The sequence below is a fragment of the Ceratotherium simum genome, chromosome 4, assembly GCF_057802395.1.
Source record: "Ceratotherium simum simum isolate JZ-2026a chromosome 4, ASM5780239v1, whole genome shotgun sequence".
Lineage (NCBI taxonomy): Eukaryota > Metazoa > Chordata > Mammalia > Perissodactyla > Rhinocerotidae > Ceratotherium > Ceratotherium simum.
Window position 1 is genome coordinate 81184 of NC_141903.1, and position 114099 is coordinate 195282.

Genomic DNA, 114099 nt, shown 5'->3' on the forward strand with positions numbered 1-114099 from the left:
GCGCAACCGTCTCCGTCGCCGTCGCCTCCGCCTCCCGCGCGACGTAAGCCTCCTGCTCACTCCCCTTCCCCACTGGGCACGAGGAGGGCGGACTAGGGGGCGGGCGCGCGCACGCCGAACCGCTCCTGCCGGCGCGCGGGCGGTGGGAGGGGCTACGTTGTGGAGTCGTGGGGCGTAGGAAGAAAGCGATTGGTGCTGAGGTGGGGCGGAGAGCGAGTGCGCGCACGCGCGCCGATGGGAGCGCGCACGCCGGCCGCGCGGAGGCCGCCGGACTCTGGCCGCAGCCGCGGGCCGCTGATGCTTGCTGTGGTGCCCTCCCTTACCCGCCGGGAGCTGAATTCCGGGAAGTGGGAGCTAGAGGCTCGCTGCGTGCGGGTATGGGCGCTGCTGTCGCTCGGGACAGTTGCGCAAGGACTTTGCGGGGGAGAGACTGAGAGGAACCGGGGAAGCAGAGGGATGGCGAGATGCTGAAGACTGTGTTGGGGCTCGGGGAGCCGCAGAAGCGCCGCGCTGGATAAGCGCAGGGGGCCGGGTCGTGCGTGGGGTCCGGTCGCCCAGGCTTCGGCCCGCATCTCTCTCCGGCCCCCGGCCCGGTCTGAGCGCCTGTGGGGAGGGGTGCACAGGGGCCCGCTGCGTCACACCAGGCAGCCTGGGACCCCAACTGTTGGGCAACTGTGGTCACCTCCGGCCGCCTCCTACGCCTTGGCGACCTGCGACAGAGGCTGCCTCGGGGGCCCGATGGCCCGTGCGGGCGGGGCACCTGAGGAGACGGAGGGAAAATAGAGACGGAGTTGTTGACATCCTGTGACACTTCTTGATTCCTTTGTGGGTTCAGGAAAAAACTCTTACAACCTTTCTAGGTCCCTCCCTGGAGGACGGGAGGAGGGTGCGCTGCCGAATGGCGACAAAAAAGCTGCTGAAGGACGTTGAGAACTGGCTTAGTGTAGCGTGCTGCCACTTAGTGGACGGTTTCCTCCTGGACTGTCACTGCGGGCCTCAGTTACAACCCTGGAGATGTGGCGATGGAAACACTGTCTCTTCAAGCCTGGGGATGTCCCGCTTCATTCTTTTTGAAAGCATTTTTTTAATCATTTCTTTTACTCTTCATTTTTTTTCCCCCGTCCACAGATCAGTCTTGAATCGCTCGAGGTTAATGATACTTTTTGAAACTTTCTAACCCCATTCCTCAGTTATTTGATTTGGTGTAAAGGCCAACCTTCCAAGTCAAATGACTTTGAACGGGGTAGCTGCGTTCCCAAAATAGTTCTTTTCGCGTGTGGGGATTTCAAGTTTTAGTCTACCAGCTGTTTAAACAGTTTGGGTCGAAGCCTTCAAAAAGATCTCAAAACATGACTCCAAGTATGTGTTCATTTTATGGAAGAGTATATTCACCCTTGGGAAGGAGGAGGCGGCTCAGGTACACTTGGTCTACTCCAAAAAAAGTGTGTCTGTGACCAATGAAGAGTGAAACAAAATGGAACACTACCACAGTTTGCAAAATGGTCTGTGCTCCACCTCTTTTGTTCTTTCCTTTTTTCCTAGTTATTAAATAGCTGTAACGCTGGGTTGTGAGGAATAACAAGATCATACAAATCTCCATCTCTGAAGGCCCTAAAAGTAGGAACCAAGTGCTAATTTTTAATATTAAAAATATGATAAAAGTGCCTTAATGATAGGAACTTCCCGTGCCTCTGATTTCTTTCTTGGATTACTGGAGTGGTAAGTGAAAAATAAAAGCCCCTGGAAAACAGTAGCCACGCCAGATAAAGAATTTTGTGATCAGAAATATAATTCAGATAATAAAGTCCTCAATTATACTACACTTTATAATTGTCTTACAAAAAAGAATTACCGTATGTTCTTAATCTATTTTGTATGTTTTCTGAAAGCCCACGTCAAACCTTTTTTAACTACTGACTTGCCATTTGGATGTGATATGCTACATATAAACTCTAGATTCTTTTTTTGCGGAAAAAAATCTTGCCAAAATTGTAATAAAATATTGCATCTTGGAGATTTATATTTCTTGTTGAATCTTGGAGATTTATGTTTCCTGTTGAATCTTGGAGATTTATATTTCTTGTAAAATCATTGTATACTTTAAGACTCCACAAAATTTTAGAATGACTGTTGACAATGTCGAGAAATACAAGTAAGTAGAAAATTGGAACAGTCTTGCCAGTTCAGCTTTTAAAAAGTCACTTGATAAATAAGGCAAAAGTATTTGTTTGACCATTTGTTATCTGCATAGTTAAATTCTCAGTTTCACTTTGTTTGAATAAACTTGGTCTTTATCTCTACCTATGGGTACTAAAACCAATAGACAAACAGTTGATAATCTCAGCACATGACTAGCAAAAATCCCTGAAAAATAACATCAACCAGAAGTTTTTATTCCTATCTAATTTCCCATTTGGGACATTTCATATTCTTTGCAAACAATATTACTTTAACAAAATCTAGGACAGCACTTTGTGAGTCCTTACTTCTGATATGCTCTTCTAGGGCTGGAAACCCATGAGTTTCCTTAGGTGGGGATAGATTGAGAACCACTTATCCAGAATTGTGAGATGTGCACCATAAAAACAATGATAACTCTTGCTTTCTGTTAATGTTTTGGATGCCAAGTTGGGGTTTTAATTTCATAATTATGTTCTTGTTAATTAGAGGATTTGCATATTAGAAGCTGCTAAAACAATCAGGACAGTATTAAAATACCCTAGAATCTCAACCTATGACGTCATCCCCCAGGTCCTTGCCAAACAGGAAGAGCTTTCCAAATATACTTAAATTTACAAAGTCCTCTATAAATAGAACACATGAAATCCTAAGTAACCTACACTGAAAATTTATTGTACATTTTCTGTTTTCTTAATCATAAAAATTATAAGAGAGGAGCTGTGGTTCCCAGTGTTGGGCAGGGAGCAAGAGTCAGTCACCTAGGAAATTTTTTCCTAATTACATATGCCTGGCATTCTCATTCCTCCCCTCTTCTGATATGCAGAATTTCTACGTTCTAGGTAGTGCTTGGAAAAATATCCTAGATTGTTCTGATATCTACCAATAGCTCATCCAGCTTGTTTATGGCCACTGTATTTGGAGATTTTTACTGATAAATGCTTGAATCATAATAAATTTTAAATGGAATGTTCTTAAAGATATTGCTAAGAGGCAACTATGTATAAAATCTAATAGGCATTGAAGTGGATACAAAGATTTTACTTCCTCTACTGACAAAATTAAGTGTGCACACAGAGTAAGAAAAAAGTTAAGTAGCTAACCTCAAAATATGAAATTGGGGGCTGGCCCCGTGGCTTGGCGGTTGGGTGCGTGCGCTCCGCTACTGGTGGCCCGGGTTCGGATCCCAGGCGCGCACCGACGCACCGCTTCTCCGGCCATGCTGAGGCCGCATCCCACATGCAGCGGCTAGAGGGATGTGCGGCTATGATGTACGGCTATCTGCTGGGGCTTTGGGGAAAAAAAAGAAAAGGAGGAGGATTGGCAATAGATGTTAGCTCAGAGCTGGTCTTCCTCAGCAAAAAGAGGAGGATTAGCATGGATGTTAGCTCAGGGCTGGTCTTCCTCAAAAAAAAAAAAAAGAAAGAAAAAGAAATTGGTGTGTTGATGCTATGTCACTCTTTCCTCTCCCCCAAGTCCTTTATTTACTGTCCATTTTACCTCATATCTGTTGTCTTCAGCCCTTCTTCTTAATCCTACTTTGTTTACTTAGGCCCTATTTTCTCTATATCTTTCCCTCCAGCTCACCCTGTAGGCTCCTTTCAGACCTGAAATCTAATGAAATCTCTCCCTTGCTCTAAATATGTATATTTAAATATACTACATACATTTGCATACATGCATAATATTTTAATTACTTAGTCTGTTCACAATCTGACCCCAGCATCGCCTCCCATCATTCCTAGCAGACACTCGACACTCTAGCCACATATTTCTTCAGGTCATTGGAAAGGTATCTTTCTCACTGTTAGTGGATATAGTCCATCTCTCCTATGAACAAACCTTGTAGGTTTGTTTAAGTCAGTCATCAAGAACTGACACAGTTGTACTGACACCATGTGAGATACATCAGGCAGCTCTCTTACCTCCCTTTTTGGATATCAAATTGTGTATTCTGTAAGTGCAGCATGTCATTGTAATAAGCCATTTGTTTCCATACTACATTGTGAGCTCCTTGAATACAGACTCTCTGTGTTCCTTATTTATTATATTGACATTCATTCAATAAATTGCATACAGACACTCTGCTGGGGTGGAGGAGGGGAATTAGAGCAAAAACATACTTTCAAGAGTTCAAGTCTAGTGCAGAAAACAATCACACTGCAAAATCATAACTGAGAAAAATGGTATGAAGAAGCATATAGTGCTGTGAGGATTCACAATGGAGAACCGTAGTCAGAAAAGTCCTGGAAGGAGGTGACTTGGTCAGAGAACTGAAGAATTATATAGGCAAAAGGGACATGGAGAGCTCCTTTCCCAGTAAAAGACACAACATGAGCAAAAATTCTAGGGCCAGAAAGATGGTGTCAACTTAACATCCCAGTTTGCCAAGGATAGACTTTTTGCACTTTCAGCAGTGGTTTGGGGGGCCGGCCCGGTGGCACAGGCGGTGAATGAAGTGCGCATGCTCCGCTGTGGCGGCCCGGGGTTCACCAGTTGGGATCCCGGGCGCGCACTGGCGCACCACTTGGCAAGCCATGCTGTGGCGGCATCCCATATAAAGTGGAGGAAGATGGGCACGGATATTAGCCCAGGGCCAGTCTTCCTCAGCAGAAAAAGAGGAGGATTGGCAGATGTTAGCACAGGGCTGATCTTCCTCACACACACACACACACACACAAAGAAGTGGTTTGGGTGATAAATTACATTGCCATCCTACCTATAAGGGACTGCAAGAAGCTCGGTACTGCTGGAGCAGACAGAACTGAGGAAGATGAAGCTGCATAGGGGCCAGGTCATTCAGGGCCCAAAGGCCAGGAAAAGAAGCAGGTTCTTCCCTTGGAGCAATGGGAAACCTTTGAAGGATTTTGAACTGGGTGATAATGATGAGATTTGCAAATTGAAAAATTTACCTTAGCTGTAAATTCCAAAAAAGGATTAGAGGCAGGTCAAAGTAGATGCAATATTCTTAGATGAGTTAGGCAGGTACAACAGGTAAAAGATTAGAAATAACTTGATGAACCAGGGTAGTGTTATGGAGGAGGAGAGAGTAGCTGTGGAAGGAAAAGCCCACAGGATTTGTTGATGCAATTGGATTCAAGGTTAGGAGGAGGAGGGAAGCTGTACATACAATGGAATGGGATGGAGCTGATTGATGACATCCATTTGAAAGGTAATATGTTTGGAGATGAGTAGGTGTGGAGATCATTGGTGTAGGACTTACTGAGTTTCTGATGCCTTTGAGTCATCCAAGAGGCTTTTGGATTGAAGTCTAGAGCTGAGAAGTAAGATCTAGACTGAAAACTAACTGTTAAGTATGTAGGGAGAAATTCAAGTCTTGAGTATACATGAAATAGACTTAGCAGACAACCTAGGAGTGTGCAATGAAGAATTTAAATTAATTTTTGGCTAGGTAGAGGAAGATGAGCTGGCTAAGGAGTTGCAGATATTAGATGGGTGTTGTGCAATGGAAGACAAAGGCATAAATGATTCAAGGAAGGAGTGGTGAGTAGTGTCCAATGCTGTTGAGAAGTCACGTGAACTAAGGCCTGAATAATATCCATTAGATTTAGTAACATAAGGGTCATTTACCTTAGCAAGAACTATTTTGTTGGAATAATAGGACCAGAAGCCAGATTGGAGTGGGAGGTGATAAATGAAGAAATGGAATCAGTGAGTCTCAATTTCTCTCTCAGACAGTTTGACTTTGACTTGAGAGTGAATATGAATTTTTCTGTTTGTTTTTTTGGGGGGGCTTGTGGATTTTTGTTTGTTTAGGTGAAAGATTTAAGGTGTTTCAAAGACAATGGGAAATATTCCTTTGAAAGAGAGGTTGAATATATTAGAGTTAGCTGTAAGAATTAACACATATACCTTTTTTTTTTTCCAATCAGGAACTGAACACTAGATATCACTGTTTATAGTTATGGGCTATAGACACTTAATTGGTGTAATTTGAGAATTTCTGTGAGTCTTTTACTCCCTAGATACATGCCTCATGCTCTACTAATGTTTGAAAAGTCCTTGGTCGAAATCTATTTGAAAGCATATATTCCTGGGAAGAGTAATATGTTAAGAAGGTAGTTCTCAGCTGTGCCGAAGTTTAGAATTACCTAAGGAGCTTTAAAATAAAAATGCTCAAGGGGCCGGCCTGGTGGTGTAATGGTTAAGTTCGCGCAGTCTGCCTTGGCGGCCTAGGGTTCGCAGGTTCAGGTCCTGGCTGCGGACCTATGCACTGCTCATCAAGTCATGCTGTGGTGGCAAACCATGTACAAAAATAGAGGAAGATGGGTGCAGCTGTTAGCTCAGGGCTAATCTTCCTTAGCAAAAAGAGGAAGATTGGCAGCAGATGTTAGCTCAGAGCTAATCTTCTTCACCACAAAAAAGAAAAAGAAAAATGCTCAAGACTTACCTTAAGAGATTTCATTCCATTGTTCTAAGATGGGGCCTTGGCATATGCGTTCTTTCAAAGCTCCCCTTTTAAAAAGATGATTCTAATGTGCCATTAGTATTGAAAAACTATGGACATCATTGTATTAACACTGCATTGACTCATGACATTTGGTTTAGATGAAGTGTGGAGAGGCCAGAATATTTATTTAGAAAATAGTGGTTATTAACAGGGCAGTGGTGGGTGGAGATTTTGCACCTCAGGGGATATTTGGCAAGAATCTGGAAACATTTGTGGTTGTCACAATGAATTGGGTGGGGGCTGCTACTGACAAGTATTGGGCAGAGGCCAGGGATACTGCTAAAGATGCTACAATGCACTGGACAGCCCCCCACAACAGAGGATTATCTGGCCCAAAATGACAATAATGCCATTGTTGAGAACCCCGGCTATAAAGGATGGCAAACTAGGTAGTATCTTTTAGTGAAATCTCAGTGGGTGGGGGTTGTGGTTTGGTAAGGGTGCTAATGAATGAGGAGGATCTATTCTACGTAACAACTTAGCCTAAAACTAAGCCTTGCTTGTAACCAGCAACAAAAGAGCCTCAAATAAAATACGTTTGCAGAACTAAGAAATGTGACTAGCACAATAGACTGATTATATTATTTTCCTTGTTTAAAAAAAGATTATAGTGTAACTGAAAGTATTATTGCTGGTGGGGGTGTAAATTGGTTACAGCCACTTTGGAAAATTCACAGGCAGTGTACATTGTAGCTAAACTTATGCCTATCCTATAATTCAGCAGTTTCACTCCTGAGTGTATATCCAAGAGAAATGAATGCAGGTGTCTCCTAAAAGCATTGTATAAGAATCTTCCTAGCAGTTTGATTCATTTTGGCCTCAAACTGGAACAAAGTGAAGTATATTCATACAATGGAATATTACCCAGCAATAAAAAAGAATAAATTGCTACAAACAATAATTTATGTTGAGTGAAATAGACACAAAAGAATTCATATTATATAATTCCATTTATATGAAATCAAGAACAAACAAAACTAATTTATGATGATAGAAGTCAGGATAGTAGTTACCTTTCTGGGCATGGGTATTGACTTGGAAGGGGCATAAGGAAGCCTTATAAAATGATGGGAATATTCCATATCTTGATCTGGGTGGATATGAGTGTATATGTATGAGAAAGCTCATCAAGTCGAACATTTTAATTTTGTGAACTTTACTGTGCATATGCTATACCCCAATTTTTAAAAATTAAAAATTAGGAAAAAAACCCAGGAAACCTAATTTTGAAGTACTCGAAGTCTTGCATCTCAAATGTTTGGTTAAATACAGGGTCAGCTACTTAGTATGGTCTCAATAAATATAAACAACTCTAATGCATTGTTTAGTGAAAATAAATTTTGGATTTGGAGTCAGACCTAGTTTTGAACCACAGCTTCATTGTTAGCTATATGATATTGAGCAAGTTACTCATATCAGGACTTTTTGTGACTATGGAAGAACAGAATAGCAGTGAGTTGAGAAAGAAAACTCCTTTTCTTTTTTTTTCGAGGGGGGATTTTAGCTTTGATTTGTGACCCCCCACCACTGAGAAATATCCACAGACGTTTAGGGGTGGGCCTCAGCAGGTGTGTAATTGTTAGGTGACTTAACACCTCTTGCTTTAGCAAGGATGAAACCTGAACCCTGTCTGGACCAATCAGATTGTCCTGAGAATTTAAACTTGATTGAGAAAGTTATCAGACAGCTGATCTGTTCTAAGAAACCTGTAAATTTAGGCTGGGGCTGCCAGGTTTGGTAGCACCATGTGGAGATTGAGAGGTGTGTTGTAGAAGAAGAATACTCTCAGATCACTTACCACGTCACTCCGTGTTCTGAGTGTTGTAACTCTGCGAGGTTGGTGCTGTCATCCCTACTTTATAGGTAAGGAAACTGAGAAGCTTGGCTACGTTAAGGAAGGGCTGAAGCTGAAATAAACTCAGCAGTGTGACTGCAGAGTCCGTGCTTTCCTGGAGCAGTGCTGACACACCAGACACGGATCTGACAGCTGCCTTCCTTCCTGAGAGTTTACCTTCCTGATCTCAGTCCTTGGAGAAGGTCGAGTCTGCTCCCTATCTTTGAATTATTTATCATAATTTATCCTTATAATACAATGTCATGTCTTTGCTTAAACTGGTGTAAGTGAATTTCAGCCAATTACAACTGGAAGAGTCCTGCTCCAGTTTGACTGTGAATGGGGTTGGAAATAACAAACCTCAGAGAAAGTGAAACTGGCTGAATCAAGGTGGGGTAGCAGGCAATAAAGACTTTCCTGCCCTAAAATGGGAACTTGTTTGTGTGTGTGTTATGCAATAGTAAATCATTTACACAGGCTTTCTCCAATAGTGTCTTAGAACTCCAACTATATAGTCACTGAGGGAGGGCTTTAGAGAACTTGGTAGCCAAATATAAAAAATGTCAAGTGTGGCAGTGACTGTACATGGAGTTTTGGAAACTACATTAGAAAAGAGAGGAATTCTAAACAAAGTTCTCAGATGAAAGTAGATTGGAGCAAATTTGACAATTATTGGAAGCCAATTTGCCTTTGGTCTGAGAATATAGAACCAGATCAGGAAGTTACTGAAGAAGCCCATTGCGTTGCAACATAATTTTTTTTTGCCACCTTGTGTCTAACACCAGAGTTTTTACATTGAATGCCAGAAAGTGAAATTTTAGTAATAAGAATGGGACTCACAAGGAGGAGCAAATGATATTAAGGAACTCTAATTCCTCAGCTCCCTCCAAAAAATTTTCCACTGCCCATCCCCTTCCATGCCTCACAAAAGTGTGATGATCCTTCACATTGTCTGTCAGTATCCACTAGGATTCAGCATCTTGTTACTCCACGCGTCCTGCAACACAAACGGCGGCCTATTGCTCTGAAGAAACAGTGTACTAAGAAAAACAAGGAAGAGGCTGCAGAATATGCTGAACTTTTGGCCAAGAGAGTGAAGGAGGCCAAAGAAAAACACCAGGAACAGATTGCCAAGAGACGGGGGCTGTCCTGAGAGCTTCTACCTCTAAGTCTGAGTCCAGTCAAAAATGAAATTTTCTAAGAGTAACCAATAAGATCAGATATCCAAAAAAAAAAAAGAAGAAGAAGAAGAAAGAAAATCTTCATTAGACAAACACCATAGTGATAATTATCAGAGGCAAAATATATTGAAGGATGCTAAAATTAGTGGGTAAAAGTTTGAGGAGAAGCAGGATATTTGCATAGTCTCAGTATTTCCCCTAAGATATTTATTAATGACAAGGGAAGGGGAATAATTACATGGAGAAACTTGGCAGAGACCACCATGTCTCCTGACTTTATGCTCTGAGAAGGGCACAATGCCGTTTCTGTGGTGTTCTTGCCAAAAATGCATAACCTTCATCTAAACATGAGAAAGCATCAGACAAACCCAAATCGAGGGATATGCGACAAAATAACTCCACCAGTATCTCTGCCAAAGTGTCAAGGTCACGAAAGAGAGAGAAAGACCAAGGAACTATCTCAGATTGAAGGAGACTAAGGAGACTTGACAACTAAATGCAATGTGGGATCCTGGATTAGATCCTGCATCAGAAAATGGACCTTAGTGGAAAAATGTTTAAAGTCTGTAGTTTAGTCACTAGTATTGTACCAATATTAATTTCCTGATTTTGATAACTGTACTGTGGTATGTAAAATGTTAACATTAGAGGAAGCTGGATGAAAGGTATATGGAAACTACTATTTTTGCAACTTTTCTGTAATTCTGAAATTATTTCAAATTTGAAAAGTCAAGAGGGCATTTATAGCAGTTCCTAAATAACTCTGCATAGGTGGTGGGAAAAAAAGATTTCGATGGCCTTGAAATATCTGGATAATATATCTTTCCAACTCAGTCCAATAACTCTTTACCTGGGCATATACAGTTTGAGAACTTTACCTCTTTTAGACGCATAGAAGATCATAGCCTTTTTCTATATGAAATACTCTATTTTTTCCTCATATGACATAGGCACTCAAAAAATATTTGTATAAAATGGAAATAATGATTGCTGTCCTGCTTTTCCCTGCTGAACTTACAGTGTGGTTATAAAGTGTAAAAAAGATAAAGGAAGTGGAAAGTATTTTGCAAGTTGTAAGCATTGTACCGGTGTAAGGTGTTATTTTGATTATTGATGGAAAATTGTCTAAGGTATTTTTGTAATTTATATATACATCGAATCAGTTTCTCCTCTTACTTTCTCTTTACTCTAATCATATTTCCACATGTTTACCAGGCTTAAAATTTCAAAATTGCCCTTGAAAATAAGGACTGAAGGAGAGGGGATGGGTGTCAGTTACCAAAACTCCGGCTAGTCATCTTAAAACATGCCCTTCACCTTTGTCCTTCACTTTTATTCTCTTCTATGCCGTAAGAAATTATAGACAAAAAAAGGAAAAAATTTAGAGCAGGGTAGGGCCCTAGAGTAATCTAACTCAGTTCTCTTAAACATACTTGATTATAAGAATCACATAGTGATGTCATTTCGAATATGAATTCCTGGAACCCTGCAATCATAATCTATGGGAGGGAGCCTAGAATCTGTATTTCAAAAATGAGTTTCGGCTGGTTATTATTGACAAGCAAATTTAAAAGCACTGTCATTTTATAGATAAAGAAATTGAGACAAAATGACCAAATTTATTTAAAAAATAGCATGCAGTATCTGGTAGATATTAATTTCTGGGATATAGTCTAGAATAGGAAACAGTTTTGTAAACAACTCTAGTACATACTTCACTAGGGGACCAAACAAAGCTGAATGCAACTAATTCTTCCTTGGGAGGAAGAGGATCAGGAAAGCCACCAGAGACTTTGGTAATACTGCACCTGCTGGGTAGACAGCAGAGGGTGAATATTCCAAGAAGAAAGGACAATATGCAGAGACACATCCACGTGCATGGCATTCTCAGGGACTGGGAGTGGTGCAGTGGCCTGGACTGTGGTGTGCAGTGGTGTGATGGTGAAAGCTCAAAGAAGAAAGGCAGGCTGGGGTCAGAATTTGAAAGCCGGGAGTACCTTGCTAAAAGGTTTGTTCTTATATATCACCAGAAGCACAGGCAACAAAAGCAAAAATAGATAAGTGAGACTGCATCAAACTGAAAAGTTTCTGTGCAGCCAAGGAAACATCAACAGAATGAAGAGGCAACCTAAAGAATGGGAGAAAATATTTGCAAACCAGTTATCCAATAAGGGGTTAATATCTAAAATATATAAGAAACTCATAAAACTCAATAGCCGAAAAACTAACAACCAATTAAAAAGTGGGCTAAAAACTTGAATAGACATTTCTTCAAAGAAGACATACAGGGGTCTGCCCGGTGGCGCAGCGGTTAAGTGTGCGTGCTCCGCTTCGGCGGCCCGAGGGTTTGCAGGTTTGGATCCTGGTAGCACACCGACGCACAGCTTGTCAAGCCATGCTGTGGTGGTGTCCCATATAAAGTAGAGGAAGATGGACACAGATGTTATCCCAGGGCCAATCTTCCTCGGCAAAAAGAGGAGGATTGGCATCCGATGTTAGGGTGCCATCCGATCAGGGCTGATCTTCCTCACACAAAAAAAAGACATACAAATGGCCAACAGGTATACGAAAAATGCTCAACATCACTAATTATCAGGGAGATGCAAATCAAAACCACAATGAGATGTGACCTCACACCTGTTAGGATGTCCATTGTCAAAAAAACAGAAAATAACAAGTATTGGTAAGGATGTTGAAAAATTGGAACACTTGTGCACTGTTGATGGTAATTAAAATGGTGCAGCCACTACGGAAAACAGTATGAGGTTCCTCAAAAAATTGAAAATAGAACTACCATATGATCCAGCCATCCTACTTTTGGATATTTATTTAAAAGAATTGAAAACAGAATCTCAAAGATATTTTGCGTTCCCATGTTCATTGCAGCATTATTTACAATAGGCAAGAGGTGGAAACAACTTACATGTTCATTAACAGATGAATGAACAAAGAAAATGTAGTACATACATACAATGGAATATTATTCAGCCTTAAAAAAGAAGGGAATGCTATCATATGCTACAATATGGATGAACCTTGAGGACATTATGCTAAGTGAAATAAGTCAGTCACAGAAGGACAATACTGCATGATTCCACTTATATATGGTATCTAAAGTAGTCAAACTCATAGAAACAGAAAGTAAAATGGTGGTTGCCAAGGGCTGATGGGGGGTGGGCTGGAAGTGGGGAGTTGCTGTTCAATCCTGTATTTTCTATTTCCATTTAAATCATAACAATTAGCTAGTTTCTTGAAGTTGAATTCTCAGAATAATCTTTGACCTCTCCTTCAAGATTTTCCTTTTCTTCCTTTGTGCCTTCCTTCTTTCTCTCCTTGTTTCCTTCCTTTCCATAGTTATTTGCCAGGCGCTGTATTAGTCATTGATAGTACTAGTGAAAAAGCAGATGCAGCCCCCATTCCTCACGGAGCTTATAATGTAGTGGGGAATACAGATAATAAACATAATAAATGAATAAAATAATTACAGTTTGTGAGAGGTGCCATAAAGAAATTGTATAGGGTAATATGATAGAAATTTGCTAAGATAAGGGAGCTGGAGGAGCCTAATTCAGGTAGGCCTCCTGAAACTGAGTCTTGAAGGATGAGAAAGCCAATGTCAAATGCTGCCAAAACGTGAGCAATTATAAACATTAAAACTTTTTGTTCTGAAACAATCACTGTTAAGAGAAGGAAAAGATAAACCTACAGACTGAGAGAAAATATTTAGAAGTCTCATTTCTGACAAAAGACTTCATATTCATTGCATGTTCATTGCAGCATTATTTGCAGTGGCCAAGACATGGAACCAACCTAAGTGTCCACTGATGGATGAATGGATAAAGAAAATGTGGTGTATATATACACTGAAATATTATTCAGCCATAAAAAGGAATGAAATCTTGCCATTTATGACAACATGGACGGACCTTGAGGGCATTATGCTAAGTGAAATAAGTCAGACAGAGAAAGACAAATACTGTAGGATTTCACTTACATGTGGGATCTAAAACAAACAAACAAAAAAACAAGCTCATGTCTACAGAGAACAGATTGCTGGTTGCCAAAGTTGAGGGGTGGGGGGTGGGCAAAGTGAGTGAAGGAGATCAAAAGGTACAAATTTCCAGTTATAAAATAAATAAGTAGTGGGGATGTAATGTACAGCATAATAACTATAGTTAATACTGTACCGCATAGTTGAAAGTTGCTAAGAGAGTAAATCTTCAAAGTTCTCATCACAAGAAAAAATTTTGTAACTATGCATGGTGACAGATGTTAACTAGACTTATTGTGGTGATCATTTCCCAATATATACAAATAGCAAATCATTATTTTATACACCTAAAACTAATATAATGTTATATATCAATTATACCTCAATAAAATAAGACTTTTATTTAGAATATAAAGAATTCACAAAATTCAAAAAGAAATAACTCAAAAAACATAAACATAAGTTTTGAACTGACACTTTACTCAAAAAGACATATTGATGGTAAATAAGCATATGAAAAGATGCCAATACTCATGATGGAAACACAAAGTAAAATCACAATGAAACACCACTATACGTCTATTAGAAGGTAAAAAACAAATCCTGACACTACCAAGTGTTGACAAAGATGTGGAACAACTGGAATCCTCATGCTTTGCTGATAAGACTATAAAACAGTATGGCCACTTTGAAAAACTGTTTAATAGTCTTTTTAACAAACAAATTTAAACATATACAGTGCTTATATGTTTACTTATTCTTATATGGGAGTAGCAGTCTTACTCCCAAATATTTACCCAAGAGAACTAAAAACTTATGTGCACACAAAAATCTGTACACGCATGTTTATTTCAGCTTTATTTTTAGTTGTTAAAACTTGGAAACAACTCAAATGTGAATAAATGAATAAACAGTTTGTGGTATATCTATACACTGGAATACTACTTAGCAACACAAGGGAGAAAGTAACCCTGATGGATTCATGCAACAACATGTGTGAATCTCAAAGGTATTTTGTTAAGTGAAAGAAGCTAGAACCCAAAGGCATCATATTGTATGACTCCATTTATATGACATTCTGGGAAAGGCTAAACTATTGAGATAGAAGACAAATCTGAGGTTGCCAGGAGTGGGGTGTGGGGAGGGGTTGATCACAAAGAGGCAGCAAGCAGGAATTTTTGGGGTGATGAAACTTTTTGGATCATGACTGTGATGGTATACACAGTTCTATGCATTTGTCAAAATCCATAGAAATATACGTCACAAAGAGTGTATTATGTAAATTTAAAACATGTAAAGTGTTATTATTGATTTCTAGTTTAATTCCATTGTGGTCTGAAAGCAGGCATTGTATGATTTCTATTTTTTTAAATTTGTTAAGGTGTTTTATGTCTGGGGATGTGGTCTATCTTGGTGAATGCTCCATGCAAGCTTGAGAAGAAAGTGTAATCTGCTATCATTGGATGAAGTGCTCTATAGATGTCAATTATATCTAGTTGATTGATGATGCTGTTGAGTTCAACTATGTCCTTACTGATTTTCTGCCTGCTAGATCTGTCCATTTCTGAGAGAGGGGTGTTGAAGTCACCAACTATTATAGTGGATTTGTCTATTTCTGCTTATAGTTCTATCAGTTTTTGCCTCACATAGTTTGACACTCTGTTGTTAGGCACATGCACGTTCAGAATTGTTATGTTTTCTTTGAGAATTGACCCCTTTATCATTATATAATGCTTTTATTTATCTCTGATAACTTTCCTTACTTTAAAGTCTGCTCTGTCTGAGATTACTATAGCTACTGTCGCTTTGTTTTGATTATTGTTAGCATGGTATATTTCTCTCTACCCATTTACTTTTAATCTATATGTGTCTTTGTATTGAAAGTGGGTTTCTGGTAGACAACATATAGTTAGGTCATGTTTTTTGATCCCTTCTGACGTTCTCTGTTTTTTAATTGGTACATTTAGATCATTGACATTTAAAGTGTTTTTTGATATAGCTGACATACACTTACTATATTCATTACTGTTTTCTATTTGTTTCTCTTGTGTGTTGTTTTTTGTTGTTTGTGAGGAGGACCAGCCCTGAGCTAACATCCGATGCCAATCCTCCTCTTTTTTCTTGAGGAAGACTGGCCCTGGGCTAACACCCGTGCCCATCCTCTTCTACTTTATACGGGACGCCGCCACAGCATGGCTTAGCAAGCGGTGCGCTGGTGCGCGCCAGGGATCCGAACCTGCGAACCCCAAGCTGCCGCAGCAGAGCGCGCACAATTAACCACTGCACCACTGGGCAGGCCCCTGTTTCTTTTGTTTTTTGTTCCTGTTTTTGTCTTCCACTCTTTTTCTGCCTTTTATGGTTTTAATTGAGCATTTTGTATGATTCCATTTTCTCTCCTTTCTTAGCATATCAGTTACAGTTTTTTAAAACTTTTTTAGTGGTTACCCTAGAGTGCAATATATATTTACAACTAATCCAAGTCCATTTTCAAATAACACTATACTACTTCCTGGGTAGCATAAGTATTTTATAATAACAAAATAATCCTAATTCCTTACTCCCATCCCTTGTATCATTGCTGTTATTCATTTCACTTATAGGTAAGCACACATAAGCATACATATGAGTAAGCGTACATAATCAAATACATTGTTATTTTAAACAAACTGTTATCTGTTAGATAGATTAAGAATAAGAAAAATAAAAGTTTTTGGTTTACTTTCAGTTATTCCTTCTTCAACTCTCATCCTTTCTTTATGTAGATCTGAATTTCTGACCTATATTATTTTCCTTCTCTCTAAAGAACCTCTTTTAACATTTCTTGCAGAGCAGGTCTATTGGCAACATAGTCCCTCAATTTTTGTTTGCCTGAGAAAGTCTTTATTTCTCCTTCACTTTTGAAGAATAATTTCATAGAGTATAGAATTCTGGGTTGGTGGGTTTTTTTCTCTGAACACTTTAAATATTTTACTCAACTTTCTACTTGCTTGCATGGTTTCTGAGAAGTTAGATGTAATTCTCATCTTTGTTCCTCTATAGGTAAGATGTTTTTATACTCTGGCTACTTTCAGGATTTTTTCTTTATTTTTGGTTATAATTTGAAGATATACCTAAGTGTAATTTTTGGGGGCTTTTATCTTGCTCAGTATTCTTTGAGCTTCCTGGATCTGTGGTTTGGTGTCTGACATTAATTTGGGAAAATTCATGGTCATTATCTTTTCAAATATTTCTTCTGTTCCTTTCTCTCTTTTTTCTCCTTGTGGTAATCCCATTACACATATGTTACATCTTTTGTAGTTGTCCCACAGTCCTTGGATATTCTGTTCTTTTTTTCTTTTCAGTCTTTGTTCTTTTTGCTCTACAGTTTTCAAGGATTCTATTGATATATCCTCTAGCTCAGAGATTCTTTCCTCAGCCATGTCTGGCCTACTAATAAGCTCCTCAAAGCCATTCTTCGTTTCTGTTACAGTGATTTTTATTGCTAGCATTTCTTTCTGAATCTTTCTTAGGGTTTCCATCTCTCTGCTTACATTACCCATCTGTTCTTGCATGCTGTTTACTTTATCCATTAGAGCTCTTAGCATATTAATCACAGTTGTTTTAAATTCCCAGTCTGATGATTCCAACATCCTTGCCATGTTTGATTTTGATACTTACTCTGTCTCTTCAAATTATGTTTTTTGTGTTTTGGTATATGCCTGGTAAATTTTCTTGATAGCTGTATATGATGCTCTGGGTAAAAGGAACTGCTGTAAATAGGCCTTTAGTGATGTGGCAGTGAGGTGTTGGGGAGGGGAAGCATTCTATAGTCCTAAGATTAGGTCTCAGGTTTTCAGTGAGCCTACGCCTCTGCACTGTGAACTTCATGACTGTTTCTCAGGGTTTTTTTTGCCCCCTTAGGTGAGACAGGATGGCTAGAGTGGGCTGGAGTTGGGTATTTCCCCTCCCCTAGGTCAGTTAGGCTCTGATAATACTCCAATAGGTTAAGCTCTTGTTAGGCAGTTTTCCCTGAGGGTGGGCCTTGTTAAGAAGAACAGAGTGCTCTGGAGTATTTCAGAATGTTTCCTTTTCCCCTCCTCCTGCCAGGAGCACAAGGGGATTTTTCTCAGATATTTACTGTGGGAACCTAGTCAAGCTCCTGGAGGTAAATCTCACAATGTTCTGGGGGCCCCTCTATGACTGGATCACCCCAGAGTTCTTAACTTTCAGAGTTGTCCACACTGAGCCTTCAGCAATCTGTCCATTACAGTTCAGGTTTTCCTACCCTGACACTGGTTCTGGAAGTGGTTTCTGCGCACGAGTCTCTGCTCTGGTAAGCTGCGGCTCTCCGTATTTGCCTGTCCATCTCTCTACTCTTGGGGGCAGCAGTTTACCCAGTGTCCTCCCCTGTCTTATGGATCCAAGAATAGTTGTTTGTTGATTTTTCAGTCTGTTCAGCTTTTTACTTGTTATCAGGATGGAGCGGTAACTTCCAAGCTCCTTACGAGCAGAACTGGAAACTGAAAGTGAAAACATATAAATTTTTTAAAAATCAAGCAAGATAAGGGTCAGGAAAAAACTTGTGGATTTTTAAAGTTGCGTGTGTCATCAGTGACTGAGCAGTTTTGATGAAGTGGAGCTCATTGAATCCAAATTGCTTTATGTTTAAGAGGAAGTGAGATGAGTAAACGGAAACATGTAGTGTAGACAACTCTTTCAAGATGTTTGGCTATAAAGTGGAAAGGGAAATAGCTGGATGAGAATGTGAGTCCATAAAAGTTTTAAATTTTTTATGTGAGACCGATTAGGACTAAAACTAACAAAAATGTACAAGACTTCTACTGAGAAAATTATAAAATTTAATAGAAGATATAAAATGGCCAAATAAGTAGATATATCATGTTCACTGATGGGATAACTTAATGTTATGAAAAATTTCTGTGTTCCCTGAATTAATTTATAAATCCAAACAATCTCAATAAAAATGCTAATAGAATTTTTGTGTGTGTAGATTTTGCCAAATGGATTCCAAAATTCATTAGGACAAGCAAATATATAAGAATGCCAAAATATGGGGCCGGCCCAGTGGCATAGTGGTTAAGTTCTTGCGCTCTGCTTCAACGACCTGGGGTTCGAGGATTCGGATCCTGGGCGCGGACCTACACACTGCTCATCGAGCCATGCCGTGGCAGCATCCCATACACAAAATAGAGGAACTTTGGCACAGATGTTAGCTCAGGGACAATCTTCCTCAAGAAAAAAGAGGAAGATTGGCAATAGATGTTAGCTCAGGGCCAATCTTCCAAAAAAAAAAAAAAAAAGAATGCCAAAACAATCTTTGAATATATTAGGAATTGCCTTATCAATTTTCAAGACACATTATAAGGCTGTATTAATAGAAACAGTTTGGTACTGGTGCAGGAATAGATATTCGAAATTGAGATATGAGTGGGGTCCCTTTGAGGAAGAATGCTATAACCCTGCCAACATAGTATACTGTAAATCTTCCTCTTTGCCCTTCTGAAAGTGACCTGGGACCCTTTACCAAGGTATCTGTGCATGGGAAGAGGGAAACAGCCAGATTTTTTTGGAATGACTAAGATAGAATCGGAGTTGATACTAATTCCTGGGGATCCCAAATGCTTTTTGGTCAAATAGTCAGAGTGGAGATTGAGAGATTTTAGATGATAAATAGTTCTTTGGTCCGATTCCTTCTCACAGTGGGCTCAGTGGGTCCACACATACAACCCAATAGGAATTCTCTTTGTATCTAAATTTTACCTGAATTTATAGTTCTCAAGAACACATTTGCAAACTAGCAGACTCTTCACACTGGCTCCCTGCCTGTAGAACAATGGCTTATATAATAGGAAAGACCAACTGGAAACCACTGGAATTTCCCTGTTCAACCAAAATAATAAATCAAAAGCAATATTGCATCCCTGAGGAAGTCTGTGGAGAGTAATGCCACCATGCAAGTCTTGAGAGATGCAAGTGTGTTGACTTGGCCTGTATGCATGGTAGTGGGGTTTTGGAGAGTGGTAGCAGATTTTCCTACACTTAATCAGGTGGTGATCCTAAATGCTGCTGCTTTTACAGATGTAGTCTCCTTACTGGAGCAAAACAGCACAGTCTCTAAAAACTGGTGTGTAACTATTGTTCTGGCAAATGCTTTATTCTCTCTATATCAACCAAGAAGTAATTTGCTTCCACATGATCGGGTCAACAAAACATTCACTGTTGCTTTCAGCTCTAGCCCTCTCTGTCATAATCGAGGCTAAATAATCCATGAAATCATGCTAATAGATTTGTTGGGCAGGAAGTAGCAAATACCCTGGAAGCTTTAGTAAGATATATAAGTGGGAGATAAACTCCATGAAGACTTGGTGGGTTTGTAGGGCTCTAGGGTTCTGGGGCATACTGAGATCCCTCCTTCAATGTGAAAGTTAAGTGGATGTATCTTCCACCTATTAACATTAAAAAAGATCCAATGCTTTGTGGGCCTCTTTGGGTTCTGGAGCCAATATGTGTCTCATTTGAGTGATTTACTTTGCATATTTACTGAGTTTCAAATGGGGCTCAGAGCAAAAGGAGTCTCTGAAGCTGGTCCAGGGTACAGTATAAGCTATTCTACCATTTAGGCCATATGAATCAGCAGGTCTTTGGCATTCAGGGCTGTTTTCGGGATCTTCTGGCAGCCCTCCACAAGAGAATGACAATGCATGCACCTAGGATTTTAAAGCAAAACCATGCAGATATCCATTTTCCTTTTGAGAAATGGCACCTTCTTGCTACTTGGAGCTGGTTGGGACTAAATACCTAATTATGGGACAGTCTGAGATGACTGTTATGAACTGGGTATTATCTGATCCACAAAGCTCTCGAGTTGGGCGTGAACAGCAGCACTTCATCATAAAGTGACATGAAACAAGTGGGAAAAGGACTTCCATGGCATGGGCCAGGATCCCAGGAGGATTCCAGTCTAGGCGAAGGGTGAACAGGGAGCCCTAGAGGCGGCCTGATGGGGATGTCCTGTCAGCCCTTAGTCCATCTGCACATGGTCTTCCTCTGTCCTTGTCCGTTCCACATGCAAACTTTTATCTTTTTACATTTTTTTCTCATTTAGTGTTGATGCGAATCCAGACACTGATTAGAAAACGGCAAGTTCCAATATCTGATCCAAGAAACCTCAACAAGAGAAGCAAAAAACATTCCTTCTTCCTGGAAAGCTGTAGAAAGACAGCCGCTGTCCTGGGGAAGGACATGGTCCTGGTAAGTGCTATTTGAAAGACACCCACATTTCAGTGGTTATTGCTCTGCCTGGGAAAGTCCCTCCAACCTCTACATCCAGGGAGATCTGAGGGGCTGTCTCTGCTCCTGGCCCAGGTGAACCACACTGAAATCCACCTGTCCTCTGAGGAAGGGGGACTTGAGGGTTTCATTCAGTAGCCAGGGAGGAGGGTGGCCCTTCTCCATTCTCCCACATACAATAAGCTGTGACCATACACAAGTTCTTCATTCAAGGAGGAAAGTGAGATTCTGTGTCTCATTTACATGAGCATAAGAAGTGAAAGAACCACACCACAACACCCAGGCTGTGAAAGAAACAGGATATAATGTAAGAGTCAAATCTACTATTTACTATTAAAGAAATAATATCACTCCTCCCCAATGGGTTAACAGTGGCTGGCGTGGTGATGTCAGGGAGAGGGAGGAGGTGGTGCCCTCCCTCTCAGGATTTAGGGGAAACCAGGGCAAGTCTGAGGATGTCCTCGTTCACTCAGGGTGGGAAGAGCTGGCCCGGTGCACCCCGAGGGCGCCAGTGTCCCTGCTGGTCAGGAGGAGCTGCACTTGTGGTCTCAAGAGTGTGATGGCTCATCGCCAAGGGCATGGTGGCTGAAGAGAAGAAACAGACTATTTTGGGGTCCCTCCCTGAGATTCATGGCACAACTCCCTGTTCCCCTGCACTCTGATCCAAACCCTGTAACGAGTGCTCAGTCCATCAACAGCACCTCGTTTGTCCCTGATGCAGGAGGCATCATTTAGCATCACCCATTTCAGAGGATGCAACTGAATCCCAGAGAGGAGAGGGGAGCAGCCTGTCCCAGGCCTGCTCAGCAGTGGAGCTGGGATCGAGGCCCATGCTTAGCCCGAAGCTGTACTGAGCCCCTGGATTCAGTCGCTCCTGGTCCCAACACTCACTTGGCCCTGAACTGGAGGATGTCCGGTTCCTCTTCCTCATGAGGAGCCGCATTTTGCTCGCCTTCTGGTGTGCGGGCTCCAGCTGGCAGGAGACCCAGTAGCTACAGGACAGAGTGGACCTGTGAGCTACCAGGAGCCACACCTCAGGTGCCCCTCCCAGAGCCTGCCAGCAGCTGAGTCCTGGTGCCCCATGGGTCACCACGCTACGAGTTCTGTGGCTGATCAGCGAGCCAGGCCACAGGCTCTGGAGCTGGCCATCAGAGAGAGTCTGGCCTGCCCTCACCCAACTCCTGTCCCCCTCACCTCTCATGGACACTGATGGGCTCCATGGCCTGGAACCAGGCCCCAAATCGCTCGTCGGGCTCCAGGTCATATGCGTTTGCAGCCTGCTGGAGCAGCTGGATCCTCCGGATGAGTTTGAGTTTCTGGGAGGAAGGACAGGATGCAGACAGGGCTTGGGTGGGGGACGCTGCCAGGGACTTGTGCGGAGTGAGGATCTGGTCTGGGGTCTGTGCTCACTCGGGAACCCTCCTTCCTTCCCTCTCCATTCAGGACTTGCCTGTCCTCACAGTTGGCTTGAATGAGTTCCTCATCCAGGAAGGTGTCCTTGATGCCAGCCCCTCCCGCACCCGCCAACGTGATGGGATCCCCAGCTTTGTGGATCTGACTCTCCCAATAAATGTAAGACCCAAGGGATGAGGCCAGAGAAAGTCTTGCCAGGCGAGCTCTCTGATTTCCACATCCCCACCCTCCCCATAGCTGCTCACCTCACACCATTTCTGGAAGTTGACCCGATTTCCCTGGAAGGGAGACAGCAAATGTCCATCAGAAACAGCCCCCTACGCCCAGAACCAACCCCCATCACACCCCTTCTCAGGCTGCAGGAATGTCAGGGCCCAGCAGAGGGCAGACCTTCCACAAAGAACTTGACACTGGGCCAGGCTCTGGGCTCCAGAGCAGGAGGGACAGGGGAGCTGAGGCCAGAGACCTTATGTAGCACACCCTCTCTGATGACAGACAGGGAGACTGAGGCCTCAGGGAGGAAGGGACAGCTGGAACACAGAAGTGCTTCCTCACTTGCAGGGGCTGATGGCACCCCCCAGGGGCAGGGCCCGAGGGGGAGGCTGAATCCATCTCAGACACAGCCTCCTGCAGCTCTGCAGGCAGGCAGCTATGAGCTTCACCAGCCCAGGTAGACTGGTGGGGGGCTTATGCAGAGCGTCTTTTCACGCATTGCTAAGATGTGCCTGACTCCCCAGCTCCCAGGGGTGGCCATGGGGCTCTCATGAGAGGAGGTTTGCCAGGTACTGAGAGCTCAGGTCCCAGTGCAGGGCTCTCGCCACCCAAACCTCAGGATCCTGCTCCCTGTCCCCACCTCCAGGCTCACTCACTTCCAGATCATCCGCCATCCCAATGTCCAGCAGCTTCAGGTGATAGAGGAACATGCCCAGGAAGGGGACGACACCCTGTGAAATCAGGGTGGGAGTGGTGAGATGAGTCCCACCTCTCAGGTGCCCCGGGGACCCTCCCCCAAATCCCTTCACCCCAGCCTCCTGCCCACCACAGACTCCCACAGAGAACAGCCTAGGACCCTCAGCGGCCTCCCCCCATTTGCCCCTTCCAGGACCACCCAACTTCCCCAGTCACCTCCCAGGGGTGGCTTTTGGCAAATCCCAGGGTATGTGGTCCCTGCCCCTCCCCACCTTAACCCATCCTGGGCCCAGCCCTTCCAAGCCTCCTCCTGGTCACTTCCAGAGCAGGCCTTTCAGGCTCTTGGGCTCCTGGAGCTGGGCTGGAGGAGGACGGACCCCTCTCTTAGGGAGGCCTCCAGCCGTGAGGTGAGTGACCCCTCCTCTGACACCTGGACCCTCCCCCTCAGGCCACCTCACCTGCTGCTGCTGCCTCTCCTGGGCTCCCTGCGGGTCCATCTCATGGGTGGCCCTCACAGATGACACCTCCTGCAGGGTCAAGGACAGGCTCAGGGAGGCCATGTTCCCTTCCCCATGTCTCCCAGGCCCCTGATCTTGGACCCTGGACATCTGGTGTCTATGGCTGCTCCCATTCCAGGGTGCCCTGATTCTAGATCGCTCCCAGCTCCAACACTCCCTCCTCTGTGCCCTCAGACCTGCCCAGGCCCCTAAGCCTCTCTCCTCATCAGGAAAGTGTGAGGAGGACTCCCCATGCCTCCCAGGGTCCCCTGAGGACTCAGTGTCATCTGACTGTCACCAGTGCTGTCCCCTCCCCCCTCGAGGAGGAGGAGCACAAAGCTCCTGTACATTCCTCTCCTCCTTGTACCTCATCACCCCTGTGAGGCCTGCACCACAGATCATCTCCCTCCATTTCCCAGATGAGGAGAACGAGGCCCACAGAGGGGCAGTGACTTGCTCGGGGGCCCACAGAGGAGACCGCTCCCCCTCCCAGCCAGAGGCCCTGGCCCCCGGCCTTCACTCCTCCTCCAGACACACCTCGGACCAATGTCCTGTCCTCTGGACTCTCGGGGTGTGTTGAGGCCCTCAGTCAACCTGAGCCATGGATGGAGAGGCACAAGGTGTCTCGGGGTCCCATGCAAGTGGCTTCTGTGTTTTCCAGCCCTCTGGGATTCTCTGACACCAGGCTGGACCTGAGGCCATGCCAAAGGCCTCAGCTCCCTAGAATCCCCTCAGGATGGTCCCTGCACAGAACTCCTCCTTCATTCACTCAGGAAGGGGACCCCCATGTGCCACATCTGAGTGACAGTGTAGGGTGTGAACATGGCACTGTGTAATGGTGACATTTGCATCCTTTTTCACTTGGAAACTTCTAATGTTCCTTCTCCTTTCTCAGCTCTCATGTTTGAAGTCTGTGGTCTGAGCCTTTGCACAATCCTTAGGCCCCTCCTGCCAGGGCCTCGATGGAGGCCATTAAGAATCTGTCAGGAAGGTCCATTAAGAATCTGTAGTTTCCCCGATTATTCTCTTTGCTACCTGGGGCGTATCTTTGTCGACAAGGCATTGCGGGAGACTCACTGGTTTGTCAGCAGTGACCACTATCGGGCTAGAGTGCACAGTCCCACAGAGCACACAGTACTGTCCCAGATCCACCATTTGGCCCAAGGCTATGCAGCCCCTGTGTCCACAAGGCCTGTGTGACCTCACAGTGCCCATCCCTGGGACAGGCAGAGTGCCCTCCCCTGCGAGCTGCAGTGAAGACAGAAGGAGCAGCAGGGGCCTGGCTTCCTGAGGACAGACTGGGCTGCTTTAGGAAGAAAGGAACCCCCACCCACTCCATCCACCCGCCAGCCTGGAGGATGATGAGGGCCAGCTGATGGGTCCGCATGGAAGCCAGACACCTGCTCATTCTGCCAGCTCTTCACCTCTTTGAACAGTCCAGGCGACACCACTGTATCCCGTGACCAAGGCCTCCTGCCCCAAACAGTCCCCACCTGCCCCGGCAGCTCACACCCCCCGCTTCCTGTCCAGCTGGACAAGACAGACCGTTATTTCTCGGGGAACCTTAAGTGAAAAACTTACCAAAGCACATCCTGCCTGGTCCCTCCCCACCTCACCTCCCGTCCTTCCAGATCTCCAGCCTCCACTCACCTCCTTGAGAAGCTTCCTGCTCTCCCGGTGGCATGTTTGGATGATCTTTTTAAGAATTTGCCAGTTCTTCCTGAGGAGGGAAAAAAGGAAAGAAACACTGTGGAGTGGTTTGAGGGTAAATCCCTTTTGTTTGAAAACCCAGAAGATCCAGACAGCCTGGATGAGCATTTTCACTGTGTCGTCTGAGCCCTGAGGTGTCTGGGACTGGGGAGGGGGCTCTCCTATTGTCACCTGGGGCCTCCATTCTCTTATTTTCTCAGCAGATGTGTTTTAAACAGTCTTAATTTCACGTGGACAGAGAGTTCTGTTGCTGCAAACACTTGAAAATCTTCAATTTGGTTCAAGCCATGATCTGTCACTTAGGGAATCTGATTCCTGAAGCAGAACCACTGGCCTAAGTTTTCAGAAAGACTTCCAGCCTGCCAACCAGGTCAGACCCTATGCCCAGGGTTTGCTGTCTCCCAGGAGGTCCCAACTGACTGAAGGGCAATGCCAGCCCTGTGGGGGGTGTCTGGTCCACCCAGGTGGTGCTCGCATGGAGAGAGGCCTACCCACCTGGACACATGTCTCCACGTCTCTTTCAAAAGTTGAATGGAGGGGCCCTGCAGAGCCCAGAAGATCGTGTGGAGAGAGGAAAGGTTCCTCAGGCCATGGCATTCCTGGGGAAGGGAAGAGAATGAGCTGTGAGGGGGAGCTGGAGCCCTGCTTCCTCTGGCTTCTGTCCCCTCATTGACGTCTCCTGTCCTGGATGAGACAGCGGCTCAGGGAACCCAGGAAGGGCACAGGTGGAACCTGATGAGGAATACTTCCAGGGAGGAGGATTTTAGTTCAAGCCAAGAAAGGAGCCCAGGAAGGGGTGAGCTTCCCACCACTGGGACCAGGAGTCAGGTCATCGAGGCCTAGCAGGAGGGGCCTAAGGATTGTGCAAAGGCTCAGACCACAGACTTCAAATATGAGAGCTGAGAAAGGAGAAGGGGCAGTTCCCCCAACTCCAGAGAGGGGCTCCCAGGGCCTCCCACATCTTACCTTGGCCACCTGGATCCAGAGCTCCACCACCCTGGCCCTGTCCTGGGCCGTCATGCTCGGGTCCCCAATGCAGGTGGTGACGATACATTCGACCACTCTGTTAAAGTGGGTCATGGTGACATGGATGGTGGATTCCAGGTGCTCAATGCCCCTGTTGTCACCCTGGGACCAGATGGAGTCCAGGATGTCGTGGGGCCTCACTGTCTTGAAGAGCTCCTGGGGAGGACAGGGAGTGTCACCCAGCCCTGCCACAGCCCAGCTCAGCGTCTGCAGCCCCCATTCCCAGGCCAGGTCAGTGGTGAGAGCTGGAGCTCAGGAAGCTGAGAATGTGGCCTGAGGCTTGTGGGAGTCCCTGGGTGTTGCCTGTGTCCCCTGAGGACACCCAGCACAGGATGACCCAGGAACCGATACTGTGGCGCAGGGAAGTGGCATTTGCTCGCCGCCCAGTCTCACTTCCTCCAAGCACCAGAACTCGGCTCCTGCTTGACCATCTCTAGGGGCATCTTCCACCCATTCTGACCATCCTGGGGTCTGACTCCTCTTTCAGATGCACATTCCCCCAAGGCAGCAACAACCAGGGGCTTTGTTTGTCTGCCTTGTAGTCATGTACACATGAGGTGCCTAATTAGTGCTGAGGCTGTTGAGGCCTCCTGGGCAAATGAGTGAACTACCCAAGGACGAGACAGCGCTTCAGTGTGCTCCCCTCCCCCACCAAAGCGCAGACTCTGCCCAACTTCCTCTCTGCTCCCCCTCATCCACCTGCACAGCCACTCTGCACGGCAGCTGCTCTCAGTGTCCACCCCTACTGTCCACATGAGGACAGCAAAGGCTTGGGAGTTAAGAAGGCTGCTCAGGTCACATGAGGGTAAGTGGGGAAGCAAGAGGTTGGACCGAGATCATGGGATTCTGGATCAGGAAATGGCAGGTCTGGGGCAGCTGATGGCACAGGGAAGGCCGGCCCCACCTGCCCTGAGAGCCCCGCTGCTCACCACATCCATCAGTGTCAACTGCTCTGCCACCAGCCGGGGAGGGAACTCCAAGAAGTCAGGCTTCTCCTCCTTCAGCACGTTCTTGATGGTCACGTCCCAGGGGCGGGTGGGCTCTGGGGCTGGATCTGGCTCTGCTGTTATCTCTCCAGGTGGAGGGAGGATTCTCCCTGGAGCCAATGGTCCAGCTGGCTCCAGCTCAGGAGCTGGCACTGGGGCTGGAGCTGAGGTTGGTGGTGGCTCTGGCCCTGGAGGGACTGATGGAGGTGACACTGGCTCCAGCTCTAACACAGGTGGTGGAACTAGAGCTGGAGCTGGATCTAGCCGTGGAGCTGGCCCTTGCTCTGGTGCTGGAGCTGGAGGGAGCTCTGGAGATGGTACTGCAGCAGGAGAAAGAAACAGTGTCACTCAAGTAGCTGACTTCCCCTGTGCTTGTCAAAGCCAGGAAAGACCCCACTGCCTTGAAGTGAACCAAGCCTCTGAACACTCTGCAAATTGTCATCCCAGACTGCAGTCGCCTCACCTTCCAGCTCTGCCTCAGTGGGCCGTGGATGCTCCAGCTGGACCTGGAGAAGGTAGGCGTGGCCCTGCAGCCCCGAGCCAGGCAAGCTGAGATGCAGAGAGGCCAGCTTCATGCTGAAGCAGGGATAGTGCAGGGGCTCCCAGAAATCCTGCCCTGGGTCCAGGCAGGTTCCCACCAGAGAAGAGATGGCACTGGGGGAGGCAATTGGGCAACAGAGTCAGAGGCCTGGCCTTTCCCTCCACACTTCTCACCCAAGGCACCCTGGCTTGGGACTGGGCCCTATGCCTGCCCCTCTCCATCCAGGTGAGAGCCACATGGCAGCCCTGACCCCTGTGAGGCTGTCCTGGCAGTGGCAGACCTGCTCATCCAGCAGGTTGACACAGAGTCTATTGTGACTCTCTTCCCACGGACACTCTTCTCCTGATGGTCTGGGACACAGCCCAGCCCAGCCCTCCATGCACTTGTGCAACTGGATTGAGCACTGAGACAGATTTCTGACCAGGTTGCTCACAGACCTCCTGTTCTGGGCCTGGAGGCGGTGGTCAGAAGAGGTAGATGTGGAGAAGGGGAGGCAGATTAAAATGGGTCTGTGGTGGGAATGGGTTTCTAGGGCAGAACTCAGCCCAGCCACCCCTCTGGTTCCCAGGGGTCCTGGCACCCATCCATAGCTCTTTGACTCCTGTCCTCCTGGAGTGGAAGCCACCGGACCTCTGCCTTCCCATGGGAATCAAAAGATGCGTGAGATGCGGCTTCTGACAGGCTCCCCTCAGCCACAGCCTCCATCTCTCCCCCCACAGCTTGTTCTGTAGAGACAGGAGGCCGTCCTTCTGGACCCAAAGACCACTCACTTTTTTAGGTGGTCCTGCGCTCTGCCCTCCTGGCTGGAATAAGGGGAGATGCCTCCAGATGTAAAGGAGGCTATGAGGGCATCCCTTGGGATGGACGGTGGATCACAAGAACTGCGAATGATGTCTAATGTCAATGTCTGACTCTCAGACGGAAATTGAGGCCACGCATTGTGTCTCCTTCTTTCACTGAGTTTACTGTCTCCAAATGTCCTGCATGCAGTAGGTGCTTAATCTACATGGTTGAATGAATGTAATCCACCCAGAACCATCCCAGACACCTGAGTGGGCCTAGGGCCTCTCTGCTGCCCCAGAGATCCTTGACTGGCTACCCCAAGGAAAAGGACCAGGACCAGCTGGATGGAATCTCCAACTCCTTGACAGGGTGGTTTCCATGTGCTTTTCCAAACTCAGAAAGGCCGCATCTCAGAGATGGGTGAGGCAGACTACTTTTCACGGGGAAGAGAGAAATAAACACCATGAACAACCACAGCACGTCCACAGCCCTCTCTGCAGAGCCAGGCACCAGGTAAGCACCCGCCATGGCTGATCCCATTAGTTCCTACAAGATCCCCATGAAATTTATCCTCTCCAACCCCACTTTTCAGAGGAGCAAACTGAGGCTCAGAGAGATTTGGTGACACTCGCAGGACACAGAGCTGGCAGGGGACAGAGTCACCACTGTGCTGAGGAGGGAGTGGCTACTCACCTAGTAAACAGCTGGTCCAGGACCTGGTGGGATGTGTCTAAGGCCGAGTAATTGACCATGAAGGTGGTGAAGCTAGAGATGTTCCTCCTCAGGAAAGCCGGTGCGATGGACTTTGTCAGCTTCTCCATCATGCCTGTCTGGAGGGCCCGCATCCTGCAGGCTTCATTGAAATTCACGGTGGACTCATCCTCACACTGAGGGAGAGGAGGAGGTACATACACTCAATGACATCATGGTGAACCAGCGGGAGGATTGAGGTGACTTTCTACCCTCCTGTGTAGCTGGTGGGAAGGAGTGGAGGTCCAGATTCCTTTGGGAGTGGGACTGTGGAGCACTCTAATGAGAAAACCCTGGGGGGTTCCAGGGGAGACTCAGATTTGAGTCTGCATTCTAGTAGTGCCTTGGTCATCTCAGAGTCCTGGGTATGAAGACCCCTCTGCACCCACACTTACCTCAGACCAGCCCGCTTCATTGATGGACTGCTGCACCTGTGTCCTCTCCAGGGAGATGGCGAACTGGAAACCATCTACCAGCTCCTCAACCATCACTTGGGTGCAGCTCTGCAGTGACAGTGCCCAGAAGTCAGGCCAGGAGGCATCAGGGGCCTGCCTGGACTTCACCACAGAGGGAAACCCCACCACAGTTCAGGCACAGAGGGGCATCTGCATAGTCTCCATCAGGGAAGGAATGTGATGACACCTCGACGGCCTGGGATTCACATGTGGGTAGAAGAGCTTGGTCCCCAGCACTCACCATCCTCTCCTGCAGCCAAGATCTTCAGTATGAACATGACACACCACCAGATCTCCACCATTTAGCTACCTGCTCCTGCTCAGGGTGGTTCCTCCTCATACTACCTTCTCTAACTCTACCTCCCCCCCCGCCACAGACACACACACAATGAGGGTCAAGGGGAGTGGGGCTATCCATTTGGGATCACAGTTGTGGCCTGACCTAGAGTGGCCTGCCCTGGGCTACGCTGTTACCTGATGGTTCCTCCTGCCAAAAGGCCACAGACATTCGAGGTGAGGGCTGAGCCAATGTCTAAAGTGACTTAACATGCTCTCATTCTTGGCTTTCCGGGGGCCAGAGCCTCGGAAAGTCACCGGACAACACGAGAACATCCTGCTGTGTCGAGTGTCTCCACTCAAATGAACTGGACAGGAGGCTGTTATTACAATGTGGGTGCCTGGTAACCAGAGTTCTAAGTTCTGTTGTGGGCTGTCACCAAGGAAGTGAGGTCACTTCTTCAAGGTTCTATTACGTGGCCCCTTCCTTCAATCAGACCCACCCAATGCCCCCGCTAGGCTGTTGGCTGCTCTCCCTCCTTGCCCATGTCATCTCCATCACTGTACACAAATATCCATCACCACCCTCCCCACAGCTCCTTGGGAGTGGAACCAGTGGCCAGCTTTGAGGAGACAGAGCTGAAGTCACACCTCTTTTATCCTACCAGTTCTGTGTCCTGGAAAAGCCACTGTGTCTCTCAAGATCTCCCCAGTCTCCCAACGTGCACAATGGGGATGGTGTCAAAAACAGCTTTCTAGGATCATCGTCAGGTGTATATGAGATAATACCTACAACACCTGTGGATTGGTGTCACATGTGTCTAATGCTGAACCTCCCATCTATGTCAGTTCCATCTGTGCAGCCTCCACAAACCCACACTCCATACTTCTTGTCACACATCATTGGCCTGAATTTGGTCTGGTCACTCTTATCTGCAAGAAGGGTTAGGAATTTTATCTTTTAGTTTCTTGAATTGCCACCCAAAATAAAACTGATTCTCTGTTCTGAATATTAAGGGAGAAGGTGAACAGTGGAAACTACCCATGCTCTCTCCCTACACTTACCTTCAAGTTGAAGGGGAGGAGATGAGCTTTTCAGATGAATCAAGCATGTATTTACCTACCACAGGCTCTCTTTTCTTGTTGTTTATTCATCCACAGAGAACAAGAAGTCTTGCTTCCAAACCAGAATGTATGAGACGTCCACTGCCCTCTGTTCCCAGCAGAATGACCAGAACCAATTTGTTGGCTTTTATTTGCCTGGCCCTTGTAAGTAGATCTGAGAACATTCTTTCTATGTCCTTCATAGAGTGGGTCTGGGAGAGTCTGAGGTTGTAGAGAATTGTAGGCAAATAGCAGGCTCCTGAAAAACTGAGTCAAATTGGAATCTCTATAATTCAAAGAAGGAGAGTGATATCAGCATCATGGTGGAAGGAGACACCTCCTGTTTTTCTACTCCTGCACTAACAATGCTTTGGCATCCATCCATAGACAAAAGTGCCTTTGTGGCAGAAGTGGGGTCCAGCACCATATGCCAAGGGACACAGAGGGAGTCTCACCCAGCCATGCATCTGGTAATAGGCAGACAGACCTCGGTCCCAGCTGTGGACCCTGCAGTGGCCCGTGAACCAGCTCAAGCTCCTTTCAGCTGCTGCATGGAAACCCCTGAAAACACTGTCTTAGATCATGACACACAGAGGAGAGGGCCTTTGTGGAAGTCCAGGTTTCAAGAAGAGAAGTTCCAGCCCTTTGTTGGAGCACAAAAATATGAGTCTGGATGGTTTGAAGAGTTTGGAGGCATTGGCAGATAGGTACTCTTAGTGGGCTTTAAAGGATGTGGATCCTGTAACTGCACTGAGCACTCCATCAAGAAGTCTCCCATGACTTGTAGGGTATGCCTCACCCATGGATCTCCCCAGCTGGCCTTTAGGCACCCCCAGTGCTCTGCGTGCCTCACATACACACACCTCCACCCTAGGGCTTCTTCCTTGTGTATGCTCCCAACTGTAGTGGTTGGGATTGGCTTAGATTGCCAAACTAAGCCAATTTGGCAAAAGTGAGCCCACACAACAGAACACAGGCAAGACAACCAATCGAAAATTCAGACGACTTAGTACCAGATGAAGAAAGACGGGAGGGTGGAGAAGGGTGGAAGCAATGGAGTGGACCACAGAGGGAACCTGCCGTCATGCATCCCCTTCCCCTTTTGTGGGGACTCCAAAGGTCAAAGGAGAGCTCCAGGACAATCCCTCTCATCTCGCTTTCTTTCCTCAGGGTTCACACCCCCAACTTCCGTCCCCATTACACCCACTTCTTTTTCATAATAACAAAGAAAATAATAATTTTGGCAACAGCCAACATTTTTTAATGCTAGACATTGTACCAAGTGCCTTACACGTGCTTATTCATTTAGTCTTCGCCAAAGGAGTACATTGTGATGTAGGTAACGTTGCATAAGAGGAAGCTCAGGCACGAAATGACTAGCCCTCCTGCCCTAAGTGGCACAGCTCCCGCAAGGCAGAAACAAAAGCTTCAACTAGTGCCAGCTCGAGACTGTATAGACAGTATACACTGAAGGCAGTACAGACAGAAGGGTCTTAGGGGTGAATACTGGAGGACAGGGTCCGAGGAACTTACACAAATCTGATTGCATAGCAATTTCAATAAAATTGAGATTATTTCAACTGCCCTTGTGAAAGGATAGAGCAGAGAGGGGAGGCTGAGGGGCATGTGGGGATGTGTAGAGCATCCCTAAACCCTCCCTGACACCATTGGGTCGACACAAATGTCTGACTCTTATTCTCACTTTCTCGAGCACTCTACTACCCTGCCTCACATTGTGGTCACAAACAAGGGAGGGATCTTTACACTGAGGAAGCACGTGGAGGCCCACTCGAGGAGATTTCTATAAGACTGTCCTGTAAATGATGAGTCAAAGGGTCTGGCTCATTTTGAGAATTTTAGTACCTAGTTTAGTTGGCACAACTGGATGGGAAACAGATGCTGGGATAACGCATTTGGTTAAATTTAATTTCAGTATTGGATTTAGTATGACTTTCTTCTGCAAATGCTCCAAATGATTACATCATATCTAAATATACCTAACTCCTAGATATGTAGGTTACCAAAAATACATGATGTTGTTTACCCCCAAACATTAATAATTGACAGACACCAAGATAAGGCAGCAATTTGGAATATTTCTTAAAATTTCCATTTATTATAAATTGAACTTTATACTTATAAATGTGGAAACTGACATTTGTAAACTATCACAGTACAATTGACTCTATTTAGATGGAGTTTGAACAGTTTTTTAAAAAACTGCTCTGATCAGCCAAGTGATTTCTGATGGATCTCTGGTGTTTGTGTTAGATTTTGCAACAATCACCATCTTAAATCATCTCTGATATATATTTGTTGGTTTATGGCAGTGAATTAAAATACATGTTTTAAGGAAGGTGTATCTTTTTCTTTTTCATCTTTTTAAAGAGTTTTTGTGATGTATGTTGAGAAAATAGTACTTGCTAAATTGTCACTGAATGAGGGATTAGTCATGTGTTAATGCTGCAAAATGAGAGCGAGGGACCACACTCCATGCATGGCGTGGCCAAGCAGAGCGTGTCCCTGAGGCTCCGCTGTGCGACAGACGACGTGAACGTGCAGAGTCATAACTTGAAACCATGGTGGGGACTTGCGCCTGGTCCATGCCTCTGTCTCTTTCTCTCTCCCATCTTCCTCTTTTTCTGTCAGCTCTTCTTGATATTAAAAAAAATCAGATCTTTATCCTCAAGTGGTTCTACCATGTCCTGGAGGCAAATATGGGATAGTTCTTTTTTTTTTTTTTTGGAGTTAATTTCTTTTTTCTTTTTGAGGAAGATTGGCCTTGCACTATTATCTGTTGACAATCTTCCTCTTTTTCTTTTTTCTCCCTAAAGCTCCAGTACATAGTTGTGTATCATAGTTGTAGAGTTGTAGCTCTTCTATATGAGACGCTGCCTCTGCATGGCTTGAGGAGTGGTGAACTGGTCCACGCCCAGGATCCGAACCGCAAACCCCAGGCCGCCGAAGCAGAACATGCGAACTTAACCGCTACACGACCGAGGGGGCCCCGGGATAGGTCTTACCTTGGGCAGTATTTAAACCTCTTATCTTTTCTATCAGAGAAGCATTAGTCTAGACAATACCTGGAGAGCCTCAACAGCTATTAAAAGCAGAGAATTAGCTTCCGTGATTCTTTATTTTCCTTCCGATAGTCTATAGGATCGTCCACAGAACCACTAAAATATTACTTGATGAGATGTAGTATTCCTTTTCACGGACCATGGAGACAAACCTTCTGAAAGAGAAACACGGTCTCAGTGTTTGGTTCATATTATTTGTCGTACAACACGCTTGCACCATAGTATTGAGATGTGTATCTCCATCCCACATCGTATGTGTTGACTTTTCTCTTAATCCAAGGTGGGGTTGGCTTATGGCTCCTTGCATTTGACATCTATTGCTGAGATGTGCTTTGCTCATTGTGCAGGAAAATGCGTCTCCCTGGTTTTCACCCTCTGATCCCTTCCTGGACTGAACATCCAGCTCTTGTGTTAGTTTGACACTTTGCAGAGCCTTTAGCAATTATAGTTTATAGGACCAGTATATTCCGCAGAACATGGCAAGTATCTCATAATAACAAAGCGAGTCCTGAGCTGGGCCACACCACAGCTGTGGGAACACATTCTCCCTGGCTGACTACCAGCAACTCAACCTGCCACCTGCTTTTCAAAGGTTCCATTCCAGGTGATGTGCATCTGGAGGGGTCGGTATCTTGTGAGTTCATTGATTCAGTGGTTCGGCGAGCCTGTGCCGCTAAACGCTGTCTGGCAGTGGTTTCCAGGGAGAATGGCACAGCAGTACTAGAGAGCGTGTTGGAGAGCAGAACTAGAGCCTTCCACACCTGATGCAAGGCTGAGGAGACCTGAGCACATGGGGGTTTCAGAGACAAAAGCACAAGGACTTAAAAGTGGTGTGCTTCTATTTAAGTCTCTGCGGAGATGATTTCGCTTCTAAATGCTCAGAAATACACATTTGGATCTACAGGGAAAATATTCAGGATGAGACATAATCTTCAAGAGCTCCCATTCAGCTGGGTAAATTTTCTCAGATGAAAAATTATTTAATTCCTACCAGAGACCTAACTTAAGAAATTTATTTCACACAGCGCATGAGTGAGCCATCACTCTCAATCTGTACCCTTCCTTCCAGACAAACCAAGCATCTTTTGTAAAGAGTGTTTCTGTGAAAATGTGCCCATGCAACACCTCGCTGGTAGGCAAGAGCCTCTGGAAGGCACGAAGGTGGTTTCTGCTCCATCTGTGCAGCACCTGGCTGCCTTGAGGGGTAATTATTGACCAGCAGATGGGAAGGCGATGGTTTTGAAGTGCAAAGACCACTGTAAGTAGAAACTAAGAGATCCTAGAAATAGATTTTAGTATTTCCTGACTCCAATTGTTCTGGGAACAGTGCCAAATATTTGGTCCCTTCTCACAAATTTTAAAAAAGGAAAAAGATTCCAGAAGGAAAGCTTCCCACCAGGATAGTCCAGATCAGTGCTCAGCTTCTGTCCCTGGCGCCTGAAATGGCTCCTGACACATAGTCGGGCCAGGGTACCAGAGACTGGGGAAGGGATAACTGGGTGAATATATGGTGAATGAGGAAGACTTAGTGAAAGTAAGGAAAACGCAGACACATTGCTTCTCAAACCGCCAGCTCCTGCGCCTCTCCCGCATGGAGAGTCCCACGTAGGGTGACCCACTGTCCCGGTCTGTCAGGGACTGAGAATTTCTGGAGCAGGGGACTTTGAGTGATAACAGCAGGGCAGTCCAGGGAAGGCTGGTCACCGCAAGGGAGGAGAGATTGCTTTCTCTTCGCCTCTCAGTAGTAGACTGAAAGGCAGCAAAACCTTTGCTTCTAATATTTATGCTAAAGAAATTGGAATTAAGGCCCCTGGTCAAATTTCGCCCTTTGGGTTCTTAGGAAAACACTGCTTTTTTTCCTGCATTTTCCAACTCACTTGACTGAGTTATTGATGACTGCTAGAACTCAGCAGAGCCACTGAGTAAAATCACTTCTTTCCCTTTCCTTACTGTATTATTATTCATCATGCTCTTTATTCTGCGCATTTCACTTGTTCTAAAGTCTGCTTTGTCTGGAATTAATATAGCTACTCCAGCTTCTTTTACATTAGTTTTAGTGTGGCCTATCTCTCTCCATCCCTTTAGTTTTAATTTACCTGTGTAAAGTATCTTCTACAGAGAAAGTACCCAATAAATGTTTATTAAGTTTAACTTAAATTTGGTAATTCTGTCTAGACAGAATACTTGCTGTAGAAATATTTATTTCCATGTTAGAAAGGGCATTTATTTATATCTGCTGTGCCTTTTGTTCATCTTTCAACCAACCATCTGAGATCGTGTAGTTGAGTCTTTTGTTATTATTACTATTCATTCCGACAGTGTTTGTCTCCCAATTCGTGTATTTAGACCATTGATGTTTACAATGATTATTGATATGTTGAATTAATATCTACTATATTTATAACTCTTTTCCAGTCATTACATTTGTTCTTTGTTTCTTTTTCTTTCTTTTTCTGCTCCATCAGAAATGTGGACAGATGTGAGCACAGTTTGTTCTCCTGGACAAGCTCCTGCCCTGTTCATGTTCAGCAGGACTGTGCTTTCCTCTCCTGTGTCTTGAGCTGCCGTGGGGCGTCCTCCTGACTCGTCTGACAGGATGACGCCTCGGAAATTCACTCCAGAGTTTCCCAGTCTCCCTCTGGTCCAGCGGTCCAGATCAGGGCCTGGAGGGTAAGCAGAAAAATAGAAATTAAGTGGTGCTTGGCATCATATCTTACACCTCGGCTTCTGGAGGCGAAGTTCCCACACAAAATAGTAGTCATTATGTGAAGGTCTTAACACCGGCTGTTTGAACTGACACTTTCTCGGAGTCGTTTCAGACAACGCAAAAAGAAACCAACAAACACGCTTCCCTGTTGTTCCATTACTTGTCATGATGTCAATCAGCTTTCTAAATAAAACCCTCTGATCCCTAATTGGTGATGCCAAACTTTATTACAGGTGGCACCAGTGTGCCCGAGGGCTCTCATTCCTTGAGACCAGTAGCCAGTTGGTGACATTTTTCTTCCATTTAGTTAAATAGCACCACCCTTTACAGAAAGTCCGTATTGGGAGGCGTCTTAGGTCTTATCAGCAATTTCACAGGGCCACGGGTCATGATGATAGACATTTCCATCATCACCACTGCATCCTCCTAAGAAAGGAATCTGAGGTGCACGCAAAACTCTGAATACTCTGGGTCCATTCGCAATGATTTGCCGTTCTACGGACATGTCAGAAGAAAGTGCAGAAATGTGGAGCTCAGAAACCACCTCCCCATGTTTGCACTCACTGTGCCTGGTTATGGCAGGTAACGAATTAATGTTCCTTGGATGAATGAATGAATGAGTGAATGAGTGAATAAATTGTTTCAGAGGTATAGATTGCCTTTAAATAACTAGCAATGCACATTCAAATTATTTTTTAGGTAAGACTTTCTTTCCAAAATTTAAAAATTATATATGTACATAGACACATACAAATATATATTTACATATACAATACAAATATATATTCACACCCTGTAGGTAGCACAATAGGGAAATCAGTAATTCAGCTTCTATAACTGGATGACAAAACTCCCCACTTCTCCACCATGTCCATGACAGGCATGTTAGTTGGCATCCTGAGAATGCAGTTGTGTATGTCGTTGCTTTAGTACATAAATTCTGAGAGAAGAGAGAGAGAGTCTATTCTATTCTGTACATTGTCCCTCACACTGTTTAAAGTATTCATGAAGAAAAGCAATGACGAATACCCCTGCCAAGTCATTCTTTAGGAAAATCCCTTGTTGCTGATCATGAAATCTTGAAATAATACCCACATAAGTGTTTCCATTCCAGAATAATGGGATTCGGAAAAATTAACATCCTTTTCCACTAAGTCGAATTTGAATGTAATGTAATTTGTGATCACCAAGGAAGAAAACAAGACAAAGGTAATTCATTATATTATGTACGTGGAGAAAAAGTTTGAGTGGAAGTATTTACGATGATTTTCGTGTGTATTGAAATATCAGAAGTAAACGAGAGCTGTTTGTGCTGACAGCTGTTTCATGTTAAATTAATTCCAACTCAGAATATTAAATTTTAAATCCTCTATAAAAGAATGTTATGCACAAGAAGGTTATATACTCTGCATTATTTCATAGAGCATAATGGGACTGGAATTTGACCTAAGGCCCCCTCTGTCTGTAGACAGTCTGCTCAGCCACCCACGAGTGACACTAGCGTATCAGGCCGTCCCGTGGGGTCAGGGACAATGTATTCGATTTTTGCCAACACCCATCACTGTGTCAGATTCTGTGCCATATTGTCTGTTGTGTTTGGGAAAGGAAGGTATTAGGGAATATTGACTACAGATATAGATGTGGCTGTGGGGTGAGGGGAGATGAGCAGTGATGATGACTGTGAATCTCTGGGCTCCTGAATAAAACACTAACTCTAGGCTATTTCACCCAGTGGTAGGTGAAGGCTTGGAATTAGGCTAACAGGTGTGATGGTGTGGATGCTTTTAAACTCCTTATCAATTAGAAGATAAATGTGATTTAACTTTATGGGATCCTGGGCTCTGGAACAATTCATTTTCCCTAATGATGACTGGACTGATTCATTTCCCATATTTGTTAATATCTAAATTTACATTCCTCTTCTGGATAAAGTTCGCCTAAAAATCTCCTAAAGATTATGCAATTAAGGCCAAGTAAGAACTAAAGCTGAGAGATTTAGAGAGAAATCTGTATTAAGGTCCCTTGAGAGAACCAATACAAGTTAAAAATTAAGCAAATCGCCCAAGAGAAAGGTGTGGGATGGAAATATCATACTGTTCTTTTCATTTCAGATCACATTTTTAAATCGAAATTAGAATACACATCACCCAAAATTAATTGAAATAAACATATTGTGGTGGCAAATTAAATGCTGGTCCTTCATCATTTACATTTTTGACATATTACTTGTGTAGGCTAGGTAGAGTGAAGGGTAATTTCAAGTTCCTGCCTGCCTCCCTCTGCCTTTCTCATTAGGAAAGGAAGCCCTGGGAAGGCCAGATGGTTGGGTCTGATTTCATCTCTCTGCTGTGCTTATCTAAGAGTGAGCTCTCTTGGACATCACGATACAGTCCACTCTTGTAATTTCACAGCTCCTTTGTGGATGTCACCATTACTATAATTTAGGGTTATGAAAACAGAACTTGTGCATCAAAGGTGGTTCCTCACACAGGGCCTTCCCAATTTGCATGAGAGAGTGGTCTCCTTAGTGTGGGGCTGGGGTAGAAATGCCTGTGTAGCTGACCCCACATGGAATGCTGGCTTCCCTTCAGTCCATGGGTCTTACATTAAATTTCAAGTAAAACATGTAGAATATTTTACGGTGAAATTCAAGAACCAATGGAACCGTGGGTTCTTGGCGAATGAATGGAAGTTGGAGGAGGACAAGTGGAGGACAGAAGCGAGCTGACTCCCAGATTTACATCCGAGCACAGAGGCGGATGCTGAAGACCCGCTGAGCTGGGAAATGATGGAGAAGGAACACAGCTGTTTAACAGTTTTGGGCTTGTTCTTTTTGAAATCCTGCATCTCATCTAAAGGGAGCAGTATTGAGACCTTTGCAAATGAGTCTGGAACTCAGTAGAGATTCTTGAGCTGAAGTTATGCAGGAGTTATCTGCATATGGACGGCCACTAAAGCAGTGAGATTCTCAGGGAGATGTGGACGGTGGAGGAGGAGGCCAAACACAGACCTCCTAGAGGATGGCAACATTTGATGGGCGGGCAGAGGAAACACATACATACACACAACACTCCCATCCGCCAAGAAGCCTGGAAAAGAACAGGTAGAGAAGGAGGAAATCTCGGAGAGAACAGTAACTCCAACACCAAGAAGAAGATCCAGGTCGACTCCCAGACACTGCCCTGAGGTCCAGATGCTGACGCCGGCAAGACCCAGCGAAGAGAGTTTCCAGAGCAACAGTGGCAGAAACAGTGATGCAGATTTGAGTGAGGGGTGAGAGGAGCTGAGAGGAGAGTAGATGACTCTTTCAAGCATTTGGGTTGTGAAAAGGATGGGGCAAAAGTAGTGTGAGAGGAATACAAAATAGAGGGAAGTTTTCTGTTTTCACAAAGATGGGGCTAGAAACGATTTTATGGGGTGATAAGTAGATATCAATAGAGATGGAGGAGCTGAACATGCGGGGAGAGGACACGAGCAATAGCCTCCGAGGACGCGAGGGACTCGTCCTTCTGCACCTTTCCTCACGTGCCCTCACGTGCCCTCACGCACAGGCATTCATCCAGTCGGCCAGCACTGACTGAGGGGCAGACACTGTTCTCAGGGAGGGCTCAGTAAAGCAGATCCACCTCACTTCACGCCTTCACGGAGCTGAACTACTGGGGGGGCGGGATTAGACGCACACAGAGGAGTAAACACGTCTCCCACTGGAGCCAGGAGGAGGGTCGGAAGGACAGATGGTTTGTTCCACTTGGCAGCGTGGAATCATTAAAAATGGGGAAAGAGTAATGAATGTTTAGAGCACATACCAGCCGACTGAAGCAGATAAGACTCATGATTATATCACTTCTCAGGGGGGAAAAGAGGGAACGGAGCAAGGACGGGTGACAGGGCTTGCAAGCAGCATCGGGGCTGGAGGGTCCCACCTGAAACAGTAGCATGATTTCTGACCAAGCTTCTCATGCTCTTGAGTGTCCGGACCCTTCTCTTCAGGACCCAGCTGTCTTGTCTTGTGTGAGACGTCAGGGGCAGCGCCAGAAGGACAAGGGCAGCCTCTCCATGTGTGTTTGTGGTCTGTCTGCAGAGCTGCCCTCTGGTAAGACCGTTTGACCTCCTGGCCAATGCGGAAGAGACGACTGAAATTCCTGCACAGGCTCAGCTCTGTCTGTTTTCTCTTTGGTCTAGAAATAAGAAGCCCAAATTCAACACCCAGACACAGAAAGCCATGGAATTGGAAATGGCTTTTGTGGCAAAGTCTTGACCAGCCCCACATGGACTGAGGGGACATAAATGCTCCAACCCTGTCCTCGGCAACAGCCAGGGCATTTGGTTTTTTCCCTCTGAGAAAATGGCCCCATGTAGATAAGAAAGGGAAGTTGATTTAGTGTCAATGTCAGGAGAAAGCAAAGGGCACAGGCAGAGCACCTGGAACGCTTTGGGAGTTCTCCTGGACAAGCTCCTGCCCTGTTCATGTTCAGCAGGACTGTGCTTTCCTTTCATTTTTCTGTTTCTAGAAGCCACAGAACAGTCGGTTATGGGGATGACATCCCCACAGTCATTTAGGATGCTCTTCTCGTGAAGAAACACTCAACCTGCACTTGGTGGGGACTAAGGTTATTTTAGAATGAAGATGATAGTGTTGCTTAGATTATAAAGAGATAATATTCAAAATCTAATTTAATTTTAATGGAAATTGTATAGTATAAATTATATTGGACAGTGCTATGAATCCATATGAGGCTACAAAGTTGTATCCTTAAATATTCAAGTATGTTTATCACAGCATATTTATCATTAGTCTTAACTTTTAGAAAGCTTATTCTGCAATGGAATTTTGGAAGAAAATAGAGGATGGAAAGAAAAAGGAGAGTGAAATGTTCACTCAGAATTTCTAATTAGGTTTTGGAAGATGGTGGCAGAGCAGAACTCTCACGGTTCACTAACTTCACAGCCTTAGGAAAGTAACCAATGTTCCTGAACACCTGATGCTTCGTAAGAAAGAGGAAAACCAAACAGTGTCATAAATCACTTACTTCGTAAGTGGTCTTAGAAATTAGAAATCATGTGTAAAATCATCTAAGTCACTGCCCAGCACAGGGAGGGGTCCAGTACATGACATGGTTATAATTATTGTTATACATTCTTCCTGAGAGTCATAGGTTGGAAGTGAGAAGGATTACCAGGACACTAGGTAAGAGAGTTAAGATGTACAAAAAGTATGCACACAGGGGATCTGTGCAGAGAGGAACCTGGTGGTAACAGTGAGCAATGAGGCTGGCTGCGAAGGTGCCGTCTGATCAGCTTACATCATGAGGAAAAGGTGTTTGCACTTGACCCACAGCCCTGTAATCTACTCCTCTGTTGTCCTGTGGGCCCCAGCACCTAATGATCCTGAGCACCAACTCTTCACCTCGGGCAGCAGGAGCTCTCATCTGATGAAAGGTCCTGTACCAGCCTCCTTTGCCCGCTCTTAGGAATATTCTGTAGCTCTTAACGATGTGAATCTTTGACAGAGATCAGCAAACAGTAGTTACACAAATCCTCTTAATGCACATTAGAGAAGCATTTCAAAAACCAAATAAACTGTACTAATCAGAAATCTCATTTCAAAACCACGTGCAAGAAGCCTTCCAGAATACAAAATCTCGTAAAAATGTCAGGAGCATCTTAAGAAACAAAACAGAATATAGGTCTGGTTATTCCTTCAACTATAGCTAGAACACCATAATCTATTTTAAATGAAAATCTAAAAATAGAGGTTATTTCTCTCTGGGAATTCCACTTATTTACAATTAATCAAAGCAAAGCAAAAATGGTCAGATCATTATCCTCATTATCCTCTTTACAGCATGTATGCAGAATCAAATGCAAGCCCATGGGGGAATCTGAAAATATGATATTGGTTAGAAAGCTCTTGCCAAAATGCCTTACTTGAGAAACATGGCAGACTTACTTCCATTTGCCTAAACTCGTTTGTAAATAATTAGAATAAAATAGCATTTTTCTTCTTAAAGCTCAGGGCCTAAATTCTTAGATAAAAGTTCGCTGCCAGCTAATGTGGGGAAAAGGTTTCAGATGTTGACATCACACTTACTTGGTGCTGGTTTGCGGGCACCTGGAGGCTGGAGGCTGCAGGTTGGAGACTCAGGCTGAAGGCTGGAGGCTGCAGGTTGGAGACTCAGGCTGAAGGCTGGAGGCTGAGGCTAGGGGCTAGAGGCTGAGACTGGAGGCTGAGATTGGATGCTGAAGGTTGGAGGCAAGAGGCTGGGTACCGGATGTTGGAGGCTGAGGCCGAGTCTGGAGACTGAAGGCTGAGTCTGGAGGCTGGAGGCTGAGGCTGGAGGCAGCGGGATGGAGGCTGAAGGTAGCATCGTGGCTCTGGAAAACACGAACACAGTGGAATATATTGTCCTGAGCCTCCACTTTCCTGATTGTAAAGGAGGACAACAGGCAGGAAAAGCCATCAGACACCTTTCAGGGGAGGCTGGCCGGGATGTAAATTAGGCCCTATAAATCTGGCAACATGTGGAGGAGTGAGGGCAAGCCTTATCCTGAGCAGATGAGTTGGTGGACACCATGCAAGGGGACTTGGCCCCTTTGCCTAGAGTCCCGCCCCCCACCATGATATCTCAAGTTAAACCCAGCTGAGCTCTACTGAGTGCCCACAGGTGCTCCGTGCTGCGGGGCTGGGGCTCCTGGCTGAGCCTGAGATGGAACAAGGTGACACTGAATGTCACACGAGGTGGTTATGGTGAAAACAAGCTGTGGGATTCTAGAAATGCAGATGATGGAAAAGAACATTCTGCTCTGAGAAAGTGTCAGAAATGTCGAGAGAAGGGATGGCATTTAAACAGGCTCTTGAAAAGCGCAGATATTTGCCAGGGCTCAGGTTGCTCCCTAAGCCTGGGAGTGCAGAGGAGCATTCCTGGCAGACGACACAGCACGAGAGGAGAGTGGGCTCTGAGTGCTGGGCGCACAGGAAACTACTCGGGGTGATTAGAACAAAGAGGGACCACGAGCAGCTCCGGAAGTGAAAGTGGAAACACGATCTGGTGGTCCATTTGGGGGGTCTGTGTGCTAAAGACTCTAACTTCTTTCTCCCTGTGAGTAATGGAAAGATGTCAGCATCTTTTAACCTGAGACTTGGCAGGAAGAGCCCCTTTCCTGGTCTCATTCACTAATCACTGGGGGCTGAGCCAGAACACACAGCCCTGCACCCTCTCTCGAGGACGCCCCTGAAAACATCCCTGAAGAAATGGAAGTAAAATGATCACCCATAAACAAAATGATCAGAAATAGTAAAATGATCACAAGCTGATGAGAAAATAAACATCCACAACTTTCTACCTGTGCATCAGAAACACCCAGTTAAAATGTGGAAAAACTCTCTGGGGTTAACAACACAGATGAAATCCAGGAAAGAGGGGTCATCACACTAAACAGTGATAACAAACAGGCTGGTTCATTGGGAAGAAAGATTGCTACCCCGTGACCCTCACCCAACCAACTAATTAGAAATGAATTTAAAAGATTCATCTAAAAAAGAAGTTAATAATGGAGTAATAGCACAATAGAAAAATGTAAGTGAATATTCTCAAGCTATGGAGTGTGGACCCTTGAGGTTACCTGAGACCCTTACGGGGGGATCCTAGAGAGCAAGCTGTTTTCATAATAACACTGAAACATATGTTGTGGGGTGAATTGTGTCCCCGCAAGATAGGATATCTTGAAGTCCTAATCCCCCGTACGTCAGAATGTGCCCTTATTGAAACAGGGTCCTTGCAGATGTAAGGAATGAAGATGAAATCACTAGGGGGGCTCTAGTTGAATATGACCAGTGTCCTTCTAAAAGGGGGAGGTTTGGGCCTTGAGGCACACACGGGGAGAACGCCATGTGAAGATGAATGCAGAACTGGAGAGATCCAAGCCAAGGAATGTCAGAGATGCCACAAACCGCCAGAAGCAGGAGGGAGAACTGAGCAGATTCTCCCTCGTGGCCCCAGAAGGCACCGACCCTGCCCACACCTTGATCTCGGACTTCTGGCCTCCAGAACTCGAGGAGCCAATTTTCTGCTGTTTGAGCCGCCCCGGGTGGTGCTCTGTTAGAGCCGCCCTAGAAATGCCCACAATGGACTGCTCCTTGTCGCTCTGTTCTCTCACCAGTGTCCCGTGGAGTTGACCAGACGTCATGTGACACATGAGAACAGCATCTCTCTGAGACCAAGGGAATGCGCCCTTGTATATTCCTTGTGTTTTCTAGAATATTTTAGGTTTAGACTATAAATATGTATGCTTTCAAAAGTATACTCAGTTTTTTTTTCTCCTTCTACAGATGCGTTTGGACCCAGCGCCATCAAAGAAAATCTTTTGTGTAAATGCTTCACGACAAACAAAAGTGGTGCTGAAACACCCAAAGCGTTACGTAACTGTTGTGAATCTCATCATTGGTCCTGGAACTACAGTGCTGGGAATCCTACAGGCGCCTGAGGATAAATCAAGATGATGGCCCCAAGCTTGCGGGTAGCCACTGAATTATTCCATCAGGAACTGGCAGCTGGACACAACGCCAGTCTGACTTCAGAATGTCTCTGATCAAGCAGTGAAACTATTAATTTTACCAAATCTCGACCTTTGAGTGTGCATCTTTTTAATATTGTCTTTGTCAAAATGGGAAGCAGGCATGAAGTGCTTCTGTCGCATCCAGAAATATGAGGATAGTCTTGAAGAAAACCATATGTGCCATCGGTGGCGTTGTCAGGAAGACCAGCTGCATCCTTGTCATGGGATCCCGCGGTTACTGGCGAGAGTGACTGACGGTCAAACTCTGATCCGTCAGTCTGGGGAACTGGGCAGACATCTCAGCAGTGAGCAGATGAACCTGTTCCTGCAAGGACCGCAACTGCCAGTTTTTGTTGCCATGATACAATCTGAGGGTCCATGTGAAAATAAGAATTTTGGAGATCTTGTATCTGCCGCTGTGAGCCCGCCAGCTGCCAGTCCATAGGAGTTTTCTGTTAGCAGTGGTGACATTGACAAAAGTGATGCTTATGTATTGTTTAATGAAAAGCGTCAGCATTTGGAACACCTGTATATAACTCAAAGAAACTGACACTTTCCAAATGACAATGCATGATGTTATATAAAATGATGCAGCGGTGGGCTGGCCCCATGGCTTAGCGGTTGGGTGTGCGCTCTGCTACTGGCAGCCCGGGTTCAGATCGCGGGCACGCAGCAACGCACCGCTTCTCCGGCTGTGCTGAGGCCGCGTCCCACATGCAGCAACTAGAAGGCTGTGCAACTATGACACACAACTATCTACTGGGGCTTTGGGGGAAAGAAAAAGAGGAGGATTGGCAATAGATGTTAGCTCAGAGCCAGTCTTCCTCAGCAAAAAGAGGAGGATTAGCACGGATGTTAACTCAGGGCTGATCTTCCTCACAAAAAAATAAATAAATAAAATGATGCAGAGGCAAAAGATCCATTTACAGGGTGCGATGGGTCAATGGATGCTGATGTAAAACAACACAAGGCTTCCACACATGTGGTATCAGAGTCCACATCGCAACTCCCCTTTAAGAAGCTACCACCGTGGCATAGTGTCAAAGAACTGCCACACTTCTCTGGAGAGGCTGTGAAAAACCCTCCCTTTTCTAACTACGTATCTGACAACACTGGATCTGCTTTGTATACTGCAACCAAAACATCATATCAACACAGATTCAACCCGGGAGTAGCTAGCTGCCTTCCCTTAAGCCACACGTTAGATTTTCAAAAATGTAAAGTAACACCAACTCTTGTCAGTAAAAATTGTTTGGCTTGAAAATTATATTTACTTTTTTATTAAATGTTATTTATGTTAACATTTGATCAGTTGATTATTGTATATTTTTAAATTTTTTATTGAGGTAACATTGGTTTATAACATTATATAAATTTCAGATGTACATCATATTTTGATTTCTGCATAGACTACATCATGTTCTCCACCCAAAGACTAATTACCATCCATCACCATACACACGTGCCCTGTCACCCGTTTCACGCTCCTCTCTCTCCTCTTCCCCGTTTTTACTGAATTAATAAAAATATTTTAAAATCTCTTCAGTTTTAATTTCTAATAGGGTTAATATCAATAGACGTAACTGACTTTATCAACTCATTTCATTTTCCTGCGACAGAGTAATTTATTCATATATTTTTTTTCCTCAACTTTTAAAACGTACACCTTGAAAAGACCACAAAAATAAAAAATAAAAAGAAATATAGGCCTACTCCTGGAGTTAATATTTTCAACCCCAGGATAAATTTTATTTTGTATTTAAATTAAACATACGAACTTAATATCAAATGATGTATCTTGAACCAAATTTCTGTATAAGTGAATTTCATTGGGCTCCTAATATGGTGATCTGCTATTTTGCAACTTGACCACCACACGTGAGCAGGACGGTCCCATGCCTGTCAAGGCCGGGTCAAAGCAGATGTCACTGCTGTATACTTTCACACCCAGGACGGGCATGGCTAATCAATGATGATTTTCCCCAAAATGAATTTCCATTCCCTGGAAGATTTGTTTTGTTTTTCTTTAGTTGCAATATTTTGTCACAACAACTGTTCTCATCCTGAGGAAATTATTCAAATTCTGTGTTCCATTTCAATTTTTAATAAAGTAAACTGAACAAAAATTGACCACTGAAGAAACAAAACACATAGTTGTAAGATTAATAGATTCTTCTCATTCCTACTTCCCTCTCCTGGGACCCAAAATCAATCCCTGAACCCCAAAAGACAGACAAACCAACAAATAGCGTCTTTTTCTCTTAAGCTTCTCTCTCGCTCTTTCCCTCTGTCCCTCTCTCACAGTCTCTCTCTCTCTCCACCCTCCTCGGTCTCTCTCTCTCTATTTCTCTCTCTCTGTCTATGACTCTGTCTCTCTCTTTCCCTCCACCCCCACCAATCTCCTCTCATTTTAAGAGAGTGTATTTATCTTCAACCAAAATTCCCAGACAACTTTACTCAGTTCTAAGAAACCCAGATATGGAAAACTTTCTCTTCCTTACAGATGTAGAAAAGCAACTTTTATGAGATTTTCGGCTCCTTGGTACACCATTTCAAATTCTTGGCTTTTGTTCGTGGAAATTATAGGAAATATTTTCCCACATGTTGTAAATTATCATCAAAGATCTCAGTCAAATTTTATTTTTATCTTCATAATCAAACTAGAAAAAAAAAGGAAACCCACAACCCCCTGTCAATCATAAAGCATTGCAGGTAAAATATTCCTTGGGGGCCTGGCCCATGCACCATCTAACCATGTTGGAAAAACCAGATCTGTCTTCTAGCCTACGTTTTACTCTCCGTAATTTCCCGTCATGAAATTAACACAGCCCTTTCAATCCCCTTGGCGAAAAAATGTGTTTTTCCTGGGTAAGGGTCTGATTTAGAATGGCCGTAGGAAAGTCACCTTTGTCGTAGCCTTTCCTGGTCGGTAAGATTCTCGGTTAGTTCTCTAGCTGCCCCCAATTTTACATATGACAGAAACGTCAGCTCTTGACAGCATTTGCAATGGCCATTTTGTAAACCTTTACTGATAGTCAATTAAACAGCACAATTACTCTTTGCAGGCAGGCGTTTACGTCCTGAGGATGTTTTCTGTATGTTGTTTTGTCCTTTGATAGATTGCTGATTAGGTTTTAGTACATATGTTGTGATTAGTAAGAATGTAACAATATAATAAACAAAGAAATTGGCATTTATTACAAATTCAGATCCCCAATGTGGGGTCCCTTCAGAGTAGAGAAATCCCTGTGTCGGCAGTATGGACCCAGCCTTCCTTTTAAAAGGAGGGGCTCTTCTTCTGAAGAGTGTTTCCTGCTGTTTACCCACCCACAGATCTGCCTAGAATATTGACTACCTAGTGCTTCCCGACCAGTGCTAGAAGTGGTCCAATAAATTACAGCTCCTTTAATGAACCAGTTTCCCCCAAATGAAGGCCAGATGTTTTACAGGTGACTTGAGAGAATGCCACAATTCCCCGATTCCCATAAATAATAGGAAAGCTGTCAAGAAGAATAAGCAAAGATAGATCATTTTAAAGTCCCTCAAAATTTTTGCTTTTTTAACTCTTCGTCATCTAAAAAGCCTTATTTTCTTTGTATTGAAATAAAAGAAATGGTGGTAATGGATGACAATTTTTGGTAACTTTTTTTGTAGTGGAATAAATATGGCTTTAATCTTGGCATTAAGGATATACTAAGACCCCTTGTGGAGCACTGCTGTGGGGGAGACAGAATGTATTGGGAGGAACATGGGGATCTCTTGGTGCAGTGACCACCCAATTGGGTAAGCCCGCAATCTCTGTTTCCTGGTCTCCCCGACTGGGTCTGTTTCTCTGCAGAACCCTGACCAATACACAACCCTAGCCCCAGAAGCCATTGGTCTGCTCTCTCTACACACTTGATTTTTCTCTAAATTTCCTGTAAATGATATCCTATGATCTGTAGTCTTTTGTGTCTGCCTTCATGTTTCCAAATAGTGTTTTTGTGATTCATCCAGGTTGTTGAATACATCAGTAGTTTGTTCTTTCTTAATTGGTGAATAAAATCCCACAGCATGGCTACACCACCACAATTTGTTTATTCATTTATCTCTTGATGGACATTTAGGTTGTTTCTATTTTGGGCTATTATGAATAATGGAGCTGTGAACATTCAGGTGCAAGTCTTTGTGTGGACATATGCTTTTATTTATCTGGGGATATCTTCATAAGATCGAGTTGCTGGATCATATAGTAAATAGATGCTTATCTTTTTAAGAAACTGCCAAACTCTTTTCCAAAATGGCTGTACCATTTTACATCCCCACCAACAATATATGAAGGTCCTAGTTTCTTCGCCAACACTTGGTAATGTTACACTTTTGGGTTACAGCCGTTCCAGGAGTGTGTGGTTGTATCTCATGTGCTTGGTGTTTGTTTTCAATGGATAGATTTGCTAGGTATAGAATTCTTGGCTGACAGATTTTTTTTCTTTCAGCACTTATGCTGTCATTTCATTATCTTCTGGCTTCATAGTATTGGTCAAAAAGCCTGCTGCCATTCTTTCATTTGTGTGTCCATATGTGATGGGCTACTTGTAAGATACTCTCTTTATCACCAGATTTCAGCAATTTGTTAATATGCCTTAGCAGACATTCTTTGTGTGTCTGTGTATTTGTGTATGTATTGTTTCTTCTGCTTAGGATTTATTGAGTTTCCTGGATCTGCTCATTTAGAGTTTTCATCAGATTTAGAAATGTATTTGACCACTATTTTCTCAAATATTCTTGTCTCACTCTTTCGGAAATTCCAACTATAAGTGTCTTATACCCCTTGATATTATTCTACAGGCTGCTGAGACTATGAATTTTTCCCAGCTATTTTTCTCTGTTGCATCATTTGAGATATATTCTACTGCTATTTCTGTAAATTCACTAATCTGTTTTAGGAAAACATATGGTCAAACTCATTTGTATAGGGTTGGAGAATAGATAAAATTTTGCAGTTAAGTTCAGGACACTATAATAGTATTTAACTACAAAAGGTGTAGCAAAACATGCTCTTGGGCTGGCTGCCTGTTTTGTTTTTTTTTAATAAAAATTTATTGGAAGACAGCCACACTCACTCATTTATGTGTTGTCTATGAATTCTTGTGAGCTACAGTGACAGAGCTGAGGAGCTGCAACAGAGGCCACATGTCCTGCAAAACCTAAAAATATTGTTAACTGACTCCTTACAGAAAAAGGTGTAAGAACCATGATCCGGGGAATTCTGAAGGGGACATGCTGCAGTAGACAAGGATATGATACTTAGGGCTTTGTCTGCTTTTTATCACACATAACACCATTCTTTCCCATTTTAATGTAAAATTTATCTTAAAACAGCTTGATGATATTTAATATGATATTTATTGGAATACATAAACTCGCATGTGATTTGTTTCCTTCACTGAACTGCAGTCATGAACAGTTTGACTCTGGTTCTCTGCTCCTCTATGAAAGAGACAGGCTTAAGTGTCCTTGTGATTTGCAGCTTTTAAGTGTTAAAAAGCCTCAAAATATACACACAATGCCCCACGTGCTTGAAGTTCAAGTGGCAATTTAGCCTCTCGGCTAAGACTGTCACCTTTGCAGGTTTACAGCTGCTGCAGAGTTCACATGCCTGGTAGGAGCTCTCCCTGAGCTGTGGTTGCCTCTACATGTGGCAGCCAGAGGCACAGCCCTCTCGAAGGGAAAGAGTGGAGCCTGGTTTCTAGGACTGGCATTTGCCGTTCTTAGAATGGGAAGCATTTAAACACCTGCGTGAAACTTATCAGAAAGAGGTTATTATGTTGGGAACTGCCATTGAGCTCTCTGAAAGTTCCCTGGCAAACTCTTTGCATAACAGGAAATCTGTTTTCTGCTATGATTTCAAATTGGAGGTGTGAGTGAGGAGTAGGAGACAAAGGAATTCCATAGCACAGAAGCCTATTAAAACAACTGTTATTTCTCAACTACAAGGAACACTTCCTTCATGCACATGCACGCATGCAAATGAATAACTAAAACTGACATGTTGCCCATTGTCTTTAGTATATTCTCTGGGGATCCAATCTGTTTTCTGTCGCTTTTCTAACACATAAAATGTCAGAACAGTGTTAAGCTTTATTAATGATGATGATAATAGCTAGCAACTTTTTCTATCTCTTGAAGTAATTTACATGTGTCATAGGAGTTAATCTTCACTGCTTTCCTGGGAGGTACGTGCTATCATTATTCCTATTTACAGACATGGAAATCAAAGCTTGGAGATGTTAAATGGATCCAGTTTATGACTGCATGTGCAGTATACCATTCTGTTGAATGAATATACAACCGTTTTCCTATGTCTGTGCACATATATTGAGAGTGGTGGAGAGAATGTGTAGAAAAGATGATTTCTATGGAATTCCATAAATTATATCAAATAGATGACTTTATTTATAATGCTGTTTCTCAAATATTTCATTTTTTCTTCTACAGCTTAATTTTTCAAAAAAATCTATCCTACAAGGCAAAAATGTCATGATCACACTGTACATCCTTGGATTATGTCCATTGTGCCCTTAGTCACAACACATGCATTTGTTTATTTAAACTTCCTGGGCTTCCCGTTCAGGGAATAGAGGTATGACAGGTGCTGCGGGAGAATCCACCTGATTTCCTTTGCAGAGAAAGTGAGCATTGCTTCTTTCCCTTTACATGAGAAGAGTAGCTGTTCTGCTGACTTGACTGCCAGTTTGTGTAGTCTTGACCCAGACCATGTCTGGCCAGCGATGGTTGTCAGTATTCACACACTGAGAAACGGCCTCCCTGGCCTAGTGTGTTGACAGCCACATCAGCCTGCCATCAGCCTGGAACCCAATTTCCGCAGGCTGGGCAAGGCTTTCAGGCTGTATATGATGGGGTGCTGAGACGTGGGCTTCTCTATCCCCTGAAAAGGCCACTGGGATCTTACCAACTTCTGGGAAAATGATCCCATTTTTTTCAGATACGTAAGGATGCAATTTCATGCATGACAGTTCAATAAAGCATATTTAATATATTCATTTCTTCAAATTTAAACCAGATACCTGGCTTGAGTGAAATTTCCAATTTAGTTTCTATCCCTCCAAGCCTCTGACATTTGTAACTGTTCACATGTTAACCCAAACCACTCACTCACTCACCTTAGTAAAAGCATATTTTGGGATTTTATGTGCTGGGATTGGACATCAAAGAATTGCTTTTATTATAGAGCTTTTACTAGCCAAGTCTGAATTCAGAACAGACCTTGCTCAGCAGCAAATGGATCTGGTGAGTAGTTATGCTTAGTAATAAAACAGGTGAGCTGTGATCCATAAGATTCTAAATTGAAATCTTCCCCCAACTTGGATCTTCTAGGAAGAATCCCTGAAGACTTTGTAAATGAAATTTATCTTTCCTTCCCTCAGATTACTTTCACTTTCATTTTCTCTCTCAGAAGTGACCTTTCTGTAATCACACCAGCGTCAGAACTGCCCAATGAGAGTACCTAGAAGGTCTCAGATTTACAGTCTGTGAGCTGCACTGGAGGACTGTAGCTTTGGATCAGACAGAAATATATCAAATTCAAAGAACATTAAATGGAAAAATAGAACAAAGTCCCTCTTGAACTGTGAAGAAGAAAGTATCCTTTCTCTGCCCCATCCCACGCCCAGACCCTGCCCACTCTAAGGTGACCACCAGCTTTGTCCTGGCGACATCATCTTAAGAAGTGAGCAACTGTCATTGCTCACATCCACCTGGGATGGAGCATCACTGAGACCCAAGGAGTGAGGTGGAAGACTACCCACAGAAATACAACCTTCAGCTTCATCCTTATTTTTCCAGTCCAGATCCCTAAAAACATCTCTAGAAATTAAAAAACCTCTGCTTAGATGGAGAAGGATTGCATATTCTTTCTCCTTCATCTCTTGGGACAGTCTCACAGCTGATGTCATTCTACAGTTGATAACACTCCCCACTCCTCGCCCTAGAAACAGTAACATTGAGGACATTGATTCTGATTCATCTCCTGTCCATAGGAAGGTAAATTCTAAGAGGAACAGCTACATTCTTCCTCTAGGACAAAATGAAATATCTGTAAACCAAAGCCAAAGCTTTGAGGTTGTTTTTCCTGAAAATTCCAATAGGGCATTCAGTTTTAAATATTCCTCATAACTGAATAAGAAAGATTGTCCGCGTGTTCGCACGGTTCTACAAATGTCTGTTATTAACCATCATCCTTCAACCATCATCCCTTGCTAAACAGCACTGTATGAACGTAAAGTGTGCTCCTGGCTCTCCAAAGGAAACAATGCTTCCAAAGAACTATTTGGGACAATCATTTTTTGTTCTTTTTTTCATACTGCTGTTTATAGTTAACTACGAAACAGACTCAGTAAAATGAGTTTAAACCTGTGCATAAAGGTGAAGGGATTGAGGTGGGGAGAAGAGAAGATTAGAGTCGGAATTAGCTTGTTGTTGTTTTTGACGATGGGAATGTTTTTGATAAAGACATGGTAAGAAGTAAATTTTCTATCCTCAAAGATTTAAAAAAGAGGAAATTGACTTAAATCAAAAAAAAGCAAAGATCTCAGTTTCATGTAAGGAAAACAACTGGAAAACAGAAACAAAAGTTGGCCCTTGAGGTGCATTCACACCATGATGTGAGGGCCTGTGGCCTCAGAGCCTGCTCTGTGGGGCCTTGGAGGCATCTCAAGAGAACAGAGGATGGGCAGCACATGCTGGTGGCCCAGGAAGCCTCAGATGCTCAGTGTTAACATATACAATTTGTGTGAAGTGATGTCAACGTGTTGGAGCAACAGGCTCCTTGGGTGAATCTTGGTAAGGGGCAAAGCAAGATCATGTCACCTCGAGAATGGGAGGAACCTGGGGCCCCTCATCCGCTGCACTACCTCCTACATCTGGCAGGTGGAGGGAGGCACCGGAAGCCTTTACTCCAAAGACTTTCCAAAAAGTGAAATGTAGGCATTGCGTGTGTGCTGTTCAGTCACTCACTTGCCCAATTCCATAGAGGAGACCCAATTCTTGTATCTAATAAGATTTTTCAGGAAATGAACATTACATTTGTCACACTTGAACATGTTGGCTCAGGATAACAGAAGAATCTGGGCACATTTACATGGCGGAGGCTCACTCCTATGTGGGAGCAGAAGCCCAAAGAATTGTGGAAACTTTATCTTATATCTGGCTTGTCTCAAGTTCTGTGTCAAAAAATGGAAACCTCGAAAGATCTTAGTGAAATTTCATTCTTATAAGCATTAATTTGAGATATCCACTCAAAACCCAGAACTTTCTTAGGATACATTATTTATCCCATTGTATGTACTTTGAAGAGGCAAACTGTACAGCGTCTGAGATGCATGAATGCTTGAAAATCACATAGTTTAATGTTTCCAAATGTTGCCCAGCTATCTAAACACCTGGGGGCATTTGTTATAAATGAAGAATCCCTAGGCCTATTCAGAAGTCCTGAATCAGGTAGGTTTAACAATTATCCAAGGTAATTGGTAATTATACCAAGATCACTCATGTTTAGGCAGAACTGGTGTGGTTCCACTGAGATCTGTGATGTAATCTCCTCCCTGTCCTCGCACCCAAATTGGCCAGCTCCCTGTCCGGTCAGTCGCCACGCTCTCTGTATCAGTGAAAGCACGCATATTTCTGGGCTCTATTCCCTCCAGAATTTCCAGTTCTGCCCTTGAAACAAAGGATATTTTCATTGAACCACTATGTTAATCAAGAGACAGGTACCTCTCACAAAAGATGTTTTCCTAAACAAGCAGTTCTTCAATCCAGTGTTGGGTTAATGGGTAACGCCCATGGAGACCCCAGTCCTTTTACCCTTAAAAAGATATTTCTACATGAGAATCAAAGGTAACCTGTTGCATGAAGTCCTTTGAACAATATGAAACCTAAATTTTTATTTTGAAAATTAAAAACCAGCCGTTGAAACATTCAAATAAAAAAGTAAATTCCGTGCTGTAAAAGACAGCTGTTTCTGAACAGGTCTGAAGACTGACGGCTGCAGGCAACTGCACCAGGTGTCGGTACATGGGGAATCCTGGGGAATCGATGAGGTTAGGACGCCCCTGTCCACAGAAACAGCCTGTCCTGACCGGGCACCTGGAACAGACCAAGGGCGCTTTATTCTTGAATCTTCTTCCAGGGAAAATGTGCTGAGTTCACTCCATTGATCTACAAAGGCACGTGAGGTCGTTTGTCAAATGTGAATCTCATATTTACAGAAGTCTAGAGAAATCGTTTCTTACCCAGTGTTTACTTCTGTTTGTCAGATTAAATAAAGTATAAGAAACAATAATCATCGTCACCGCCCCTCATTTCCATCTTTTGTTTCCAGGCGTTTGTTCTTTGTCTTCTGAAAAAGTCTGTCTTTAAGAGTTTAGAGTTGGAAGGACACTTGAGGTAGTGATCTCTGAAACTTTCTTGATTAAGGCACCAGAAACAAAGTTCCCACACTCTTTACGGGACACCACTGGCTTTCAAGCTCTCTGCTGCACCCTGAGTAACCGAACAGAGTCTGGGACCTTCCAGGGAGAAAAGAGGAAGCTGAGAGCATGGTTTCTTCTACCACACCCCCACATATCAGATTTACATATTGAATTTCCTGCAAAATTGCATTTTAAAAATTAATTCCACTGGAGGGAGCCCACCATCCTGCACAACCCACCTTCTCAAATCCAAACTCTTGACATCCTAAATTTTAATCTCCTATGTAAATGCTAGGTCCCCATGGTTAGGACCCCCAATCACAGTGCAGTGTAAAGGGATCTTACCGTAGCGATTATTTATCAGTGCCCGCATCTGTACTGAATCATCACGGACTCCTCGGTGTGAATTGAGATACTCTATGGTATGCAATGGCAGGTGTGCTTTTCACAATTGGGACTCTCCCTAAGGTGGTCTCTCGTCTCCTGAAAGAACGAATCTAAAGGTCTGCAGGTATCGTATCTGAGGAAGGAGGGAATGGGCCACCAGGCGTGATGTCTGCAGTAACATCTGTGTCGGATGCTCTGACCGGTCCAGTCAACAGCGTTCCCTGCAAGGCCCTGCGGGCGGGATCATGCAGCACACTACAGCTGCAGATGCATTTTCTCTCCAGATCGACTATCAACTGGCAGGCGCTGGATAGACCAGTTTTATCATTTCCCAGAGAAAGGCTCCTAAGTGGCTTCAATGATTCAGTCTGCCCTTTGTACCTCCTGCATGTGAAGGCAGACAATGTCCTGCTGGCTCAGATATAAATTTGTCCTCAGCTCTAAGGTGACATAAGTTTCTGAAAACTGAAACTGCAAAGATGTCCTTTGTCATCTGAGACCCTGTCTTCTTTCCGCCTGGAGTGCTAGCTGTGAGAGACGTGGGTCTGCCTCGGGTCTGCTTCCTGAGACTAAGCGTGTCTCACCCTCACATGCTTCTTTCCTGGCTCCACGTGGCCTGTGCTTTCTGCTGCTGGACTCATAAGATCATCAAGCTCTGCTTGATTTCACCTTTGTCTTTTAAAAGCATTTAAAAACAAAAAGGAAACAAGGCTCTTGTTTCTAGACTTGGTCTGGGCTGAGTTGAACGTCCTCTGAGGCAATGCTGACCACTTGAACAGCAGGCAGGGGACTCTCCCCTGGAGAAAACAGGGCAGCGCGTCACTGCTCTGCTGAAGGATGAGGGTCCGTGAGTTTCTTAAATACATCCGCCTTGTCCATGGGCCACCTCATTTAGACCTCACTCATCAAACCCCGAAAGCCCTTCAAACCCTGAGTTCTCACCTCTTGCATAGCTCTCTTGACAACATAAACAGAGGCTGAGGTGTCCGAGGCCTCAACAGTCATGACCTAGATTCTGCACATGCATGTCAGAAAAGCAAGATGGTGTCGGCAGACGAGATCCTAAAGGGGAGAGTTATCAGGGCTATGCTCCCTGCAATTTGTAGGATATCAAAAGCAATTGGAATAATGTTTCCTTTTCTAGTTCCACGCCTTATAAAATATCTTTAAGAAGTCCTGGATGCCATAGGCCATCAGTCCCACGATGCTCAGTCTCCCATAGTTTACCATCTCAGATGTTAGGATGATTTGGCAAACCCGGCATCCTATGGTGCTTGTCCAGGAACAGTTGTGAGAGATGTCACCTCCGCTGCATGGAAAAATTTGGGGGTCATCTCTGCAGGTGTGGCTGACCAAGGGCGACCCCTGGGTGTTTCAAGCAACAAACATGGAAAGGCCCATCTGAGGAAGGCACGTGGTCCCCCACCATTGCTTAAATGTACTCCATTCATGTCTGGGAGCTCAAGGAAGCCACAGCATCAAAACTTGCCGAGCGGTGTCAGCGGCTGGGAGAACACCGTGGCCGTGATTAGAGTCTCTTCTACAAAATGCCTTCTTAGGCACTGTAGCCACAGTGGGCAGCCATGGTTAAGTGGAAAACGTGGGCATTTGTGGCTCAGTCAAGTATGGTTGGAACAACTGTGCTCTGAATGTGAATATGTTTTATGATGCCTTCACCAGCTCACTTACACTGTCCTCTTCATGCTTTCCAAATAACGATGTATCATACTAGTCTTTGTCTAAATATATGGATTTACGTGGGTATAAGTAGAGATATTTCAATAAACACTTTGAGGAACACTTTCAATATGTATAAAACATCTAAGTCATAAAAGGGTATTTTTTTAGTTTAATCAGCAGTGCATTTTCATAAATAATGGCGAGTCTTTGAACTGATGGCAAGTCAGTGAAACAGAGAGTCATTGAAATCCAGCACTGAAATGGGACCATCTAGTGCAACGGACACCCAGTCTCAGTCACTGGATGTCAGGCTTCGAGGCCCCACGTGGTGCGTCAGGTCCTGCGTCCCAGTTAGCATCTCTCACGGCAGCCTGGAACGACCCACAATCCAAATGAAACTCCCCGTTTGCTGGCACACCTTTGAGCCGGGTGTCATAAGCACCTCCTTCAATGAGACTGCCTCCTTCAACCCTCTTCTGTATAAAATCTCATGATCTCAGGAAGGTTTAAGCACGCCAAGCCTCATTTTCCCACCTATAAATTCACATAGCCATGCTGTCTTCACACTGTGCTTCTGTGGTGGTGTTGACACAAACTCAGGCCGACATGCAGCAGGGACGCACGGGCTCCCATCTTGCCATCTACACACCAGGCTTCCCCAAGTCTCCTTGGATGGTTCCAGGCTCCCAGAGGCACCGACATGGCACATGGATTTGTGTATTGTTGTTGTTATTTTAATCAAAGTCCAGTCCACCAGAAAGTTGTAGATATTTCTACAGGAATGTCTGGAGTCTGGTTAATTCAGAGGTTCAAGGATTCTGTTTAGCGTTGTTTAATGCTGGTAAAATAAGTAAATATGCACCCAGCACTGACACGCTTTTCTGCAGATAGTGTCAGCAGCTCAGGGGTCGGATGTGGTCACCTGCTTGAACGCCGCCCAGCGTGTCCAGCCTTCATCAACCTTCTCCCTTGATTGGGAGAAACCCATCCCGTGCTTTCTCAATCCTTCAGACCTTCTCTACAATATGCATCTACGTCCTCTGTCCCAGCACCTCGCGGGTGGAAAGCACATGCTTCTTACAACAGCCGCCTAACTGAGCTCCCTGCTCTCAGCACTGGCTCCATCAATCTCTCCTTGATCCTTCTGACAAACTGGTTTTCTGACCGCCCAGCTAAGGGCTTTCCTGGGGCTCCCCCGACCCTTGAGGATAACCACACAAACAGGGGGCTCGCTTTCCTCACCGCTTTCCTCACTCGCTTTCCTTCACGCCCTGCTGTCCTGCTGTCTCCCCTCCCCCAGGACACCCCCACTTCTTCACATTCCCCTATCTCCACCCTCTTCTGTCTTCTCCTAAATTCTTCTCATCTCCCGGTCCTTGTGTGGGTGAGGCTGGCTCTGTGGGCTCCTCCTGCTACCTCCCGGCCTGCAGGGGAGGCCTGCCCTCCCCCCGCCTGGGCCTGCTGCCCGTGCCTCCCGGCAGGTCTGTCTCCCCTGCCAGCCCCTGTGAGGACCTGTGCCTGCGTCAGTTCAGTGTTTTCATCCAGATGCCACACAGCACCCGGCATGTTGTGCGTGCTCCATAAACACATATTCACTCCCCAAAACCGATGAGTTTGCACACTAACGCCCAGCCCCTGCAAGGACAGGCCTTAGCTTCTCCCTGTGCACGTCCTTCCAGGAGGAAGTCTCCTCTCCTCTTCTCTGGGGCCACCTGTTCGCTGAGCCTTGGAGTCCTGACTGCCACATCAGTGCTCACCCCTCTCTTCCTCCTGCCGCCTCCTGTCACACAGCCGGCACACATCTGGTGGGGCCTGGACGTGACCTGGAAGCCTTTCTTCCCGTACATCAGGGCGGCAGTCACTAAGGCCTCGCCGTGCATCCCTTATTCCATCCTGCCCTTGACCTCTGCGCTCACCATTCCGTGGAGAGTGAGATCTCCGAGGAAGCCCCTAACGTTCTGACCCTATCAGGCCTCTGGGAAACGTGTGGCCCCACAGGGACCCTCCTTGCTTGGCTTCATGGTTCACCGCCCTTTCCTGACTCTGCTCTCCCCTCTCCAGCTCTCTCTTCTCATCTCTGAAACCGGCCCTCCTCTTGATGAGAATTGAGCACCTTCCAGCACTCTCAGGCCGGCCGACTTCTCCTCAGAACACCTGACAGGCCCAACCCCCTCACCCTGCCTGTGTCGGTGGCGACAGTGTCGCGCCCACTCTGGCTGTGCCATGATCATGGACTCTGTTCTTAGGCTGTGTGTGTGTGAGAGACACGCCTTGGCGCATGTGTGTTGAGCACCATCACTGAACTTGTGTCATGTCTAAAATCAAGCTCCCCGTGCGTCTTCCCAGCCCTCAGAGAAGCCCAGCACGCATCTGTCCTCACCGTCCATGGAACACTCTTCTTCCTGGCCGGAAACCACCGCACATCTTCACCTCTCCTCCTCAGGATCTCTGCCTAATTGGTCCCATAAACCTTCCAGTTTGTTCTTGGAAATGACTCTGGGTCTGCTTCTTTCACCTCCAGTGGCCTTTCCACCACTGTGACACCACGACCTTGGTTCAGACTCAACATTCTCACCACTCGTGCCGCACGCTCTGACAGGTGACTTCCTGTCAGCGGTGTTCTCGTCCTGCGACTTCCCGTGGATGGACGTGGATTTCTATGCACTGCAGTCGGCAGAGTCTTCTGACCGAACACAGTCTGCCACCTGCCCGGGTCACAAGCTCTCGGTGTCAGTCACCACGCGCTCCTCCATGCCTGCCTCCACGGGGCCTCCCCTCTGAACTGCTCCTCCTTCTGTAATCCTGCAATGACTGACTGTCGGATACTCCATGTGAATACACGGGGACGTCACTGGTGTTTCTTTCAACACCCAGCACGAGAGGCTCAATCCTCGATGAATGAAATGTTCCCCACTCCTGTGTCATGGACCCTTAGAGTCTAACATACTCCAGAGGAAGAGTGTGCTCTCAGTCCTCCCCAACACTCTAGTCCTTGTGACATCATGGGAACAGCAGGGTTAAAATGTTTTCCTGGAAAGAAAAGAGCCATATGTAAATAGTTCTTGCCTAAAAGCAGATCATTCTCCTTGAATGATCACGTTCAACAAATCGGGCATTAGGAGGCCCTATCGTGTCTTGCAAAAAACATTAAAACATTGTTTTACGGCAGTGAATAAGAATTCATTTAACTGGTTCTTGAGATTTCAAATAAAGGTCTAATTAACATCGAGAATTTCATTTTACTTTACACTAAAATGAGCAATCATTGGTTTTTAGGGTTTTTTTTTGAATTTGACACAGATTTACTCTCACCATGTCTGAGTATATTGAAGAGGTGTTGGGGAGAAAGAGTAAGGATAATGGGCACATGCCTGATCTTTATTCCACTGAACAGGCATCCCCAGGCATCAGCTGCTTGTGGGGCAGCAGGGGGTGTGTTAAATCTGAGGCTGCATGTGTCTGTTCACAGGGCCCTCGCTGCACTGGGATGAAGTACATGAAGCGGACTCTAGGAGAAGAGGAAACGTCTTGGACTTTTATAAACCTTAGAACACGTCTGTTTTGCTCCAAGGCATCTGAACATCTGGGCAGCCGTTTCTCAATGGATTAGTCTGGACAATGTCTTTCAAACACCCTGAGTGGCAGAGTTCTGCCTGACGGGCAGACGGCAGCTGAAGGGCAGGTGCTCCACACACCCGTCACTCGAGCTATGGGTATGTGAGAAAATGCATCCCCTTTCATGTGTGGATAAATAGTTCCATTCCTTTGATTTCTTTTGTACTCTCTGAGGCCTACGGCATTGTGATAGCGTGAACATTCAACTCTCGCTGACCAAGTCTCAAGATGATGTGCTCACTCCTGATCGTCATTTCGCCAAGCTCCGCTCTGTTGCTAATGATCTCAGAGAGTTTTCTGAAGATGAACTGCATTTTCCTTCAGTGTGAGATTATGCAGTATAAATACAAAGACACAGACCATGCAGCATCAGAGTCTGCAAAAGTGCATGTGAAATGTGCTGGTTGAGATATTGAAAGTGCAGCTGAGAAACAGGAAAAGACACAGCTGTGGAGTGTGGGTGTCCATGCGGGTCAAAATGCGTGAGTAAGAGAGTTGAGGTGGAAGACAACAGGGACTGATGTGGAATTAGTCACTATGGAAACTCATGACCTGTCTTAAGAGGCAGCCTCCACTTGCTTCCAGCCAGTTGGTCATTGTCACTATGGGACAAGAGTGTAAAATCTTCTGATTTCTAATAGGAGCATGAAATGTGTATTTTACATAAAAGACCTGATTCTAAAACCTTATTTAGACAAAACAACCTATGATTCACCAAAGATGACCCCCAGTGTGCCAGTTTGCAATTTGTTGTCTAGAGCACTTGTTTTTAAACATTTTTCAAAGGCAGAGTCTACTTTCCAAATGGAGTCATGCGTGAAACTCTAAAATAAAAACTGACAGAAATACTTTTCCATTGCTATAAAATTATTTTGTTTGTTTAACTTTCTCATATTTATTTACTATAATTTAGAAAATGGTGGCACTGTTTTGATTGATAGACATTTAAAAGTTGAAATCCTGGAGAATAGATTGCTGTGGCTGTTTTACATAGCCTCAGGATCCAAGTTATTGCTATACTTTGTTTTGGTGACACTATAACAAAAAAGTTCTGATTTACACAGAATCAGAAATATAGTTGCAAATAGTGATTTTTAAAGCATGCCTTACAATCCTGGGATACGTCCAAATTAAACTAGATCTTGGGCTTTAAAGAGGGGTCATAGGAAATCCTCACTTCCAAGATAAATTGCATAGCAAAACATATCCACTTCTTCTCTCCTTACCACAAAAATAAAAGTCAGCCAAGTAGAACCCAAAACTCACCATAAGCACCAAAACTATCTATAGCCCAACCCTGTCATGACTCATGGTTTATGCAGAAAGAACATGCATCTAGCTAACACAACTCTCTCTGGAAGTGAATAAGTCACCGTTACTGGGTATTCCCACTGAGCTACCTTCCTGGAGAAGATGAGCACAGACCTGGGTTCTTAGTAAATGAAGCTGCAGAGATCTGATCTTCATAGTGAATGACATATTCACAGATATACAGGGATGAAAGGAAATTTTCATTTAGGTTGTGAACAAAACTGAGGTCATTTGCTCAGAAGCAAAATAACGTGCTAGCATATCACGAGGACCTGGTTTTTTAAAAAAAAGGAAAAGAAAATGAAGATTTGGGGAGAGGGCGTTTCTGGATACTCAACAGTGATTCCACTAAGCCTCACTACTTCTCAGCTGGAGACGACTATCAGTTACCGACTGCAATGGGAGTGTGAAGAGCGTATTGTTTGAGGGAGTTTGGCTCGTGATAGTCATGAAGAAGTGTCAAAAATCTCTATGCTTTTATGTATTTGGCCCATGACACAGATTTGAAATTAAAAAAAATAAAATAGGCTAACCATTTTCATTTGTAGTCCCATGTCGCTGTTTAAAGAAATGGCTACATGCTCTTCTTTAATCCAACAGAATGAGACCCATCAACAGTCCATTATAGCAGAGGAAAACCAAAGAATAAACTACCATCCATGTCGATATGGATCCAGTCTTGGGATATGACCCTGAAGAAGACAGTCAAGATTGGGTTGGATTTTAGCCATACCCTGTGGAAAGTGTGGGGAGTGGTTGAGAGCATTATGAGTGACCCATCCAAAGGGAGGAAAGTAGGTGCTCCACAGGGGCATGGTTTTTTAATTTGCATTTGGGTCCCACAGCCAGCAGGATGGCTTTCCTGCTGGGTGGACTCCTAGCTCTTCTCACCTATTGGGAGGACACTTGGGAAGAGTCAGCGGTAGAGCTGACATTGGCTGGTGATGGTCAATTGCCTCCTTGACGACCAGATGCTAGAATCAGTCAAGCGTTTTTTGAGGCCCCTTTTTCAAATCATGATAGACACTGCTTTGTTCTGGGCAGGGGCAAATGTTGCCAGTCAGATTGAAGTCGTTTTATGTTTATTTCAACTGCAAAGTGTATAGTTGGGGAAAGCTGACAAAGACGCCCCTGCACACCCACCAACGACAATACTTGATATGATACAATGTTTGAAAGAAAGAACAAACTCGTCCTCTTAGGGTCTCCTGGTGAGGCTTCCTCGGAGGCAACAGTAAATTGATGGAGATGTTCTAGCCCTGCCCCTTCTGCTGTCTCCACCCAAATTCTCAAGGCTCCTCCTGCACAGCGCAGGCCCCTAACAAAGAAATGAGGTTGGGATTCCCGGGACTCTCGTGGTCAAGGCCGATGGCAATGTGGGACTGCTCACCGAGACATCCACTCACTCCATCCCTGTCAGTCTGGGTACCAGGTTTGCCTGTTGGTAAGAGCAGATCCTGGAAGCTGCTGGTCTCACTTCCTCTCTTGTCCCAACAGCCATACCTGACACATGGTTACAATGGCGAGAGACAGCGAGAGAGGTGGTAAACCTAATCGTTATTCTGCGGGCTATGGATCCAGCAAACGTCTGGTGAAACGAGAAGAATTGAGGGACAAATAACAGTTTGTGACATAATGGTATCTTTTATTTGAATTCATATTGTAGTTTTTTATTTCCGTAAATATAGAAGTTTCTTCCTAAACTCTTCTTTCTTTTCTGTTTTTTCCCTGTAACGTTATTCGTCATTTAATCAGTAAACAACATAAACTTCTACATTCTTTACAGGGAAGAGATTATCTGGGTCACGACTTTGCAATGAGCCTGGCTTCCACTTTATTCCCTAGTTCTAGTATCTGAAATCTTCCATCTCTGTGACCACATTTTCTATTTTTTCGTCTCCTGCCTCGGTAACCTATTTAATCTCTGGTGCCCTGAGAAGATGGTCAGCTGTGCTCTCATCAGCACAGAGGTTCCTTTTGTTAACATGTTGTTAAACTTACTACTTCTGTTTGCCAGCATGTTATAGCCTCATAAGGATGTTTCCACCATAGTCCTTATGCCTTTCTACTCTTCCTCTTTTCCTTTCTTTCTCTTTCTGTCTCTTCGTTCAACATTTTTCTCCTTTCTTTTCTGCATTTTCTCTCTACTCTTTCTCATACTCTCTTAAAGCTCTCTTCTACATTCTCTTCCTCAATTCATTCCATTTTTTTCTCCTTCCCTGTAATTTTAAGACAACATTGTAGTTCAAGTGCAAAGAACTTCATTTAGGGGCCAGTCCCCTGGCTTAGCGGTTAAATTTCTGCGCTCCACTACTGGCTGCCTGGGTTCGGATCCTAGGCATGCACCAACGCACCGCTTGTCCAGCCATGGTGAGGCAGCGTCCCACATACAGCAACTAGAGGGATATGCAACTATGACGTATAACTATCTACCGGGGCTTTGGGGAGAAAAGGGGGGGGGAAGGAGGAGGATTGGCAATAGATGTTATCTCAGGGCCAGTCTTCCTCAGCAAAAAGAGGAGGATTGGCGTGGATGTTAGCTCAGGGCTGATCTTCCTCACACACACACACACAAAAGAACTTCATTTATAACAGCCTGCCTGACGTCTCCCAGGAACTCTCACATCATCTATCAATCAACTGCCTGTGGATACAGATGTTCAGGCAACCAACTTCCCCTCTCCAATCTTTGACCCTTCCTTCCTCATGTTGGGCCCTCGGAGATCACAGCAGCTGTTATTAATGCCTCAGGCAAGAATATTTCCATTATGATCAGTCTAGCAACTCTACTCACAAAGGGACATTTAAGGAAATTGTTAGACATAGCATGACCTACCTAGAAAACCTCTGTGTCACTTCATATCACTGTTGAATCAGTGACAAGGTCATGCGTTCAGAGTTTCCAGTTTCCATCTTGAATTCTTTTTCAATTAGAGGAACAAAACTAGCCCATTGCTATTTTCCTAGCCTCCCATATATACTACATACTTCCTCAAACATTACTGATAATAGTTGTGAAATCATATTTTAATTTCAATAAGTATTCTCAAACATGATTAGTGGCTCTGCAGATTTAACTCTCTTTAAACAACTATTTATGGCATATCTCTCCATTTATTTAGGTCTGTTTCAATTTCTCTCAACAAAGATTTTTAGTGTTCAGTTTAGAAAACTGCATATTTTTTTTGCTAGATTTTTACTAGGTACTTGAAATATATAGTGCCATGGTAATGTTTTGTTACAGTATATAGAAATGTGATTAATTTTTGCATATTGGCCTTGTATTCTGCAACTTTGCTAAGTTCACTTACTAGTTCAATGTTTCTGTAGGATCCCGTGGGTTTAGGATGTATACCACACCATTAAATGTGATATTTTCTGTACAATTTTTTCTAAATGCACTTTTTGAGATAGAGGAAATTCACATCTGTTTCTTGTTTGCTGAGGGTTTTCACTATGAATGGACATTAAATTTTGTCAAGTGCTTTGTCTTCGTCTATTAAGATGATCATATGATGTTTTTCCTCAATTATGGGAAAATGTGGCAATTAACATTGCTTGGTTTCCAAATTTTAAACCAACTTAGCCATGTTGTTAATATATTGTTGAATTTGATTTGATAACTTGGTTAAGAATTTTTGCATCTATGTTCGTGAAGAATATTGGTCTTTTTTCTTTAGCTATCTTTCTTAGCTTTTGATATCAGGGATATGCTGGCTTCATAAAACAAATTGCATCCTGTCCTCTTCTTCTCTATTTTTCAAAAGAGTTTATGTTAAAATGGTGTTATTTCCCTCGTATATGTTTGATAGATTTCACTTAGTGAAGTTATCCAAACCTGGAGTTATATTCATGGAAAGGTTTTTGATTAAACATACAATATCTTTAGTAGATATGGCCTAATTAAATTGTATGCTTTTATGTCAATCTTGAAAACGCAGGTCTTTCAAGAAATGTATTCCTTTCCCTTAAGTTGTCAAATTTATGCTAACAAGTTCTTCACAATATCCCATTATTAACCTTTTATTTTCTGTAGTAATGCCTCCTCTTCTGTTACTGATATTAGTAGTTTGCAATTTCTCTTTTGTCTTGGCCAGTTTTACTAGGAGTTTATTAATTTTTCATGCTTTTTGATTTTCCTATTATTTATACATTTTCTATTTTATTGAGTTACTCTCTTTATTTTATAATTTGCTTTCTTTTAAATATTCTGAATTTAATTTGTTTCCTAGCCTCTTAAGTTGAAGCAAAAATCAATGATATTACAACTTTCTTTTTCTCTAATATAATTATTTAAACCTATAAATTTCCCTCTATGTACTGCATTTGGTACATCCCACAAATTTCAATATCTTATGTTTTCATTACATATTAATTAAAAATATATTCTAATATCTATTTTATTTTCTTCCTTGCCCATTTTTATTCTGAATAATTTTGTTTAATTTCTAAATATTTGAGAAATTTTGAGATATCTTATTTTTATTATTTCCTAATTTAATTCTGTTGTAGACAATTTTTTTTCTTAATTGTTTCAGTCTTTCAAATTTACTGAGATTTATTTTATGGTTAAAAATATAATTTATCCTTGTAAATTTTCATGTGCACCTGGAAGAAATATATTTTCTGCATTCGAGTCTAGTGTTCTAGAAATATAAGTAGTTTAAGTTGGTTCATGCTGTTGTTCCAACCTTTTATATATTTTCTAATATTTGAATTTATTTAAAATAGTGTTCATTTCCTGATATAAATTGGACTTAAGTCTCATACTATGTAATTTTCTTTATTTTTTCAGTAAATTATTGTTATGTATGATAAAAAAATAGAAGCATACTATAAGTTGAACAGATGCCTTCTCTATATTATTTATCATTTATTACCACAATAGTAATATTTAAAGGACTTCACTTCTGCAAATGTCATATTTCTTATCTGCATCATCATTTTCACATTTTCTACTTGATCAGTGCATAAACACGCTTTACTGTCCCCCATTTTAAATAAAGCAAACAAACAAACAAAAAAACTTCCCAACCCTTGTCCCCTCCAACAAGAACCCGAATTTTCTTCTCTCCTTCTCAGCACTCTTCCTTCAAGGAAAGGACTAAACTTGCCATGTCCCATTCTCATCTTCCATTCTCCTTTCAATTCATTCCAATTTTACTTTCTTTCCAATAACCCACTAAAGAGCCATTATGAAGGCCATGTGTTTTTTTTTCATCTTTTTAATACAACTTTTAATAATCTGATTGATTGTGAAATGCAGTGTTCAATTCTACAAATAGTAGAAGAAATAGCAAGATACATGAGACTGTTATACATAAAAAGTTTTCTTACAAAACATATGCAAACAGCTTTGAAAAAAAGACTGAAGGCATCATCCTTGATAATTTTCTTCTATATTAAAAAAATCTCATAACTAATGTTATTTTTAATTTTTCTTTTAAAAAATTAGATTTAGGTACAATTTGCTGATGTCTTTTCTATATACTTCTTTTACATGAACTTTTACTAGTATTTGATAATTTTGACCACTTGAAACATCTCTTCCTCTATGTTTTCAATATGCCACACTCTCCTAGTTTTTAACCTTCTCTTCTTAACTTCTAAATTTTTAGAATATAAAGTCTTGTCCCAGTTCCTTTTCGTTTTTACTAATTGATCCCAACTATTTCCATGGCTCTATATATCATCTCTATGCTTATAATTTTGGATTTGTATCTCCAGCCTGGCCTTTTCTCCTGAGCTTTAAAATGGAGTATCCAACTGCCTATTCAAGAGTCCGTGTGTATCATAAGGGACAGCTCAACTTTAGCTAGGCCCAAACCAAAAATGTGATTCAACCTTTCTTAACACCTCATTCTTAAATCTACTCACTGTTCTTTCAAGCTTTCCTCACCTCAGTTACTTGGGACAAAAATTTGGAGCTCAATTTATTCCTTTTTTTCCTCATTTTCCTGCCGTCTGGTAGCCATACTGTCTTTCAAAATTACCAGTCTGATCATGTTACTCTCTGCTGAAAATTTTTTAGTGATTTCCCATTTCATGTGAGGTATAAACCATGTGTACCCTGGTCTCTAATGCTCTATGTGACGTGCTCTCTTTCCGCTCAGATTTCAGCCCCTCCTCTCTTCCTCTTTATTCTCCAGGCTCCAGATGCACAGCCGTTCTTTATGTCCCCCAAATACTCTAAATGCAATCTCATCTCAGCACATTTGCAGGAGTTAATCTCTCTTCTTGGGATGATCTGCCTTCAGATCTTCTTAGAGCTGCCTCTTCATTGTTTGATTGTTTACACCAAAGTTACCTTCTCAGAGTCCCAGACTCACCCCCATACCCCACCCTGGCTCTCTTCCACATCCCCTTTATTTATTTCCTTCATGGTACCTGAGTACCTGGCTTTACTGTCCATCTTCTTCCACTACAGTAAGTTGTTTCCTACTGATCACTCAGTTTAGATGTGTCTCTGACACTTAGAAAATTCTCAGATGATATTTTATCAATAGAACTTCCGCCTTCACAAAATGGAGAGAAATGAGCATGGCTTTTAGGGTTAGATAGTCTAAACGGAGCTTGACCTTAACTTACTGTGACCTGAGTGAGTGACAGAACCTCCAAGGCTAAGATTCCTCGTCTAATATAAGAATAATAGCATCTACTCAATATGGTCATTCTGAGGTTTAATGAAATAAAATGTGTGTTTCACTAGCAGGTAGTAATTATCCAAAAAAGTTAGCCAGAGAAACTATTTTTGTTGTTCTTAGTAGTATTTACACCACTAGGTTCAATATGGACTTTACTCTTTGTTTTATAAATTTATTTGACTAACACGTAAGAGAGTATCTACTAATTTATCAAACATTATTTGGGGACCAAGATGTATGAAGATAAAGGATCTCACAGTCTTCTAAGTAAGACATGGGTAATATGAGTCATATATAAATATTCTACTAATACACACTCTATGATACACATTTGTGCATATGTTATATATCTAGCCATATATAGACTATTTAATAGATTACACATACAAAATGTAACTGCAATACTAAATGACAAGTCCTGTATAAGCACAATAGTAGCACAAGGCGAAAGTGATGTATTTCACTTAATGTCTTCCAGTAGCATAACAAGTGTACTTTTGTCATTGTTTTAGTCATCTCCCTTTTTTTAAGGAATGTATTTAGAATCTGAGCTTGTCAAAAAGATTCTGTAAAAGTGACATCAGCGTCATGGCGGAGCGAGCTTTGCCGTAAACTCTTCCCCTGATAAGATACAACAAAAGGAACAGTCACAGACCAACAACGGAATGCTAGACAGTGAAAAGCAGGATCGGAAAGATCCACACTGCCGCATATCTGAGAGTGGAACGTGCTGGGTCCCCGGAGGAAGTGGGGAGAGGTAAGGAGAACTTTCTCCCTCTCCATCAGACCAGCGATCCTGGTCTGCTCGGCTCCCAGAGAGGGGGGAGGGGCGGCCCTCTGCAGGGAAACCATAGCTCTTTGGGCTCTCTCAGCCAGTGGCAAACTCCCACACAGAGGACTCAGAATTGCTACAGGGTACCATCAATATCTGAGCACCCCAGAGAGTGGATAACGAGGGGCGAATGAGAAGCCCCCCACGCCAGGGGCCCAGCGGGCAAAGAAAGCACCCCCTTCCATAAACCGGACCCTGCAGCTCAGCTGACCAAACCAGACCAAGTGACCTGTGGATCGAGGATGGCAGTGAACAGCCGGGGCAGAGCACAGGGGCCTCAGATTAAACAGCCCTTTACCCCCACACAGTGGCGGCGGGTGGAAATTACAACCAGAGATTTCCAGGATGAGGAAAAACAAAGCCAACGCAGGAACCGCAATGCAAAGATACATGAAATCCCCAGACCAGAAGGAAAATGACAAGCACCCAGAAACCAATCCTGAAGACAGAGAAATCCATAAGGTAAATGACAGAGATTTCAAAATAGCTATCATAAAAACACTCAACAAAATACGAGACAACACAGACAAACAATTCAATGAGATTAGGAGTTTCTTCACAAAAGATTGAAATCATAAAGAAAAACCAATCAGTGCTGATGGAGATGAAGAACACAATGGAGGAGATAAAGGAGAATCTGGAGTCTTTAAAGAACAGAGCTGACAATATGGAGGAAAGAATTAGCATTTTAGAGGATAGCAATACAGATACGCTCCAGATAGAAGAGGAGAGAACTAAGACTAAAAAGAAATGAAGAAAGTCTCCGAGAAATATCTGACTCTATTAGGAAATGTAACATAAGAATTATAGGTATTCCTGAGGGAGAAGAGAGGGAAAGAGGAACAGAGAGCCTATTCAAGGAAATAATAGCTGAGAATTTCCCAAATCTGGGGAAGGAGCAGGAAATACCAGTAAGCGAAGCCAACAGGTCACCTAAACATGTCAACAGGCAAAGGCCCACACTATAACACCTAGTGGTAAGGCTAGCCAGAGTCAATGACAAAGAAACAATATTAAGGGCAGCTAGAGAAAAACAAAAAATAATGTACAAAGGAACTCCCATCAGGGTCTCAGCGGATTTCTCAACAGAAATTTTACAGGCTAGGAGAGACTGGAATGATATAGTCAAAATACTGAAAGACAAAAACTTTCAGCCAGGAATACTCTATCCAGCAAAAATATCCTTCAAATATGATGAAGAAATAGTAACTCTCCCAGATAAACATAAACAAAAGCTAAGGTAGTTCATGGCCATGAGACCCCCACTACAAGAAATACTCAAGAAGGCCCTCAGGCCTGAAAAAAAGAAGAGAAAGGGAATACAAAGCTTGGAGCAAGGAGAAAAATAGGTAGACAAACTCAGAAAAATAGTAGATCTTTACCAGAATAGGTTAGCAACCACTTAAATACCAAAATCAATGATCAAAGGAAGTTATTCACCAAAAATAAATTTAACCTCATCACTGAAAATACATAGCCACAACACAAGATAGAATAAGGTATAACAAGAACGACTTAGAAGGGGAAGAGGAAAGTGATTGAATTGACTTAGTATAAGGAAATAGAAGGCCATCAGATAATGGACTATCTCATACACAAGATTTTTTACACAAACCTCAAGGTAACCACTAAACAAATAATCAAAACAAAATCACATATGATAATCAAAGAAAACTAGAAGAGACATGAGACAGAACAACCAAACTGAATTGGCAGTCCAAAACAAATGGGACAAGAAACAAAGGAAATGCAAAAGAACCAGAAAATAAGTGACAAAACAGTAACATTAAGCTCTCATATATCAATAATTACCATAATGTAAAGGATTGAACTCTCCAATCAAAAGATACAGAGTGGCAGGATGGATTAAAGAGCAGGACCCAACAATATGCTGCCTCCAGGAAACACATCTCAGCTCTAAAGACAAGCACAGGCTCAGAGTGAAAGGATGGAAGACAATACTCCAAGCTAATGGCAAACAAAAGAAAGCAGGTGTTGCCATACTCATATCAGACAAAGTAGACTTCAAGATAAAACAGGTGAAGACAGACAAACAGGGAAATATATAATGATAAAAGGGACACCCCACCAAGAAGACATATCACTTTTAAATATATATGCACCCAACATAGGAGCACCAATGTACATAAAGCAACTATTAACAAACCTAAAAGGAGACATTAATAACAACACAATAATAGTAGGGGATCTTAATACCCCACTTACATCAATGGATAGATCATCCAGACAAAAAGTCAATAAAGAAATAGTAGAATTAAATGAAAAACTGGACAAGATGGACCTAGTAGACATACAGAGCACTCCATCCAAGAACAGCTGACTACACATTCTTCTCAAGCGCACATGGAACATTCTCAAGGATAGACCATATGTTGGGAAACAAAGCAAGCCTCAATTAATTTAAGAAGATTGAAATCATAACAAACATCTTTTCAGACCATAATGCTATGAAACTGGAAATGAACCATGAAAAAAAAAACTGGGAAAGTGACAAAAATGTGGAGATTAAACAACATGCTACTGAACAACTAATGGATCATTGATGAAATTAAAGGAGAAATCAAAAACTATCTGGAAACAAACGAAAATGAAAATATGCCATACCAAACCATATGGGATGCAGCAAAAGCAGTCCTGAGAGGGAAACTCATAGCGATACAAGCCCACCTTAACAAACAAGAAAAAGCCCAAATAAGCCACCTTAAATTACACCTAACAGAACTAGAAAAAGAAGCCCAAAGTCAGCAGAATGAGAGAAATAATAAAAATCAGAGCAGAAATAAAGGAAATTGAGACCAAAAAACAGTAGAAAGGATTAATGAAACAAAGAGTTGGTTCTTTGAGAAGATAAACAAAATCGACAAACCCTTAGCCAGGCTTACTGAGAAAAAAGGAGAAAAGGCTCAAGTAAATAAAATTAGAAATGAAAGAGGAAAAATTACAACGGATACCACGGAAATACAGAGGATTATAAGAGAATACTATGAGAAATTATATGCCAACAAATTGGAAAATCTAGAAGAAATGGATAAATTCTTAGACTTATACAATCTCCCAAAACTGAACCAAGAAGAAATGGAGAATCTGAATAGACCAATCACAAATAAAGAGATTGAAATAGTAATCAAAAACCTCCCAAAAAATAAAAGTCCAGGACCAGATGGCTTCTCCGGTGAAGTTTACCAAACATTCAAGGAAAATTTAATACCCATCCTTCTCAAACTATTCCAAAAAATAGAGGAAGGTGGAACACTTCCTAAATCATTCTATGAGGCCAACATCACCCTGATACCAAAGCCAGACAAAGACAATACAAAGAAAGAAAATTACAGGCCAATATCGCTGATGAACATAGATGCAAAAATCCTCAACAAAATATTGGCAAACCGAATACAGCAATACATTAAAAAGATCATGCACCATGATCAAGTGGGATTTATACCAGGGACGCAGGGATGGTTCAACATCCACAAATCAATCAACGTGATACATCACATCAACAAAACAAAGAATAAAAACCACATGGTCATCTAATAGACGCAGAGAAGGCATTTGACAAGATACAACATCCATTTGTGATAAAAACTCTCAACAAAATGGGAATAGAAGGAAAGTACCTCAACATAATAAAGGCTATTTATGACAAACCCACAGCCAACATCATGCTCAACGGGGAAAGACTGAAAGTCATTCCTTGGAGAACAAGAACGAGGCAGGGCTGCCAACTCTCACCACTCCTGTTCAACATAGTACTGGAGGTTTTGGCCAGAGCAATTAGGCAAGAAAAAGGAATTCAAATAGGTAATGAAGAAGTGAAATTCTTCACTATTTGCAGATGACATGATTTTATATATAGAAAACCCTAAAGAATCCATTGGAAAACTATTAGAAATAATCAACAACTACAGCAAAGTTGCAGGGTACAAAAATCAATCTACAAAAATCAGTTGCATTTCTGTATGCTAATAATGAACCAACAGAAAGAGAGCTCAAAAAGATAATACCATTTACAATTGCATCAAAAAGAATAAAATACTTAGGAATAAATCTTACCAAGGAGGTGAATGACCTATACAATGAGAACTACAAGACATTATTGAAAGAAATCGATGATGACATAAAGAAACGGAAAGATATCTCATGCATGTGGATTAGAAGAATAAACATAATTAAAATATCTGTATTACCTAAAGCAATCTACAGATTCAATGCAATCCCAATCAGAATCCCAATGACATTCTTCACAGAAATAGAAAAAAGAATAGTAAAATTTATATGGGGCAACAAAAGACCCCGAATAGCTAAAGAAATCCTAAGAAAAAAGAACAAAGCAGGAGGCATCACAATCCCTGACTTCAAAACATACTACAGAGCAATAGTAATCAAAACAGCATGGTGCTGGTACAAAAACAGACACACAGATCAATGGAACAGAATTGAAAGCCCAGAAATAAAACCACACATATATGGACAGCTAATTTTTGACAAAGGAGCTAAGAACATACAATGGAGAAAGGAAAGTCTCTTCAATAAAAGGTGTTGGGAAAACTGGACAGCCACATGCAAAAGAATGAAAGTGGACCATCTGCTATCGCCATTCAAAAAATTAACTCAAAATGGATCAACGACCTGAAGGTGAGACCCGAAACTATAAAACTCATAGAAGAAAATATAGGCAACACACTATTTGACATTGGTCCTAAAGGAATCTTTTCGGATGACATGCCTACCCAGACTAGGGAAACTAAGGAAAAAATAAACAAGCGGGACTTTATCAGATTAAAGAGCTTCTACAAGACAAACGAAACCAGAATCAAGATGAACAGACAACCCACCAGCTGGGAGAGAATATTTGCAAAACATACATCTGACAAGGGGTTGATCTCCATAATATATAAAGAACTCACACAACTGAACAACAAAAAGGCAAACAACACGATCAAAGAATAGGCAGAGGAAATGAACAGACACTTCTCCAAAGAAGATATACATATGGCCAATAGGCACATGAAAAGATGTTCAACATCATTAATCATCAGGGAAATGCAAATCAAAACAACCCTAAGATATCACCTCACGCCCGTTAGAATGGCTATAAATACCAAGACAAAAAACAACAAATGTTGGAGAGGATGTGGAGAAACAGGAACCCTCATACACAGCTGGTCGGAATGCAAACTGGTGCAGCCTCTATGAAGAAGCGGATGCATATTCTTCAAAGAATTAAAAATAGAGATGCCCTATGACCCAGCCATCCCATTACTGGGAATCTATTCAACAAACCTGAAATCAACAATTCAAAGAGGCTTATGCACCCCTATGTTCATTGCAGCATTATTCACCATAGCCAAGAAGTGGAAGCAACCTAAGTGTCCCTCGACTGATGACTGGATCAAGAAGATGTGGTATACTACTCAGCCATAAAAAAAGACAAAATCGTCCCATTTGCAACAACATGGATGGGCCTGGAGAGTATTATGTTAAGTGAAGTAAGCCAGAAGGAGAAAGACAAATACCGTATGATCTCACTCATATGTGGAATATAAACCAACACATGGACAGAGAAAACTGTATTGTGGTTACCAGGGGCTATGGGGGTGGGGGTGGGCACAAGGGGTGAAGAACAAACAAAAATGTACAACTCATTTCACAGTGTTAAAAACCATTAAACAAAAAGATTCTGGAAAGCATACATGGCAAACCAAAACCTGTATAAGCCCTTCCTTCTGCATCCTCAGAAAGAAACCCGATTATATAAAATTACAAAGATGTGGCTAAATTAGTCAGATGTCTACTGTAGTAATCAATTTATTAATTTTGATGTACATACTAATTTAAAATAACACCTCATGAAAAATAATATATTTATTATTTAGAGATACCTTTTTTTACTCTTCCATTTCACAAAGTAAGTTTATTCAAACTTGTCACAGGTATTCTTCGAAATCAGTAACACTGTAATCATCAGAGCCACTTTCTTCCAGAGCATATTATCTTCTAAGTTGTTGGATCTGAAGCAATTGTTAAAAGCATGTAAGATGCCATCACTGGAAAATTTATGCCAAGTTGCAAGTACTATTTCCATAACATATAAGTAGCTTGTTTTTATTTTCCTTTTTTCTTTGTACTATATTTTCTTGAAATTCATAATATAACTCTTTCTAAATAGTTTTTTAGAGTGTTCTTTAAATGCACATGTACAACTGTATCCAATATTTGAGACCATAATCCCAGGAATAATTACTAAGTCTATGTTAAGATTCTTTGCATTTTTAAAAACTGATTTCATCAGTGACCTCTCTAAGCTTCCAAAATTAGCATCAGTTGACATCATTTCAGGTAAATATGTCTCTCTCAGACACTAGTTTGTCATCAAAATAATTAAGGAACGCTGTAATAAAAATGGCTAATATTCATTGGGTGCTCACTAAATGCTAGACACTGTTCCATAGCCTTACATGCACTAACTCATCTAGTTCTCTCAGTGACCATATGGGGTGCTATTTTTCTCTTTATTTTTATGGATGAGAAAACTGAAGAATGGAGAGGTAAAGTAACTCACTAAGCTCGCACTGCTGGTCCAGACTGCAGCCAGATTCGGCAGGAGCATCCAAGCTCTGAGTCTTACTCTGAACTATCATCCAACACATCCCCCTGGGTCATGAGGGCACAACACGAAATAGTGTAGAAGGATGCAAACCAAATTACCTGATGGATAACTTAGGGAGGAAACACATTCATCCCCTTATCTTCAAGTGTATATTGTAACTGATTTCATTGATGTAAAACTTCTTCCAGGTCTGTCCATAGGCACATCTGTAAACTTGGACCGTCTACCCTGGTGGCTCTACTGTCCCTCGCAGGCCCCCAGTTCTCTAGGTGTCTACCTTCCTTTGCACATCAGGTCCATACTTCTCTCTGAGAAGGGTTTCCTTCTTGACAGTTCTGCAACGGACTGAACGTTTGTGTCCCGCCAAAATTCATATGTTGAATCCTAACTTCCAATGTGCTGGTGTTAGAAAGTGACTAGGCCATGAGAGTGGAGCCCTTGTGAATGGGACTAGCGCCCTTCTAGAAAGAGGCCAGAGATACTAGCTTGCTCTCTTTCAGCCACGTGAAGACACAGCAAGAAGATGTTCATCTGCAACATGGAAGTGGGCTCTCACCAGGACCAGACCACGCTGGCACCCTGATGTCCGACTTCCAGCCTGCAGAACTGTGAGAAATAAATGTCTGTTGTTTATAGGCCACCCAGTCTGTGGTATTGTGTCATAGCAGCCCAAACAGACTAGGACGAGTCCCTAGTTCAAATTCTAAATGATGGGAAATAAATGCCCAGTTCTTGTGTCCTTTGCATACTGCTGGCGTTGGAAGCTGGACGGCCTTGAAGGGGCTTCCTTTCTGGTGAGAACCTCAGGGTGACAGTCGAGTCCCCTAGCTAGAAGGGAGACGGGTGGAGCAGTTTCCTTTGGAGGAGGAAGTGGGGGAGCAGGCACCAGCTGTCACACCCAGTACCTTGCCCACTTGCCAGAACCAAGTAAAGCGAGGAAAAGTCCATGCGAAAGTAGTCACACTGCCAAGATGAGGTGTTACAAAAATCTCAAAAGCCAAAAGTGCTTTCAAGGTTTTCTTTGTGCCATTTTAAGGATTGCTCTGAACGACAGATAGCACTCTGCAGGGCATGCTGGTGAATTGTGCTCTTTTTGCTTGTATACATAGTTCTCAAACCGTTGTCTGTGGACTACTTTTGGACTGCATGTGTCCGAATACATAGACAGCTCCTTAAAAATTCAGATCCTGGGAATTTACCATGAGCAATTTTGCTTCAGCAAGTATAGACTTGGGCCTAAGAGTCTAGATTTTTAAAACCTCCTCTGGGGTAATTCTGACAAGCAATCAGGTTTAGAACCACTGATATGGTGCCAGATATAAGTATACATTATTTCTGTTCAGAACAATGAGTCTAATTCCATTCTCTTTTTCTTCTTGTTCTCTCAACTGCACTGCATTCTCTTTATTGGTAGAACTTGCTTCATACAACAGAGAACCTAACACAGTTGCTCAGCCTACTTCTCATGCTCAACTTTAGCTTTGTGGAACAAAAGCCTCGAGAGGGCTGTATTCAAAACACTCGGGAGAAATGCAAAAACCCAGTCTATGCGCGGGCTTCGCAGAAGACAGAGGGCTCGGCGCACCTTAAACCTCACCTTAAACTTTTTTGATCTTTCATCATCTTTCAACCTCAAACTAACTCACGTGAACTCAGGATTGCATCTCACAATCCATGCTTCTAATTCTAAAACTTAACCAAAAGGAATGAAACACTGGGTTTTCAGATAAAAAAAAAAAACAGCTTATGACAGGAAGGTGGCCCGGGAAGGTTAGCAAAACTTTAAAGGAACCACCACAGCATTGCTTAAATAAATAAATAGCATTGGCTTTTATGAAAAGAGAGAAAAAGAAATGTTTAACACTTAACAGCTTTTCTCCACTGCAAGGAGAACTCCTACAAGTGATATATGACAACCCTTCTGGAACTCTTTAAACCTCTCCAGCCTCAGTTTAAACTTGAAATATTTCTTTTCCAGTGTATACACGTTGACTTTTGAACCCTTGGGCCCAGCTGACTAATCTGAGCTTCAGAGAATGAAGCAGAAAAGGGGAACCTGAGACCGCCAGGCCTTCAGTGGGGGAGGATTATGGAGGAACCGAGAGGGTTGTGATGGCTACACAGAGTCAAGGGGAGGGATGTTCCAAAGTTTCCTAAGAAGGGAAACCTTGCACTGAAGTGGGAATTCGATTTTACATGATGGCAATGTCTGTGCTGGTTTCACCAATTCTGGTGTTCCTGAGGGATGAACTGGTGTGACACCACAGGACAGAAGTTTCAGTCACTTTCAGGACTTAAGGAAGGTGAAACCTTTCAGCTTAGGCCCCTGTGAGCCAGTCAAGGGTCAAGTCTAGAAAGGCTCGGAGCCTGAATCCATCCAATGTGGTTGCGTTCTGTTCCAGCCAAGCTCCTCTGGACCCCAGCTGGGAAAAGGGGACCTCAGATCTAGTCAGATCTAGTCATCGCAGCTTCCATAGGTCGCCATGAGGCAGGTAATAGCCCAGGCGCCGTCACTGGACCTCATAGTCGCCCTCCTTCTTTCGCTGGCAGACAGTGACTTGTGAGGTGAGGAGAGTGCATCAGAATGGTCCAGTCAGTTGCCCAGTATGGGAGACTCCAGGGGAAGGAGATGCCAAAGTCACAGAGACCCGATGCCTCCTGTGTCTCCTTCTTCCTTTTGTCCATTTAATTTTCACCCTCAGTCCTTCTTTTCCTTCCCTTTTCCCTCTTTTGGCTCTCTCTCCCTCTCTTTCCCCTACATGTTCTAGCTTAATTGAGGTATTAATGACATACTGTAAACTGCATACATTTAAAGTGAACAGTTTGATACATTTTGATTATACTTATTCAACCAACACCACAATCAAGAAAAGGAATGCCCATCCTCCCCAAATTTCCTCATGCTCATTTTAATTCCTCCTTCCCTGCCGTTTGCAAACATATTCTCAGTCCCAGGCAACCAGTGATCAGGTATATGTCCCTATAGATTTTCCTGTATTTTCCAAGAACTTTTATAAATGGGATCATATACTATGTACTCATTTTTTACTGGCTTCTTTCACTCAGAATAATTATTCTGAGATTTATGCTTGTCATTGCATGTACTATGAATTCATTCCTATCCCCAACCCTTCCATGGCAGCACTGTGCACACGCCCGAGCGCTTCCCAGGTTGGCGTGAGAGCCAATAGTACTGCTGCATCCCCAAAAGTAGGAATGCGCCTCGGTGCAACTCTGGGAGGTGTTGGCAGCAGCCCTGGACCTGCACATGAATGCTTTCCTGGATGGTTGGAAATCCCACCGTGCCAATGGAGTCCCAATGATTGGCCAATGCTCAGAACCCTTGAAGAAGCCCCACCCACCAAGCACAAAGGCTGGCATGAGCATAAGAAAAGGCAGCAGCAGATACGCGCACATGCAAATGCTTCTCCCAGATGGCACAAATACCCATAGTAGTGCTGTGGTCACACAACTGGGTACGTGCCTCCGTGTGGCGGCAGCTCTGAGCCCAGTGTGAATGCTTTCTCAGCGGGTGGGAACACCCACTGTACCAACAGAACTTCCAGCATATGGGGTGGGATCAGAGACACACCTCATGCTTCCCCCACAGTGGTAGCAGGTGGAATCTGTGAGCTGATACTACCACAAATACGCAGGCAAAAGATTAGTTCATCAAACAACATAAGAAACTACAGTAAAAATTCAGAGCAGAAGGAAATGACAAGTCTCCAGAAACCAACCTTGAAGTCACAGAAATTTACAATCTAAATGACAGAGAATTCAAAATAACTGTCATAAAGAAACTCACCAAGTTACAGGAATGTTCAGACAGTTCGATGAACTCAGAAATAAAATTAATGAGGAAAAGGAATACTTCATCAAAGAGACTAAAACTATTAAACAAAACCCAGAAATTCTGGATATGAAAAACATAATTAGTGAGATAAAAAAGAATCTAGAATCCTTAAAAAATAGATCTGATATTATGGATGAAAGAATTAGTGATTTAGAGGACAGAAATATAGAAATGCTTCCAGTGGACGAGGAGAGAGAAGTCAGATTTTTAAAAAATGAAGGAATTCTTGGAGAAATATATGACTCAATTATAAAAGCAACATAAGAATTATACTTATTCTGGAGGGAGAAAAGAGGGAGAAAGGAGCAGAGAGCTTGTTCAAAGAAATAATAGCTGAGAACTTCCCAAACCTGGGGAAGAACCGGACTTACAAATACATGAAGCCAACAGAATGCCTAATTACATCAATGCTGAAAGACCTTCTCCAAGGCATATAATAGTAAAATTGCCAAAAGCCAATGACAAAGAAAAAATATGAAGGGAAGCAAGACAGAAGAAAATAACCTACAAAGGAACCCCTATCAGGCTTTCAGCATATTTCTTGGCAGAAACTTTACAGGCAAGGAAAGAATGGAATGATATATTAAAAATAGTGAAAGACAGAAACTTTCAGCCTAGAATACTCTATCCAGTGAAACGATCCTTATGATACAATGGAGAAATAAAAGTTTTCCCAGATAAAAAAAGGCTGAGGGAGTTCATCGCCACGAGATCTCCCCTACAAGCAATGATCAAGAACGCCCTCATACCTGAAACAAAAAGAAGGCAAATGTCTACAAAGCTTTGAGCAAAGAGATAAATAGACAGACAAAATCAGAAAGCTACAGCTCTGTTTCACAACAGGGTAGCAAATGCTTAATTATAACTTAAAAGAAGAAGGGAAGGAAAGCATCAAAAGTAACTATAAACACTTCAGCTTAGTCACAAACGCACAACACAAAAATGAATAACTTGTGACAACAATAACTCAGAAAGAGAAGAGGAAAGGGATGGAACCTGCTTAGACTAATGGAGATAAGAGGCTAGCAGAAGATGGACTATCTCATCTATGAGATCTTCATACAAACCTCACAGTAACCATCAAACAAAAAATCAGAGCAGAGCCATAGATCATAAAAAAAGAGAAAACCTCCACAGAAAACCCCCAAAATGAAATGGTAGTCAGAAACACAAGGGAAGAGAAACAATGGAAATATAGATTAAGTGGGATTAAGTCCTCATGTATCAATAATCACTCTAAATGTAAATCGATTGAATTCTCCAATCAACAGACACAGAGTTGTGGGGTGGATTAGAAAACAAGACCCAACAATATGCTGCCTCCAGGAAACACATCTCAGCTCTAAAAACAAACAGGCTCAGAATGAAGGGATGGGAGACGATACTCCAAGCAAATGGCAAATAAAAGAAAGTATGTGTTGGCATACATATATCAGACAAAGCCGACTTCAAGATAAAAAAGACTATGAGATACAAAGAGGGGGGATATATAATGATAAAGGGGACTTTCCACCAAGACGACATAACACTTATAAAGATATATGCACCTAACACAGCAGCACAAAAGAATATAAAGCAACTATTAATAGACCTAAAGGGAGAAATTAACAGCAACACAATAATAGCAGGGGACCTGAACAACCCACTTACATCCATGGATAAATCATGCAGAGAAAGACAACAAGTAAATAGTGGAATTAAATGAAACATATGATCAGATGAACTTAATCGATATATATAAAGCATACCCTCCCCAAACAGCAGAATACACATTCTTCTTAAGTGCACATGGAACATTCTCAAAGATAGACCATATGTTGTGAAACAAGGCAAGCCTGAATAAATTTAAGATGGAAATCATATCAAGCTTCTTTTCTGACCACAATGCTATGACACTAGAAATCAACTACAAGAACAAAGATGGGGAAGTCACAAATATGTGGAGACTAAAGAACACAGGACTGAAGAACCATTGGATCAATGAACAAATCAAAGGAGAAATCAAAAAATACCTGAAGACAAATGAAAATGAAAAGACAACAAAACAACTCTTATGGGATGCAGCAAAAGCAGTTCTAAGAAGGAAATTCATAGCAATACAAGCGCACCTCAACAAACAAGAAAAATACCAAATAAGTAACCTTAAACTACACCTAATAGAACCAGAAAATGAAGAACAAATGAAGCCCAAAGTCAGCAGAATGAGGGAAATAATAAAAATTAGAGCAGAAATAAATGAAATAGAGACTAAAAAAACAGTAGAAAGGATCAATGAAACAAAGAGCTGGTTCTTTGAGAAGACTGAAACAAAATTGACAGACCCTTAGCCAGACTCACTAATAAAAAAAGAGGGAAGGCTCAAAGACATAAAATTGGAAATGAAAGAGAAGAAATTACAACAGATACCACAGAAATCAAAAGGACAATCAGAGAATACACTGAACAACTTACATGCCACCAATTTCAATAACCTAAAACAAATAGATAAATTCTTAGATTCATACAACCTCCCAAAACTGAATCAAGAAGAAATAGAGAGGGCCTGCCCTGTGGTTTGGTGGTTAAGTGCGCGCGCTGCAATGCTGGTGGCCCGGGTTCGGATCCCGGGTGCGCATCGAGGCACCACTTCTCCCTCCATCCTGAGGCCGAGTCCCACATACAGCAACTAGAAGGATGTGCAGCTATGACATACAACTATCTACTGGGGCTTTGGGGGGAAAAAATAAAATAAATAAAACCTTAAAAAAAAAAAAAAAGAAGAAATAGAGAAAATGAACAGACCAATCACAAGTAAAGAGATCAAAATGGTTATCAAAAACCTCCCAAAAAACAAAAGTCCAGGACCAGATGGCTTCTCTGGAGAATTCTACCAAATATTCAAACAAGATTTAATACCTATGCTTCTCAAACTATTCCAAACAGTTGAAGAAGATGGAACACTTCCTAATTCATTCTATGAGGCCAACATCACCCTGACAGCAAAAGCAGGCAAGGACAGCACAAAGAAGGAATATTACAGGCCAAAATCACTGATGAACACAGATGCAAAAATCCTCAACTAAATATCAGCAAATCGAACACAGCAATATATTAAAGGGATCATATACCATGATCAAGTGGAAATTATACCAGGGATGCCGGGATGGTTCAACATCCACAAATCAATCAATGTGATACACCACATTAAGAAAATGAGGAATAAAAATCACATGATCCTCTCCACAGATGCAGAGAAAGGATTTGACAAGATCCAACATCCATTTATGATAAAAACTCTCAATAAAATGGGTATAGAAGGAACGTACCTCAACACAGTAAAGGCCATATATTACAAACCCACAGCCAACATCATACTTAATGGTGAAAAAATTAAAGCCATTCCTCTGAGAACAGGAAGAAGACAAAGGTGCCCACTCTCGCCACTCGCATTCAACATAGTACTGGAGGTTTCGGCCAGAGCAATTAGGCTGGAAAAAGAAATAAAAGGAATCCAAATTGGAAAGGAAGAAATAAAACTCTTGCTGTTTGCAGATGACATGATTGTAAATATAGAAAACCCTAAAGAATCCATCAGAAAACTATTAGAATAATCAACAACTACAGCAAAGTTGCAGCGTACAAAATCAACTCACCCCAGTCAGTTGCAATTCTATACTCTAATAATGAACTAACAGATAGAGAACTCAAGAATACAGTCCCATTTACAACTGCAACAAAAAGAAAAAAGTGTCTAGGGATAAATTTAACCAAAGAGGTTAAAGACCTATACAATGAAAACTATAAGACATTATTAAAAGAAATCAATGATGACCTGAAACAATGGGAAGATATTCCATGCACATGGATTGGAAGAATAAACACAGTTAAAATGTCCATATTACCTAAAGTAATCTACAGATTCAATGCAATCACAATCAGAATCCCAATGACATTCTTCATAGAAATAGAACACAGAATCCTAAAATATGTATGGAATAACAAAAGACCTCGAATAGCCAAAGCAATCCTGAGAAGAAAGAACAAAGCTGGAGGCATCACAATCTTAACTTGAAAATATATTACATAGCTATAGTAATCAAAATGGCATGGTACTGGCACACAAGCAGACTCATAGATCAATGGAACAGAACTGAAAGCCCAGAAAGAAAACCACACATCTGTGGTCAGTTAATCTCTGACAAAGGAGCCAAGATCATACAATGGAGAAAGGAAAGTCTCTTCAATAAATGCTGTTGGGAAAACTGGACAGCCACATGCAAAAGAATGAAAGTAGATCATTATCTTCATCCATACACCAAAATTAAAACGAATTGGATAAAGACTTGAATCTAACACTTGAAACATAAAACTCCTAGAAGAAAATATACGCAGTACAGGCTTTGACATCGGTCTTAGCAGCAGCTTTTCCAATACCATGTCTACTCAGGCAAGGGAAAGAAAAGAAAAAATATACAAATGGGACTACATGAGACTAAAAGGCTTCTGCAAGGCAAAGGAAACGATGAATAAAATGAAAAGATAGGGCCGGCCCAGCGGCTTAGTGGTTAAGTGCGCGCGCTCTGCTACTGGCGGCCCAGGTTCGGTTCCCGGACGCGCATAGACGCACCTCTTGTCCAGCCATGCTGAGGCTGCGTCCCACATACAGCAACTAGAAGGATCTGCAACTATGACATACAACCATCAACTGGGACTTTGGGGAAAAGAAAAAGGAGGAGGATTGGCAATAGATGTTGAAGGAAGTAAATTATATTAATAATTTAAAAGTTACTACCTTAGAGACAGGCACCTCCATGCCCTAAGGATTCCTGGTATAGGAGGGAACGTTTATCAATCCTGACTGACTCTATTCATGAAAGACCCACCCTAAACTGTTCGGGGAAGAATTGAGAACAAGAGAGTGCTCCAGAGGGATAAGTTTGGGAGGGTCGGGGTGGAGGGGGTCCAGATGGGGACGCGTGTGTGTAACCTGATAATCGCTTCGCGCCATAGCAATTCGCGCCATAAAATGTAACTGTTTAAATGTTTTAAATTAGCCAATCATGTAAGACCACGCCAACCTTTTCCCGCTTTGTGCTTCCAAACCTTATATAAGAAATTGCCCTTTAAGGTCCGGGGTCGACTCCTCTGTCTCCTGCGAGAGACACGTGTCAGCCCGGAGCGCCACTTAATAAAACTCTTACCTCTTGCGTTTGCATCAAGCTCGGTCTTCTGTGTCTGTGGGTCCGCGCCTTCCCGAGGGTGGAGTTGGGGTTCCCTTTTTGGGATCCTACATTTGGGGGCTCGTCCGGGATCGGTGCGGTCACCCCAGACTCCGAAGACCCCTTGGAGGTAAGCCTGAGTGACTGGGTGTGTGAGTGTGTGCGGCGCCGCGAAGCATTATTTTGGTCTCGGTATCTGGGCAGCCGCCGCTTCGGGCCGTGAGGGCCAAGCGGCTGCAGTGGCAGACGTGCTGGGAACTGCAGGCTGCAACCCTGGGGGACGCCCCAAGGGACAAGGGGAGTCAGGAAAGCCTGACCACCACCCTTCAGGTGGAAAAAGAAACGGCATTCTTTTTCCCAAGGAGGATGCGGAAACCCCTCCCATCTGAAGCCGCCTTCGGTTGGTTTGTAGAGACGCCAACCGGGCGAGATTGTTTGTTTTGGTGTGTCTTTGATGTTCATTGTTCTGTTTTTGTTCGTCACGTGGACCTCATTTGACGGGATGAGATCCTACAGCTGGAGGACCTGCCTTCTCCCTGGACTACTGCAGATGATGAGATACGGGAACGCCTGACAAAAGCCGGCAAAAAGGTAAGATTTCTTACCACGTCAGCCTCCCGGAATCTCTATCTGCGGAGTCCGGCGGAAGGGAATGGTGAGAATTCTTTTCTCTTTCTAAATTTAGATTGGCAGGAGAAAATATTTGGGAAACTATTTTCTTGGGCTTTTAGTGACTTTTGGTTTAAATTTGGTAGAGTACTCTTGGTTTTTGATCTTGATCCCTTTTCCTCCCAAAGGTAGTCTCTGTTTTTCTCTTTTGTCTGTGTCTTTTGTCATAAGAAGGAAATACCATAGGGTAGGACGCAGGCATAGGCCCTATTAGCCTGCTGTCCGGGCCGGCCCCACAGACCGATGAGTTTGCGGGTCTCACCAGACCGGCGTCTACAAACTTTGCTGTGGGTTATTATGCACATGAAGTGAAGGAAGTGAAGGTCATTGCCGAGGGCATCTTGGAAGCCAAAAAGGCCGCAAATTTAAGTGGGCGCGGGTCGAGCAGTTAAGAGCCATTAGGGCGCTCGCCACTTTCAGAAGACTCCCGTGACAGGATAAGTTGGGTCACGGAACGGGGTAGATGACACAGGTCCCCCGCCAACTGCAAGAAAAATGTCCGTGCAACGATGAGGTACTCTGTAAAAGCACACAGGTCCCCAACCCTGTGGCACCTCCCCCCCCAGGTATTATTTTGGCTCCAAGAGACCTAAGGCGTGGCTAAAGCTGTCATTGTGCACATAAGAAAAAAAAAAAAAAAAAAACCGGATGAAATTTTTCCTTCTGTCTTGTTCTGTGTCCTGAGAAAACTTGGCTTTGTGACCAGTGAGAATATTCTCCTTGGTCTCCACCATACGGAAGGTGCATTTACCGGGGTGCACCTTGGTGGCCAGTCGAGTACACTGGGGTTCCGAACTGTCTCTGTCCGGCTGTGCCAAGCTCTCAGGGGAGTCTGAATATCTTTGGGAGTGAATTCTGTGGATCATGGGGGCTACATCATCTGCGCCCTCACCAGGGACGCCTCTTGCGTCCATGGGAAAGATTTATTCTAAGCGTGGAAAGTTACCTCCGGGTCTTTCCTTAAAAAGGCTTATTGGTTCGAGTCACTATTGGAATAAATATACAAGTGAAGATCCTACTCGTCAATGGCCAGACCGCTGATCCTTTGAATTGGAAAAACTTCTAAATTAGGGAAAAAAATATTTTGAGAGCTCTCACATAATTGCTTAATTGGTACCTAAAAATTAAGGCTAGAAAAAAGAAGGGAAAAATTTGACTAGTCTTGAGACCTTGACTCAGGTTGCAGTTGAGTTGAGAACATGTAAAAGTGTAAGTGTTGATGAGATTATAAAGGTTGGAATGTTTGAGCTGATTTTGTATAGAGAGGTTGCATCAACCTTGCCTGAATATGTTTTAAAATGTCTGACTGGGAATGCTCCCCTGGTCCAAGGTTATAAGACCAAGACCTATTGATAAAAATCTTAGTGATGACTGTGTTTAAAGGTATAAGAAGTGATGAAAACTGCATGAAATTTTGTAGGAAAAAAACTGATGTTATTTCTATTACAGAACTGGTTAACAAAAATAGTAATTTAAATGATGGCTAATTTTATCTGAAGTCTTATGAAGTCTTGTAGGCAATCTAAATAACTATTGGGAATAAGTAACTAAATAGTTGTGAAAAAGATGAACGTTGGATGAACTTTATACAATAATTATGTGTTATGGTGGTTACAGCTTCCAAACTCTTTCTGGTAACTTAAAACTTTAGAGTTTTGCTAAATTTTATGATGGAAATTCTCTGAGTATCATCATTTCCAAATAAAATAAGATATTAGACATTGATTGCTAAATGTACATTTGTCTACTTTTGGCTTTTCATTACAGGAAAACTAAAAGGTGTTTTAGGTCTATTGGTAAACATGTGTTTTATTAAAAGATTGTACTATAAAGTAACATATTTCTAGAAGTTATGAAGTGTTCATAAATTTTCCAATCCACAAAATGCTAATGTAAAAAAGTTTATAACTGCTTACTTAGTTTTTACTTAGAAGTCAAAGTCTATAAGGGTTAAAATTTCTAATTAATATATGTGATTGAAGCTACTAAAAAATTAAGAAAAATATGTCTGTGTACAAAATAAGTAAGATGTATAAAGAAGGAACAAAGAATAAAAATGTTTTGTTTGGTCGATTAAAAAAGATAAATTTGTCCTCAAGTACTAGAAGGGAAAAGAAAGACATGGGACAATTTCTGAATGTAAAAAAGAAGTTATAAGTTTGTGAAAGAGGAATTCTGGAAAAAGAGTTTTTACATGGTCAAGTTGGCTAAGATTAAAATAAATTTAATTAAGTAAATGAGTTTTAATATCAAAAATAAGCTGGTACAAAATTATAATTTGGTCTTATTTCTCTTAAAAGGATAATTTTCTTAAACTTGATAAAGAGGGTACAAAAGATTTTCTTTACCTTTGAGTAAGTCTACCTAAAAGACAAAAAATCTATGTTTTGTTAAAATAATTTCCTGTGTTCAAAAGACTGAGGTCTCTATTAAGGCTTTTTAGACTGTTAATGCTATGTTTGCTTTGACTGTTTATATTTTTGACAAGCTCCCCCAAAATTCATATCGTAAAGTCTTTTTTTACTTTTTTCTTTGATAATTTTCAAAGGGCCCTGGAACTTCTCAAAGGAATTTGCTCTCTTCCTATAAGGAGAAAGATACTAAACTTATTAGGCTGATTCAGTATGTTAAATTACATGGAAAAGATTGTCAGACAAGTGATGAAAAGTCTGCTTAGGTGCTATTATGTGGGTAAATGTTATTGATATGGGTGTTTTAAAATTGTACAACATTACTGAAATGCTGATCTGTCCTGATTATCAGTCATAATTCTCGTTATTATTATTTTAAAATGTTGTATGTCACAAAATTAACCAAATTTCTCTGTCAATTGCCATTTTGAGGTCTTGTTCTTTACAGACTTATTTCTTTGCTCTAATGCTTTTGCAAAATGTTTCAACTTCAGAAAAATTCATAGAAAGGACTCTGACATTTACACTGAAGTACAGGCTTCTGATAAACTTTCTGATCATAAAACTGAACTTGATAAGAAATTACAGAAATCTGTTAGAGAGACTGATAACTTCGTGAAGCTGCTAACAAAAAGATTGGGATCAAGAATGGATTATACAGGACTGAATGAACTGATTATAATTTTTATGATTTTTCATTTGAAGTATTGCTGAATTTTTAATGTTTTGTTTTTTCAGATTTAAGGAAAACTTTTTCTCTTTTCTCCTGAGCTAGCTATGACTTATAGCAATTTGGTAAATAATACTTTTGTAAGTAAAATTAAAATGTTTATCTTTTTCTCTCTATCTGATCCCTCGAATTTGGAAACTCTTAGTGAGTATTGTTGTTTTCATGGCAATATAGTTATTTGCATAAGTTCAATAAGAATCTGTTCTCCTTGTAACAGGACACAATTGGAAACACTGGTTATATTACCAAGGTTATGACTGGAACATCATATTTGTGATATAACCATACAGCTTTTGAGGAATAAAGATTGGACTTTATGGAATAAAGCCACATGGAAATATTGGCCTGGTACCTTGTGTTCCAAGCAGCACTTACCAGGATAAGTAAAGAATGTCACTTATCTGGCAGGTACAAGGAACCTTGAAATATTTTGGGGAAACCTCAGAATAGAGGAATTCACCCAAATTTATAGGTATTGCAGGCAAAGTCTGATGACAAAATCCTTGGCTTGGCTTTCCTGGCCTCGAGAGGCCTTTGAAGTTCAATGTGAGATTCCTTATAAAAAGTTCCAGCAAAGCAGATTTAAAAGAGCCTATGTGATCAATTGCTATTCTTGCTGTACTTATGTTAATAATTGGGCCAACTCTATCTTAATAAAAATGAGGGTAATTTTAGAGAGAAAAAAATTATATTTCAGTAAAAACTATAAAACTATAGTATACATTTGCAGATATTAGATAATTGTCTTTTGAAGTTTTTATTTTTTATATCTGTTGACTAGACTGGATCCTGATTTCTTCCAGTCTCCTGAAATATCTGGCTACAGATCTCCAAACTAACGTTTTTGATTTTTTCCATCATTTTCATTTGGAATCACTGAGAACTGAACCTGCCCTTTTTCCTGAAGCCTTACAAACTGAAGCTGATGGACTTGATACCATAATATAGGCGTAACCTTGAGAGCCCACCTGCATCACCACCTTCCAAAAGGAACTCAATTGAACTGATCTATCATCAGGACTATGAAATGTGTTCAGTGAGATGAAACAATCTACCAACTCAGCTTCTGGACTATGAAACTTCTTTAAGTTTCAAAAAGACTGTGAAACTTTTAGTTTCAAAGGCGGGACTGTGGGAGATCAAGATGTGGCCACCCTAAAATATATCTCTTTACCTTGATTGTTTTCTCTGAAGGACATTTGACCTCCTGCAGTACCTACTGGGCAAAGATGGCACAGACTGTTTAACTTAGTACGGGGAGCTTACTACGCCTTAAATGGCTCCAATCCTGAAATGACTAAAGCATGCTGGCTATGCCTAGCGGTCAGCCCCCCCTTCTTATGAAGGAATTGCCACCATGGGGGTCTATAATAACACCACGGACCACACAACTTGTCTTTGGGGCAAAGAAGGGCGGATAACCCTAATGGATGTATCGGGGACCGGTTCAGGACTATGCTTAAGAAAAATTCCCCCGGGCTACCAGGCTCTATGTAATAAGACTGAAGTCAGCCTTCCGACCACTCCTGGTTATTTTTTGATACCAGGGCCCAATAGGTGATGGGCTTGCTCCACAGGCCTGACCCCCTGCATCTCAACTAGCGTATTCAATTCGTCACAAGATTTTTGCGTGCTTGTGCAGTTGGTGCCTAGAATTTATTATCTTACTGCCAATAGTTTCGAGGATGAATTTGACCAGAGATCCAGATTATGGAAAAGAGAACCAGTATCCCTCACCCTGTCTGTACTCCTGGGACTGGGAGTTGCCGCGGGCGTAGGGACTGGCACTACGGCCTTAGTCACAGGAGAAAGGGGATTAACTGCCTTGAGCAATGCTATAGATGAAGACCTCAGGACTTTAGAACAGTCCATCTCTAAATTAGAGGAGTCCCTCACCTCCCTGTCTGAAGTAGTGCTCCAGAATAGAAAAAGATTAGACATGAGGCAGCAAAGCAGGGAGGCACAACAAAGCTGGTTTAAATCCTGGTTCACTAAGTCCCCCTGGATGACGACCTTACTATCCTCCCTAGCAGGACCCTTGCTGATTCTTTGTCTACTTTTAGTTTTCGGACCGTGTGTTTTCAATAGAATTACTGCTTTCATAAGAAAAAGGGTCAATGCAGTGCATGCTATGATGCTCCAACGCCATTACCAAGCTCTCCCACGCAATGAGCCACTAATAGTAGACACCGAAAACTAAGTTCTAAGATTAGAACTAGGGACAAAAGAAGAAGTGGGGAATGAAGGAAGTAAATTATATTAAAAATTTAAAAGTTACTACCTTAGAGACAGGCACCTCCATGCCCTAAGGATTCCTGGTATAGGAGGGAACGTTTATCAATCCTGACTGACTCTATTCATGAAAGACCCACCCTAAACTGTTCGGGGAAGAATTGAGAACAAGAGAGTGCTCCAGAGGGATAAGTTTGGGAGGGTCGGGGTGGAGGGGGTCCAGATGGGGACGCGTGTGTGTAACCTGATAATCGCTTCGCGCCATAGCAATTCGCGCCATAAAATGTAACTGTTTAAATGTTTTAAATTAGCCAATCATGTAAGACCACGCCAACCTTTTCCCGCTTTGTGCTTCCAAACCCTATATAAGAAATTGCCCTTTAAGGTCCGGGGTCGACTCCTCTGTCTCCTGCGAGAGACACGTGTCGGCCCGGAGCTCCGCTTAATAAAACTCTTACCTCTTGCGTTTGCATCAAGCTCGGTCTTCTGTGTCTGTGGGTCCGCGCCTTCCCGAGGGTGGAGTTGGGGTTCCCTTTTTGGGATCCTACAATGTTAGCTCAGAGCCGGTCTTCCTCAGAAAAAAAGAGGAGGATTAGCACGGATGTTAGCTCAGGGCTGATCTTCCTCACAAAAAAAAAAAAAAATGAAAAGACAACCCACCAACTGGGAGAAAATATTTGCAAATCATATAGCTGACAAGGGGTTAATCTCCAAAGTATATAAACAACACAAACAATCCAACAACAAAAAAACAGATAATCGAATCTAAAAATGGGCAGAGGATATGAACAGACATTTTTCCAAAGAAGATATACAGAAGGCCAGACACATGAAAAGATGTATAACGTCACTAATTATTAGGGATATTCAAATCAAAACTACAATGAGAGATCACCTTACACCTATCAGAATGGCTATAATTCCCAAGACAAAAAAATAACAAATGTTGGAGAGGATAAGGAGAAAAGGGCACCCTCACACACTGCTGGTGGGGATGCAAACTGGTGCAGCCACCAGGGAAAACAGTATGGAGATTTCTCAAAAAATTAAAAATAGAAATACCATGCCTTTCAGCTATCCGACTACTGGGTATTTATCCAGAGAAATTGAAATCAACAATTCAAAGAGATTTATGCACCCCTGTGTTCACTGCGGCATTATTCACAATAGCCAAGACATGGAAGCAACCCAAGTGCCCTGCTACAGATGAATGGATAAAGAAGATGTGCTATGTATTATATACAATGGAGTACTACTCAGCCAGAAAAAAAAGACAAGATCATCCTGTTTGCAACAACCTGGATGGACCTTGAGGGTATGATGTTAAACGAAATAAGCCAGACAAAGACAAATATGCATGATTTCACTCATATGTAGTAGATAAACATACACAGGGATAAAGAGAACAGATTAGTGGTTACCAGAGGGGATGCGGGCTGGGGGTTGAGTGAAAGAGTTAAAGGGGCACATATGCATGGTGATGGATAAAATTTAGACTACTTGTGGTGAGCACGATGCAGTCTATACAAAAATTCACAAATAATAATGAACACCCGAAATTACACAATGTTAACACGCTTTAGAATTTCAATAAAATAATGAAAAAAAAATAATTCATTCTTTTTTATGGTTGAATAGTATTCTACTGTGGGGATAGACCACACTTTGTGTATCCGTTCACCAGTAGATGGACATTTGGGTTGTTTTCCATTTTTGTCTACTATAAATTGGTTGTTATCAACATGTGTGTACAAGTCTGTGTATAGACATACGGGTTTATTTCCCTTGGATGGATTCCTAGGGGAGGAATGGCTGGGTAGACGTATGTAATAACTAAAGACGCATCCAAGCTATTTTTCACCAGCACTCGATGAGAGTTTCAGTGAATTGACATCTTCAACAACACCTGCTATAGTCAGTCTTTTTAATTTTAGCCATTCTCAAGTATGGTGGAATCTCAGGATGACTGTCACTTACATTTCCCCAATGACTCATGTTGTGAAGGAGAAGGCAAGCCACACACAGACTGGGAGAAAACATCTGCAAAACATATCCCTACAAAAGGACATGTATTTATAATATATAAAGAGCTCTTACAACCCAATAGTAAGAAGACAAGCAACACGTCATGCCTTACCAGGAGACAGCAGATGAGGCCTGTGATGAGCACCAGGATTCCCGCCAAGCAGATGAGGATGAGAGCCCAGACGGGGTGGTCTGCGGAGACAAGTGCTGGGATGAGCCACCTCCTGTCATTGCCCCAGGGCTCCTGCTGACCCCACTGTGCCTCAACCATCCTTGACAAGGGTTGGCCAACTTTCCTCATCATCCAAGACCCTGTGCGCATGGTTCTCTTCGATGAGGCACAGCATCAAGATACTCGCCCCCTACCGTGGGCTGGGGCTTCCTGCAGGTTTACCAGGCTTCTCAGTCAAGGTGTCATCTCTGTTGGGAGAATATTCTGGAAGTGAATGAAATGGAGAATGCATGTGAGTGTGTTTCACTCTTTTTAATAAAACTTTTTAGACACAGAAAAATAAAGGGAGAGTCTCATAAACATCCATCATCTAATTTAACCATGTATATTCCATCCAATTAAAACAATATTTCATCAATGTATAAATTATTAACACTTGCCACCCTTGATTCATCCCATGTTTTCAATGAAATATTAAAGTCAAGTAGACATCATCATGTTTCACCCCATTTTAGTTTCCATCTCTAAAAAGTGAGCACACTTTGCTACAAAATCCAAGACCATTATCACAGAACAAAAGTTTCATAAGTTAAACCAAATTCATACCTCTGGGCACAGAGGACTGAATTTGAGCTGGACTTTCTTAGGACGGCTTGGGGGAGAATGGGTCATCACAGTTGGCAAGCCTATGGGATCTCTCTAAATTTGTAAATTCCCACTCAAAAGTGTTCTTCCGTGCCTAGAAACACATTCATCCCCTTCTCCTTTATCTATTTGCTTAATATTCATTTTCTAGGATTAACCTACAATGTAATATCCTGCAGGAAGTCTTCTCTGATTTCCACCTGCAAGTATGAGTTTGTTCACATCAAATAATTGATAATTTTCAATTCTCTATTCTTGTTATTGCCAGCTACAACATAAACTCCAGGAGAGTAGGAAACGCAGCACTCAATGGGCATGGGAGAAGGGGTGCAGGTCCCCCCCTACTTGTACCTCTACCCAGACAACCTCTTAGAGGAGTGCTGTCTGATATGGAGCAGCAACAAGTCTCTTTTTGAGTTAAAATTAATTTTAGTTAAACAAAATAAAAATTCTAGTACCTCAGTAACATTAAAAATCAGTAACAATAAAGACCAGTCACAATACCATCCTTCAAGCACTCAACAGCCACATGCAGCTATGCACTGGACAGCACAGATAGAACATTCCACCACTGCAGAAAGTTCTAGCGCATTGGTGCTCATCTAGAGCGGGACTTGGCAAACTATAGCCTGTGGACCAGGAACCACAACCACCCCCAAACCTGTAAGTCTGCTTCACAAACAGCTGGAGGCCCTCACTGACCATCTGGCCCAGTGGCTCTCAGTGCAGAGATAAGGAAACAAAAGTCCAGAAAGGGGAGGTGACTAGCTTGAGGTCACAGAGCTGTCTAGGAGAAGGTGAGGGCCTCCAATACTACACTGGTGTCCTTTTCTCTCTCTCAGTGGTGGGTAAAGACTGGGGGACTATGCCACCTCCTGCCAGCCTGAGAAAGTTCAATGTTCTCTCAGACCCAGGCCTCCAGAGTCCCTAGAAAGGCCTCACTTTCTTCCCCAAAGACCAGGGAGCCTTACCATCCCCAAGGACATTCTTTCCGTCCAGGGTAAAGTTCTGCAGCTGGGTACCATTCTGGTCAGCCGCAGGAATTCCTCATAGATGGCAACTCTGTCCAGTCTCTGTGCCAAGGCGGCAAGGTACACAGGGAGTCCACTCCAGTGTGGTTACTGTGGGGGACAGACATGGAAGGACACAAAGGATGATCAAGGGTGTCTGGAATTCTACCCTGATTCTAGATTCCCTGCTTCTGGGTCCTGTCCAAGAGAACTTTCTGCAATAATGTCAACATTTGTCTGCATTACTAAATACACTCATTATTAGCCCCATGTTGTTATTGAGCACTTAAAATGTGGCTAGTGTGTGTGAGCGAGGAACTGAATTTCTCATGTAATTTCATTTCAAGTAATTAATTTATAAACAAATAACTACAGGGAGAACATTTTTCAAACTTTGGAGTAAGGACTTCTGCAAATGCATAAAAACAATGATAACACTGGTAAAAATGGTCGAAATCATCTTTTCAGAAGTCTAGAAATTAATCAAAGGCTTGTAAGAATCTGAGGAGGGTTTAGTGAAGACACAGGGTGGAATCTTGATAAACGGAGCAAACTTTGTGGCACTATAACTTTCACTATTCCCATCTTGCTCTCACAATATCCTCCATAACTTTGAAAATCATCAGTCACAGAACCATGGTAGCTGAGACAACCAGCAGCCCAGCAGCCATAATGGGTCTGGAGCTCTGAAAAGACCCATCCCCACCGAACTGTCACTAGCTGACCTACTTGGCAGCTCCCCGAAAAAGCCCCATGTTCAGGGCTTGTCGTTACTTGAGTCAGAGCTTGCCCAGGGTGGAAAGTCTGTCCCCAAGTCACTTGCTAAAAACAATAAGCACTAATTGTTTTCTATTGTAGTTGCCTGAGGGAGTGATACCAGGAGAGGCAGGCAAGAGGTGAGCCAACAACTTAAAAGAAAAATTGGGGGAATGAGATGTCCACAGGGGGCTTTGAAAAGCTCCAGTGTATTTGTGGGCCTCTAGAAGGCCACAAGGGCTCAGGAATGTGGCACGCCCAGGACAGACTTGAGAACGTCTGAATCTCTAGTTGGAGGGGTGGCTTAATATCTGAAAACTTGATTATGTAATACAGCATATTAATAGAATAAGGGGCAAAACCACGTAATCTCGACCATATATATAGAAAAGAATTTCACAAAATGCAACGCCCTTCATGCCTAAAAAAGAAAACACTCAACAAATTAGGAATAGAAAGAAACTTTCTCAACCTATAAATAGCATCGATGAAAAACCCACGGCTAACACCATATTCAACGGTGAAAGACTGAAAATTCCCCCCTAAGACCAGGGACAAGACAATGATGTCTTCCCTCATCTCATATGTTAATCACAGGTACTAGAGGTTCTGATGAGGGCAATTAGGCAAGAAAAAGGAATAAAAGAAACCCAGATTGGAAGGGAAGAGGTAAAACTATTTGTTTTGCACAGGAGAAGATATTGTATACAGAAAAACCTAAAAAATACACCCGCCCCCCCCACACAATATGTGAATCGTATCCCAACAGGTGTATAAATAATTTAAATTGCCCCATGTGGTTAGTGGCTCCACTATTGGAGAGCACAGTTAGACTGCTGATATTTGTTGAAAGTCTCCAGAAGAGGAGGAGGAGGAGGATGCTGGAGGTTGGTGGCCCCAAATGTTAATGCTTTTCTCAACCCCCAAAAACCTATGGAAGGAGATGGTAGGATTAGCTGACAGGGATGTGGGGGAGAATGGGCACCATGTCAGTGACTTCCAGATCAAGGATGTGTCACGGGAGCTCAGAGCCATCAGCCACCAGCTCAGCCAATGCTTCCAATCTCCTCAACCTACATCAAGTCGGTGACCAGGCAGGAGAGGAATATGTCTCACAGCTGGCCGCCTCTGTAGAGCTTGGTGACCTAGAACAAACGCGAGGGAGAGTGGGTGAGATTGAGGTCTCCTGGGGATGCAGGGGGCCACTGGAGCCAGTGAAAGATCACAGATCTTGGGGCAAGGGAGACCTGACTTCAAATCCTGGCTCTGCCCCTAACTCATTGTGTGATCTTAGGCACAACACTCCCCTTTCTAAGCTTCAGTTTACCCATGTGAGAAATGGGGAAGGCAGCTAGGACATCACCTCTGGAAACGGAGAGAACCCAGACACGCAGGGAAAGTGGAGGATTGAAACAATCATGTAACAGACGTAAGTCAGGCGGAGGAATGAGGGTGCCCTCAGGGCAAGGAGAGACGGGAGAGGGGAGACCCCACCTGGTCCTGGGTGTCCCTCAGCAGGGCGGTGTACTCCGAGGATGTGGGCTCTGGGTTGCTGAGGTTCCAGCTGATGTGGAAATGTAGCTGGTGCTCTCTCTGGATGGATAAACTCCAGGGTGCAGAGCCTGGAGCCACCGAGAGGAAGAGCAGACAGGTGGAGACTCTCCGCTCCCAGCACAGAGGCATGGTGGCCCACGGGGTCAGGATGGTAGGTGCAGACGGCGTCCACACTGCTGGCTTCCCCATCCTTTCCAGGCCTGGGGAGAGAGGGACGTGGGGACTCTAGAGAGAGGTCCTGAAACCTCTGGGGTGGGGGCCAGAACAGGAAGGAGGAAATGGGAGGATGGGGGGAGACAGAGAGGGGTGGTGACAAAAGTGGCCATTAGGGGCAAATGCTCAGGGGAGGGTCTCGCCTGAGGGAGACCAGTCTGCAACTCAAGGAGAAGAGGCCCAGGCTGCTCTTCTTGAACAAGGACCCAGCTGGGGAGGAAGGAGGAGGAGGAGGAGCAGGAGGGACAGGGGTTGGGGGAGGGGCTGGGTGGGATTTAACCCACCAGGAGCTGCTGGGACCAGGGTCTCCCCAGGCTCTGCAGGACCCTCTCAGTGGAGTTGAACGTGGCTGAGCCGTTGCTCCTGTCTGATGAATACCGGAGGGTGGAGATGGTGAAGGTGACTGTGAGGGTCTTCAGGTTGTGTCCCAAAGCTGCAAGACAAGAGGGAGAGCGATGGCCATCACTGAGAGCTGGCCTGAGACCACACCAGAGTCCTGCACTCATTATCATCTGTCGTCTTCTCTCCCAGTGGCACCACCACCCACCCGTGTGGTCACCCAAGTCAGAACCAGCACATCTGCTCAGCTCCTCCTCCCTCCCAGTAACACCAATTCCAGTTGCGCACTGGTCCTCACATACACTCCCTCTCTCCATCCCTGTCCCAGCTCAGGTCTCAACTTCCTTCACCTGGACCAACACCCCAGCAGGCTCACTGGATGCTCTGTCTAAAGGATGTTCTACATGGACTACTTTCTGAAATGAATACCTCACTAGGGCCACCACTGCTCTAGTACCACCCATGGCTCCCTATGGCCTTCAGTGTTTAGTTCAACCTTCTTGACCCGGCACTCAAGCCTCTACTCAATCTGGCTCCTGCTGACCTTTCAGTCTCATTTTATCCATCTACTGCAGGTTAAACGTTTTGCTTCACACAACCCAAATTTATTTCAATTCTCCCCATAGGGCATGTTGTTTCTGGCCGGAGCCTTTGATCACGGAATCCTCTCTGCCAGGAAAACCCTTCATCCTCTAGTTGCCAGGGTCCCTCCTACTTATTCTTAAAGACTCCATTCTGGTGAAACTTTCTCTAGCAAGCTCTTCCCCTCCAAATTATGCCAGGCGCCTCTCCCCGAAACATCCCACATTGTACTATAATGGTGTGTTAATTTCACAAGATTAGGGGCTCTCTGAGGGCTGGCCTTAGACTGAATCGTCGGTATAATCTTTGTGATCAGCATGATTGCCCTAAAACCAAAATTTCACACCCTGGCTTCCCAGCTCCTGGATCACAACTGGCTGGTGGAGGAGTGGGGCTGGAGAGCTTCTCTTGGGAAGGAAAACGGGCCCACAGATACCTGTGGTGGCTTCTGGGGGCACAGGTGATGATGAAGTATGCAGGGACGTGGTGTCTGGCTCAGGAGCTGTGGCGAGGGCTGTCATCAGGGAGGGCCAGAGTGGGAGGAGCCCCCAGGCTCACCCGGGCTCCAGCAGTGGCTTTCCCAGGACCACCATTCACAGGTGAAGCATAAATGAGAGTGAGGGGACGGATGACTGTGTGAGTAGAGGGATGAGCAAGCCTGGATGAGAGGAGCCCAAGAGAGAGAGATATGTGAACAAGAGAGACTGAACTCGGAGGAGAGACAGATGGACGGGCAGAAAACTGGACAGACGGATGGGATACGTGGAAAAGGAGGACCAAGGGCAGGGCTTCAGGAGAATTAAAGTGAAAACCACGTGGGGTCAGAATGTGGTGGAGAAGACGTCTGTGTCTAAGGCTTTCTCACACTGGGCTGGGACTCTCCACCAGAACCCGGGAGGGAGAGAAGGGATGAATTAGGGCCCTTCCAGGTGCTTCCCTCACCAAGGGCAGCGGGTGAAGGAGAACAAGTGCTCCCCAACCCCAAATGTGGACGGGACCCAAGAGATCAGGACCAGGAATACTCACTGGTGGTAGCTGGGGCCACGGCTCCATAGGTGTAATCTGTGGAGAGAAGGTGAGAGGAGCTGAGCAAGAGTTGGGGTGAACATAAAGGATTAAGGGAGAGGGAGGATGTAGGGAGCTTTGTGGGGAAAGCAGAGGGGAAAGCAGAGGGGAAGAGGGGAGTGGTGTTCAGGGGGGAGGCAACGAGATGGAAGGTGGCTGGACCCAGTGATCACACAGTGATGAGAAGACTGATCCCAGACCAGGAGCATAGAGAGATGGATCATAGCTCACTTTAGAGCAACGGAGGCAACACAGAACTCTGACTGGGAGAGAGAGTGTGGCTGTAGCCCAGCCCCTCACCACTGACGTAGAGGCTGTCCCCGTCCAGGGTGAGGGAGCCCAGGTGGGTGACGCCCTGGGTCTCATGGCTCGGCTCCCAGTAGAGTCGCTCTCTGTCCAGCCCGGGACCTGCGGGGGTCAGAGTGGAAGGTGCAGATGATGTCCACCCCAGTGGCTGCCCCACCCTTCTCAAGCCTGGGGGAGGGGAGGGAGAACCTGGGGACATGGAATACTGAGCAGGGGTCCTTCTGGGTGTGTAAAGCGAGAGAGGGGAAGGGAGGAGGCTGAGGGAGAGGCTGAAGGGGCTGCTCTGATGTCTGGAGGGGCTCTCCTCGGTGTCTCCCATGTGAGACAACCCCCTCACAAGTAAGGCCTGACTTCCTTTAGGATGTGGAGGCGGGCCTGTGAGTGACAAAGAGGGGTGAACACACAGACCTGGGTGAAGGGGCGCCTGCAGGTCTGCACGGACAGCAGCGAGGAGAACAGTCAGTGCCCTGTGCCATCTGACACATGCAGGCAAGAAAGTACCGTTACCTTCTCTCAGTTCTACACTCCAAGGTCTTTTCTTTCTACTTCTTTCCTGCTCCACAGCCATCACCCAGGCCTATGGAACAATCACCTTATTCCTCATCTTATTCCCAGCACCTCCCATCTCGCCTCTTAAGTCTACATTCTTAACCATGAAGTCCATCTGAACCCACGTGCTTAGACCAAACGCTAATCACATCCTCCTTCTACTCGCATCTCTCCAAAGTCTTCCCACTGGTCTTAGAACAGAGTCCCAAGTCACCCCTGATCTGGCCCTGCCTGTCCCCGCTCGCCGGTGTGGCTCACACCCCTCCCCCTGTGTTGACTCAGCTCAGCCATCCCTCTTCTCAGTTCATGGACACACCAGGCTCTCTGCTTCAGGGGTGTCCTCATGCGGGTCCCTCTGTCTGAAACGCTCTCTTGAACACACTCCCACACCCTCACTCCAGTCTAACCCTCCAACTAGCTAAATCCAGTCCCATCTCTAGCTCTCAAGCTAAATATCAGTCCTTCTCAAGAGGGCTTCCCTGTCCCCTCAGGTTGAGTCACCTTGTGCCAAACTCCCACATCACTCTCATCATTAACTGTCTAAAATCCAAATTCCCAAATACAATATAAATTCCACGGAGGTGGGACAAGGTCTCTCTGGTTCTCCAGGTCCCCATGCATGTGGCCCAGGGCCTGGCTCATCAGATGAGGAACCATCCCGGTTTGTCTAGGACTGCCCTGGTTTGAACACTAAACGTCCTGTGTCCTGGAAAACCCCTCTGTCCTGAGTAAACAAGGATGGTGGGTCACCATAAATTATAAACTGAAAGACTATCTATTGCATGACAAGCACACATTCCCCTCAAGAACATCACAGGAAAGCTAGAATGAAAAAGGCACACACACATACACACACAATTAGTAGAGGCCAACAACTAAATACAAAATTACTTAACAAGATTCTCTGCAACGTGAATCACCAGACCATTATTTCAGAAAAGTTTCAAGAAACAAAGTTAATTCCCTTTAGAAGGCAAGGTGGTGAGGACAGTCTTTTTAGAGACTACTGCCCTGCTCTGCAATCTACAGTGTTGCTTAGTACTCCTCCAAATGATTTGAAATGTCATAAAGAAAAAAATGCTCAAAATAAATCTGGCTACTGGCAAATTCAATGTTAAATTTGTTATTAATACAAACAAGTTCCAATCATCTTTTTCCCTGAATGCTCCTATATTTCAAATTTTTGTAGAGGATTTATAGGACTTTAGAAGTCAAGTTGAATGGGTCTAAGGAATGTTGCTGAGTATCCCTGCTAATATTTAATGGGATGTCTTCTAATACTACATACACACGCAAAACATTTCTGTATTTATATTATATATAAATCCTGACTTTTGAGTATTATGCAATGCAAGTAAATCTATATTTTCTACTCTAATACACATTTGCAGTTATTTACACTTGTTTTATGTGTTCTTATTTGCATATAACTGTACTCACTGAAATATTTACCACACAGAACCACACACAGCTTACCATCTTTCACTTGAATATAATTCATCAAACATCAATAATTTTTCTCAAGATACCCTCACTCTCAGGGGCCATGTGGTGACAACCTGAGCCCAGGAAAGCCCACTAGCAGGTCTTCTGCACAGCGGAGGCTGCCGGAACCTGTTGGTACGAGGTCCACAGGGTACTCACCTGGTCACACAGAAATCCATGGATCAGCGAGGACAGGTGGACTCTGAGCCTGCTTTCACCTCAAACTTGAGCTCCACGGATGCTTTTCGTGTCTGAGGGGGGAAAAAAAAGCGCAAACAAGCTTTTGAGGCCTTTTATAGGGTGTTGGATGGAAAGGCCACCCCATTCACTTTTCTTTTTTGTATTTGCTGATTTAACTGTAACTGTTGGCTGAGACTGGATTTTCCCGATTCCTATCCAGTCACCTGCTCCCCAAGATGGGAGGAAGTAGCTTTGTGCTGTGTGCACTTGTGTCGCTCAACTCTCTTGGCTGGACAGAGACTTTTTGGTGACTCTGGACCCTTTAAACAAGCTTGTCTTTTAGGGACCCTGTAAGTGACTCGCTGACTTGTCAACAATTCCCACACTTCATTCAGGGCTGGGGAGATTTTCAGGCCCTGGAGCAGGTCTCCCAACCTCGGCACCACTGACATTTGGGGCCGGATGATTCTCTGTCGGGCCGTCCTGGGCCCTGGAGGACGCTGAGCAGCATCCCTGCCTCCCCCTCTAGATGCCAGGAGCGCCCACATTAGTAACAACCCAAACACCGCCTCCAGACGCGGATAAGCCCCCTGGGGACAAAATCACACGGAGGACGGTGACGGGGACTCTGAGGAGGGGCCGGCGGCGCCCGGAGCCAGGAGGAACAGCAGCCTCGGGAGCTCTGAGCGAACAGCCCAGGGGAAACGGGGCTGCGGGGGGACGGAGGGACGCCTGGCCCTGACGGGGCTGCCCGTGGCCCAGGCCCCTCCCTGGACGGCGACTGGAGCCGGGATCGCCCGCCACTCACCACACCCTGCCCCTTCGGCCAAACGTCCAAGGGAATCCCGTCCGCGCGTAGAAGACTGGACACACCGCGCAGACCGCCCGCTCCATCCACGGCGCCGCCCGCGCTTCCGCTTCCGGTCTCGGGCGGGCGTTCGGGGAGGACGGACGTTTGGGGAGGACGGACGTTTGGGGGCTCCGGGTTGATGCGGCGGGCGGGGCGGGGCCGCGCACCCCAGCCTCGGGGGAGGTCTCCAGTTTCTAGAGTTAATGAGAGCCCCGTCCGCGGGCTGGGTCAGCACCAGGGACAGGGACCAGGTCTAGGGGCGGGGCTGTGGGTGGAAACCATTTAAAGAGGCGGGGCTGTGGGCGGGGACAAGGGTGCGGGTGGGGCAAGGGGCGGGGACCAGGCTGTGGGCGCAGCCAGGCCAGAGCGTTGTGGGCGGAGACCAGTTCCAGGGGCGGGAAGAGGCGGGGGTGGGGCTGGAATAAGTCAGGCCGACTTCACAGTGGGAGGAAATCAGCTCCAGGGGCGGGGCTGGAGGCGGGGCTGGACCCCTTGACTGTACAGGTAGCTGGGTGTTGAACAGCTTTTCTTCATTCCTTTCCCCACCTTTACACAGCCTCATAGAATGATGTGCCCATATTGAGAATTATAAATTTTTTGTGCGTGTTTGCTGTTCTTAATTTCATTAAAACATTGGATCATATATTCACATTTCTCTACAACTTACTGTCCCAAGCCAGTAGATAAGGATATAACGCTATTTTAATTTTAATTTAAAAATCTGGGGGGAGGGAGGCCACTACGTCGTAGATACATGTATAGGAAAACTTCAAAGAGTGGTGCAAAGTCAGTAAAATATTCTCACTCTACCACTGTCTCCCAGTCCTTTTGCACAGAGATAAACATCCTTTTCTCCTCTATCCTTCCAGACATACTGTGTATATGTGGGCCTGTGTATATGTTCAAGCCCAAGAGGGAGGTCCCCAAGCAAAACCTGAAGCCCATGAATTGTCTCATGCGTCAGAAGTTACTGAAAAGAGATTTAAATTTCTGGTGGAAGGAGATGAACTAGTGATGAATCCATGGGAAGACAAGAAAGAAATAAGGGAATTTTACCATTTAAAAGGTCAAAGGAAAAAGTGAGAAAGAAAATGTGTTCATAATATCTGATGTAGCACATCTCTGGATAAGATTCGTATGCTATAAAATGGTAAACACTTATGTCATAAAACAGTAGACATTGAATTTTGATTTATCCTAATTCATTAAATAGTTATATTGGGCAAGGGGAATTATGTTTTTAATGTATGTAAGAACTCTTCATGCTGATTTTTTCAGAGAAGAAAGAAACTATAAATAGTCAAAAGATGAAAAATGAAAAAGTGTATGAGTAGCTAATATAGAAATACAGATTTTCAACCAGAAAATTAAAAAAGTTGTTTTTGGAACCAGAGTCAAGAGTGGGGAAGGTAGATTTCATTATAAGGCTTGAAGTATTATTTGAGAGATGTGCATATAGACACACACACACGCACAAACGGGAGCCTGAATTTGCATTCCAAAGGGATCATCGAACTCTACAAATAATTTGTAAAAAGGATTCACTTTACAACAGTAGAACATATTTTGAAAACTACAGACTTCAAGCATAAAAAAAGCTCTCATCATCCCGGTAGAAAAATGAATGGGGCATCACTTTCCAACCGACATGGTGATAAGCATTTTACATACATTACTCTTGAGTATTTTCACAGCAACCCATAGGAAGATGGTATTATCTATCTCCATTTTGCAGATGAGGAAATTGGTGACAGCATATTGCTAAAATTTTCATATAAGTTATCAGTAGATATTGTTTTATGTTAAAATTGTTTATTGAATTTTCTTTTCATTAATAAAACGATATGTGCCATTCTTACAAATAAGCAAAGGGTGTGTAAAAACAATTTAGCAAAACGACAGTTTTCTTTTGATATAATTAAATATAACAATCACTTTATTATTTTTCTGCTCTCTGCCTCACATCTAGGAATATACTTCCTATCCTAAAGGCTTACTAGAAAACTCTACTAAAAATCAAGTATCAGGGAATACCCATATTATGCAAGGTTCCTGAATACATGCAAAAAAAGCCATTATAACAAGTTTTTGTACAAAAATCTTCGATCATTCATGAACTGATAACGCAAATCATGATTAGGCAAGGTATTTCTGTAGAATGACAAATATTTAAACTTTAGACATTTAGAAAGTAGTTCATTACAGTAACTAATGTGTAGAAGGAGAATTTTTTCAAACTCACTAAGTGCCAGGAAAACGTTTGACAAAATGCACTGCAATATTATTCACAATAGCCAAGAGATGGAAACTACCTAATTGTGCATCTGTGGGTGAAAGGATGAAGAAAATCTAGGGCATCTGTACAATGGAATATTATTCAGCCTTAAAAAGGAAAGAAATCCTGTATTCAGAATTGCTTGCCCGGATCATTTCAGTAATCATGTGCTTTCTTGCTTAGTCCCATCTGGTCCATTCGCCAACCAGAAACCAGGGTGATCCTTTTACAATGTAAGTGCCACAACCTCTAATGGATCCCTAAAAGAGACTTTGGAGGTAGGCTGCCTGGGTACCAGCTGTGTGACCTTGGACGTTTATATAACCTCTAATGTTCCTCATCCATACAATAGGGGTTAATAGTATTGTCTCCATAGCATTGTTGTGAGGATTAAATGAGTGAATACATGTCAGATGCCTAGAATGTGCCTGGCACATGGTAAGGCAACATGAAAAATTTCACTGTAATTATAACCAAATTAAATATTGTGATGGCCTATTAATTAAGTTGAACCATATGAAATGTCTAATATTCACCCATTTTGACCCATTATTATGGTTGAATAAATGATAAAACTCAGTCTAGGCAGATTGTGTAGAGTCAAAAATGATTGGATAAATGAAAATATTATTAGAAAAAATAAGCTGAAGAAGATGGCTTTGCAATTTACAAAGCAGTTTCTCATACTTTGTTTCATCTAATCTCTATAGAATGCTTTTCAGGGTATTATTACCACTGACTCTGAAGGAGTAACTGACTTGCCCCGAATCACACCACATTAAATAACACAATTAGAGTGGAAACATCATTTCGAGTATAAATCCCATATGATATTTTGTTTTCCCTTCATAATATCATCCGTCCTCTCAAGAAAGTGATGAAATAATGCTGATTCATAGGAACTTAGTCTTAAAGAGACATACTCTCAGATGATAAACAGTATGTCTTTGAAACAGGGGTGTTGCGAGAAGAAACATGGGACCCATGCTTTCTGGGTTTTCAAGTCCATGCTTAGAGTTCTGGGAAAGAGTAAAAGAAGGGAAAGGGTGAAAAATAGTCCAGAATGAAAAATGTTTGATGTATATGTAACTTTATTGATCACCTCAAGATTCTCTTTTTGTTTATGGTCTGTGTCACCCTACTAAAATATAAATGTTCTTAGGGTAGATCACTGCTATCTTGCAGCAAGTGGTAGGCGCTGAGTAAATATTTATTAAAGGAATGAAAGTGGCCTTGAATACATCTGCTCTTGACTCACCAGAGAACAGCCCCATACTAGGCAAATGGCATCATTAGTAAAATTTTAAAAATCATATCCTTATTAACTCGTAACCATGGATTCAAGGCTCCCATTTATTTCATACTTTCGAAGTACAGAAGAATTCTGGTGTATTAGGGAATGTTTCCACAGCCTTGCTGTAAAATAAAGCAAGACTTTGTGGCCCATTGATTGCTGGTTCCAGCAGGGCCCATCTCTATACTTACCTCTAAATAATTAACTATAGATTTGTTATCCCAGTGAACAGCGATTTGGTATGGAACCTGTTTTATCAGTGTCATGCAAAAGTAGACATTTGGTATGTCTTGAAGTGGTGATATGGATAATAATGTTGATGCAGAAGAAGACAACTAAAAATTCTCTCTGATCTTTGTTAAGTGTATCTGGGTGAAGGGTATCTTGGAATCACTGGATTTCAGAACTCAAAAAGACTCATCCAACTCTTCATGTTACAGGTGAAGAAAATGAGGTCTAAAGAGGTTGAGAGATTTGACCAGGACTAATTCCTGGGACTAGAGAGAGATCCTCTGATTCTCAGCTGGCCACATTGTCATAGCATCTCCAGCTCCAAACAGCCAAGAGAAGCAAGTCTGTTGACTTCCAGGTAGAAGTGATTCCCCTGCACGTTTTTACTTTCTCTCTCTTAGATGCCTGCTCTGCCCTGACAAGGAATTTATCTGGTGTTTACGCTACACTTAAGAAGAGGAAAATGCTCCTGGCAAACATTATTGTGATTCAGTGTGGCACTGGAGAGCACAGTCATGAAAAAATGGGAATCAAAAGAATAAGAGGTAATTAATATTAGAGAAGAAGAGAAAATCTATTATTTGAGTGGGACATAACTTATAAAGTTTACAACTGGTAAGTAAGTTGAGTAATGTGAAAGGAAGCTAGATTCCTATATGAAACATCAAAAATACTGTTATATGAGCCAGAATTAGTTTAAACAAAAAGGAAAAGAAAGGGTGAGTCCACTCTCTCCTCCTGACCTGGGATGCCCATTGTTCCCTGCCCTTGGACATTAGAGGTGCTGGTTCTCAGGCCTTCAGACTTTGACTGAATTATATCACCAGCTTTTCTGGTTCTCCAGCTTGCAGATGGCATATTGTGGGACTTCTCGACCTCCATAACCTTGTGAGCCAATTCTTACAATAAATCTCCACTTCTATATGTTTATATATATTCTATGGTTCTATTTCTCTAGAGAATCCTGACTAATACACATGGAGAGCAAGGGGCATTTTATATGCACATGGAGGAACTTTCCCAAGGCATAAGGAGGCTCCCCACCCCCAGGAGGAAGCAACTCATCACATCCAGGCAGCAGGCATGAGCACGTGCACACACACACACACACACACAAGATATTTGAAAATGTGCTCAAGCTCAAACTCTCACTCTCTGCCTTATTGTTCATCACAGCATGATTTCTACATGGCATGTTATATGTCCTTTGTCATTTATTATCTCTTTCCTCCCACTAAGACTAAATCAAACATGGACAGTGAGTCTGTTTAGTTATTTTGTAGATCACAGGTTTTACACCAGAGCTTTGCATGTAGTAAGTGCTCTAAAAATAGAATGACCAAATAGTTTTCCCTCCAAACTGGAACATATCAGGGAATGAAAAGGGTAATATTAATAATTATGGTAAGACAACAGGAGAAATATGTGCTGAAGACAGAAATGGAGGATTTAAAAGTTAAGATGAATTGATCACTTTCGCTTTTTAAACAGATCATTGTGACTAGACTCTCATTGGCTAGATTACAGAGGAGAAAGGATTTGGAATCTTAAGCTATTCTTGCTAATTTATTGCAGTGTACCAAAAAACTTGGTATCTTTGCACAAGAGTAGTTAAGTCGAGGGGCCGGCCCCGTGGCTTAGCGGTTAAGTGCTGGCACTCTGCTGCTGGTGGCTGGAGTTCGGATCCTGGGTGCGCACCAATGTACCGCATTTCTGGCCATGCTGAGGCCGTGTCCCATATACAGCAACTAGAAGGATGTGCAACTATGACATACAATTATCTACTGGGGCTTTGGGGGAAAAAACGAGGAGGAGTGGCAATAGATGTCAGCTCAGAGCCGGTCTTCCTCAGCAAAAAGAGGAGGATTAGCATGGATGATAGCTCAGGGCTGATCTTTCTCGGAAAAAATAAAAAAACAGTAGTTACGTGGATGGATTTAAAATATTTCATGAAGAAATGTTTCAGTGTTTGAATTTTACATGTATATAAATATAAAATATATAGATAGTACAGATATAATATATGAGCTCTTTTTGTGTGCAAAGCCATATGTGAACACTATTGTGGGAAAGGTCTGGAAAATCCATATTATTCTTGTCTTCATGGAATATCTAATTTAGTGAGAAAGAATTAAATCTTGAAGAGAATAGATAATAATGAAGACATAACTAAAATAGAAAGAAAATCAACAAAGAGGAAAAATGGAGTTTTGTAATTTAGGTTACTAGAGCAGGAGAGTTCACTGTGTGGAAATGATATTTTGTATGAGATCTGAAAGGTGATTAGAAATAATTCAAAAGTGGATAACCTGTAGGTAGATTCAGGAGGGTGGATGGATGGTTCATTGATATGAGTGTGGGGTGGCAGAGTGTCCAGAGTGACACCCAGGGACAGACAGGATATTAGCACAAACAAGTGAGTTTGGGAACACTGAGAGAGAAGCAAATTATTTGGGGAAGTGATTTGTTCAATTTGGGACCTGGTCATTGTGAGTTGAGTCATCACTGATGTGGTGAGTTGGCAGGTAGATAAATGGGTCTGGGGTTCAGAGTTACGTCTCTGCTGATTCTTTGGACATGTTTGGCTCATTAGTGGTATTTGAAGCCAGGGAAATGTATGGTGATTGCCTAGAAGGAGGGTGCAGATGGACAACAGGTGTCAGAGCAGGGCTGACTTCCGGGAATCATCCATCATTGTGGGGTGGTCATAAAGAGAAGCCAGGAAGTGACTCAGGAAGTTTAGAGCAGGCAAGAACAGGACAGTGTAGGGTGGTGGATCCCAAGGACAAATGAGCTTTTAAAGGAACTTGAAGTCCACAAGGTCACATGCTACTGCAGAGCATGTCAGACAAATCATGAAAAGTCCCCAGTGGATTAGTAAGAGACATGGCTTGTGAGGTTAGCAAGGGAAGCATCCACAGAATGGGGACATGGGATTGGGTGCCACTGTGGAAACAGAGGCATTGGGATATATGTGAACTTTTCACAATGTATCCCTGGCAGGAGGAGGAGAGGGAGGACATGGAGGGTGAGGACTATTAGGAATGCTGGATGAGGGATTGGTTTGTAGATGGTAGAGATTTGTGCATATTTGAAACTTGAGGGATGATTCCAGTAGGGAAGTGATGGAAAGTACAACAAATATTGAGGGCATAATGTCATTGAAATGGAAAGATGAGATAAAAATCAGAGTGGTTTCAGCCAAGAAAGAAATTTCTTTGGATATAACAACAGAAAAGGTGTGATAAATGAATTCCTTATGAGGAATATTTGTAGATCTGATGACTAGAGAGTGAAATAGTTCTTGTCTGGTGGTTAACAATTTATCTGTGAAATATGGAGTAGGTCAAGAGAAAATAGATTTATGGAACTCAAGAAATGGAAAGAAATTGACAGAGCATTCAGGGAGCATTAGAGAATGCATATAAGTCCATTGGTTGCTGTTGATTCTCTGTTGGGAGCCACAGGCTCCTGGTGCATTCTCTCTTCAGTGCAAGTGTCAACATGGCATGGCAGGTATTTGAAATCATCTGAAGTCAGAGGCTTGCAGGGCAGATATGATGGCAATAAGGAATCTTGGAGTATGGTCAGTGGATGATTGAAATGATGGACCACAGAATCCAAGATTAATAGGGAGGAGTAGGAAGAGAGAAGGAAGAGAGCCTTGTGAAGATCCCCTAACTGGAGTAATCTATTTTCTTAAAGAATGGTTATATACAGTAGAGTTCTTTGTGTAAAAACTGGAAATGTGGAAATTTGTGGTGGGAATATGGTGTTTCTGAGTTACTGATTTGCAAGCAGGAGAATTTTGGGTGAAGACAGGATCTGGGTGTGGAAGTGAGTATCTAAGGGTGGAATAGTGAATGATTTCATTAGAGATGGGACACTCAAAGGAGTTATGGAGTCCTTGGATCTCTGTGTCCCAATAACAGTAGGTTACAGAGCACCAGCATGTGTGTAGTTGACAATGACAGAGAAGGGAAGAGAATAACATCCTGAAGCAAGACAGCGGAGGCAAGTTGGTCTGGATTTGACACTGGATAATGACCTTGAGCTTTCTCATGTGAGCCTTGTCTCACATCAGCTTGATGGTGTCCCAGAATCCTGGTCTCAACGTGTGATGCCTATATCAGCAGCATCAACATCAGCTCTTAGAAATGAAAATTCTCCGTTGCCTCCCCAGACCTACTTGGGTTGAGTTCCAGCAATCTGAGTTATAAAAACTCTCCAATGATTGTGATGGACAGTATGATTTGAGACACATTTCTCCAGGGAGAGAAAGAGGGTACAATATCCAAATGAGCTGAGAACATTCTCCATGGATGGTAGTCTTCATCCTTCTCTTTGTTCAAATTTTGCATTTTATTCTGTTTTTAAAGAGAAAGCTCAAAAAATATGTCCTAACTTCATAGTAGAAACAATGAGACCATGAAACTAAAACCAAGTAGAAAACTGAAGTTCTATACAGTCTGAAGGCTGAGCAGCTGTATATTCCAGAGGCCAGTTACTAGAATCACTTCCCATCCTGGCAGTGAGGTCATGTGCAGTCAATGCGAGGAGACCTTGGAGAATCCCCAACAAGTGTGTGGATACAGGAGACTGTAGGGACTCCAGGCCTGCAGCAGTGAAGGAGAACTCTTAAGTCCTTTGGATTCACAAATACCTTAAAAACTGTTGCAATGGGGGGTCCAGGTGAATCCCTGGGCCGTGGCTGGAGCTGAGGGGTCTGCACACCAGCCCTGAGCCCACCCCTGGCCAGTGTCCATATTGGGCAGAGATGAGTCCTGGTTTGGGTCTGGGTCTCTCATAGTCCCTCTGCAGGCAACGAGCATCTTTCGGAGATATCAGGAGACAGACACAGAAAGTGAAGAAAAGCATGGGAGGGAGTGACTGTGGCCTCGAGGACAGACGAGATTGCCCAGGAGGCAGAGAGAGCAAGGAGCCAAGAAAGGCATCCTGAAAACACAGTGAGGAAAGCAACATCGGTACTGAAGCAAAAGAGAGTGATGTGGTTGAGAAATTCACCATGAGACAGGCTTCACTCTCACAGCATCTCTTTGTAACGTTCATCATGATCGTGACCTTTCATGGTAAACCTCAATTTTTATTTACCATGATTTTTCTTCCTTTTTATATTAAAATTGATAGGATAATTGATGCTGAAGAATTAGTGTTTTGAACTTATATCTGTTTTTTCATTGAGTGTTAACTCAATGAAGAGATGACACCTACTTGAATGAGATTTATCTTTTAATATATATTAAATCTGATTCCATAAATTATTCTGATTTTGCATGTAATTTTTTTTTTTTTTTAGCTGAGGGAGATTCACCCTGAGCTAACATTTGTTGCCAATCTTCCTCTACTTTGTATGTGGGTCACCGCCACAGCATGGCTGCTGAGTGTTGTAGGTCCACACCTGTGAACAGAATGTGGGCTGCCAAAGCAGAGCTTGCCAAACTTAACCACTAGGCCAGGGGCCAGCACTATGATTTTGCATCTAATTTTAACATAAAATCCATCAATCTTTCTCTTCTTTGTCACATGTTAATTCAGACATAGGTCATTTCTGTATCATGAATTAAGTATCTCTTGCTTGTTACCTGGCAAACCTGTGTAGCTTTGATTTTGGAATCTTAAAAATGAGCATACCCCCTGGAGGCATTATTTTCCACGGAGAGAACCTTGGCAGCAGGCTCATTGCCTTCCTTCCCACACTAGATCCAGAGTCGTGGAAATGTGTTCACCTTGCACACAGCACAGAGCACATAGGAATTACTCCACAAACATGTGGCAAGTGAACAGTTGGTGGCATCATCAGGTCATTCACAGAACGAGACTGAGAGAGAGCTTCCTTAGGTCAGGAAGGAGAAGCATTCCTTTATATTTTCAATCAATGTTTTAATTTGTAACATTGTAACGTGAACACCGAGTATAAGATTTGTATCAAAATTGTGTTCTGAAAGTTTTCAAAAATCTCTAAATCTCAGAGTAGAGAAAAATCAACCTCTGTGAACCTGTCACTTGCTTCAAAAATTGTCAACTCGTATACCATCAGGCTTCGTTTATCCTCACACCCACCCCGCTAGAGTTAACCAGCTGAGATGGCTGAGAGCACATCATTTCAGCTGTAAATATTTTCAGTTTCTCTTACAGATGAGGGAT

General features: G+C 43.2%; 3 protein-coding genes and 1 long non-coding RNA gene across 23 annotated transcripts; 1 reads left to right on the forward strand and 3 right to left on the reverse strand.

Annotated features, from left to right (window-relative positions):
- Window positions 1-4871: 4871 nt before the first annotated feature.
- Window positions 4872-33751, forward strand: LOC147917169 (uncharacterized). Its single transcript, XR_015551876.1, has 3 exons — window positions 4872-5350; window positions 20761-20906; window positions 31453-33751. It is a non-coding gene; the product is annotated as an uncharacterized LOC147917169 (long non-coding RNA).
- LOC147917170 (ral guanine nucleotide dissociation stimulator-like) lies at window positions 21613-26036 on the reverse strand. Its single transcript, XM_087429170.1, has 7 exons — window positions 25970-26036; window positions 25415-25484; window positions 23726-23794; window positions 23228-23302; window positions 22604-22636; window positions 22140-22261; window positions 21613-21937 (listed from the first exon to the last, which is right to left on the reverse strand). Exons 3-7 carry the CDS (start codon window positions 23762-23764, stop codon window positions 21673-21675), a joined length of 534 nt encoding a protein of 177 aa, XP_087285296.1. The 5' UTR covers window positions 23765-23794; window positions 25415-25484; window positions 25970-26036; the 3' UTR covers window positions 21613-21672.
- Window positions 26243-31477, reverse strand: LOC147917171 (ral guanine nucleotide dissociation stimulator-like). The gene is made up of 6 exons (XM_087430267.1): window positions 31412-31477; window positions 29956-30063; window positions 29504-29697; window positions 27950-28140; window positions 27430-27806; window positions 26243-26656 (listed from the first exon to the last, which is right to left on the reverse strand). The coding sequence occupies exons 2-6, from the start codon at window positions 30046-30048 to the stop codon at window positions 26243-26245; spliced, it is 1269 nt and encodes a 422-aa protein (XP_087286393.1). The 5' UTR covers window positions 30049-30063; window positions 31412-31477.
- A 3276-nt stretch (window positions 33752-37027) lies between the features above and the next one.
- LOC147917172 (mucin-16-like) lies at window positions 37028-103947 on the reverse strand. Of its 20 annotated transcripts, none has more exons than XR_015551862.1 (11): window positions 103264-103945; window positions 101065-101172; window positions 100726-100761; window positions 100136-100357; window positions 99063-99211; window positions 98506-98765; window positions 96217-96366; window positions 94541-94864; window positions 43274-43557; window positions 41106-41360; window positions 37028-37138 (listed from the first exon to the last, which is right to left on the reverse strand). XR_015551862.1 is itself a non-coding variant. In XM_087429171.1 (6 exons), exons 4-6 carry the CDS (start codon window positions 100218-100220, stop codon window positions 98944-98946), a joined length of 279 nt encoding a protein of 92 aa, XP_087285297.1. In that variant the 5' UTR covers window positions 100221-100357; window positions 100726-100761; window positions 101065-101172; window positions 103264-103947; the 3' UTR covers window positions 98786-98943. The 20 variants fall into 20 exon arrangements, 1 of the variants encoding a protein (XP_087285297.1); XR_015551857.1 differs by lacking the exons at window positions 37028-37138; window positions 41106-41360; window positions 43274-43557 and adding exons at window positions 60789-61304; window positions 62442-62491; window positions 94381-94458 and having other exon boundaries at window positions 103264-103942; XR_015551856.1 differs by lacking the exons at window positions 37028-37138; window positions 41106-41360; window positions 43274-43557 and adding exons at window positions 60789-61304; window positions 62442-62491 and having other exon boundaries at window positions 103264-103941.
- Window positions 103948-114099: the final 10152 nt, after the last annotated feature.

Bases quoted from the DNA above. Each gene is read 5' to 3' on its own strand.
- LOC147917170 (XM_087429170.1), bottom strand. From the start codon at position 23,764: ATGGACCCGCAGGGAGCCCAGGAGAGGCAGCAGCAGCAG. The intron at 22,637-23,227 runs GTGAGTGAGCCT...TCTCCCTTCCAG, and splicing joins GGATGGCGGATGATCTGGAA to GGAAATCGGGTCAACTTCCA. The intron at 22,262-22,603 runs GTGAGCAGCTAT...CCTTCCTCCCAG, and splicing joins ACTTCCAGAAATGGTGTGAG to AAACTCAAACTCATCCGGAG.
- LOC147917171 (XM_087430267.1), bottom strand. From the start codon at position 30,048: ATGGTTGAGGAGCTGGTAGATGGTTTCCAGTTCGCCATCTCCCTGGAG. The intron at 28,141-29,503 runs GTGAGTAGCCAC...TGCCTCCCCCAG, and splicing joins CTGGACCAGCTGTTTACTAG to TGCCATCTCTTCTCTGGTGG. The intron at 26,657-27,429 runs GTGAGCAGCGGG...TGTCCTCCCCAG, and splicing joins AGTTGACACTGATGGATGTG to GAGCTCTTCAAGACAGTGAG.
- LOC147917172 (XM_087429171.1), bottom strand. From the start codon at position 100,220: ATGACAGCCCTCGCCACAGCTCCTGAGCCAGACACCACGTCCCTGCAT. The intron at 99,212-100,135 runs GTATCTGTGGGC...CTTGTCTTGCAG, and splicing joins GCCCCCAGAAGCCACCACAG to CTTTGGGACACAACCTGAAG. The intron at 98,989-99,062 runs GTGGGTTAAATC...CTTCCTCCCCAG, and splicing joins CCTGGTCCCAGCAGCTCCTG to CTGGGTCCTTGTTCAAGAAG.